This window comes from Tamandua tetradactyla, chromosome 1 (genome assembly GCF_023851605.1).
Source record: "Tamandua tetradactyla isolate mTamTet1 chromosome 1, mTamTet1.pri, whole genome shotgun sequence".
Taxonomy (NCBI): Eukaryota; Metazoa; Chordata; class Mammalia; order Pilosa; family Myrmecophagidae; genus Tamandua; species Tamandua tetradactyla.
In genome coordinates this window covers 182,177,868-182,322,046 of record NC_135327.1, presented here as the reverse complement: position 1 = coordinate 182,322,046, position 144,179 = coordinate 182,177,868, and the positions used below count along the sequence as shown (strand labels likewise).

General features: G+C 36.8%; 1 protein-coding gene and 2 pseudogenes across 2 annotated transcripts; 2 read left to right on the top strand and 1 right to left on the bottom strand.

The window, feature by feature from the left end:
- Positions 1-30,760: 30,760 nt before the first annotated feature.
- IFT56 (intraflagellar transport 56) lies at positions 30,761-142,968 on the bottom strand. 2 transcript variants are annotated; one of them, XM_077144733.1, is made up of 18 exons: positions 142,617-142,968; positions 141,974-142,111; positions 139,390-139,482; positions 137,665-137,779; positions 136,129-136,178; positions 108,974-109,119; positions 108,137-108,308; positions 95,782-95,856; positions 92,149-92,251; positions 91,386-91,441; positions 90,234-90,287; positions 89,021-89,084; positions 62,979-63,067; positions 62,703-62,786; positions 39,082-39,151; positions 38,071-38,177; positions 35,998-36,131; positions 30,761-33,569 (listed from the first exon to the last, which is right to left on the bottom strand). In XM_077144733.1, the coding sequence occupies exons 1-18, from the start codon at positions 142,617-142,619 to the stop codon at positions 33,458-33,460; spliced, it is 1,665 nt and encodes a 554-aa protein (XP_077000848.1). In that variant the 5' UTR covers positions 142,620-142,968; the 3' UTR covers positions 30,761-33,457. The 2 variants fall into 2 exon arrangements, with proteins under 2 accessions (XP_077000848.1, XP_077000873.1); XM_077144758.1 differs by lacking the exons at positions 30,761-33,569; positions 35,998-36,131; positions 38,071-38,177; ... (4 more) ...; positions 90,234-90,287; positions 91,386-91,441 and having other exon boundaries at positions 92,180-92,251; positions 95,734-95,856; positions 142,617-142,961.
- LOC143679678 (1-phosphatidylinositol 4,5-bisphosphate phosphodiesterase beta-4 pseudogene) lies at positions 72,380-74,284 on the top strand (annotated as a pseudogene).
- On the top strand, positions 113,532-115,163 carry LOC143687436 (TP53-regulated inhibitor of apoptosis 1 pseudogene; annotated as a pseudogene).
- Positions 142,969-144,179: the final 1,211 nt, after the last annotated feature.

The window sequence follows — 144,179 nt, the reverse complement described above, 5'->3', positions numbered from 1 at the left end:
ATAAAAAATTTTAGGAGAAACTAGCTGAAATAAAAAAAAATAATCTCCCAGTAGGCAAGGCCTGGTATGACTGGTAATTTCATTATTAAAAACAAATATTGGGTGCACGGGGAGTTCAGTGGCAGAATGTTCACAGTCCATGTGCCTTCCATGTGGGAGAGCCAGGTTCAATTCCCGGACCATGTACCCCCACCTCCAAAAAAAACCCCCCAAATATCTGCAAAACAGAAAAACAGCATTAGTCAAAAGACAAATGGGAAACTAGAAAAAAGTTTGCAATATTTCACAAAGGTGTCATGTGCCTAATCTATAAATAGCTTCTACAGATCAAGAAGAAACAGTAACCTAATAGAAAAAATATAGGAACTGATAGTTCACAGGAAAGAAAATACAAATGTCTCTTAAGCAAATGAAATATGCTCAAACTGACTCAGTTGCTGAATCAAGCAATATGTGAATCGCTAACTTCGATAAATTGTTCTTCATAAAAAGTGCTAATTTATGAGTGTTTCTATTTGTCAATACCCTTGGCAACATACTGTCAAACATTTTTTATCTTTGTCAAAGTGATTTTTGTTATTTTATTGTAGTAATTTATGTACAATATAAAAATGTCCATTTTATACACTTTCATAAATATACAGTTCAGTAGTATTAATTATGTTCAAAATATTGTGCTACCATAACCACCATTCAGTACCAAAATTTTCCATCAACCCAAACAGAAACTCTGAAATATTTAAGAATTAACCTCCCTGCCTCTGGTAACCTGTAATCTACTTTCTGTAATCTACTTTCCTGCATAATCTAATTATTTCACATACATGAACTCATACAGTATCTATCCTTTTGTGTGTGGCTTATTTCACTCAACATGATATCTTCAATGCTCATCCATATTGTAACATGTATCAGAGGTTCATTCCTTTTTAGAGCTGAATAATATCCTATCCTATGGATATACCACATTTTGTTTATCCATTCCTCTGTTGACACTTGAGCTATTTCTACCTTTGGACTACTGTGAATAATGCTTATATGTACGTTGGTGAACAAATATCAGTTTGAGTTCCTGCTTTCAGTTTTTTTTGGATATAAACCTAGAAGTAGGATTTCCTGTTCATATGGTAATTCTATGTTTACCTTTCTGAGGAACCATGACCCCGTTTTCCATAGTGGCTGCATTCCAACAAACAATTTACAAGAGTTCCTATTTCTCTGCATGCTTGCCAATTCTTTTTATTTGCTGATTTGAAAATAAAAGCCATCCTCGTGGGTGTGAAGTGGTATCTCATCATTATTTTGGTTTCCACTTACCTGATGACTAATGATGTTGAGTATATTTCATGAGCTTATTGGTCATTAGTATATTTTCTTTGGAGAAATGTCTAAGTCTTTTGCCCATTTTTTAATTTAGTTGTTCTCTTTTCACGGTTGAGTTATAGGAGCTCTTTATGTATTATGAACATTAAACCCTTCAGACATTTATGATTTCCAAATATTTTCTATTATTCTTTTCACTGTATTCATAGTGTGTTTTAATGCACAACATATTTAAAATTTTAAGGAAGTCCAACTTACCTAATTTTTTCTTTTGTTGACTATGTTTTTGGTTTCATATTTAAGACTCCATTATAAAATCCCACACTGTGAGGTTTTCCCCCTATGTTTTCTTCTAAGACTTATATAGCACTAGTTCTTAAATTTAGGTCATTGATCCATTTTGAGTTCATTGTTTTTATATGATGTAGGGTAAGGGTTCAATTTCTTATGCATATAGATATTGTTTTCTCAGCACCATTTGTTGAAGAGACTGCTTTTTCCCATTGCATGGTCTCGTTACCCTTGTCAAAAATCAATTAATCACCTATGTGAGTATAATTTCTGATCTCTCACTTCTATTCCATTGTTTTGTATGTTTATTCTCATGTTAGTTTCCTGCTTTTTTAAAAAAATTGTTGTAGCTTTCTAGTAAATTTTGCTATTGGGTAGTGTGAATCCTTCAACTTTTGTCTCTTTTTTCAAGATTATATTAGCTGTGCCGGTTTGAAAGGATGTTATGTACCTAGAAAAGCCGTGTTTTAATCAAAATCCCATTTCGCAAAGGCAGAATAATCCCTATTCAATACTGCATGTTAGAATCTGTAATTAGATCATCTCCCTGGAGATGTGCTTAATCAAGAGTGGTTGTTAAACTGGATTAGGTGGAGACATGTCTTCATCCATTCAGGTGGGTCTTGATTAGTTTACTGGAATCCTATAAAAGAGGAAACATTTTGGAGAATGAGGGAGATTCAGAGAGAGCAGAGAACGCTGCAGCACCATGAAGCAGAGTCCACCAGCCACTGACCTTTGGAGATGAAGAAGGAAAATGCCTCCCGGGGAGCTTCATGAAACAGGAAGCCAGGAGAGAAAGCTAGCAGATGACACCGTGTTCGCCACATGCCTTTCCAGATGCGCGACAAACCCTGACTGTGTTCGCCATATGCCTTCTCACCTGAGAGAGAAACCCTGAACTTCATCAGCCTTCCTGAACCAAGGTATCTGTCCCTGGATGCCTTTGATTGGACATTTTTATAGACTTGTTTTAACTGGGACATTTTCTCGACCTTAGAACTGTAAACTTGCAACTTATTAAATTCCCCCTTTAAAAAGCCATTCTGTTCCTGGTATATTGCATTCCGGCAGCTAGCAAACTAGAACATTGACCATGTGGTGTTTCTTTTAGTTTCCTGGGCTGCTCAAGAAAATATCATACAAAGATTTGGATTAAACTATGGGAATTTATTTGCTCATGGTTTTGAGGCTAAGAGAAAGTCCAAATCAAGGCATCATCAAAGCGATACTTTCTCCCCCCCCCCCCCCAAAGACTGTAGCATTCTGGGGCCAGCTGCCTTCAGTCCTTGATTTTTAGCTTGTCACATGGTAAGGCACATGGAGGTATCTCCTGCCCTTTACCTCCTCTTCTGGATTCCATTGGTGATGTTTCTGGCTGCTCCCTCTTTGGCTTTTTCTTTCTTCAGGTCTGAATTTCATTCCCTTATAAAGGAGTCCAGTAATAAGATTAAAGCCCATCCTGGTGAATATGGGCCACACATTAACTGAAGTAACCTCATCCAGAAGTCCTACGTACAGTGGCTTTTTGCCCACAGGAATGGGTTACATTTAAAAACGTGTTTTTCTGGAGTACATACATTTCCAAACCACCATGGGACCGTTGCCCTATTTCTGCAAAAAATGGCATTTTTCTAGGGATTGGGTTGGATCTGTATATTGCTTTGGATAGTACTGTCATCTTTACAGTATTAAGTCTTCTAATCTTTCTATTTATTTAGAACTTTCTATTTATTTTTTTTTTTAAATTTTTTTATTAATCAAAAAAAAGAAAAGAAATTAACACAACATTTAGAAATCATTCCATTCTACACATGCACTCAGTAATTCTTAGTATCATCACATAGATGTATGATCATCATTTCTTAGTACATTTGCATCGATTTAGGAAAAGAACTAGCAAAACAGCAGAAAAAGATATAGAATGTTAATATAGAGAAGAGAATTAAAATAATAATACTAATAATATATATATATATATAAAGGAAAAAGAAAAAAACAAAAACAAAAGATACAAACACACAAACAAACAAACAAAAAACCATATTTCAGGTGCAGCTTCATTCAGTGTTCCAACCTAGTTACATTACACTTAGGTATTATTGTGCTGTCCATTTTTGAGTTTTTGTATCTAGTCCTGTTGCACAGTCTGTATCCCTTCAGCTCCAATTACCCATTATCTTACCCTGTTTCTAACTCCTGCTGGTCTCTGTTACCAATGATATAGTCCAAGCTGATTCTCGAATGTCGGTTCACATCAGTGGGACCATACAGTATTTGTCCTTTAGTTTTTGGCTAGACTCACTCAGCATAATGTTCTCTAGGTCCATCTATGTTATTACATGCTTCATAAGTTTAGTCTGTCTTAAAGCTGCATAATATTCCATCGTAGGTATACGCCACAGTTTGTTTAGCCACTCGTCTGTTGATGGGCATTTTGGCTATTTCCATCTCTTTGAAGTTGTAGATAATGCTGCTATAAACACTGGTGTGCAACTGTCCGTCTGTGTCTTTGCCTTTAAGTCCTTTGAGTAGATACCTAGCAGTGGTATTGCTGGGTCGTAATCCATTCTGCCATTCTATGTCTTTTGATTGGGAAATTCAGTCCATTAACTTTTAGTGTTATTACTGTTTGGATAATATTTTCCTCTACCATTTTGGCTTTTGTATTATATATATCATATCTGATTTTCCTTCTTTCTACACTTTACTCCATACCTCTCTCTTCTGTCTTTTCATATCTGACTCTAGTGCTCCCTTTAGTATTTCTTGCAGAGCTGGTCTCTTGGTCACAAATTCTCTCAGTGACTTTTTGTCTATAAATGTTTTAATTTCTCCTTCATTTTTGAAGGACAATTTTGCTGGATATAGGAGTCTTGGTTGGCAGTTTTTCTCTTTTAGTGATTTAAATATATCATCCCACTGTCTTCTAGCTTCCATGGTTTCTGCTGAGAAATCTACATATAGTCTTATTGGGTTTCCCTTGTATGTGACAGATTGTTTTTCTCTTGCTGCTTTCAAGATCCTCTCTTTCTCTTTGACCTCTGACATTCTAACTAGTAAATGTCTTGGAGAACGCCTATTTGGGTCTATTCTCTTTGGGGTGCGCTGCACTTCTTGGATCTGTATATTTAGGTCTTTCATAAGAGTTGGGAAATTTTCAGTGATAATTTCTTCCATTAGTTTTTCTCCTCCTTTTCCCTTCTCTTCTCCTTCTGGGACACCCACAACACGTATATTTGTGCGCTTCATATTGTCATTCAGTTCCCTGATTCCCTGCTCAAGTTTTTCCATTCTTTTCCCTATAGTTTCTGTTTCTTTTTGGAATTCAGTTGTTCCATCCTCCAGTTCACTAATTGTAGCTTCTGTCTCTTTAGATCTACCATTGTAGGTATCCATTGTTTTTTCCATTTTTTCTTCTTTGTCCTTCACTCCCACAAGTTCTGTGATTTGTTTTTTCAGATTTTCTATTTCTTCTTTTTGTTCAGCCCATATCTTCTTCATGTCCTCCCTCAATTTATTGATTTGGTTTTTGAAGAGTTTTTCCATTTCTGTTCGTATATTCAGCATTAGTTGTCTCAGCTCCTGTATCTCATTTGAACTATTGGTTTGTTCCTTTGATTGGGCCATATCTTCAATTTTCCGAGCGTCATCCATTATTTTCTGCTGGTGTCTGGGCATTTGATCAGATCTCCCTGGGTGTGGGACCCGGCTGGTTGAAAGGTTTTTCTGTGGAATCTCTGGGCTCTGTTTTTCTTTTCCTGCCCAGTAGGTGGCGCTCGTGGCGGTCGTTTGTCTGCGGGGCAGTCGGCCCGGGAAACCGCGCGTGGAGGCGGGGGTCGCTGGCCGTGGCTTGGGGGAGTGCTGGTCCAAATTGCCCAGCTGGCCCGAGACGCCAAGCGTGACGGGAGGGCCCCGCTATCCAATGTTCCCAGTCAGACCGGGGAGCCACGTGCGTGGAGGGGACCCCAGACGCCAGCCACCCCAGCCGGGAAAACGTGCACCCCTCGGGTATCTCACAGCAGTGGATTCTCCCTACCCATTCAGCCGTTCCAGAATGGGGTACGCTGTCTTTTTTGGTCTCTGTGTGACTCCGGGAGCTGTTTCGTATTGTTTCTGTTTCTTTAGTTGCTTTTCTGGAGGAGGATCTAAGACCCGCGCGTCTTACTAAGCCGCCATCTTCTCCGGAAGTCTAGAACTTTCTATTTATTTAGATCTTCTTTAATTTATGGCAGTAATGTTTTGTAGCTTTTAGTGTACAAATCTTGGGACTCCTTGATTAAATTTATTTCAAGGTTTTTTAATGTTATTGTTAGCAGAATTGTTTCTTAGATTTCCTTTTCTGATTCTTTATTGCTAGGGTTTGGAAATACAATCACTTTTTGAGTACTGACTGTGAATCCTATAACAATAATAATTCTATTATTAGCTCTACAGTTGTGTGAGTGTGTGTGTGTATTCTCTGGGGTTTTCTATATATATAACCATCTTATCTGCAAATAGAGATAGCTTGAATTCTCCCTTTCCAACTTATATGCCTTTTTTTCCTTGACTAATTTCCTTGACTAAGTACTAAGTGCTCTGCTTAGTACTTCCAGTACCATGTTGAATCAAAGTGAGCACCCTTATGTTGTTCTTGAACTTAGAAGAAAAGCTTTCAGCCTTTCACCATTGAGTATGATTGAGCTGTGGTTTTTTATATGTGACCTTCATCATGTTGAGGAAGTTTCTTTCTATTTCTCGCTCTCTCTAGAATCTTTCCTCAATTAAAGGACTTGAGTAAACTAATCAAGACCCACTTTAATGGGTGGTGTCATATCTCCATCTAATCAAAGTCACACCCACCCACCACACTCCACATTTCTGTGGAGATAATCTAGTCAAAAATTTCCAACCTACAGTATTGAATCAGGATTAAAACCAATGGCTGCCCCCCACAAGATTGAATCAGGATTAAAACATGACTTTTCTGGGATACATAATACTTTCAAATCGGCAAACCCATATACCACCCTATTATTAACACCTGGCACTGGTGTGGTACATTTGCTGCAAGTATTATAACTCAGTTTAAGGTAGTTTAAATAGAGGAGCTCATGAAGTGAATATAGGAGTATCACCCAGAATCCAAGGAAGGATAAACAGTCATCCCAGAGCCCCAAGAAGATGATACTAGAATTAGGAACAAACAAAGTCCAGGTGATATTCTTTCTCATTTCTGCTCCTCTCTCAGATCTGCTTCATTCTGCAGTCCTCTGTCTGTGGACCAGCTTTCTCTGCTCTCCAAGTTACATGGTTGAACATGTGGTCCCCAATTTTTACATCTTCTTTGCTGGAGAGACCAGCCCAAACTAAGACTGGAAATGCTTACAAACCCAAATTCCTAGGGAAGGATCTCTGATTGGCCTAGTATGCGTTAGGTGCTCACCTCTGGATCTAACAACTGTGACCAAATGTATGGCTATCAGAAGTTGGTGATGATGTGGAAGGAAGTTGGGGGCAGGAACCTGTACAGAGAAAGGGTAAGGGGTCTGTCAGGCACTCCAACTGATGCCCACTACTTTAGATGGCAGAACAAGACTATGGATGATCTTGGTGGTAAAGATGAGAACCACAGCGATGCCCCATCCATAGGGAAAAAATATAGTAAAACTGATTCCATAATGGACAGAAAAATTCATGCCAATTACTATGCAAAAAAATTTTTCTAAATTGTCGGAGCCCCCCCCCCCCAAAAAAAGAAAGACCAAAACCAAGCTGTTTCACAGGGAAATTCTACTAAGCATTTACAGAAAAAGGTTTAATGTTAGTTAAAGTGGTGTAGCATATAACGGGAGAAAAGCTCCCAACTTCTTTTCATAACCCAAGCAAATCACTGACAGAAATTCTAGCAAAGACTATAGCCACAAAACAAGTCTGTGAACATAAAAACCTTAACTGAGATACTGTTTTTCATCTTTCACGTTAACAGATTTTAAAAAAACGGTTTGTGTAGATGAATTTGGCCATATCTGTCAAAACAACGAATGTACATACTCTTTAATCTGGCCTTTCCCCTTCCATGAATATCTAAGAGCTATAATATTTTGTATTTTTATGTTCTTTCTTGTTTAAAAAGTTTCCTGTCTTTTATTGGTTTATTTTTTTTCAAGGAACCAGTTCCTTGACTTATTTAATAATGCTACCATTTTTCTATGTTTAAATTCATTAATTTCAGAGTTTATTGCTTTTCTTTGTGCCTTCCTAATGTTTATTTTAATGTTCTCTTTGTACCTTTTTAGTAAGATGCTTACATCATTCGTTTTATCTTTTTCTCATTTATTAACATAAGGAATCAAGGCCTTACATTTTTCTTCTTAGCTTTAACTCTAATTCAGTTCAGTTACGATTTGGATTTTCTCTTTCACCCAAGAGTTAGGAGAGAGTTTCCATTTTGGTTTTGGCTTGTTGTTTGCTTTTTTGATTGCTTATTGTTGTGTTTCTTTTTTTTTCTTTAATTTTTTTGGTGTCAGGATTCTTAGTTTTCTTGCTTTATTCTTGACTTCTAGTTTTATGATATTGTTATTAGAATATGTCTGCATTGGCTCTGATTTTTGGACTTTTTTGAAGGGAGTCTTTGGCTTAGTGTTAAGAGCACCGATTGGGCACTACGTTACCAGGGCATAAATTCCAGCTCTCTGCCTACTAGCTCTGCGACTGTCGTGCAAATGATTCAAACATTCTGTGACACAGTTTTCTTATCTGCAAAAGGGGAATAATAATATATATCCTTTATAAGACTGTAGTTAGGACTAAGTGAATTAATACATGTAAACTTCTTAGAAGAGTGGCTGATGTATACTATGCACTTATAAAAGTTTTTGTTTTTTTCCAGTGGGATAGAGCTTTTAGGCATTCTGATTTCTCCATTAATCTAAGCCAATTCATACTGGAGGGTATCAATATAAATGTCACCTACCGAGCAAAGTCTTTACTAGATGGTCTGGTGATAAACAACATGAGAGTGTTCATAATGTACATGCAATGAAAGTGGAAGATATTTCATCCACTGCTCCACCTGAGAGACAGACAGGTCTTTATCACAGGATGAAACCCCTTGAGGGAGTGCCAGATAATTCATGTTGGAGTTGTTCTTCATGAAAAATATCACAAACTCACTTATTCATACAGCAACACATGTAGGGTAAGTGTGAATTCACACTTTATAAAACTCTTATCGGTGTCATGAATGAAGGCATATATTCAGTAATCACTCATTCCTTAGCATTACTATTCTTATGCTGAAGAAGTAACAACCCAAAAGTTAAGTTAGGGATATCTTCAGCTCGATTTCACATCAGAAATTTCTTAGTGGAAAAAAAATTCTTTATATGGACCCTTTAGCACACAATTCTGCAAAGATTCAAAAGTTTTGAACAAGCTTTCCCTCTTTCTCCGCCGGCGCTCACGCCGCCATCTAGCCCCCCTCTTCCTCTTTCTCCACCGGCACTCCCACCGCCATCCAGCCCTCCTCTTCCCCCTTCTCCGCCGGAGGCGCTCCCGCCGCCATCTGGCCCTCCTCTTCCTCTTTCTCCGCCGGCGGTGCTCCTGCCGCCCTCTTGCCCTTCTCTTTCCCCTTCTGCTCCGGTGGCGCTCCATCCGCCATCTTATCTTTCCCTTTCTCCTCCTACCCCAGTGGCTCTCCAACCACCACTGTGCCCTCTTCTGCCTTCACTGGCTCCTCCGCCACCATCCTTGACAGCCTTGCCATCCTCATCTTTCCTCCTCCAGAACAGCTACTAGGGGAGTAGAAATGGTGCAGAGCAGCTCCTGGAGCCACGACAAAGATAAAAAAGACAGCGTACCCCATCCTGGAATGGCTGACTGGCTGGGAGAACAAGCTCCGGTGAGATCGCCAAGGGGCGCGGGCTTTCCCGGGCGGGGTGGCAAGCGGCCGGAGTCCCTCCCTTCCTCCTTCCTGGGCCAGCTGGCAGAATTGGGCAGGTGGTCCCCTTAAGCCGCGGCAGCTGGCGCCACCACCACGCGAGGCCCCCTGGACCAGCTGAGAGAATTGGAGTGGAAATCCCCAGGCCGCGGAGAACGGTGACTGGGGGGGTCCCTTCCAAACACGTGACTCCCCAGTCTGGCTGGGAACGGTTCACTCTCCCGGGTTGCGGTGGCTGGCGCCCTCCCGCCACGCTTGGCGCCCCGGGCCGACTAGGAAATTCGGACGGGCGCTCTCACGGGCTGCGGCGGCCGGCGATCCTCCCTGCGTTCGGACCGCCGGGCCAGCTGGCACTCTTCCAAGACGCTTCAGCTGGCGAACCTCCCCCACAGCAAGAGCTTTCCAAAGTTAAAGGACCCACAGCACCTTTTACTGGTGGGACCCGCAGACAAACGTGTGCCATGAGCGCCACCTACTGGGCAGGATAAGAAAAACAGATCCCAGAGATTTCACAGAAAAATCTTCCAAATTGTTGGGTCCAGCACCCAGGGAAATCTGACTAAATGCCCAGACACCAGCAGAAGATAACGGATCACGCTCAAAAAATTGAAAATATGGCCCAGTCAAAGGAACAAACCAATAGTTCAAAGGAGATACAGGAGCTGAGACAACTAATGCTGAATATACGAACAGAAATGGAAAACCTCTTCAAAAATGAAATCGATAAATTGAGGGAGGACATGAAGAAGACATGGGCTGAATAAAAAGAAGAAATAGAAAACTGAAAAAGCAAATCACAGAACTTATGGAAGTGAAGGATAAAGTAGAAAAGATGGAAAAAACAATGGATACCTACAATGATAGATTTAAAGAGACAGAAGATAGAATTAGTGATTTGGAGGATGGAACACCTGAATTCCAAAAAGACACAGAAACTATTGGGAAAAGAATGGAAAAATTAGAACAGGGTATCAGGGAACTCAAGGACAATATGAACCACAAAATATACGTGTTGTGGGTGTCCCAGAAGGAGAAGAGAAGGGAAAAGGAGGAGAAAAACTAATGGAAGAAATTATCACTGAAAATTTCCCAACTCTTATGAAAGACCTAAAATTACAGATCCAAGAAGTTCAGCGCACCCCAAAGAGATTAGACCCAAATAGGCATTCTCCAAGACACTTACTAGTTAGAATGTCAGAGGTCAAAGAGAAAGAGAGGATCTTGAAAGCAGCAAGAGAAAAACAATCCATCACATACAAGGGAAACCCAATAAGACTATGTGTAGATTTCTCAGCAGAAACCATGGAAGCTAGAAGACAGTGGGATGATATATTTAAGTTACTAAAAGAGAAAAACTGCCAACCAAGACTTCTATATCCAGCAAAATTATCCTTCAAAAATGAGGGATAATTAAAACATTCTCAGACAAAAAGTCACTGAGAGAATTTGTGACCAAGAGACCAGCTCTGCAAGAAATACTAAAGGGAGCACTAGAGTCAGATACGAAAAGACAGAACAGAGAGGTATGGAGAAGAGTGTAGAAAGAAGGAAAGTCAGATATGATATATATAATACAAAAGGCAAAATGTTAGAGGAAAATATTATCCAAACAGTAATAACACTAAATGTCAATGGACTGAATTCCCCAATCAAAAGACATAGACTGGCAGAATGGATTAAAAAACAGGATCCTTCTATATGCTGTCTACAGGAAACACATCTTAAACCCAAAGATAAACATAGGTTGAAAGTGAAAGGTTGGGAAAAGATATTTCATGCAAATAACAACCAGAAAAGAGCAGGAGTGGCTATACTAATATCCAACAAATTAGACTTCAAATGTAAAACAGTTAAAAGAGACAAAGAAGGACACTATATACTAATAAAAGGAACAATTAAACAAGAAGACATAAGAATCATAAATATTATGCACCGAACCAGAATGCCCCAAAATACGTGAGGAATACACTGCAAACACTGAAAAGGGAAATAGACTCATATACCATAATAGTTGGAGACTTCAATTCACCACTCTCATCAATGGACAGAACATCTAGACAGAAGATCAATAAAGAAATAGAGAATCTGAATATTACTATACATGAGCTAGACTTAACAGACATTTATAGGACATTACATCCCACAACAGCAGGATACACCTTTTTCTCAAGTGCTCATGGATCATTCTCAAAGATAGACCATATGCTGGGTCACAAAGCAAGTCTTAACAAATTTAAAAAGATTGAAATCATACACAACACTTTCTCGGATCATAAAGGAATGAACTTGGAAATCAATAATAGGCAGAGTGCCAGAAAATTCACAAATACGTGGAGGCTCAACAACACATTCTTAAACAATGAGAGGGTCAAAGAAGAAATTGCTAGAGAAATTAGCAAATACCTCGAGGCAAATGAAAATGAAAACACAACATATCAAAACTTATGGGACGCAGCAAAGGCAGTGCTATGAGGGAAATGTATTGCCCTAAATGCCTATATCAGAAAAGAAGAAAAGGCAAAAATTCAGGAATTAACTATCCATTTGGAAGAACTGGAGAAAGAACAGCAAACAAATCCCAAAGCAAGCAAAAGGAAAGAAATAACAAAGATTAGAGCAGAAATAAATGAAATTGAAAACATGAAAACAATAGAGAAAATCAATAAGGCCATAAGTTGGTTCTATGAGAAAATCAATAAGATTGATGGGCCCTTAGCAAGATTGACAAAAAGAAGAAGAGAGAGGACGCAAATAAATAAGATCAGAAATGGAAGAGGAGACATAACTACTGACCTCACAGAAATAATGGAGGTAATAACAGGATACTATGAACAACTTTATGCTAATAAATACAGCAATTTAGATGAAATGGACGGGTTCCTGGAAAGACATGAACAACAAACTTTGGCTCAAGAATACATAGATGACCTCAACAAACCAATCACAAGTAAAGAAATTGAATCAGTCATTCAAAAGCTTCCTAAAAAGAAAAGTCCAGGACCAGATGGCTTCACATGTGAATTCTATCAAACATTCCAGAAAGAATTAGTACCAACTCTCCTCAAACTCTTCAAAAAAATCGAAGCGGAGGGAAAACTCCCTAATTCATTCTATGAAGCCAACATCACCCTCATACCAAAACCAGGCAAAGATATTACAAAAAAAGAAAACTACAGACCAATCTCTCTAATGAATATAGATACAAAAATCCTCAATAAAATTCTAGCAAATCGTATCCAACAACACATTAAAAGAATTATACATCATGACCAAGTAGGATTCATCCCAGGTATGCAAGGATGGTTCGACATAAAATCAATTAATGTAATACACCATATCAACAAATCATAGCAGAAAAATCACATGATCATCTCAATTGATGCAGAGAAGGCATTTGACAAGATTCAACATCCTTTCCTGTTGAAAACACTTCAAAGGATAGGAATACAAGGGAACTTCCTTAAAATGATAGAGGGAATATATGAAAAACACACAGCTAATATCATCCTCAATGGGGAAAAATTGAAAACTTTCCCCCTAAGATCAGGAACAAGACAAGGATGTCCACTATCACCACTATTATTCAACATTGTGTTGGAGGTTCTAGCCAGAGCAATTAGACAAGAAAAAGAAATACAAGGCATCAAAATTGGAAAGGAAGAAGTAAAACTATCACTGTTTGCAGACGATATGATACTATACGTCGAAACCTGGAAAAATCCACAACAAAACTACTAGAGCTAATAAATGAGTACAGCAAAGTAGCAGGTTACAAGATCAACATTCAAAAATCTGTAGCATTTCGATACACTAGCAATGAACAAGTGGAGGGGGAAATCAAGAAACGAATCCCATTTACAATTGCAACTAAAAGAATAAATACCTAGGAATAAATTTAAGTAAAGAGACAAAAAACCTAGATAAAGAAAACTACAAAAAACTGCTAAAAGAAATCACAGAAGACCTAAATAGATGGAAGAGCATACCGTGTTCATGGATTGGAAGACTAAATATAGTTAAGATGTCAATCCTACCTAAATTGATTTACAGATTCAATGCAATACCAATCAAAATCCCAACAACGTATTTTTCAGAAATAGAAAAACCAATAAGCAAATTTATCTGGAAGGGCAGGGTGCCCCGAATTGCTAAAAACATCTTGAGGAAAAAAAACGAAGCTGGAGGTCTTGCACTGCCTGACTTTAAGGCATATTATGAAGCCACAGTGGTCAAAACAGCATGGTATTGGCATAAAGATAGATATATCGACCAATGGAATTGAATAGAGTGCTCAGATATAGACCCTCTCATCTATGGACATTTGACCTTTGATAAGGCAGTCAACCCAACTCACCTGGGACAGAACAGTCTCTTCAACAAATGGTGCCTAGAGAACTGGATATCCATATGCAAAAGAATGAAAGAAGACCCATATCTCACACCCTATACAAAAGTTAACTCAAAATGGATCAAAGATCTAAACATTAGGTCTAAGACTATAAAACAGTTAGAGGAAAATGTTGGGAGATATCTTATGAAACTTACAATTGGAGGCGGTTTTATGGACCTTAAACCTAAAGCAAGAGCACTGAAGAAGGAAATAAATAAATGGGAACTCCTCAAAATTAAACACTTTTGTGCATCAAAGAACTTCATCAAGAAAGTAGAAAGACAGCCTACACAATGGGAATCGATATTTGGAAATGACATATCAGATAAAGGTCTAGTATCCAGAATTTATAAAGAGATCGTTCAACTCAACAACAAAAAGACAGCCAACCCAAGTACAAAATGGGAAAAAGGCTTGCATAGACACCTCTCAGAGGAGGAAATAGAAATGGCCAAAAGGCACATGAAGAGATGCTCAATGTCCCAGGCCATTAGAGAAATGCAAATCAAAACCACAATGAGATATCATCTCACACCCACCAGAATGGCCATTATCAACAAAACAGAAAATGACAAGTGCTGGAGAGGATGCGGAGAAAGAGGCACACTTATCCACTGTTGGTGGGAATGTCAAATGGTGCAACCACTGTGGAAGGCAGTTTGGCAGTTCCTCAAAAAGCTGAATATAGAATTGCCATACGACCCAGCAATACCATTGCTGGGAATCTACTCAAAGGAATTAAGGACAAAAACTCAAACGGACATTTGCACACCAATGTTTATAGCAGCATTATTTACAATTGCAAAGAGATGGAAACAGCCAAAATGTCCATCAACAGACGAGTGGCTAAACAAACTGTGGTATATACATACGATGGAATATTATGCAGCTTTAAGACAAGATAAACTTATGAACCATGTAATAACATGGAATGACCTAGAGAACATTATGCTGAGTGAGTCTAGCCAAAAACTAAAAGACAAATACTGTATGATCCCAATGATGTGAATCGACACTCGAGAATAAACTTGGAATACGTCATTGGTAACAGAGTTCAGCAGGAGTTAGAAACAGGGTAAGATAATGGGTAATTGGAGCTGATGGGATACAGACTGCGCAACAGGGCTAGATACAAAAACTCAAAAATGGACAGCACAATAATACCTAATTGTAAAGTAATCATGTTAAAACACTGAATGAAGCTGCATCTGAGCTATAGGTTTTTGTTTTGTTTTGTTTTGTTTTGTTTTGTTCTTACTATTATTACTTTTATTTTTTTTCTCTATATTAACATTCTATATCTTTTTCGGTTATATTGCTAGTTCTTCTAAACCGATGCAAATGTACTAAGAAACGATGATCATGCATCTATGTGATCATGTTAAGAATTACTGATTGCATATGTAGAATGGTATGATTTCTAAAAAAAAAAAAAAATGGACAGCACAATACTACCTAATTGTAATGTAATTATGTTAAAACACTGAATGAAGCTGCATCTGAGCTATAGTTGTTTTTTTTTCTTATATATTTTTGTATTTTTTCTCTATATTATCATTTTATTTCTATTTCTGTTGTCTTGCTGTTTGTTTTTCTAAATCGATGCATATGTACTAAGAAATGATGATCATACATCTATGTGATGATATTAAGAATTACTGATTGCATATGTAGAATGGAATGATTTCTAAATGTTGTGTTAGTTAATTTTTTTTAATTAATAAAAAATATTTTTATTAAGAAAATATCCACTCACTTATAGTACTATCATATAATACAATCAGTGGCTCACAATATTTGCATAAATAAAAAGAAAAAAGAACTCATACATCCCATACCCCTTTACCTCTCCCTCCCATTGATCCACAGTATTCCAACCTACCCAATTTTTCCTCTTTATCTTCCCCTATTATTTATCTATTTTTAGCCTTTTTTTTTCACTCATCCATATGTATACTGGATGAAAGGAGCATCAAACACAAGGTTTTCACAATCCCACAGTCACATTATAAAAGCTATATAGTTATACAGTTTTCTTTAAGAATCAAGCCTACTTGAACACAGTTGAACAGCTTCAGGTACTTCCCTCCAGCTACTCCAATACATCATAGGCTTTTGCATGCCTAAATAATGTGTAAGAATAACCTCCAGGATAACCTCTCAGCTCTGTTTGAAATCTCTCAGCCATCAAGATTTTTTCTTTTTGCCTAATTTCTCTCTTCCCCCTTTTGGTCAAGAAGGCTTTCTCATTACTGTGATGCTGGGTCCTGGCTCATCCCCAGGAGTCAGGTGCTACATTGCCAAGGACATTTACACCCCTAGGAGTCATGTCCCACATAGCGGGGAGGGCAGTGTGTTCACCTGCCAAAATGACTTAAAGAGAGAGGCCTCATTTGAACAGCAAAAGGGGTTCTCTGGGGGTGACTCTTAGGCATAATTATTAGTAGGCTTTGCTTCTCCTTTGCAGGAATAAGCTTCATAGGGGCAAGCCCCAAGATTGAGGGCTCAGCCTAATGAGTTGGTTGTCCCCACTGCTTGTGAGAATATCAGGAATTCCCCAGATGGAGAAATTTAATATTTCCTCCTTCCTCCCAAGGACATTTTGCAAATACTTTTTTATTTTCTGCCTAAATTACTCTGGGGTATATCAGGGTATCACATTAATCTGTACAAACCAACAAGGTCTCATGCGCTGTTCAAGATTCCACGTAATTACGGTGTTCAAGCATATTGACTATACGAGTTAAATTAGATAATGTACTACCCAAAATATAAATTTTGCACTGTTCTAGTTTGCTAGCTGCAGGAATACAATATACCAGAAATGGAATGGCTTTTAAAAGGGGAATTTAATAAGTTGCTAGTTTACAGTTCTAAGGCTGAGAAAATGTCCCAGTGAAAACAAGTCTATAGCAATGTCCAATCAAAGGCATCCAGGGAAAGATTCTTGGTTCAAGAAGGCCGGTGAAGTTCAGGGTTCCTCTCTCAAATGAGAAGGCACATGGTGAACACAGTCAGAGCGTCTCTCTTGGCTGGAAGGGCACATGGTGAGCATGGCGTCATCTGCTAGCTCTCTCTCCTGGCTTCCGGTTTCATGAAGCTCCCCGGGAGACGTTTTCCTTCTTCATCTCCAAAGTTCGCTGGCTCATGGACTCTGCTTCATGGTGCTGCAGCATTCTTTGCTCTCTCCAAATCTCTTTCATTCTCCAAAATATTTCCTCTTTTGTAGGACTCCAGAAACTTATCAAGACCCCCCCAAATGAGTGGAGACATGTCATCACCTAATCCAGTTCGACAACCACTCTTGATTAAATTTGCTTTAATCTTTATTGTTTCTCTTCTTTTATTTGCGTTGGGGTTAGTTTGTGGTTCTTTCTCTAAATTCTTCAGGTGAGCAGTTAAATCTTCAAGTTTTGCTCATGCTTATTTTTTAATATAAACATTTAGGGCAATAAATTTCACTCTCAGCACTGCCTGTGCCACATCTCATAAGTTTTGATATGTTATATTCTCATTATCATTCATCTGCAGATATTTATTGATTTCTCTAGTAATTTCTTTCTTGACCAACTGATTATTTAAGAGTGTGTTGTTTAATCTCCATATATTTGTGAAAGCTCTGGTTCTTGGGTGAGTATTAATTTCCAACATTGTGATCAGAGAAAGTGCTTTGGATAATTTCAATCTTATTAAATTTATAGGGACTCAGTTTGTACCCCAGCATATGATCTATCCTGGATAATATTCCATATGTATTAGAGAAGAATGTATATCCTGGTGTTTTGGGGTGTAAAGATCTTTATATGTTTATCAGATCAAGTTCATTTATCCCACTGTTTAGTTTCCCTGTTTCCTTGTTAACCCTCTGCGTGATTATTCTATCTATAGTGTCTCTTGTAAACAGCAGATAGATGGATAATGTTTTTTATTCTACTCTGCTAGTCTGTATCTCATAATTGGTGAATTTAGTCCATTTACATTCAAAGTAATTATTGTAAAAGCAGTTCTTGACCCTACCATCTTGTCCTTTAGTTTTTATTTGTCAGATCACTATATTATTTTCCTTCTCTCTCTTTTTCCCTTTCAATTATGTTTACTCATATTCTTCAATTCTGTGCCCTTCTCCAAACCTCCCTCCCCTGTCTTTTTTTTTTTTTTATCAGCTGACAGGGTTCCCTTCAGTATATGTTGTCAGGCTGTTCTCTCGTTGACTAGTTCTCTTGATCTTTCTTTGTCTTTAAAGATTTTAATCTCTCCCTCAGTTTTGAAGGGTAACTTGGCTGGATAAATAACTCTTGGTTGACAATTCTCATTCAGGATCTTAAATATAACATACCACTGCCTTCTTGCTTCCATGGTTCTTGTTGAGTAGTCTGAAGTAAGTCTTCTGTATTCTCCCTTGTATATAATAGATTGCTTTTCTCACGTTGCTTTCAGGACTTCCTGTTTCTCTTCAACATCTGGCAGTCTGATTAGTATGTATCTTGGAGTAGGCCTATTTGGATTTATTCTATTTGGAGTGCACTGGGCCTCTTTGACTTGCATATTCATGTCTTTTATAAGGGTTGGGAAGTTTTCTCCAGTTATAGCTTCAACTAACTTTCCCAACCCTTTACTCTTCTCTTCTCCTTTGGGGACATCAGTGATTCTTATATTTGTGTGCCTTTTGTTGTCCATCATTTCCTTAAGACCCAGTTGCGTTTTTTTCCCCATCTTTCTTGCCATTTGTTCTTTTGTGCACTCTAGTTCAATTGTTCTATCTTCCAGCTCACTTATTCTTCCTTCTGCTTCTTTGAATCTGCTATTATGTATCTCCAGTATATTTTTAATTTGTTCTACTGTATCATTTCTGTGAGATATACCATTTTTCCATTTCACCTCCCAAATTCTTCTTTTTGCTTTTCTAGTGACTTCCTGATATGCTTTATTTCTTTATAAATACCTTTGATTAATTATTCCATGTTTTGTGTCCCATCTGGAATATTGATTTAGTCACTTTGCTGGGCCATTTCTACTTGGATCTTCATGTGCAGAAATTTTCTGTTGTGTTCGGGGCATTTAATTATCTTGATATGGTTATTTTGCAAGTTGGCATCCTTCACTCATCTCAAGTTTTGTAGCTGCGTGTTTCTTGCTGAATGTTTCCTTTTGCATTTAGTTGGTTGTTCTCCACCAAATCAAGTTCCAGTTCTCATGTAGGGAATGCAGCTCAACTTAAGGGTCTATTAGAAGCTAGGCCAGGGTGCCTGGGTACTCCAGTGGCAGGATAGCTGCCCACCACGTGGGAGACCCTGGGTCAACTCCCAGCCTATGCAAATGCATACCAAAAAAAGAAAAAAAAAAGTCGAAGAAGAAGATAAAAGAGATAATAATAGTAAGATAAAATAGTAACATAATAAAAATATGAAATGCAAGAACAAGAACAACAACAAAATATACCTCAACAGTAGTAGGCCCCAGAATCTAAAGGAGACACCCCAGGATATAACACCTCAGGATATACTGGGAGTGAAGTCAAGCTGATGCCCACTAAAGGGAGAGAAAATTTAAGAGAAAAAGAATAATAGTAATAATAAAGATAAATGAAATAGAATAATAAGAAATAATATGTGTAATAAAAAATAGAAAATGGAGAATAAAAATATAAAATATCTTTTAAAATAAAAAATAATGAAAAGAGCAGTTATACTACTAATAAAATGTATAGAAAGAATATATTTTTAAAAGGGGGAAAGCAAAAAGAATATTAAGAAAGAAATAAAAATAAAGACCTAGGCAGGTAGGGAGTTAGCTTGCTTGTCCTTACCCTTTCTTCCCAGCAGGTGGCAACAGTGAGGTTTCTCCTCCCTCAGGCTCCCCCCTCCCAGTCGGGTGCAGCCGATCTGCATTTACTGCATCTGGTTAGCAGGTTAGCAGGTGAGTCTCCTCCTCCCTCAGCCCTGTTCTTCTTGGAGGAAGCAACTCGAGGTTGGTGTGTTAGGCAGGGGGGTTGCTCTTGGCCTGGGGCCCCCGTTGGCTGGTCTCTTTCAGGGGGATTGGGGAGCCAACCAGTGTATGGGGGATGAGCTGATTTCACAGTGCTGGCGGGTCTGCCAGACACTGTGCCTGCGGGAGGGTTATTCCTGCACCTGAACCCCCACTGCCCTAAGGCCTGGTCTGCTGTGGAAGATTGGCCCACCTCCAGTCTCCCCGCAGGTGGCATCCATTATGGCCACGTAGGGAAGTTTCCCCAGCTGGCAGCTGTGAAGGCGGGAGATGTGGACGGTCAGCTCCCTCCTATCACACCTCTCCTGTGCACCGCAGTGCACGCGGTAGGGATCCTGGTCACCCGAACCACTCCCTCTCCCCAACTGATCCTGCCAATGTTCTCTTCCCCCAAACTACTTAAAGACCCTCCTGGTGGACTCACACCCTGGGACCTGCAGTCTCTGTCATTTTCTCCCTGTCCCCTGTCTTGTTTCATGGAGCAGGAGTGAATTCACTCCACTCTGCCATCTCCCTAGAAGTCCCACTTTGCCATTTCTTAACGATTGCAAAGTATTTTATGGTATAGTTGTACCTTCATTTATTTAATTGATATCTTGCTGATGGATATTCATTTATTAGTTCATTAAATAAATATTTATTGGGTACCTACCATGTTACAAGGTAGGTATTAAGAATATATTTGTGAATATTTATGTTGCTTTCTTTTTACATTATTTTAAACATTATAATCATTACCTTTGTGCAAATATGTTAGGTAAGCCTCCAATTATTTCCTTAGAATAAATGCCTAGATATGGAGATGATGAGGTAGAGGAGATTCTACATATCCAAACTGCTTGCACAGTGAAGACAGTACCCATCTACATTCCCAGCTTTGGAGGATGAGTTTTCTCACCTCCTTCCCAAACTGGTTATCCTCAAATTTCTCATCTTTGCAGGACTGATAAGTGAAAAAAATCATAGTTGTTTATCTTTGATTTCTAGTGAGGTTGAGTCTTTCTTCATGTTTGTTTATCACACAAGAATTGTCTCTGTTCCTCACTTAGGACTTGGATTCTCAGGTAAAAGCGCCTTAGTGACAGAGGAAGGAAGGGATGGATATAAGAAACATTTTAGATTAAATGTCAACACAAATTCCTTTTCTCTTCAGAAAAATAAATTCCAAGACTTGAGCATAAAATAGAAGGTTAAGCCAGGAACATGCTGTGCTAGAAAGCCATCAAGCTATCAAAGACTTATGGAGTCAAGTCAAACTTCACAGGAGCCAATTTAAAGCTATTTTTGGCCTAAGATTGGACAACTTGAGTATAGAGATAAACAGTGTCTGTAATTAATTGATGCACATAAAATATGTAAAATTCCATGGGTTTATAATGGTACTAAAAAAAGAAACGAAATCTCACTGGTTACTATTTGAGGTTGCTAGTAGTTTTCATTACTTTGAAACTGAAAAAAGAATCGAGCATTTTCCCTGTATAAACTGAATAGTTAATAAGGGAAAGATCTTCTTTATAGAATTTCAGCCAAAGAATGGAGAATGATTTATAGAATTAGGAAGTTACCATTTTGCAGCCCTAAGCAAAATAATGGGTCAAAGCATGATCATCAATGGATGCTAAAGCCATTGAAAGGTTAGTGGTGAGCCCTGCAATGGAGGTGTCAGGGGAATCAGATTGATGTCACCTCAGCCCACTGATGATCATAGCATCACTGAAGAGGGAAAGTCAGACATTGTGAATCTCCAGATATGATGCAATGGGAAGTACACATCACCACCTATGACACATAAACTAACTGAAGTTCCATCTATACAAGTCTTCTGATCTATTAGTTAAAAGGCAATTTGAGTGGTCCGGGAAGAAATTCAACAATATCACAAGGAAGTGATTAACTAAATTCAATATGTGGGAACATTCACAGCACAAATGACTCACTTTCTCCAACAAATTAATGGCCTAAGAAAAAAAGCATTTGTGCATGTGGAGGATATCTGTTCAAAAACAAATTTAAGGTACATAACAGCAAAAGGCAGTGCTGAACTTTGTTTGGATCCTGATTCTAATTAAGTCTAATTCCATTTTGGAGACAAATGGGAAAATTTGAGTAAGGAATAAGTATTAGATGATATGAAAGAATTATGAGGCTGAAGATTTTTGTTTTCAAAAAATATTTTTAAATTATTTTAGTGATTTTTTTCCTAATACAAGTAACATGTGCTCATTGTAGAATATTGGAAAATACAGAAAGGAAATAAGAATATAACATATTTGTGGTTCCTGCCCCAGGCCTTAGAGAGGATGGAGCACATTCTCTGGGGATTGGGGAGAGCCTGGCCACAACCCCACCGGTTGGAGATGGGTAAGCCTGTGCCCTGGAGAGGGCAGAGAGTCTAGCTGCCACCCAGATGCTTGGAGAGGGTGGAACAGAGAACAAAGTGGCCTCCTCAGTGCTCTTCCATGTCGCAACTCTCACCCCAGTGTCTGGAGACGGCAGGGCCACTGCATAAGCCCTTGGAGAGGGTGGGACTGCTGCTCTCTCAAGCCCCAAGGATAAAATGTCTTCCTGTAGATGACTCTCAGACTTTGAAATCTAATGGAGTTTGCCCTGCAGGTTTTTGGAACTGTTTGGTTCCAGTGACCCCCATTTTCCTTTCACTTTCTTCCTATGGCAATGGGAATATTTATCCTATGACTGTTTCTCCTATGAATATTGGAAGGAAATAACTTTTTCTAATTTTCATGGGTCCACAGCTGGAGGGGAATTTTGCCTTGGGACAAACCACACCTATAATTTATTTTGATAAAACTATTTGTTTATTTTTACTGAAATGATTTAAGTCTTTGTGATACTGTGATGGAATGAATGTATTTTACATATGGAAAGAACATTTCTGTTTGGGGTCTAGAGAGTGGACTGTGCTGAACTGAAGCTGTTATGTATCCCAGAAAAACTTGTTCTTTTAATCCATTCTTGTCAGGGCTGACCTGTTGTGGCTGGGACTTTTTGTTTAGGCTGTTTCCAAGGAGATATGCCCCAGCCCATTCCAGGTGGGTCTTAATCCTCATGCTGGAGTCCTTTAAGAGAGAGACATTTTTGGAGAGACACAGAACCCAGAGAGAAGAAACCAAGTGAAGGAGAGAGAGAGAAAAAAGCCTCACAGACACTAAGAGAAGACCCAGAGGACACAGATGTCCCCAGAGAAGCAAGCAAGGACACATGGAACCCAAAAACAATGGAATCCAGGAGCGAAGGACCAGCAGATGCTTCACATGTGGCAGAGGTGTCCTCAATGCTGGTGGCCTTTCTCCTTAGAAGGTATTCTCCTATTGATGCCTTAATGTGGTCTCAGAACTGTAAATTTGTAACTTAGTAAATCCCTGTTATAACAGCCAAACCATTTCTGGTATATTGCATCCTAGAAACTTTAGCAAACTGAAACAAACTGAAGTTATCTATTTCTTCTTGAGTGAGCATCTGTAGATTGTCTTTCAAGGGATTTGTCCATTTACGTTATGGCAGATTGAGTTATGTGCCCGCAGGAAAAAAGAAACATGTTCTTGGAGTTAATCCCATTCCTATGGGTAGGAAACCATTGTAAATCAGACCTGGAGATGTAATCTTTAGTTAAGGTGTGGCCAACTGAATCAGAATGGGTCTTAATCTTAGTCCTGGAGGCTTTATAAAGAGAAAGCCAAGGGGAGGAGTAGGGAACCTGAATTCAAAAGTCACAAGAGAAAGGACAGGACATCACCATGTGATAGGAAAGTCATAGAGCCCAAGGATTGACAGCCAGGCCGAAGGCTACCAACCATAACAGGGAGCCAGCCTTGTAGCCTCTGAAACTATGAGCCAAAAAGTTCCTGTTGCCTTGCAACCTATTTTGTGGTATTTGACTTAGCACCCTGGCAAACTGAGACAACTGTCAAATTTATTAGTACAAAGTTATTTATGGTACTCCTTTTATCATTTTAATAGATGCAGAATCTATGATTATGTTACCTGACTCATTCCTGATAGTTAATTTGTGTATTATTTCTTTTTATCCTGTATTAGTCCAGCTAAAAATTAATCAGTGTTATCAATCATCATAAATAATCAGCTTTTGTTTTCATTCATTTTCTCTATTGTTTTTCTGTATTCTATCATAGTTTCTTTTTTTTTTTTTTTTTAACATGGACAGGCACCAGGAAACGAACCTGGATCTCTGGCATGGCAGGCGAGAACTCTGCCACTGAGCCACTGTTGCCCGCCCTCTGTCATTACATTTTAATGATTTTTTGTTATTTTTTTTAAAATCACTTTTGGGTAAATGGATTTGGTAATTAAAAAATCAGAATATTAATTTTTTAAAAAGCACAATTTTCTCACCCCACCATTTGAAAATAATCATTGTTTACATTTAGGAATATTTCCTTCTATTTATTTGTTTTGTTTTATTTCAGATGCACAGGACTTTCGTTTGGTCATAACCCTTAGTTTAAAACACACTCTCACCATTGTTCCCTTTACTTAACTACTTATATCGTTTATTTTAAACAAGGAATAAATCTTTGTTATTTACCACCAATATGAAACCTAGAACCTTGACAATAATGTACCTTTTATGTGGCCTCCTCTCCATTGCAAAGCCTTGCTGCCTCTGATCTTGGTAACCACCATCCTGACTCCTATGTTCATCAATTTCTTGCTTTCCTTTGGATTCTTTATATTTTGGTTGTCTTTAACTTATAACAATGGTTTCAAGTTGTCAGCAATATATTGCTGATATTCACTCATGGTGTTGCAAGAGAACTGTAGTTTACTTATTTTGTATAGTCTTCCATTTTAACTTTTCTGCAATTTATTTATCCACCCTCTTGTCAATGGGTATTTGGCTTTTTTCCAGGGTTTTTCTATTGGGAACAGTGCTGTGATGATCATTCTTTTACATATGTTCTGGTGTGCATGCACAGGAGTTCCTCTTGGGCATATACCTAAAGAGGAAATTGCCAGGTCATAGTGTGAAACTACAAGTTTATAAGGCCACACTGTTTTCCAAGGAACAAATGAATCCTTATGTGAAAATAGATAAAGAATAGGAACAAAGTTGAGATTAAATATCTATATACAAATATGTGATGATATTGTGAGCCACTGATTGTATACTTTGGATGGACTGTATGAGTGTGAAGATATCTCAATAAAAATATATTTTTAAATCTAGAATAATGGTGATAAAGATAATGTTTGGTATTATCAATAGCTGCTAGCTTTTTTGAATTTTCACTATTTGCCAGATGCTGCAATGAATCCTGTTCTTGACTCATCTCAGAGAATCCTCACGATAGCCCTGTGTGTTTAGAGTCCTGGTATCAACCCTTCTGGCACCTATGGAGATGGAGGCACCCTGAGGTAAGAAGCTTGCCCCATGCTATGCAGCTCTAGGTGGTGGTTTTGCGTTTTGAGCCTAGGCATTCTGGCATCATCAATTGCTTCTTTTATATGTATGTATATACTCATATTTGTCAACATATATTTTATTGACCAATCTTTACATACATAGTCCATATGTGCTGTACAATCAAAATATCATCACATAGTTGTGTATTTATCACCATAGTTGTGCTGGTTTGAATCTGTGACGGACCCCAGAAAAGCCATGTCCTTTAATCCTCATTCAATATTGCTGACTGGGAGTTTTTTGATTGTTCCCATGGAGATGTGACCCACCCAATTGTGGGTATTAAATTTTGATTAGAGGGTGATGTGACACCACCCATTCCAGGTGGGTCTTGGTTAGTTTAATGGAATCCTTTAAAAGACGAAACACTTTGGAGAGAGTCCCTCTTTAGAGCAATGAAGCAGAACCCATGCAGCCAGAGAGCTATGGAGATTAAGAAGGAAAATGCCCCTGGGGAGCTTCATGAAACAAGAAGCCTGGAGAGAAAGCTAGCAGACTTCACCATGTTTGTCATGTGCCTTTCCAGTTGAGAGAGAAACCCTGACATTCATTGGCCTTTCTTGAGTGAAGGTAATCTCTTGTTGGTGCCTTAATTTGGACATTATTATAGACTTGCTTGAATTGGGACATTTTCATAGCCTTAGAACTATAAACTTGCAACTTACTAAATTTCCATTTTTAAAAGCTGTTCTGTTTCTGGTATATTGCACTTCCAGCAGCTAGAAAACTAGAACAATGATAATGTTTTAGAACATCTGCATCACTCCAGAAAAAGAGATGAAAAAAAAAATGCAACATACATCCCATACCCCTTACCCCTCCCTCTCACTGACTACTACTATTTCCATCTACCCAAATTATTTTACCCCTTAGGTCCCTAATATTTATTTATTTGTTTTATCCATATTTTTTTACTCATCTGTCCATATCCTGGATAAATGGGGCATCAGGCACAAGGTTTTCACAATCACACAGTCACATTGTAGTTATATCTTTATACAATTGTCTTTAAGAATCAAGGCTACTGGAACACAGCTCAACAGTTTCAGGTACTTCCCTCCAGCTACTCCAATACACCATAAACTAAAAAGGGCTATCTATATAATGTATAAGAGTAACCTCAGGATAACCTCTTGACTCCGAAATCTCTCAGCCACTGAAACTTTATTTTCTCTCATTTCTCTTTTCCCTCTCTTGGTCAAGAAGGCTTTTTCAAGCCCATGATGCCATGTCATGGCTTATCCTGAGATTTCTGTCCTACATTGCCAGGGAGGTTTACACTCCTGGGAGTCATGTCCCATGCAGTGGGGAGGGCAGTGAGTTCACCTGCTAAAGTTGACTTAGAGAGAGGTGCCACATCTGGGCAACAAAAGAGATTTCTGGAACTCTTTTAAACAGGAACTGTTTAAAAAGTTGAAAAAGTGATCAGACTTCTACTAGAGATATGAATGAAGCTGCTCTGGATCAGAATACAGGGTAAAGTAAAACTTTAACTTTTACGTGAGACCTAAGGCCTAATTTTAAGTAGGCTTAGCCTATTCTTTGTGGGAATAAGTTTCATAGGGGCAAACCCCAAGACTGAGGGCTTGGCCTATCGATTTGGTAGTCCCCACTGTTTGCGAGAATATCAGAAATTCCCCAAATGGGGAAGTTTAGTATTTCCTCCTTTCTTCCCAGTCTCCCATGGGGACTTTGCAAATTCCTCTTTATTTATTATCCAAATTATTATGGGATATATTGGGGCATTACACACTAACCTGGACAAACCAACAAAATTTCACGCTCTATTCAAGATTCCATGTACTTATGGGGTTCAACTAAACTGACTACACAAGTTAAATTAGGTAATGCACTACCCAAAATATATATTTTGCACCAAATAAACATATTTCCCTTAGGTCTCACATAGAAGTTAAAGTTTTACTTTACCCTGTATTCTGATCCAGATTACCTTCACTCACATCTCTAGTAGAAGTCTGATCACTTTTTCAACTTTCTAAACAGTTCCTGTTGGGGTCTGCTGACTTTCATAGCTTCAGTACTCTAACTCTGAGGCTCAGGAGTCACATAAATAAGCAAAGTTTCTGAGACCAGCCATAATACAAACAGCACAATATCTCAGAATTTAGAAATAACAGTTACAGCTCCTGAATATATATGACTGCTGTAAAAGCTTACAATCTAGGACTCTTTACAATAGGCCCCAACAGGATAACCCATACTCTTGACTTTAGTTCACCAAGTTTCTATATTATAGTTAGTCCAAATGAGTGAGGCATGATAATATTTGTCTTTTTGTTCTTGACATTTCATTCAACATACAGTCCTTAAGGTTCATACACCTAGTTGCATGCCTCACTTTATTTCTTCTTGTGGCTGCTCAGTAGTCCATTGTATGTATACACCATAGTTCTCCCTTCCATTCCTCAGCTGTTGTACACTTAGGCCCTTCAACCACTGTGAATCAAGAAAAATGTCACCATAAACACCAGTGTGCAAATGTCCCCACGCTCAGTTCCTCCAGGTATATACTGAGCAATGGAGTTGCAGGATCATATTGCAACCCCACCTTTAGCCTCCTGCGGAACCACCACACGGCCTTCCAAAGGGCTGCACCTCTCTGTTTCCCTACCGACACGGAATAGGTACATCTCTTTCTCCACATTTTCTCTAGTATTTGTTTGTTTCTGTACATTTTCAAACAGTTTTATTCACACATCATACAATCCAACCTAAGTATACAGACATGCTTTTGCCACCATAATCTATATGAAGACATTTCCTTTTTTTCCATAAAGAATCCATACCCCTCTCCCATGCCCCCTCTCCCTGCGCCTGTTGAAAGTTAGTTTTGGCACAATGCATTTGTTACATCAGTGGAAGCATACTACGATCATCAACGGCCTCTTAACCACATAGTTCCACTCTCCCTAAATAGCAGCTCCACTTATCAATCCTTTCCCATCCTTTCACCCAGTTTAGTTTGTCGGCTGCTCCTCCATGCTGTCTGGCCTGAGTTTACCTTATTGTATTAGTTCTATGACTTGTCTGCCTCCCTCTCTAGGACAAAACTCCTTTAAAATGAGCGCCATACTCAGTCATGTAGTGTCTAGCATATGATATCTAGTATGTTAAATGTACTTTAAGCCTAATCAATATCATATAAATGAATTCAATGGAAAAAAAGATTAAATATCTGTAAATATCACTGATGACTTCATGTATGCTGTTTACTTAATCTGGCATACTTGTTTACTTATCCTTTACTTGACTAAATTCTATACTTCAAGTTTCAGCTTAAGATTCACTTTTCCCATGCAACCTTTTTAATTTAACCTACTTTGAATTTTCTCAGTAAATGTATAAGCTACATAATACTATCATTTCATTGCTTTTATAGATCTTTGCAATTATTTTCTAGTTACTGTTATTTACACTTTTATCTTAATATGTGCTTGTAATTTTGGAAACTTGAATGACATGTCCCAGCTCCACCACACTGATAACTATTCCCCAGTGAAAATTTGGTAAAGGAGAATATCATTATATTTTATAGTGGAAATTAAATGAAGCACAAGTGTAATTATTTAAATGTACAACTATTTTTCAGTAGGAAAGAGCTGGGCATGTTTAGGGGAACAATCAAGTCCTTTTAAATTCGTATTAAGCAAATGTAGTACATTATGTTCAAGTTATAGTACAAGTGATAGTGAAGAGAAACCTAATTCAGAAACCAATGAACAATCAGATTTCGCTGAATAAATCACCCCCCACCCTGCCCCCTTAGTTCATTCATACAGATAAACTGCGAATTTGTAGCTGGTTGTACTTCACCCTTTGCTTTGTTTGGTAGGAGGCATGAAGATGAATTTCTGGCCCATCTTTAGTAATTTTGGTATATACTTTTGTGCATTAACTTTATTCTTAGCTTCCTTTACTATTAAATACCCTCTACTGAATCATATTTTGTCATGTATTTTTTGGAATTTAATTCAAATTCTTTTGTGAACAAAGTGGGATATAAGTAAATAAATAAATAAACAAACAAATATACAGAAATATGATAAATTAGATAAAATATATCCATAGTTTATGCTATAGATGACCAAATCTGTGCTTCCCATTGTCTCTTCACCTAAATTTGTCCTAGCAGGGCACATATTCCCCATGTTCTGAGGTTTGTAAACTATATTCCCCTAAGAGGGGCAGCCTAAGTGGTAGACATTCTGCATTTCCTTCTTTCCCTTTGCTCATGGCAGATCCTGGTTGAATCTGACATTCTGATTTTATTTAAAGAAAGGATTTTGATGCTCAAAAAATTTGCAAGCTTGTCTATGCATTATACTTGCAAGGCACACACATGAACTGATTGTATTTATTTATAATTTTATTATAGCCTGTCTATTCTTCACATATTCCTGAAGTCCAATGTTTAGGTAGGCTATAGGCACAGTCATTAGGCTTCTAGCTCTGTTTCTCTGAGACCATCTCTAAATAGGCAGGAATATTGTTTGAGCAGTATGATAGGGTACATATAAACTTTAGTACAGAAGTACTTTTTAAGATAAAGAAGAAAAGAGAGATAAAGATGGCTATTTATCTAAGTCATAAGGAGTCTGAGTCCTGAATATAGGAACTAGTAACCACTAATTCCCTTTTGCCAGTAGAAGGTAGATATAAATATTGATATAATACCTGCTTGCTTTGCAACTTTTATAAGTGTATTACGTTATAAAAGAGAAAAGCAGTCCTTCGAATTCTGTGCACTTGGATGTATGTTGCATGTGCTGCACATGTGACAGAAGTCTAGGCATCTTGCTAACTGTTGAATTTCAGGATTCATTCTGATTGCTTCTCCCAAGTGAGGTGGGAGGTGTTTCATTTACATGGGTCCAAACATCCCCATTGCTTTTCCTTCTCTCTTAATTCTTGGTTCCTTGTGATAACACTAATTCCCTGTTCTTGTGGTTAGTTTGTATAGTGAGACTGAGTTCCTTAAGGGCCAGGACTCTGCACTATTTGTCTTTGCACCCCTAGTACCTGGTATATGCTCAGCACACAGTAAAATAAGAAATAGATGGGAACTAGAATATATGAGGTCAGGTCTCACAAGTCCCTGCTCTACCATGTTTAATTATTTAGGCAACAAGTATTTGAGTGCATTCTATGTTCCACATGTTGTACTATACACTGGTCAAAGTAGAGACCAGTAATTCAGGAAAGAAACAAATCTAATATGCTTCAGCAGGAATTACAGGTCTCTTAGTGGACAGGACTTCTAAGGGAAGATTTACTTTCTTCTCTTGTAAAGAGTAAGTGGTGGGACCTGAAACTTTGGTATTCTCTTTGCTCTGAGGCCAGGAAAGAAGGGGACAAAGGACATGATGTATGTAGGATCTTAACTTACCACATTCAACAGAATACCATTAAGAACCAAATAATTAAGTTTAATTTGAATATATTACAATAGAAAATAATAATTCTTTTGAAGTACAAAAATAATTGTAAAAGATAACTTTTCTGTTTGCAAGTAACGTATTCTATAAACTATAAATGATACATTGATGCTATGAACTGTACACATTACATTACAACTCTAAGCCTGGACCTTTCTCTCTCTTTCTGTCATCACATGTAAAAAAATAGCCATGAGATACTACTCTGTAATCTTGAGACCCTGGCAAGACATTTCATAAGTCTATCCTCAAAAACAACAGAATTGGATGGTACCTCTCTTTAAACTAGTCTTTGTTTTTTGGGCTCAATCCTACGGTTTACAAACTTAAAAAACATTAGTCTAAAATTCTGGGAATTGCTATTTTTGGAATATATTTTTGTCCAAAATATAGGAAAATGTCAGGGAGAATCTAGAGTATTACATTCAACTAAAGCTCATTTAAAAGTAAATTACCATCAAATGAAAAAGCTTTTCAAGTATAGGAAATTTGAAAATAATTCACCGGAAGACAAATTTCATTACCAACAGCCACTAAGGAGTTCCATCTAAGTCTTTTCACTATTGTGTTTGCTAATATTTTAAGTGAGGTAAGTAAATTACAATAATGATTCTAAGAATTATAGTAGGTTCTCCCCAAATTTGACTCATTGTGTACCTTAGATGCTGAGAACCAGTTATTTTTGAAAAAGTAGGAACAACATAATGAAGAAACAGAGGCTCTGTCATAAGAAAAATGATGTAGTTTTGTTTTCTACAATTCAGGTAGCAAGTAAGCCCAGCTTATTTTGATTTGTGCTCTTAACAGATTAGAACTGGGCCTAAAATAGAAATAACTGGCCATATTCCTGAGTGTAGATGAAAGAACTGTCCAGAAGATAAAGGCTATCTTCAGTGATTTCATCTGTTGTTGGTGGTTATGACTCCTGCCATGTTCCCATCTCCATTTAATATAACATCTTCATCCACATTGGGATGTTGGGACTATAAGCAGAACACCTGATACAGTGTTTATAGAAATTATTGGTTCAGTGCTTCAAGGAAATACGGACTTTCATTTTTTTTCCCATCCATTCTCTGTTAAATAGGAATGGCTGTGTACTTTCCAAACCCATACAATTGGGTACTTTGAACTAACAGAAAAACAATAATCTGGTGTAGAAACAAACGTAATGCTCATTTGTATAGTAGGTTTATGTTGTGAGAGCTAAGAAACACAGGGCTGGTTTATGATTTAGGATAGAGTCAAGCCATTAGAAAGTCTCTCAAAGGGCTCTACACAATTTGTGTTCTATTGCTGTTACAATAATAAATAGCCACAAATACATATATATACCATTTTTGTAGCCCTACTTTCAAAAATGATGTTTATTCAGTGAGATACACATGAAAAACTTAACCTGCTTTTGTTATCTAAAGCATATGGAGATATGACCAATGAGATTTGTATACTGTTTCCTGAATACCTTTAGAGGTACCATGCAGATTTTTTCATAGTAGTCACCTTTTTAAAAACTGCAATACTCATCTTACTTCATTGTAACAGGTTATTATAATAAAGAATTCAATTGCTGAAAGAATAATTCCATAAACCTATTATTGATTAATGACTAGACAGTTTGATAAAAGATCTTACTACCATTCTTAGAATCATATAGTTAGCTACAGCCTCTGTTCTCCCAGATTTCAGAGATGTATTAAAAAACCCTTTATGAGATCACCTAGAGCTTTATCTGAGATTCTAAAAAAGGTTCCATGCACTATGATTATCCTCCAGAAACTTAGAACATCCAGATGAGTCCCTGGACAAGATATGTCCTGAGACCAGGGGGGTTAGCCTCTCTGGAACATCAACCAGTTCCATACCCCTAGCCTATATTATTAACAGCCCTTTCTAACATGAAAAAGTTAGAATGGGCACAGCCCAAACACCCCTAAAGAGTGACGATCAAAGGAGAAAGTGGAGTTATAACAAAGAAGATATGATTAAACAAATGTGTATGACTGCTGAATCATTATATTGATATTTCTGTTAGTCTCCAGTGTCTTGGAGCAGCTAGAAGTAAAAATCTAAAATTGTGGAACTATAACCCATACCAAACTCTGAAATCTGTTCTATAACTGTTTTAGTGTGCTTTGAAATGTATTGCTTTTTTGTATATATATTATTTTTCACAATTAAAAAAAACCTTTATGGAATTTTCCAGTAAAACAGGATAATGTATAGAGATGGCTAAACATAAGATCACAGAATGATGGTGATTCTTAAACCTCAGAGATATTTGTTACTGCAGCTAGGAGAAAATGCTATGAAATGCTAATATAAAAAAAGGAAGTTATGCCATTCTCCTCAAAATAAGTAGGTTTCACTAGAGTATTCTGAGCATTTTTGGAAACAAAAGGCACGAGATAAGTCTAAAGTCTTATTGCTTGTGGGATCATACAGGGGCCGCAGCATAGACTGTGGCATTTTGTTCAGCTAAGAGGCTGGGACTAAGCAAGTCAGGCACTGACCTTGAGGCCTGAAGAGACCAGGAGGAAAATGTCAATAAAATAGAGCCCTGCATTTTCCATTAAACATGAGGGAAAAGGATTTTCAATTTTATGACAAAGTAGTGACTGGTTCCCTAGGACTCTGAAGCTATTTTAGACAGGTACTCTGTTTTCTTTGGCCCACTTCTTCATGATCCGGATGATGTACTCTACTTGAGTGTTACCAGTGCTTCTCAGTAAATGTAGAACTTCTCGAAGTGTCTCTCTAAAGAAAAGAAATGAAAGGACAAAGTGTTTCAATAAAAGATGAAAATTAATAAATAAATTCAACTTCTTAAAAGACTTCTAGTAGGGCATTTTGGTAACAGACTCTTCCACTGTACATTCATAAACCATTATTATACATGTTCTAGCCTCCTGTTCTTAGTACTGAATAGTAAAATGGAAATTCTGCAAACTCCTGTTTATTTATACTATCTCTCTATATATTATTACTCTACTTATCCCCTCTGATATGACTTAAATATGCCCATTTCTATGCTTATTCTGCATGAACCTGTAGAAATCTAGGAGCTGAAAGAGTTGGGCTTAAATTCTGGCTCTGTCACTAACAAGTCACTTAACCCATCTGGGTCTCAGATTTCTCACTTGTTTAAGGTAATGAGAATTTGGGTGTCACTACTACATTTGTAAAATTTTGCAAAGTCAAAGGAATGGATGACTTCTTCAAGGGAAATAATATATTAATAAATATGGAAGAAAGAAGATTTAAGGACTAAGATTTGGCAAATGCCCAGAATTTATATTTTAAGTAATTTATATTAAACACAAATTGATTAAAATTAAAACATTTTAAGTAATACATACAAAACTCCCTATAACTTTAGCAAATCTGTAGGTAACTGCCAACTGGCACTCTTCCCTGAGACCACTGACATTTTCTACTCTTTTTCCTCAAGCAACCCTTTTCACTTAAAATTTTTTTATGTTTTATTTTATTTTAATTATTCTTTTATTTATTTAGGCCTGGAAGTAGGCAGGAAGTAATTGTGTGTGTGTGTGTTATTTATTTAAATTTTATTAATAAAACCAATCAACATACAATATGAACATTCTTTTTTCATCAGTTGTATATTCATCATCATGATCATTTCTTAGAATATTTGCATCAATTCAGAAAAATAAATAAAAAGAAAACAGAAAAAAATTCATACATACCATATCCCTTACCCCTCCCTCTCATTGATCACTACCATTTCAATCTACTAAATTTACTTTAACATTTGTTCCCCCTATTATTAATTTATTTTTAATCCATATGTTTTACTCATTGGTCCATAAGGTAGATAAAAGAAGCATCAGATACAAGGTTTTCACAATCACAGAGTGATTTCACATTGTGAAAGCTATATCATTATACAATCATTTTCAAGAAACATGGCTACTGGAACACACTACATTTTCAGGCATTTCCCTCTAGCCTCTTTGTTACACCTTAACTAAAAAGGTGATATATATTTAATGTGTAAGAATAACCTCCAGGATAACCTCTGGACTCTGTCTGGAACCTCTCAGCCATTGATACTTCATTTTGTTTCATTTTTCTCTTCCCCCTTCTAGTGGAGAAAGTCTTCTCAATCCCTTGGTCCCAGCTCATTCTAGGATTTCTGTCCCATGTTGCCAGGAAGGTCCACACCCCTGGCAGTCATGTTCCATGTAGAGAGGGGGAGGGCAGTGAGTTTGCTTGTCATGTTGGCTGAGAGAGAGAGGCTACATCTGAGCAACAGAAGAGATTCTCTTGGGGGTGACTCTTAAGCCTAATTTTAAGTAGGCTTAAACTATCCTTTGTGGGGTTAAATTTCATATGAACAAACCCAAAGATTGGGAGCTCAGCCTATTGCTTTGGTTGTCCCCACTGCTTGTGAGAATATCAAGAATCCTCCACTTGGGGAAGTTGAATTTTCCCTCTTTCTCACCATTCCCCCAAGGGGACTCTGCAAATAGTTTCTTATTTACTGTTCAAATCCTTCCAGGATTTATCAAGGCATCACTCTGGACAGACCTACAAAATCTCATGCCCTACTCAAGGCAGGAAGTAATTTTTGATAGATCATTTACTTATAAAATTATATTAATTATTCACACATCAAGAACAAATACATTCTATGGTTATTTTTGGAAAACTAAATTTTAAGGGTTTTAATATTTGTTACAAACAGAGCTTTAAGCCACTTAATTTCATGTAATCTAATGTCTAAGTATTTCCTGGAATATGGCAAAATAACAGCATTATCAACCCTATATGCTAATGTCATATCCACTCCATTCCTAATTCTTTCAGGCCTAAACTAAAAGACAAGAAGAAGCCTATAGGCAAAGAGAGAATAGAACAGAGTAAAAAAGGCAGATTTATTTGAAGCCAATTACACTCCTGGCTCTTATATTTGAGAGTTATAGTGTACTCAGTGTCCCCAGTATTTAGATTAGATTTAGAATGACCTAATTCTACACAGTAAAAAAATTTATGGAGGAAAAGGCCAGATGAAATAAATAACATTTTAACATTTTATTCATCATTCTAAAACATCATTATAATTTTGAGATTTCAGAATAAGATGTCATCCAAGAAAATAATTATTTTCTCTCATAAAGCAGCAAATGATAGAGGTAGTATTTTTTGTCTGTTTACTTACTTGGGTTCTCTTCCAGCTAAAATCATCTGGAAAATGCCCACACAGGCACCCCTCTTGCCTTCCCAATATTCAGGGTTAGGATCCAGCCTCTCTAAGACATCGAAAGCTTTGGCTGAATAGTAAAATTGGCCCATCTGAATAAAAGAAAGTATTGTTGTAACACTTGGAGCCAAAATATTGCACAGAATGAAACTAAACATGGAGATAAGTATAAGAGACCTGTATAAAAATAACTGCATGGGTAACATCTTCAGTTAGGAAAAAGATAAATTCCAATTCCATACTAAAACATGAAGAAGGAAAATTATAACTTTCAAACATGGGTTCAAATTAAATCAGTTTACCTTCAATCATTCAGTTTCAGCACAACATTCTTTGTACATATGGTTACGTTGTCATTTGTCATTTCTTCCAATTATATTCTAATCCAGATGACAGACTCTGATGATTGTGATTTGAACTGAATAGTTTTCAAGTCTCCTGCATATATTCTATAGATTCTTACTATCATTCATTTTATGCTAATTAATCAGGTTCAACCTGAGAGGGTGGTCTTTCCTTGACCTTGATAAACACTTACTCCTCCCCTTTCTAAAAGAAAAGGAACTCTCCCTCTACCCTCCCAAAAGCCCTGAAATCCTTCCCCTAACTTCATTTTCCATTTTAAGTAAATGCTATATTTTTCTCCTTATTCTCAGCATCAAGACTGTGGTCTACATTATATTCATTGCATCCACTTTCTGATTCTCTTCTCTATCTACCACCTTCTGGCTAAAAATGTTCTTAAAAAATAAAACAAAACACAGCTGACAGCTGTCTTTTCAGTCCTCATTCAAATCCATCTAGTTGCTGATTTGACGTACTCATTCACTGGCTTTTGATAAAATAGGAACAAGAAAAGCTTTCTATTTTCTCCTAGATGTTTTTCTTACCTCTCTGACAGTCTCTTCCACTGTCTTTTCTATTTTTCTACTCCTGAAATATTTGTGCTCCACATGATTGCTCACTACATTTACTTAATGTACTTAATTTCAATTTCTCCCATACTCTGCTGCTGCTGCTATTGTTACTACTAATATTACCAATTACTGTTGACTTCTAAAACTACATCTCCAGCCCTGACTTCTCACAGAAACACCTGAGCTCCAGGCTACACTGGTACTTCCCCACATGTATTATCTCTACCTGGGAGCTCCAAAGATATTGAACTAATTTCTTGTTTATGTTTTCTTTCTCTCTGCCTGCAATTCATTATCAGCATTGCCATACACCAAGTCATGTCAAACTATTTTCAAATTCCCTAGGCTTGAAAACTTTTTATATTGATGGTGTTTCTCACTATTTTTTTTTTTTTACATTTATTTTGAAATGACCTACTGTTGATTATTTTAACACTAGACTTTCTTTACCTAATATTTCCCTGTTTTTTGGATAGGAAGAGATATTCTAAAATAGGAATCCTCAGAATTTGAGGTGAATTCTTTAAAAAGTTTTTAGTGTATGAGCTGAGCCCCAAACTCCTTCTTATCTTTTTAACTCCCTACATACACACACAGCTTGTCCTTTACTAAATCTGCTTTTTAATTCTCTTTTTTTGGTTCCTTTGTCTTTCTTGTCTGCCATTTGCATCTTAGTATTCCCCAAGGTTTGGTTTGCAAACCCCTACTCTCCTTACTTAACTTCCTTCCTGGGTATTCTCATTTTTTTCAGGGCTTCAATTGTTATTTAAATGTTGATAACTCCCAATCTATGTCTTTAGATGTCAGGAGATATCTTTCTTGAGCTTCAGAACTAAATTTCCAACTACCAGATGAATATTTCTGCCTGAAAGGTAATTAAAGATTTGCATTCTTTAGAAATCTAAAACCTCCTCTCTATATACATATAAATCTGAAATGCTGCCTATTTCTGAGGTCAGTTTATTCGTAAAACATATAATACTTCTGTTATCACTGTTAGAACTCCTTCCCCATTGACTAAATTCAGTCTCTGCCCCTCTTTTACCTACTATTTAGCCAATGCAACAATGTGATGCTGATCTTCAATTTTCCCTTTAGTCTAACTCAGACTCACTTTGTAGCAGTCATTAGCAATGAGCTGTAAGAGGCTAAAGGACTCGCCAGAGGTTTCCATCTTGAGATAAAGTTCCCAGGCTAGTCTTGGTTTCTTATTCATGATATCTACAAAAAGAAAACATGATTTATGCCTTTTAAACATATAAGAAATACACTTCTGAATCATGCTAGTCTATGGATTTGTTTCTACCTTTCAAATACACGAAGTAATGGTAGAATACTTCTTACATGAAAATTTATAATGTTGGTATTAAACTGGTTTCCCTTCTGAATTCTACCATACTTGAAATATGTAGGTTAGGATTTTACAAAATTATGTCTTTTGATATGGGGCTGATTTCCAGTAGTTCCCATTTTGCTCATGTACTTAACAGAGTACACCCATCATTCATTCAATTCTACTCAGCCTCATTAAGAATATATGACTGCTAAAACTTTCCTGTGACCATAAAACCTCATTGAACATTTTAAATCTGAATGAAATAAAGGAGAGAGAGAGAGAAAGAAAGAGGGGAAGGGGGAGAAAAAGGGAAGGAGAGGGGAGGGGAGAGGAGGGAGAAGAAAGGAAGGGAAGGGGGTATGAGAGGAAAACAGAGAGAGAGGGAAACAGGAATCGATATAATAGATAAACATGTTTTTGAGATTTTGTTACTTTTCAGGCCTATACCATAGTGAAAATGTAAATTTAGTATAATAGTATCATCTCACAAAAGACACTGCAAATGAGAATCTGCAAACTTAAACAGGGTTAAAGGAAGAACTTAGTATCTTTTAGGACTAGAAATCTGTTAAGTATGCTCAGTATGGTAGAACTAATCATAGGGCAAATAAACAATGCATGCCTATGCTACCCTTAGTAAGTAGCATTAATGCTTAATTTCAGTGTTCACTTATTTTCCAGACCAAGTGAAATGAAATGTAAAACACTCAAAGTAATTCTCATCCAGAAAATTATACAACAAAGACAAAAATAGGAGATTTCTCTCTAATACTTAAAAAGAAGACTTACAGCACCGAGCTAACCAACTGAGATAAATGTAATCATTTTTCATTTTCTCACTCTGGATCAGGAGGAACACCTTCGAAAACAAGGAAGAAAGAAAATAAAAATATTCATTAGGAGCTTGCATTCGAGAGATGATTAATGTAGCCTTATAAATGATTAAATTCTAAACAGGTTAGTCAGAAGAGTAACAAATTACTTATCTAATATTACTGGAATAGGAAGTATTCCAAATAAAATCACAGGCTTAGCACAGCCAACACACAAACTTTGAAAGTATTGTGACCATCTTTGGTGAAAATCTTTTTAAGTAACTTTTCTTGCATTTCAAAACCTTTTAAAATTATAAAACCTAAACATTCTCTTGGCAAAAAATGCAAACTAAAAGGAAGAATATGAAAAAACAAAACATCCCCCTTTTCACTGCCCAGCTCTAGTCTCATGAGGTAACCAATATTTATTTCATATCTATATATATCCTTTAAGAATCTTTAATACGTTTTCAAACAAACATTTTTCACATAAATGGAATTACAAATTTATCTTCTTAACTAGAGGTTACTGAGCATTACTTAACATCTTATTAAGAATCATCACTATGACTATCCATTACTGTTAAATAATAAGACAATTTCTACGATTGCTTTTAAGATTTTATTTCCTCCTTTCCTGTCAGTTGCTCTCTTTTACTTCCTTTATTGTATCAGCTATTTAATGCCTGTTTTTTCTACGCTGTAAACTCAATGAAATCAGGGGTTATGTCTGTCTTGTTCAAGGTTATCCATAGTGCCAGCACATAGTAAATTGCTTGACTTATTTAATAAATCTATTTCTTCTTTAGAATCAGATTGCAGGAGCACTCTTTAAAGATGTGTGAGATTAGGAAATCCAACAAAATAAGGTTAAACTTCATATTTTATTAAGAGTAAATCAATGCAGAAGAAGTATTCAAGGGTTTAGCTTCCACAGTAATGTACTTGGCTTTAGAAGCAAGTTTTTGTGATAGTAATATGGGATATTCAGAGTCTTTTTTATGCTTTCTTCTGAGATGAAGCTATATTTTCAATGCTGAGGCTACTGACAAGCAGTGTTAGAAATCAGAGAAGATAATGGCACATTCTACATTCTCTCTGAGTCAGCTCTGTAATTCTTCGCCAGTATCAAAGAATAAAATATTTTTTTCACTCTTTGCAGCAAACAAAAGCAGTAGCATTTTCCTCTATAGAAATCTTTTCAAATAATCCTTTGAATATACATTCTAAAATGCATGTGAAACTGCTTTAATGAAAATACCACTAATAATACAAACATTTCCTTAAACTGTAAGCTTCATTATGATAGGGAGTCCATTAGAGCCCATGGGAATGTGTTATGGTAACAGTAGAGTACAGGAAATAATATTACCTTTATGTTAACTTTGTAAGTTGTTCAGAAGTACCCAAGAACTATAAAAGAGGTCTTTAGGCTTATTTAAACATACACATTTAATTTTATGCTTTGTAACACACCTCTAAAAGTCTGAATAGTTGTCATGAGCAATATCCTTTATAAAAAACTACTTTTATAAAGTATTGAGTATATACAAAAGGGTACAGACATGATAAAGAGAAAGAAGCAATAAACAAATGTGTACGAGGCAATAAATTTAAGAAAAGGACCTCATCATTACCTTTGAAGTCTTTGGTATGTGCCTTCTCGATGCCATCATCACATTCTTTGCCCCTCTCAGAAATAACCATCTGAATTGCATGTTAAAATTCCTTTATTTCTTTATACTTTACCATATTTGCATAATAAACAACAACCTTCAGTTTTGTGTACTTGAATTTTACATATATAAATCATACTACAGGTATTCTTCTGCAACTTTTTTCTGGCCAATATTATTTCACTGAGATTTAATTGTTGATTTACTTATGTATTCCTTCAACAAAAATTAATTGAATTATTACTATGTGCTAGGCATCTGGGATATAGAGCACAAAACAGACAAAAATCCCTGCTCTTAGGAAGATGAAATTATAGCTAGAGGAGACACCCAATAAAAAGACACCCAATAAACAAATAAGTATATTACATACAACAAAAGGTAATATGTGCAATGGTAAAAAAGAAAATAAGTAGTATAAGGGAGATTAGCAGGATTGTGTGTATAAAAGGGCAAGCTATAGTATCCAATAAGCTCATTAAAATAAGTCTCAATGAAGAAATGAGATTCATTGATATTGTGTGTAGCTGTAATTCATTCATTTTCACTGTTGTATAGTATTCCACTGTATACACCTAACACAATTTATCTATTTATGGCTGATAGACATGGGGATTATTTAAAGATTTATACTATTGCAAATATTTCTCCTATAAACATTCTTGTACATGTCTCCTAATTCACATGTGAAAGACACTTTCTCTAGGAAGGAAACTGTTAGATTACAGGATGATGATACCTTGAATTTTTAATATATTATGCTCAATTACTTAAGATGGTTATATGAATTTATATTTCTACTAGTTAGGAGTTCCAGTTTCTCTACAAGGCTTGTTTTTATTAGACTTTAAATTTTTGTTTACAAATCTGAAGCATATAAAATGATACCTCTGTACTATTAATTTGTCTTTATTTGATTATGAATGAAGTTGAGCATCTTTTCATGTACTTAATTGGCCATTTTTCTCTCCAGTGACTGACCTATTCAAATATTTTGCTCCTTTTTCTACTGGATTATTTGTCTTTTTTATCGTATTTATTTGTAAGAATTTTTATTTATTCTAGATAAAAATCCTCTTTGTTGTTTCTATTGCAAAACTTCTCTCACTTTGTGGCTTTAACTTTCTTTACAGTGGCTTTTGACTTTTAAAAGCTCTTAATTTTGAATACAGTTAAATTATTCCCTTTATAGTAAATGCTTTTTATAATTAGAAAGTCCTAATTTATTGAAGATCATAAAATTATCTGACTATATTTTCTAAAAGTTTAAAATTTTAGCCTTCTTCATCTAAATCTTCAATCCACCTGGAATTGATTTTTGTCTATTATGTGAAGTGGTGGTCCAAATTATTTTTTTACACATTACTAATCAATTATTCTAGCTCCATCTATTTCCCTGGTGATCTGAAACATTAGTTGTTTCATAAATCAAGTTTTCATATAGGTGTGAGACTGTTTCTAAGATTTATATTCTATTCTACTGGTCAATTTTTCTACCCCTCTGCCAATATCATATCTTCTTAATTACCATAGCTTTATAATAATTCTTGATATCTGGTAGGACATGTAATCCCACTTTCTACCTTTTTTTCAAGAATATATATATAAAAAAAGGACCTAAATAACTAAAAAGCTATCAGTAAATGACAGTTGAACACACACAGAATGACAATAAAGAAATGGAAATTATGAAAAGGAAGCGCTTGGAGATGAAGACCACAGTAACTGAAATTAAAAATTTTCTAGAAGGGTTCAATAGCAAATTGGAGCTGACAGAAGAAAGACTCAATGAACTTGAAGATAAGACAACTGGGATCATTCAGTCTGAGAAACAGACAGAAGAAGTAATGAATAAAAGTGAACAAAGCCTGAGAAACTTGCGTGAGAAAATCAAGATTGCCAATATGTCCATTGTGTAAGTTCCAGATTGACAAGAGAGAGGGGTAGAAAGAAAATCCAAGAAAGAAAAAAAAAATGGCTGAAAATTTCCCAAATTTAACAGACACGAATATACACATCCAAAAAGCTCAACGAACTCCGAACAGGATCTACGACCAACTGATTTTGTCCCCCACATATGGATTTTATTGTATCTTTAAAATATCACAAAGAGGTCTGGCATTTTGTTGTTCCCATAGCTGGACAACTCTTAGATCGTATTCATCAGCTTACTGAACTGTTCCTTTTTCAAACACACAGATACCATCCAAAATATTTAATACATTTGTTTTTAAATGACTTCTGGGTACTTTTTTTTTTTTGCACAGGCAGGCACCAGGAATCAAACCCGCGTCTCCAGCATGGTACACAAGAATTCTACCTCTAAGCCACTGCTGCAGCGCCCTAATACATTTGTTTTTTTTTTTTTTGGTTCCATCATTTAAACTTATTTTATTGATACTCATTAGTGGATAAAATTTTGTGGATTTTTTTAATGCATTACAACACACTTTTTGGTAGTGGTTGCACAATGTTTATAATTTATTTGTTTACTATACTAAATACTGCAACCTCCAAATTGCCAATGTTTACACCACAATTTCCTTTGTGATGATGGGTGGCTCCTTTTTCTGAATTCACAAAGTGGTACATTCAGTCCAGGTTTTTCATGATCCTTTACTATTCTACCTATGCTTTAAAATACATTCAAATAAAAAATATAAGTTACTTGCAGTGAGCACACACATACAACAGCGAGGAGAGGTAAGAACATCATTAACCAACACCTTTGCATTCAGAGAATAAATAGTCTGAAATGTGGGACTGAAGCTTGCTGCTGGGAACCCTCTCAGAGTGTCCTCAGTGGACAGACAGTGGCCCTCACTCATTTGAAGGATGCATCTTTTGCCGGAAGTGTGGTGGCAGGATGCCAATTTTGCTCACATATGATGCTACCCTCCCATAAATGTTAATACATTTGCTTTTAACTGCTGTGGCTTGAGGACTCAAAGCAGCTGAATTTTTTTTTTTTTTTTACATTTTTAAAATAAAAAAAAATATATAGCAACAAACACAAACGTCTTAATTTATGATCATTCCAGTCTACATATATAATCAATAATTCACAATATCATCACATAGCTGCATATTCATCATCATGATCATTTCTTAGAACATTTGCATCAATTCAGAAAAAGAAATAAAAAGACAACAGAAAAAAATTCATACATACTATACCCCTTACCCCTCCCTTTCATTGATCACTAGCAGTTCAATCTAAATTTATTTTAACATTTGTCCCCCCTATTATTTATTTTTATGCCATATGTTTTACTCATCTGTTGATAAGGTAGATAAAAGAGGCATCAGACACAAGGTTTTCACAATCACACATCACATAGTGTAAGCTGTGTCATTATACAATCATCTTCAAGAGACATGGCTACTGGAACACAGCTCTACATTTTCAGGCAGTTCCCTCCAGCCTCTCCATTACATCTTGACTAACAAGGTGATATCTATTTAGTGCGTAAGAATAACCTCCAGGATAACCTCTCGACTCTGGAATCTCTCAGCCATTCACACTTTATTTTGTCTTTTTTTACTTTTCCCCCTTTTGGTTGAGAAGGTTTTTTCAATCTCTTGATGCTGAACCTCAGCTCATTCTAGAATTTCTGTCCTACATTGCCAGGAAGGTCCACACCCCTGGAAGTCATGTCTCATGTAGACAGGGGGAGGGCAGTGAGTTTGTTGTGTTGGCTGGAGAGAAAGGCCACATCTGAGCAACAAAAAGGGTTCTCTTGGGAGTGACTCTAAGGCCTAATTTTAAGTAGTCTTGACTTATCCTATGTGGGGTTAAGTTTCATGTGAACAAACCCCAAGATTGGGGGCTTGGCCTATTGCTTTGGTTGTCCCCATGGCATATGAGAATATCAAGAATTCAACATAGAGAAGTTGAATTTTCCCCCTTTTTCACCATTCCCTGAAGGGGACTTTGCAAATACTTTTTTATTCACTGTTCAAATCACTCTGGGATTTATCGGGGCATCACTCTGGACAAACCAACAAAATCTCATGCCCTACTCAAGGTTCCATATACTTATGATGTTCAATTAAGCTGTCTATATAAGTTATTTTAGGAAACGCACTAGTCAAAATATAAATTTTGTACCAAATAAACATTTTTTGTCAAAGCAGCTGAATTTGATATAAGTTCAGTGTCATATCCTTCAAGAATTAACTCATTTCTCTGGGCTTGAAACACTGAACAAGCAATGCCTAGCCTCATCCAAGCCCTGAGGATATATTTTTCACTCAAGAAATTTCAGATTTCAATAAGAGACCTACTCTCTTAAATAATGACATTGATTGGGAAAGGAAGTATACACAGACCACATCTTTTAGAAGAAGCTCAGTGTCATATCCAGAGGACATCTTTTGTTGCTCAGATGTGGACTCTCCCTCTCTAAGCCCAACTCTGTAAGTGTAACAATTGCCTTCCCCTCTATATGGGACATAATATCTATGGGTGAAAGTCTTCCTGGTGCCATGGGATATGACTTGTAGGAGTGAACCTGGTCCTGGCACTATGGGATTAACAATGCCCATCCTGACCAAAAGGGGGCAAAGAAATGTAACATAAGGTGTCAGTGGCTGAGAGAGTCGAGAGGCTTCTCTGGAGGTCACTCTTATTCAAGCCTCAGTTAGAGATTACTATGATAACTTGCCAAAACCCAACCAAAACCATTCCTGCCAATCCTAGAAGAAAACCTAGGGTGCTATATAAGATCCCACAAAGGTTCCATGCACTAGAGTAACCTCAGGTGGGTTCCTGGACCAGATACATCCTGAAATGCAGAGGGGCCAGCCTCTCCAGAACATCAACTATTTCCATCCCCCTATCCCATATTATCGACAGCCATTCCTACATGAAAAAGCTAGGATGGGCATAGCCCAAATACCCCTAAAGAGTGGGGGAAAGATCAAAGGTGATGGTAGAGTTATACATTGAAGAAAGGGTTTAACGAATGAGTATGATTGTTGAATAATTATATTGATATTTCTTTTACTTTCTAGTACCTTAGGCAGCTAGAAGTGAAAACCTAAAATTGTGGAATTGAAACCCATACCAAACTCTGAAATCTGTTCTACAACTAATTGTTTCAATGTACTTTGACATTTATTGCTTTTTTCTATATACATTTTTATCACAAAAAAGAAAAAAAGAGAAGGAAGAGTATAACAAAGAAGACAGGATTTAACAAATGAGTATGACTGTTGAATCATTATATGGATATTTCTTTTGGTCTCCAACGTCTTGGAGAAGCTAGAAGAAAAAATGAAAAATCATGGAGCTGTAACCCATACCAAACTTTAAAATCTATTCTATAACTACTTGTTAAAATGTATTTGGAAATTTATTGCTTTTTTGTATGTATATTTCACAATTTAAAAAAAAAGTAAAAAAAAAACAAAAAAAACACCACAGGGCTTAGGGAAAAATGGGATTAAAAGCACAAGACTCAAAATTTCATCAGTGGCAAAACAAAATATAGAAACCTAATGAAAATGGTATTACCAGTTTTTTTTTTTTTTAAAGAATAGATACTATTAAATAAACAGGAAACTACAAATGTTAGTGAGGATGTGGAGAAACTGAGACACGTATGCACTGTTGGTGGGAATGTATAATGGTACAGCCAGCATAGAAGACAGTCTGGCGGTTCCTCAGAAAACTAAATATCAAGTTGCCCTATGACCTGGCAATACCACTACTCAGTATATACCCAGAGAGCTGAAAGCCATGACACCAACAGACATTTGCACACTGATGTTCACAGCAGCATTATTCACAATCACCTAAAGATGGAAACAATCCAAGTGCCCATCACAGATGAGTGGATTAACAATATGTGGTATATACATACAGTGGAATATTATGCAGCAGTAAGACTAAATGATGTCCTAAAGCACATGACAAGGTGGATGAACCTTGAGGACATAATGCTGAGTGAAATAAGTCAGACACAAAAGAATAGATACTGTATGATTTCGCTTTTATGACCACAGTAAAGGTAAACTCAGAGGCTTATAGTACAGAATACAGGGGATCTAGATATAACACTGAAGGTAGAGATGGCTGAATGGTTAGCTAATGAGGTTGAACTTAAATATAAGGGAATAGAAGTGAAGGTGGTTCATTAGTGGGTCTATAAGTAATACTGCCAGTTGAAGGTGAACATGACTGAAAGGGGTTGTATAAACCCATGTGTCCTACCAATTAACACTACAAATATAAATAAGTTCTTACATGAACTACTTCAAAAAAAAGGTATGAATCATGTACAACGAGTTTGCAATTTCAGGGTATGGGGAAAAACTGCTATTGCATGCTATGGACTATGTTTAACAGGAAGACATCAACAATACCACAGCAATACCAGGGGTAAATTATGAGGGGTGGGGGACAAGTGTTAATGGGAGGTTGGGATTTTCAGTTTGGTAAGGGTGTGTTTATTGGTTATTTTTCTCTTGGGAACAATGAAATTGTCTAAAATTAAGAGTGTTGATGAACTGTGGACTTTGGACATTATCCAGGATGTCCAATGGATGTTGGTGGCTGAGGGATACACTGAGAAGTAGAATGGCGAAAATCGTGTATACATATGATTGAATATTGTGTTGCTACAAAAAGGAATGAAGTTGTTTGGTATGCAATGCTGTGAATGAATCTGTGGGACATTGGGTGAGGCAAAATAAGGTAGAAAGAAAAGAGCAAATATTGTATGGTCTCATTTAGAAAATTCTTACAAGAAAATTGGAACCTAGATTGTAAGCTCTTATAGCAGTCATAAATAGTCCAGAAGAGCAATTGCTATTTCTAGATTTTGTGAGGCTGTGGTTTGTATGTGTAACCTGGTATTTACAGATAAGACAAAGCTGATTAGGTTGGGATTAAGGAAATTCAGAATATAGAGGTAAGGAGGACGTTTCCTATGTTTTAGAACTTCACCTACTCTGGGAGACCAAAGGAAGAAAGGTTTATTTTGTCCAGAACCTAAATTTTCTGTAGAACATAATCTAACTCAACCTGTCTAGATAGGTCATTTAAACAACCCAAATGTAGGGAACTCAGAATAAGAATGAGTGCCTGTAATCCTATATAGCTTAATGTAATGCTTGGATACATCCTAGAGTACATTAAGCAGATAATCAAAGAGTATTGGTAGAGAGATGGGGCAATATAGAAGCTTAGTGAGGTATGGAATTTATCATCCTCCAGAGCAGCTAGTAAATAGCCAGGAATGGTACAGAACAACTGCGGGGGAACATCAGTGACCAGACACACATGTACACCAGTCTGGAACAGGTAGAATGGCTGTAACCCCACACACAGCTGTAAGTTTCCCAAGCTGTGGAGGCTGGTACTTCTCTGCCATGGGCATGGCAGGTGGCTCCCTGAGGAGAAAACTGCCAACCAAGAATTCTATACCCAGCAAACTTCCTTCAAAAAATGAGGGGAAGATTAAAACATTTTCAGACAAACAAACACTGAGAGAATTTGTGACTAAGAGACTGGTTCTGCAAGAAATACTAAAGGGAGCACTAAAGGCAGATTGGAAAAGGCAGGAGAGAGGTCTGGAGAAGAGTGCAGAGATGAAGACTATCGGTAAAGGTAAAAAGAGAAAAAAAATTAGAAATGACATATAAAATCCAAAAGACAAAACGGTAGAAGAACGTACTGCCTTTACAGTAAAAACATTAAATGTTAATGGATTAAACACCCCAATGAAAAGATACAGGCTGGCAGACTGGATTAAAAATAGGACCTATCAATACGCTATCTACTGGAGACTCATTTTAGATTCAAGGACAAAAACAGTTTGAAGGTGAAAGTTTAGGAAAAGATATTTCACGCAAACAACAATCAAAACAGCAGGAGCAGCTACACTACTATCCAACAAATTAGACTTCAAATGTAAAACAATTAAAAGAGACAAAGAAAGACAGTACTTATTAATAAAAGCAACAATTCAATAAGAAGACATAACAATTATAAATATTTATGCACCAAGCCAGAGTGCTCCAAATTTCATGAGGTAACCAATGACAATGATGAAGGGAGAAACAGACACCTCTTCCATAATAGTTGGAGACTTCAATCCCCTGTTCTCATCAATGGATAGAACATTTAGACAGAGGATCAATAAAGAGACAGAGAATTTGAATAATAAAAGAAATTGACTAGACTTAATAGACATTTACAGAACATTACACTGTACAACAACAAGATACACATTTTCCTCAAGTGCTCAAGGATCATTTGCAAGGATAGACCATATGCTGGGTCACAAAGCAAGTCTCAAGAAATTTAAAAAGGTTGAAATCATACAAAACACTTTCTCAGAGCATAATGGAATGAAGTTGGAAATCAATAACAGGCAGAGTGCCTGAAAATTCACCAATATATGGAGGCTAAACAACATACTCCTAAACAACCAGTGGGTCAAGGAAGAAATTACAAGAGAAATCAGTAAATATTGTGAGGCAAATGAAAATGAAAACACAACATACCAAAATTTATGGGATGCAGCTAAGAGGGAAATTTATTGCCTTATATGCCTATATTTAAAAAGAAGAAAGAGCAAATATCAAGGAATCAACTGTTCACTTGGAAGAACTAGAGAAAGAACAGCAAACTAACAGCAAAGGAAACAAAAGGAAAGAAATAAGTAAGATTAGAGCAGAAATAAATGAAATTGAGAAGATGAAAACAATTGAGAAAATCAACAAAACCAGAAATTGGTTCTTTGAGAAAATCAATAAAATAGATGGACACTTGCTAGGTTGACAAAAAAAGAGAGAGAGTATGCAAATAAATAAAATCAGAAATGTGAGATGAGACATAAATCACTGACCTTGCAGAAATAAAGGAAGTAATGAGAGGATATTATAAGCAACTATATGCTGATAAACTAGAGAATGTAGATGAAATGGACAATTTCTTAGAAAGGCATGAACAACCAACATTGACCTGAGAAGAAATAAAAGTTTCAGTGGCTAAGAGATTTCAAACAGAGCTGAAGGTATCTTGGAGGTTATTCTTATGCATTATATAGGTATCATTTTTTAGTCTATGGGTGTATTAGTTAGGGTTCTCTAGAGAAACAGAATCAACAGGGAATACTTGCAAATATAAAATTTATAAAAGCGTCTCACGTGACTGTGGGAACGCAGAGTCCAATATCCACAGGGCAGGCTGTGAAGCAGATGATTCCGATGGAGGGTCTGGATGAACTCCACAGGAGAGGCTCGCCAGCCGAAGCTGGAAGAGAGCCTGTCTCTTCTGAATCCTCCTTAAAAGGCTTTAAGTGATTAGATTAAGCATCACTTATTGCAGAAGACACTCCCGTTGGCTGATTACAAATGGAATCAGCTATGGATGCAGCTGATGTGATCATGATTTAATTCTATGAAATGTCCTCATCGCAACAGACTTGCCCAACCAGACAAACAGGTACCACCACTTGGCCAAGTTGACACATGAACCTGACTATGACAACAGATATTGGAGAGGCTGGAGGGAAGTACCTGAGCAGTCTTCATTCTTGAAGACAGGTGTATAAAGATATAACTTTTACAATGTGGCTATGTGATTGTGAAAACCTTGTGACTGATGCTCCTTTTATCCAGGGTATGGACAAATGAGTAAAAAAATATGGATCAAAATAAATAATCGCAGGGATAAGGGGTAAAAAAATTGGGTAGATGTAAATACGAGTGGTCAATGAGAGGGATGGGTAAGGGGTATGATATGTTATGGTATGTGTTTCTTCTTTTTATTTTTATTTCTTTTTCTGTAGTGATGCAAAAGTTCTAAAAAATGATCATGGTGATAAATATACATGTATGAGATAATATTGTGAGCCACTGATTGTATACCATGTATGGAATGTATATGTGTGAAAAGTTGTCAATAAAAATATATTTAAAAAAAATAGAATGGCTATCCTGAAGACAGAGTGGAGGATTATGGGGAATTCTCACCTTCAGTTTTATGTATTTTCAACATTTAAATCCTTTAGAGTGAACAGTTACAGTATGGGTTTGGAGTGTGTGCTGGTTTGAAGGTGTTGTATATCCCAGAAATGGCCATGTTCTTTTAATCCATTCTTGTTGGTGTAGACCTATTGTGGTGGGACCTTTTGGTTAGGTTGTTTCCATTGAGATGTGATCCACCCATTCAAGGTGGGGTTACTAGAGTCCTTTGTGAGGAAATAAAAGACAGGGAAAGCCCAGGGAGAAAGAAGCACCCTGGAGATGCTAAGAAAGGACACACAGAAGCTCAGAGAGGAGGTCTCTGGAAGGAGCTGAAAGGAATGAAATCCTGGAGTGAAGGAACAGCATACACCAGCCATATGCCTTGCTATCTGACAGAGAAACCCTGTATGCCAGTAGCCTTTCTTCAGAGAAGGTATCTTCCTCTTGATGCCAACTTGGACATTTTCACAGTCTTAGAATTGTAAATTGTAAGTTAATATATTCCTATTGTAAAAGCCAATCCATTTCTGAGATGTTGCATTCTGGCAGCTTTAGTAAACCAAAACAGGATGACAAAAACTTAATAAACTTTAAAAAAGAAAACAGCAAGCTAAAATTAAACCACTGTTTCTGGAAAAAAAAAAGGATTGCCCAGCAGCAGAAAATGGTCTGTCTTACCAAGAACCCTTAGTAGCTTGTTAGCACCTCACATGGGGCCACAAATTTACCCTTTAAATGCTGTCTTCAAGAGTGAAGATAAACACAGAGAAGCAACAAGATCGAAACAAGAAAGCACTGATCACACAGCTTAAAATTTGTGTGCCCTTATGAACCACACTGCCCAGATTGTGTACTAGAAACTAATATTTTAAAAAATTGATACCGTAACCATGCTGTGACTATGGAAGTTCTGTGAGAGTATGAGTATGTTAAACATGCTAGCCCATTAAGTGTAAATGTAAGTATCTGAAACATATCATACAATTCGAACTCTAAAGGAAAAATAACTATTGGCAAAGTTGCTTCAGGGATGGGAGAAAAATATATATCTATTAAATTTTAGCACTGAGGAAACCCCTGATACTGTCTCAAACATTAGGGACACCCAAATTAATAGGCCAAGCCCTTGATCTTGAGGCGTACTCTTGTGAAGCTTATGTATGTAGTGGAGTAGCTTAGCCTACCTATAGGTATACCTAAGACTTACTTCTGGAGGACCTCTTTTGTTGCTTAGATGTGGCCTCTCTCTCTCTAAGCCCAACTTTGCAAGTGAAATCCTTGCCCTCCCCCTTAGGTGGGACATGACATCCAGGGTTGAAAGTCTCCATGGCAGCATGGGATATAACTTCCAGGATGAGCCTGGCCTTGGCACTGTGGGATCGACAATGCCATCTTGACCAAAAGTGGGAAAAGAATTATAACAAAGAAGGTATCAGTGGCTGAGAGAGTTCAAATAGAGTCAAGAAGCTACTCTGGAGACTACTCTTCTGCAAGCTTCAGTTAGACATTGCTACCTATCAGTTTGCAATCCCCAACCAAAACCGTTCCTGCCAATCCTAAAGAAAATCTAGGGTGTTATATAAGACTCTACAAAGTTCCATGCACTAGGATTACTTTCCAGAAACCTACAACCTCCAGTTAGGTGCCTAGACCAGAGAAATCCTGAAATGCAGAGGGGCCAACCTCTCCAGAACATCAACTATTTCCATCTCCCTATCACATATTATCGACAGCCCCTTCGAACATGAAGAAGCTAGCATGGGCATAGCCCAAATACCCCTAATGAGTGGGAGAAAGATCAAAGGTGATGGTGGAGATATACAGAGAAGGTAGGGTCTAACAAATGAATATGAGTGCTGAATCATTATATTGGTATTTCTTTTAGTTCCAGTGTCTTATAACAGCTAGAAGTAAAAACCTAAAATTGTGGAATTGCAACTGGAACCAAACTCTGATATCTGTTCTATACTAGCTGTTGCGGTGTCCTTTGGAATTTATTCCTTTTTTGTATTTGCTATCTTTCAGAAAAAAGGAAAAAAAAGTCAATTGTGATGATAAATGCACAGCTATATAATGATACTGTGAACTGTCAACTGTACACTTTGGATGATAACACGGTATGTGAAAATATAATATATATCAACAAAATTGCATTAAAATTTTAAAACTATGGATCAATGACCTAAATACAAAAGATAAAATTATAAAACTCTTAGAAGAGAACACCGGGAAATACTTCAGGATCTTGTATTAGGCAATAGAGTCTTAGATATTATAACAAAAGCATGAGCAAAGTGTTTTTGGCTTATATCAAAAGTCTAACAAAATTGGACTCCCTCAAAGTAAAGAACTTCTGTGTATAAAACGACATTACCAAGAAAGTGAAAATATACTTAACAGTATGGGAGAAAATATTTGGAAAACACATATCTGTTAAGAGTTTAATTTCCAGAATATATAAAGAAATCCTACAACTCAGCAATAAGAAGAAAAATAACCCACTTTTAAAAATAGGCAAAGACAGAAACAGACATTTTTCCAAAGAGGAGATGCAAATGACCAAAAAAGCACATGAATAGATGTTCAACATTATTAGTTATTAGGGAAATACACATCAAACCATAATGAGATACCATTGCACAATAATTTAGAATGGCTACTATTAAAAAAGCAGAAAATTACAAGTGTTGGAGAGGATGTGGAGAAATAGGAACACTCACACAGTGCTGGTGGGAAGGTAAAATGGTGGAGCCACTGTGGAAGACAGTTTAACAGTTCCTCAGAAAATGACATAAAGAATTACCATATGACTTGGCAATCCCACTTCTAGGTATATACCCCCCAAAACTGAAAAGAAGGGACTCAAAAAACAGCTATATGCGCACCATATTCATAATGGCATTACTTACAATTGCCAAAAGATAGAAGCAACCCAAGTGTCCACAAACTGATGAATGGATAAACAAAATATGACATATACATACAATGGAATATTATTCAGCGCTAAAAAGGAACTGAAGTTACAAAATATATGACAACACAGGTGAACCATGAAGACATTATGTTGAGTGAAATAAGCCAGACACAAAAGGACAAATATTGTATGATCTCATTATTTTGAAACAATTCCAATAAACAAACTCAGAGTTAGAACTAGAATAAAGGTTACTAGGGCTTGGGATATGGGTAGAGAATTAATTCTTAAACTGTATAGAGTTTCTATTTGGGTCATGTGCTGGTTTGAAGCTTATGTACCCCAGAAAAGCCATGTCCTTTAATCCTCATTCAATATTGCTGGGTGGGAGCTTTTTCATTGTTCCCACAGAGATGTGACCCACCCACTGTTGGTAGTAACTTTTGATTAGATAGTTCCCATGCAGATGTGTCTCCACCCATTCAAGTGGGATTGCTTACTGCAGCCCTTTAAGAGGGAACCATTTTGGAAAAAGCTTTAGAGTCCATGCAGTCAGAGATCTTTGCAGGTGAAGAAGGAAAATGCCCCGGGGGAGCGTCAGGAAACAAGAAACCTGGAGAGCAAACTAGGAGATGTTGTTATGTTTGCCATGTGACTTTCCAGTTGAGAGAGAAACCCTGAAAATTATCGGCCTTTTTGAACCAAGGTATCTCTCCCTGGATGCCTTAGATTAGACATTTCTATAGCCTTGCTTTAATATGGACATTTTCACAGCCTTAGAACATGTAAACTAGCAACTTAATAAATTACCCTTTTAAAAAGCCATTCCCATTTATGGTATATCACATTCCAGCAGCTTGCAAACTAAGACAGGTTGACTGTAAAGTTTTGGTAATGGATAGTGGTGATGGCAGCAAAACATTGTGAAAGGAAGATGGCGGCTTAGTAAGGTCGTGCGTCTTAGTTCCTCTTCCAGAGCAACTAATAGGTGAACAGAAACAGTGCAGAACAGCTCCCGGGGCCACGGCAGGGAATGGACACACAGCGTACCCCAGTCTGGACTGGCTAGTCTGACTGCGAGACACGGCTGCGGTGAGATCCCCGAGCGGCACGCGATTTCCCGAGCAGCGGCAGCTGTGGCGGCCGGAGCTCCTCCCTCCCTCCTTCCCGGGCCGGCTAAGAGTCTCGGAGAGGCAAGTTTCCCAAGCCGCGGCAGCCGGCGCCCCTCTTTTGCGGGCGGCTTCCTTGACCGGCTACGAGTCTCGGATCAGAGGGCTACCCAAGCCACGGTGGCCCTCCGCCACGGGCAGCTTCCTTGTCCGGTGGCGAATTCCCCAGGCCACGGCAGCCGGTGACCGGTGCCCCTCCCCCGAGGGCGACTTCCTGGTCCGGTGGCGAATTCCCTGGGCCCGTAGCGGCCGGCGACTGACACCCCTCCAGGGAGTGGAGGGAATTTCCGACAGTGGCAGGGACTGGTCCAACCAAACACCAATAGGGGAATTAATAAAGGAGCCACAGGGTCCCCTCAAGCCGCGGTGGCTGACGCCCCCACCACGCGTGGCCCCCCCGAACCAACTGAGAGAATTGGATCGGAAATCCCCAGGTCGCGGAGATCGGTGACCGGGGGAATCCCTTCCAAACACGTGAGACAAACGTGTGCCACGAGCGCCACCTACTGGGCAGGATAAGAAAAACAGAAACCAGAGATTTCACAGAAAAATCTTACAACATTGTTGGGTCCGACACCCAGGGAAATCTGACTGAATGCCCAGACGCCAGCAGCAGAAGATAACGGTCCACGCTCAGAAGATTGAGAATATGGCCCAGTCAAAGGAACAAACCAATAGTTCAAATGAGATACAAGAGCTGAGACAACTAATGCTGAATACATGAACAGAAATGGAAAACCTCTTCAAAAATGAAATCGATAAATTGAGGGAGGACATGAAGAAGACATGGGCTGAACAAAAAGAAGAAATAGAAAAACTGAAAAAACAAATCACAGAACTTATGGAAGTGAAGGATACAGTAGAAAAGATGGAAAAAACAATGGATACCTACAATGATAGATTTAAAGAGACAGAAGATAGAATTAGCGATTTGGAGGATGGAACATCTGAATTCCAAAAAGAAACAGAAACTATTGGGAAAAGAATGGAAAAATTTGAACAGGGTATCAGGGACATCAAGGACAATATGAACCGCACAAATATACATGCTGTGGCTGTCCCAGAAGGAGAAGAGAAGGGAAAAGGAGGAGAAAAACTAATGGAAGAAATTATCACTGAAAATTTCCCAACTCGTATGAAAGACCTAAAATTACAGATCCAAGAAGTGCAGCGCACCCCAAAGAGATTAGACCCAAATAGGCGTTCTCCAAGACACTTACTAGTTAGAATGTCAGAGGTCAAAGAGAAAGAGAGGATCTTGAAAGCAGCAAGAGAAAAACAATCCATCACAAGGGAAAACCCAATAAGACTATGCGTAGATTTCTCAGCAGAAACCATGGAAGCTAGAAGACAGTGGGATGATATATTTAAATTACTAAAAGAGAAAAACTGCCAACCAAGACTCCTATATCCAGCAAAATTGTCCTTCAAAAATGAGGGAGAAATTAAAACATTCTCAGACAAAAAGTCACTGAGAGAATTTGTGACCAAGAGACCAGCTCTGCAAGAAATACTAAAGGGAGCACTAGAGTCAGATACGAAAAGACAGAACAGAGAGGTATGGAGAAGAGTGTAGAAAGAAGGAAAATCAGATATGATATATATAATACAAAAGGCAAAATGGTAGAGGAAAATATTATCCAAACAGTAATAACACTAAATGTTAATGGACTGAATTCCCCAATCAAAAGACATAGATTGGCAGAATGGATTAAAAAACAGGATCCTTCTATATGCTGTCTACAGGAAACACATCTTAGACCCAAAGATAAACATAGGTTGAAAGTGAAAGGTTGGGAAAAGATATTTCATGCAAATAACAACCAGAAAAGAGCAGGAGTGGCTATACTAATATCCAACAAATTAGACTTCAAATGTAAAACAGTTAAAAGAGACAAAGAAGGACACTATATACTAATAAAAGGAATAATTAAACAAGAAGACATAACAATCATAAATATTTATGCACCGAACCAGAATGCCCCAAAATACGTGAGGAATACACTGCAAACACTGAAAAGGGAAATAGACTCATATACCATAATAGTTGGAGACTTCAATTCACCACTCTCATCAATGGACAGAACATCTAGACAGAGGATCAATAAAGAAATAGAGAATCTGAATATTACTATACATGAGCTAGACTTAACAGACATTTATAGGACATTACATCCCACAACAGCAGGATACACCTTTTTCTCAAGTGCTCATGGATCATTCTCAAAGATAGACCATATGCTGGGTCACAAAGCAAGTCTTAACAAATTTAAAAAGATTGAAATCATACACAACACTTTCTCGGATCATAAAGGAATGAAGTTGGAAATCAATAATAGGCGGAGTGCCAGAAAATTCACAAATACGTGGAGGCTCAACAACACACTCTTAAACAACGAGTGGGTCAAAGAAGAAATTGTTAGAGAAATTAGCAAATACCTCGAGGCGAATGAAAATGAAAACACAACATATCAAAACTTATGGGATGCAGCAAAGGCAGTGCTAAGAGGGAAATTTATTGCCCTAAATGCCTATATCAGAAAAGAAGAAAAGGCAAAAATGCAGGAATTAACTGTCCCTTTGGAAGAATTGGAGAAAGAACAGCAAACTAACCCAAAAGCAAGCAAAAGGAAAGAAATAACAAAGATTAAAGCAGAAATAAATGAAATTGAAAACATGAAAACAATTGAGAAAATCAATAAGACCAGAAGTTGGTTCTATGAGAAAATCAATAAGATTGATGGGCCCTTAGCAAGATTGACAAAAAGAAGAGAGAGGACGCAAATAAATAAGATCAGAAATGGAAGAGGAGACATAACTACTGACCTCACAGAAATAATGGAGGTAATAACAGGATACTATGAACAACTTTATGCTAATAAATACAACAATTTAGAAGAAATGGACAGGTTCCTGGAGAGACATGAACAGCCAACTTTGACTCAAGAAGACATAGATGACCTCACCAAACCAATCACAAGTAAAGAAATTGAATTAGTCATTCAAAAGCTTCCTAAAAAGAAAAGTCCAGGACCAGACGGCTTCACATGTGAATTCTATCAAACACTCCAGAAAGAATTAGTACCAACTCTCCTCAAACTCTTCAAAAAAATCGAATTGGAGGGAAAACTACCTAATTCATTCTATGAAGCCAACATCACCCTCATACCAAAACCAGGTAAAGATATTACAAAAAAAGAAAACTACAGGCCAATCTCTCTAATGAATATAGATGCAAAAATCCTCAACAAAATTCTAGAAAATCGAATCCAACAACACATTAAAAGAATTATACATCATGACCAAGTAGGATTCATCCCAGGTATGCAAGGATGGTTCAACATAAGAAAATCAATTAATGTAATACACCATATCAACAAACCAAAGCAGAAAAATCACATGATCATCTTGATTGATGCAGAGAAGGTATTTGAGAAGATTCAACATCCTTTCCTGTTGAAAACACTTCAAAAGATAGGAATACAAGGGAATTTCCTTAAAATGATAGAGGGAATATATGAAAAACCCACAGTTAATATCATCCTCAATGGGGAAAAATTGAAAACTTTCCCCTTAAGATCAGGAACAAGACAAGGATGTCCACTATCACCACTATTATTCAACATTGTGTTGGAGGTTCTAGCCAGAGCAATTAGACAAGAAAAAGAAATACAAGGCATCAAAATTGGAAAGGAAGAAGTAAAACTATCACTGTTTGCAGATGATATGATACTATACGTTGAAAACCTGGAAAAATCCACAACAAAACTACTAGAGCTAATAAATGAGGACAGCAAAGTAGCAGGTTACAAGATCAACATTCAAAAATCTGTAGCATTTCTATACACTAGCAATGAACAAGCGGAGGGGGAAATCAAGAAACGAATCCCATTTACAATTGCAACTAAAAGAATAAAATACCTAGGAATAAATTTAACTAAAGAGACAAAAAACCTATATAAAGAAAACTACAAAAAACTGCTAAAAGATATCACAAAAGACCTAAATAGATAGAAGGGCATACCATGTTCATGGATTGGAAGACTAAATATAGCTAAGATGTCAATCCTACCTAAATTGATTTACAGATTCAATGCAATACCAATCAAAATCCCAACAACTTATTTTTTGGAAATAGAAAAACCAATAAGCAAATTTATCTGGAAGGGCAGGGTGCCCCGAATTGCTAAAAACATCTTGAGGAAAAAAAACGAAGCTGGAGGTCTTGCACTGCCTGACTTTAAGGCATATTATGAAGCCACAGTGGTCAAAACAGCATGGGATTGGCATAAAGATAGATATATCGACCAATGGAATCGAATAGAGTGCTCAGATATAGACCCTCTCATCTATGGACATTTGATCTTTGATAAGGCAGTCAAGCCAACTCACCTGGGACAGAACAGTCTCTTCAATAAATGGTGCCTAGAGAACTGGATATCCATATGCAAAAGAATGAAAGAGGACCCATATCTCACACCCTACACAAAAGTTAACTCAAAATGGATCGAAGATCTAAACATTAGGTCTAAGACCATAAAACAGTTAGAGGAAAATGTAGGGAGATATCTTATGAATCTTACAATTGGAGGCAGTTTTATGGACCTTAAACCTAAAGCAAGAGCACTGAAGAAGGAAATAAATAAATGGGAACTCCACAAACTTAAACACTTTTGTGCATCAAAGAACTTCATCAAGAAAGTAGAAAGACAGCCTACCCAATGGGAAACAATATTTGGAAATGACATATCAGATAAAGATCTAGTATCCAGAATTTATAAAGAGATTGTTCAACTCAACAACAACAAAAAGACAGCCAACCCAATTACAAAATGGGAAAAAGACTTGAATAGACACCTCTCAGAGGAGGAAATACAAATGGCCAAAAGACACATGAAGAGATGTTCAATGTCCTTGGCCATTAGAGAAATGCAAATCAAAACCACAATGAGATATCATCTCAAGCCCACCAGAATGGCCATTATCAACAAAACAGAAAATGACAAGTGCTGGAGAGGATGCGGTGAAAGAGGCACACTTATCCACTGTTGGTGGGAATGTCAAATGGTGCAACCACTGTGGAAGGCAGTTTGGCGGTTCCTTAAAAAGCTGAATATAGAATTGCCATACGACCCAGCAATACCATTGCTGGGAATCTACTCAAAGGAATTAAGGGCAAAAACTCAAACGGACATTTGCACGCCAATGTTTATAGCAGCGTTATTTACAATTGCAAAGAGATGGAAACAGCCAAAATATCCATCAACAGACGAGTGGCTAAACAAACTGTGGTATATACATACGATGGAATATTATGCAGCTTTAAGACAGGATAAACTTATGAAGCATGTAATAACATGGATGGACCTAGAGAACATTATGCTGAGTGAGTCTAGCCAAAAACTAAAAGACAAATACTGTATGGTCCCAATGATGTGAATCGACATTCGAGAATAAACTTGGAATATGTCATTGGTAACAGAGTTCAGCAGGAGTTAGAAACAGGGTAAGATAATGGGTAATTGGAGCTGATGGGATACAGACTGCGCAACAGGACTAGATACAAAAACTCAAAAATGGACAGCACAATAATACCTAATTGTAAAGTAATCATGTTAAAACACTGAATGAAGCTGCATCTGAGCTATAGGTTTTTGTTTTGTTTTGTTTTGTTTTGTTTTTACTATTAGTACTTTTATTTTTTTCTCTATATTAACATTCTATATCTTTTTCGGTTGTGTTGCCAGTTCTTCTAAACCGATGCAAATGTACTAAGAAACAATGATCATGCATCTATGTGATGATGTTAAGAATTACTTATTGCATATGTAGAATGGTATGATTTCTAAATGTTGGGTTAATTTCTTTTTTTCCGTTAATTAATAAAAAAAAAAAAACATTGTGAAAGTAATTAACAGCACTGAATTATATAAATGAATGTGGTTAAAAAGGGGAAATTTTATGGTGTCTAAAGGTTACTAGAATAAAAATAATTTTAAAAAACCCATAGAACTGTACAACACAGTAAATTCTGTTGTAAATTATGGAGTATAGTTAATAGTACAATTATAAAAATGTTCTTTCATGAATTGTAAATAATATATCACATTAATGCAAAGTGTTAATAACAGGGTGGTATATGGGAATTCTATATTTTACATATTTTAGGATGATTTTTCTGTAAAACCATAACTTCACTAAAAAAATAAAAAGGGAAATAATAGATACTGTCAAGGATGCAGAAGATAGGAACCTTAGTACATTGTTGATCGGAATGCAAAATGATGCAGCTGCTGTGGAAAATAGTTTGTGGTCCTTTAAAAAACATAGAAATACCATAAAGCCTGGTAATGCCACTTCTAGCTATATACCCAAAAGAACTGAAATCAGGGACTTGGGCAGATATTTATATACCAACATTCACAGCAGCATTATTCACAAAACCGAAAGGTGGAAGCAGACCAAATGTCCATCAGCCGATGAATGGGTAAACAAAATGTGGTATATACATACCATGGAATATTACTTAACCTGAAAAAAAAGAGTGAAGTTCTGATACATGCTACAATATGAATGAACACTGAAGACATGGTGAGTGAATAAATCGGACACAAAGCAATAGATATTGTGTTATTCCCCTTACATGCAACAGCTAGAACATACAAATTCATAGAGATAGCAAGTAGACTATAGGTTATGGGTGAAGGGGGAGAATGAACAGGTAATACATAATGGGTGCAGGGTTTCTGTCTGTGTTGATGAGAAAGTTCTGGCAATGGATGATGGCAAGGGCAGCACAACACTGTGAATGTAATTCATTGCACTGAATGATATGCTTGGGAGTGGTTAAGATGGGAAAGTTCATACTGTATATGTGTTTCCACAATTAAAAAAAAAAGAGACTTAGACCAAGGAGACAATGAGAACTAAATGCAATAAATGATCCTGAAAAGGATCTAATAATAGAGAAAAGGCCCAGAAGGATATTATTGGGACATATGAAATATTGGAATATAGACTATAAGCTTTATATCAATGTTAAATTTCTTGAACTTGATTGATAACTGCATTTAAGGTGGTTATATAAGTGAATATTTATTTTTAGAAAATACACACGGAAATATTAAGTGCTCAAGGAGTATGAAGTATATAACCTATTCTAATTATAGAGCTATTGTGTTAGTTAGGTTCAGTTGTCAACTTGGCCAGGTGAGCATACCTAGTCTTGTTGCTGCAGACATAAGCCAGCGATACGTGAACCTCATCTGTTGCCAATTACATCTGCAGTCAGCTAGGAGGCGTGTCTGCTGCAATGAGTGATGTTTGACTTAATTGGCTGGTGCTTAAATGAGAGATTGCAACGTAGCACTGCTAAGCAGCTCGGCATTCCTCATCTCAGCACTTGCAGCTCAGCCCAGGCCTTCGGAGATGGAGAAAGAAGTCACCCCGGGGAAAGTTGTTGGAACCCAAGGGCCTGGAGAGAAGACCAGCAGAGACCATTCTGTGCCTTACACGTAAGAAAGAACCTCAGTGGAAAGTTAGCTGCCTTTCCTCTGAAGAACCAACAAAATAAATCCCCTTTTATTAAAAGCCAATCCGTCTCTGGTGTGTTGCATTCCGGCAGCTAGCAAACTAGAACAGCTATATAGGTAGATGGGCAGACAGATGGATAAATAGAATGATATGGCAAAATGTGACAAAAGGTTAAAAGTTGGTGGATCTGGGTATCAGGGTGGGAGGTATGTTGGAGTTCTCTGTATGGGTTTTTTTTTTTATTTTCACCACTGTCCTCGAAGTTTGAAATTATTTCAAAATTAAAAATAATTATTAAAGAAAAAATAAAACAGGTACCCACCTCTTCACCTTCACTGGTATTGCCTGTTGCTGCTTTGGCTTGTGCATAATTAAAATTAAAGATGTCATCATTATAGAAATAACTCTGAAAAACAGCCAAAAACAGATCACACTGAGCAAGAATACATAAAATATAAAAACATCAGTTATAAAAGATGGAATTAGCTGATGATGCTAATGCCACTATAGAAAAAGGCCAGCTCTCCAAGCATCTTATCTTCTCTGACACGTTATACAATATTTCACATACAAAGTAACTTAAAAATTCTATACTAACCTTAAATGAGTTGAGGTAAATCAAGACATCATCAAATTGCTTAAGCAGGAAGAAACAGGAAGCCATGCACTGCCTCCCTGGTATTGTATCTGAAACAGAGAAGAAACAAACAAACAAACAAAATGTAAATTCATGGAACAGAAAGTTCTGTTTAGTTGAATTTAGAGTTATTTTATAATTTAGAGATAGGAATACATTCAAAGACATTGTTCTAGATTCTGAAATGACAGATTCTGTTTAGCAGACCAAAACCCAGCACAGTGGAGGTCAGGGTACCTGAGAGCGACCAGTATTCTCTCTGGGCACATCACATCTCCCGGAAGATAATCTAATCAAGTTTCCCACCTGCAGTGCTGAATAGGGATTAAAAGAAATGCAGGGTGGCAGGGTGGGCCATGCTGGCTCAAAAGGCAGAGTTCTGGCGGGCCGCGGTGGCTCAGCGGGCAAGAGTGCTTGCCTGCCGTGCCGGAGGACCCCGGTTCGATTCCCGGCCCCAGCCCATGTAAAAAACAAGCAAACAAACAAAATATAATAAAACAAGAAAATGTTTAAAAATGTTTCCCTTTCTTCCATCCTTCCTTCCTTCTCTGTCTTTCCTTCCCTTCCTCCCTCTAAAAAAAAAAAAAAAAAGGCAGAGTTCTCGTCTACCAAGCCGGAAACTAAGGTTTGATTCCCGGTGCCTGCCCATGTTAAAAAAAAAAAAAAAAAGGCAACAGCTGCTTCCATAAGATGGACTCAGAATTAAAACATGGCTTTTCTGGGGTACATAATTCTTTAAAACTGGCACAATTCTATTATAAACTCAGTGTACAAGACTCATACTTCTGAAGTAGCTCCTGCAAGAACTTATTTATATTTGTAGTGTTAGTTGGTGGGATACATGGCTCTATACAACCCCTTTCAATCATGTTGTGGTAGTTAGATTCAGTTGTCAACTTGGCCAGGTGAAGGTGCCTAGTTCTGTTGCTGTGGCCATGAGCCAACAGTAGGTGAACCTCATCTGTTGCTGATTACATCTGCAGTCAGCTAGGAGGCGTGCCAGCTGCAATGAATGACGTTTGACTTAATTGGCTGGTGCTTAAATGAGAGACCCCAATAAAGGACAGCCCAAGCAGCTCGGCATTCCTCATCTCAGCATTTGCAGCTCAGCCCAGGCCTTTGGAGATGCAGAAAGAAGTCACCCCGGGGAAAGTTGTTGGAACCCAGGGGCCTGGAGAGAAGACCAGCAGAGACCATCCTGTGCCTTCCACGTAAGAAAGAACCTCAGTGGAAAGTTAGCTGCCTTTCCTCTGAAGAGCTAATGAAATAAATCCCCTTTTATTAAAAGCCATTCCATCTCTGGTGTGTTGCATTCCGGCAGCTAGCAAACTAGAACACATGTTCACCTTCAATATGGCAATTTTACTTATATTACTTATTGATTCACTAATGAACTGTCTTCACTTCTATCTATTACCTTTAAGTTCAACCTCATTAGCTAACTGTTCACTCATCTCTAGGTTCCGTCTATCTCTCATCCCCTCATATTATAAGCTTCTGAGTTCACCTTTATCATGGTCATAAAAGCAAAATCATACATTATCCATCCTTTTGTGTTTGACGTATTTTGCTCAGCATTATGTCCTCAAGTTTCATGCACGTTGTCATGTGCTTCAGGACGTTAGTCTTACTGCTGCATAATATTCCACCATATGTATATATGACATGTTAATCTACTTGTCTGTTGATGGGCACTGGGATAGTTTCCATCTTTTGCTGATTGTGAATAATGCTGCTATGAACACCATGGTGCAAATGTTTACTTGTGTTATTGCTTTCAGCTCTTCTGGGTATATACCCAGTAATGGTATTGCCAGGTCATAGGGCAACTTGATTTTAGTTTTCTGAGAAACTGCCAGACTGCCTTCTACAGTGGCTGTAACATTACACACTCCTACCAGCAGTGCACTGGTGTCTCAATTTCTCCACATCCTGTACAACATTTGTAGTTTCTTGTTTGTTTAATAGCAGCCATTCTTTTTTTGCCCTTTCCCTTCATCGATCACCAGCATTTCAATCTACTAAATTTAACATTCGTTCCCCCTATTATTTATTTTTAATCATATGTTTTATTGTCCGTCGATAAAGCAGACAAAAGGAGCATCAGACACAAGGCTATCACAACCACACAGTCACACTGAAACAGCCTTATCATCATACAATTATCTTCAAGAAACATGGATACTGGAGCATACCTCCACATTTTCAGGCAGTATCCTCCAGCCTCTCCAGTAACCTTAACTAAACAGGTGATATCTATTTAATGCATAAGAATAACCTCCAGGATAACCTCTTGACTCTGTTTGGAATCTCTCAGCCATTGATACTTTATTTTGTCTCATTTCACTCTTCCCCCTTTTGGTTGAGAACATTTTCTCAATCCCTTGATACTGAGTTTTAGCTCATTCTCGGATTTCTGTCCCACATTGCCAGGAAGGTCCACACCCCTGGGAGTCATGTCCCACATAGAGAGGGGGAGGGCAGTGAGTTTGCTTGCTGTGTCGGCCTATAGAGAGAGGCCACATCTGAGCAACAAAAGAGTTTCTCTTGGGGGTGACTCTTAGGTCTAATTTTAAGTAGGGTTAGCCTATCCTTTGTGGAATCAAGTTTCATATGAACAAACCCCAAGATTGGAGGCTCAGCCTATTGCTTTGGTTGTCCCCACTGCCTGTGAGAATATCAAGAAATCTCCACTTGGGGAAGCTGAATTTCCCCCCTTTCTCACCATTCCCTCTAGGGGACTCTGCAAATACTTCCCTATTCGCTGTTCAAATCGCTCTGGGATTTATCTGGGCATCACCCTGGACAAACCTACAAAATCTCATGCCCTACACAAGGTTCCAAGCACTATGGTGTTCGATTATGCTGTCCACATAAGTTATATTAGGAAATGCACTAGTCAAAATATAAATTTTGTACCAAATAAACATTTTGCTTTTCACATATACATTTAAGTTTTACAATATTAATTACCATCTATTTTCAACACCCTGCATTATTGACATTCCTTTTTCTTCCTCATGCAGAAACATTTTAAAATTTGCACATTTAGTCACTCTTATTATACATTCTAGGCATTCCTAGGTTATACATTCTCAGTCTTTATCGTCTGCCTTTCCTTCTGATTTCATTTGTGCCCCCAGGCCTCCTCCTTCCATCATTCTCACATTCAGTTTCATTCATTGTTCTAACATTGTATTACAGTTAGGCAGTATTGTGCTATCTATTTCTGAATTTTTACAATCAGTTCTGTTGCACAGTCTGTATCCTTTCCACTCCAATTACCCAATATCTACCGTATTTCTATCTCTTAATGGTCTCTGTTACCAACTGAAATTCTCCAAGTTCATTCACTAATGTCAGTTAGTATCAGTGAGACCATACAGTATTTGTCCTTTTGTTTCTGGCTAATCTCACTCAGCATAATGTCCTTAAGGTCCATCCATGTTGTTACATGCTTCCTAACTGTATTCTGTCTTACAGCTGCATAATATTCCATTGTATGTATATACCACAGCTTGCTTAGCCACTCATCTGTTGATGGACATTTTGGCTGTTTCCATCTCTTGGCAATTGTAAATAATGCAACAGCAGCCATTCTTACAGGTGTGAGGTGGTATGTTATTATAGTCTTGATCTGCACCTCCCTCATAGCTAATGAAAATCAGCATCTCTTCATGTGCTTTTTAGCCATCAGTATTTGCTCTTCAGAAAAATGTCTATTTATATCTTTAGTCCCTTTTATAATTAGGTTATTTTTTCTTTTGTTGTTGAGTTGTATGACTTCTTTATGTATAAAGGATATCACATTTTTATATGATAGGTGATTTCCAAATATTTTCTCCCATTGAGATGGTTGCCTCTTCACCTTTTAGACAAGGTCTTCTGATGTGCAAAAGCACTTGATTTTGAGGAGTTCCCATTTATTTTTTCTTTTGTTGCTTGTGCTTTGGATGTAATGTTTAGGAAGGTACCTCCTATTACTAGGTCTTGAAGATGTTTCCCTACATTTTCTTCTAGGAGTTTTATGGTACTGGTTCTTTTTTTTTTTTTTCATTTTTATACAGTTTTATTCACACATCATGTAATGCAACCTAAGTAAATAGACATCCTTTCACCACCATAATCTATATGAAGACATTTCCTTTTCTTCTACAAATAGTTGATACCCCCCTACCCCTGCTTGCTGACATTTAGTTTCAGCATAATGCTTGTGTTACACTCAGTGGTGCATGCTCCTTTTTAAGGGAACTAAGGGTTAATACACCTTCTCTCTTTTTTTCAGTTCAAGGTCTATAGGGCAGAGAAGCAAAACCAGAGGTGTGGACATGGAGAAGGTAAAGGATGGTCCATGTAAAAGGACTTGGGCTCTGTAAAAAGCTTGTTAGAACATAAATTAATGGGCTCCAAACTGGTAGAGCTGGGTGGCACCTCAATGACTAGATATTGGAATCACCTTTGAGATTAAAATATACTGGTGGCTGAGCCCTACAGCCAAAGGTTCTGATACTACATTTATCTGGAGTATGACTAGGGCAATTTTTTTTTTTTTTACAATTCCACAATATTAGGTTTTTATTTCTAGCTGTTCAAAGGTACTGGAGACTAAAAGAAATATCAGTAAAATAATTCAGCACTTATTTGTTAAACCCAACTTTCTCTGATAAACTCCACCATCACCTCTGATCTTTTTCACACGCTGTAGGGGCATTTGGGCTATGCCCATTCTAACTTTTTTTTTTTTTTAACTTTTTTTTGTTGTGTAGTATAACATATACAAAGCAGAGAAATAAAAAAGCAATAGTTTGCAAAGCACTCTTCAACAAATGGTTACAGGACAAATCCCCAGAGTTTGTCATGGGCTACCATACGATCCTTTTATATTTTCCTTCTAGCTGCTCCAGAATATAGGAAGCTAGAGGGCTTAAATACTTTATCATCACATTCGACTTTTTTCCTTCTTTTTTTTGTGAAAAATAACATATATACAAAAAAAAGCTATAAATTCCAAAGCACAACACCACAATTAGTTGTAGAACATATTTCAGACTTTGACATGGGTTATAATTTCACAATTTGAGGTTTCTACTTCTAATTTCTCTAAAATGTTGGAGACTAAAAGAGATATCAATTTAATGATTCAGCATTCATATTCATTTGTTAAGTCCTATTTTCTATGTATAATTCCACCATCACCTTTGATCTTTCCATACCACTCTTTGAGGTTGTTTGGGCTATGGCAATTCTAAATTTTTGATATTGGAAGGGTCTGTCACTAATATCAGATAGGGAGATGGAACTATCTGATGTTCTGGAGAGGCTGGGCTAGGTTTCAGGACTTATCTGGACTAGGGACCTATCTGGAGGTTGTAGGTTTCTGGCAAGTTACTCTAGTGCCTGGAACCCTTGTGGAATCTTATATATTGCCCTAGGTGTTCTTTAGGATTGGCTGGAATGGTCCTGGTTGGGGGTTGGCAGGTTATGATAGGTAACAAGGTCGACCTGCAGCTTGAGTAAGAGCAACCTCCAGAGTAGTCTCTTGACCCTATTTGAACTCTCTCTGCCACTGATACTTTATTAATTACACTTCTTTTCCCCCTTTTGGTCAGGATGTAATTGTTGATCCCACGGTACGAGGTCTGGATTCATCCCTGCGAGTCCTCTCCCACGTCACCAAAGAGACTTTCACCCTGGATGTCATATCCCATGTAGGGGGGAGGGCAAATGATTTCATTTGCAGGGTTGGGCTTAGAGAGATTGAGGCCACATCTGAGCAACAACAGAGGACCTCCAGAAGTAACTCTTAGGCCTGCCTATAGGTAGTCTAAGCTCCTCTGCTACCTACATAAGCTTCACAAGAGTAAGCCTCATGATTGAGGGCATGGCCTATTGATTTGGGTATCCCTAAAGTCTGACACATGTTTATTTGCATCCTCTTTTTTTTCTTTGTCAGCCTAGCTGGGGGTTCACTGATTTTACTGATTTTGTCAATGAACCAACATTTTGTTTTATTGATTGTTTGTTGTTCTTTTATTCTCTAATTCATTTAATTCAGCTTTAATCTTTGTTATTTCTCTTTTTCTATTTACTTTGGGGTTAGTTTGCTGTTCTTTCTCCAATTCCTCCAGGTGAAGGAGGACAGTTAAGTCTTCAATTTTTGCTATTTCTTCTTTTTTAATATAGGCACTTAGGGCAATAAATTTTCCTCTCAGCACTGCCCTTGCTGCATCCTATAAATCTGATATGTCATAGTCTCATTAACATTCATCTTCAGATAGTAACTGATTTCACTAGCAATTTCTTCTTTGACCCACTGGTTGTTTAAGACTGCGATATTCTGCATGATTGTGAAAACCCTGTATCTGATTCTCCTTTTATCCAGGGTATGGATAGATGAATAAAAATAATGGATAAAAAAGTAAAAATAATATGGGGGACAAAGGGTAAAATAAATTGGGTAGATGAAAATAGAGTGGTCAGTGAGAGGGAGGGTAACTGTATGGTATGTATGAGTTTCTTCTTTTTCTTTTTCTGGAGTGATACAAATGTTCTAAAAAATGATCATGGTGATGAATACACAACTACGTGATGATACTGTGAGCCTATGATTGTGTACCATGTATGGAATGTATGTGTGTATAGATTTCACAATATATATACACATTTTTTGCACGGACAGGCACTGGGAATCAAACCCAGGTCTCTGGCATTGCAGGTGAGAACTCTGCCTGCTGAGCCACCGAGGCCCGCCCAAAAATATATATTTTTTAAAGTGCGTTATTTAATCTGCATATATTTGGTAACATTCTGGTTCTTTGGTGTTTATTGATTTTGAGCATCATTTCAGTGCCTTTACTTGTGATTCGTGAATCTCTTCACTTGTGATTAGCTTGTTGAGATCTATGCTTTCAGAGAAAGTGCTTTGAATAATTCCAATCTTTTAAAATTTATAAAGATCTATTTTGTTCCCCAGCATATGATCTATCCTTCAGAATATTACACGAGCACTAGAAAAGAATGTATATCCTGGTGTTTTGGGATATATGTCTGTAAGGTCTAAATCATTTTTCACATTGTTTAAGTTCTCTATTTCCTTGTTGATCCTCTGCCTGATTGTTCTATCTATAGAGGAGAGTGGTGTATTGAAGTCTCCTACTATTGTTGAAATGTCTAAAACTACCTTCAGCTTTGCCAGTGTTTGCCTCATGTACTTTGGAGTTCCTTGTTTGGGAGTATAAACATTTATGATTGTTATTTTTTCTTAGTGAATTATTCATTTTATTAATATGTAATATCCTTCCTTCTTTGTTATGATGTTTTACATTTAAAGTCTATTTTGTCCGATATTAGTATAGCTACTCCTGCTTTCTTTTAGTTACAGCTTACATGCAACATCTTTTTCCATCTTTTCACTTTCTGTCTATTTGTATCTTTGGGTCTAAGATGAGTTTCTTGTATGTAGCATATGACTGGAGCATATTTCTTTTCTTTTTTTAGTATTCATATACATCTGTTTATTCTATTGTATACATGTATATATCTATCTTTGACATGCTTTCCGCATTCAAGAATATGTCCTTGTGAGAGGGTGGATATCATTTTAACCCACTTCTTTTAATAGCTACATATTATTTCATGGGATGACTGTAACGTATTAATTGACCATATCCATTATTTCAATCTTTTGGCTATTTAGGTGCATTGCACTTTCCACATGACATCAAGAACTGGTTCACAGAACGTTCTATTTGTATTACACAGAACTTGTTATTTAACAAGGACTGTGGAGTTTCACACTGAAGAACATGGTGTGGTTCATATTCTATTAGGTCTTCTTTTTGTTTTTGAGTGTGTGCTTTATGGTTCACTTTAAAATTAATATTGTACTATTATGGATCTCAGCATGTGTGAGATGCTGGGCAGGGAAAATTCCATGGATTAATAATTTAAAAATCTTCACAACAAGCCAATCCTAAAGAACACCTAGGGCAATATATAAGATTCCACAAGGGTTCTAGGCACTAGAGTAACTTGCCAGAAACCTACAACCTCCAGATGGGTCCCTGGTCCAGATAAGTCCTGAAACCTAGCCCAGTCTCTCCAGAACATCAGATAGTTCCATCTCCCTATCTGATATTAGTGACAGACCCTTCCAATATCAAAAATTTAGAATTGCCATAGCCCAAACAACCTCAAAGAGCGGTATAGAAAGATCAAAGGTGATGGTGGAATTATACATAGAAGACAGGAGTTACAAATGAATATGAATGTTGAATCATTAAATTGATATCTCTTTTAGTCTCCAGTATTTTAGAGAAGCTAGAGGCAAAAACCTCAAATTGTGAAATTATAACCCATGTCAAAGTCTGAAATATGTTCTACAACTAATTGTGGTGCTATGATTTGAAATTTATAGCTTTTTGCATATGTTATTTTTCACAAAAAAAAGAAGGAAAAAAGTTGATTGTGATGATAAAAATGTATTTAAGCCCTCTAGCTTCCTATATTCTGGAGCAGATAGAAGGAAAAATATGAAAGGATCATATGGTAGCCCATGACAAACTCTGGGATTGTCCTGTAATCACCTGTCAAAGAGTGTTTTGCAAAGTACTGCTTTTTAAAATTTCTTTGCTTAGTATATATGCTATACTATACAATAAAAAAAGTTAAAAAAAAATCCTCACAATACCTTGTGAAGTTACAGTATCATCATCATCAATGACCTGAGACTGATTCTTTGGAAATCCAATGTCTTGACCAAAATCACATAGCTAATCAATGACAGAGCACTGAGTGACGCTCTAGTTTCAGTGCCCATGCTCATGACCACAGCATGCATAGCCTTGCATGGTATGGACCAGCTGCCCTCTCAGGTCTGGATTTTTCTTTGCTCTAGTGAGTGGGTTTTCTTTTTGAGTTATAGTGCTATGAATAAAACAGTTTTACACAGATAATATGAGATTTCAGCTTCACTAATAAAATACAAATAGGAAAACAAAGTTTATTTTTCAACAGTCTAGCTATGATTAGTCCTACTTACATTCCCAGAGATTTAAAAAAAAAAAAAAAGTTAGAAGTTTGGTTTGAATATTCTGAGAACTTGTGAATGAATTTTCCTAAAGGATTATATAGTTGTATTGTTTTGTGATGATACTGTTTATGTTATTATCTCATATTTATTTTGTAGATATTTCCACATTAGTGTACATTATTTTTTGTTGTTTTGCAAAACCAAAAATACAGATACACCAAAATCCTCTGTACATATAAAAGCAAAATGCAAAGGGTCACTTCCACAGAACTGGCAAACCATGTGATTGAATGAAGGATCCTGAGAAGATCTATGTGGATTACCCAGGTCTGAGTAAATCATGGCCAAATCTTATGAGTTTAATTGGCAGAAAGAGGTTCCCACCTTTTTGCAAGAAGGAGGGGTTTTTGATAGATATGAAGAGGAATCCTTTGTGTTTGAACCAAACTGTCTTTTCAAAATGGATGAACTTGGCTTCTTTCTGACCTGGAAAAATGAAAGGCAAGGAAGGACAAGCGCTAGAATGTTCTCTCATCAACAGCATTTGGTCGGGAGCCATACCAAAGGATCCCAAAATCCTGGCTGCTCTTGAAGTGGTTGGAAAATCAGAAAATGATCTGGAAGGGCAGATAGTCTGTCTGCAGTGGAACAGATCTGGTGAACAACAGTTTCACTTACATGGTAGCTGAGAATCCAGAAGTAACTAAGCAATGGGTAGAAACTTCAGGGCCAACAACATCAGTTCAATGATGTACCTCAAGAAACACTGGATGAAACTGGCATTCATGACCAACCCAAATGTTAAAATTCCAGTTAAAAGTATTACTGAAGATCAGGAACTGATAATAACTCATGGAAAAGCCATGTACACAGACATCCTCATATGTGATTCAAGCCATCAAGGAAACTGCATTTGTCACATCCCAATATCCTGTAATTCTCTCCTTCGAAAAATAACTGCAGCAAGTACAAGATATCCAAATATTATGAAGATCTATTTGGGGATCTCCTGTTAAAACAAGCACTTGAATCACGTCCACTTGAACCAGGCAGGCCCTTGCCACCCCCCAATGACCTTAAAAGGAAAATACTCATCAAAAATATATGGCTGAAACGTGAAGTAGAAAAAAAACAGCTTGAAGCTTTGAAAAGTATGACGGAAGCTGGAGAATCTGCTGCCCCAGTTAACATCTTAGAAGATGATAATGAAGAGGAAATAGACAATACTGATCAAGAGGAGGAAGCTCACCGTGAATACAAATTTGGAATGAACTTTCTGCTGACAACTTGGGTCACAAGGAGCTGTTGCAAATAGCGTCAAGAAGGCTTCAGATAATCTTGAACATGAAAGCAACAAAAAGGGCCTGGTCACTGTAGAAGATGAGCAGGCATGGATATCATCTTCTAAATATGTAGGTACAACCAATTATTCATCCATATTTATCCACGATGATCAACTACGCACAGTGTATAAAGTTTCAGGGTTTCCATGTGACTGAAAAATGCACTGTTTACTATAACATGTCATCTTTCAATGAATCAGTTGGTCTAGGCTACTTGAAGACCCATGCGATTGAGTTAGTGAATTATAACAAGCAACAAATGAGTCTCGTTTACCCCAAGGGAGGCTGAGTTGATTCTAGTAATTACATGCATCAGATTTTCTTGAACGCTGGCTGCCAGATGGTTTTGCTGAACTATCAAACCCCATATTTAGTGATACAATTGAATAAGGGGAAATTTGAGTATAATGGATCGTAGGGGTAATTTCTCAAACCAAATTTCATGAGGCAGGTGGATCAAACATTTGATCCTTTCTCAGAAACCCCCATTGATGGGGTTATTGCAGCTACTTACTTGCTTGGTGCTGGCTATATCAGGTCAATTTTTATCAGATAAGAAAACTGGCACAGATGTAGAAGTGGATATGCACGGGTTGCTCAACAACAGTATACGGAAAGAATTTCAAACTCGTATGGTGATGAACAATGGCCCCAATCTGGTTTAAAATGAAGAATCATTTGTATTTCGGAAGGTGATCCTTCCCAACCTGGCTGTCCTGAAAATAGCTGCATATGACGACAACAACAGGCTCATCAGGCAAAGGATCCTTCCACTGGGTGGCCTTCAGGGAGGCTACTGGCACATTTCCCTTAAAATAGAAGAAACGTGCTGTTTCACTCGTTATTTTTCTCATCCTGATGGTTTTGGGAGATGGGCTTATGTGGCTGAGTAGTCTTCTACAGTGCTGGAAGGGTACTGCAGTTCTTCTCCTACATATTTCTTAATCCATTCTGCCAGCCTGTATCTTTTAATTGATGAGTTTGGCCATTAACATTCAAAGTTATTACTGTAAAGGCATTTCTTTCTTTTTTTTTTTAGATGCATATTCATCGTTTCTTAGTACATTTGCATCGATTTAGAAAAAGAAATAGAAAGACAACAGAAAAAGAAATAAAATGATAATAGAGAGAAAAAAATTTAAAAAAAGAAAAAAGAAAAAAAAACTATACCTCAGATGCAGCTTCATTCAATGTTTTAACCTAATTACATTACAATTAGGTAGTATTGTGCTGTCCATTTCTGAGTTTTTGTATCCAGTCTTGTTGCACAGTCTGTATCCCTTCAGCTCCAATTACCCATTATCTTACCCTACTTCTATCTCCTGATGGTCTCTGTTACCAATGACATATTCCAAGTTTATTCTCGAATGTCGGTTCACATCAGTGGGACCATACAGTATTTGTCCTTTAGTTTTTGGCTAGTCTCACTCAGCATAATGTTCTCTAGGTCCATCCATGTTATTACATGCTTCATAAGTTTATTCTGTCTTAAAGCTGCATAATATTTCATCGTATGTATATACCACAGTTTGTTTAGTCACTTGTCTGTTGATGGACATTTTGGCTGTTTCCATCTCTTTGCAATTGTAAATAATGCTGCTATAAACATTGGTGTGCAAATGTCCATTTGTGTCTTTGACCTTAAGTCCTCTGAGTAGATACCTAGCAATGGTATTGCTGGGTCATATGGCAATTCTATATTCAGCTTTTTGAGGAACCACCAAACTGCCTTCCACAGTAGTTGTACCATTTGACATTCCCACCAACAGTGGATAAGTGTGCCTCTTTCTCCACATCCTCTCCAGCACTTGTCATTTTCTGTTTTGTTGATAATGGCCATTCTGGTGGGCTTGAGATGATATCTCATTGTGGTTTTGATTTGCATTTCTCTAATGGCCAGGGACATTGAGCATCTCTTCATATGCCTTTTGGCCATTTGTATTTCCTCTTCTGAGAAGTGTCTGTTCAAGTCTTTTTCCCATTTTGTAATTGAGTTTGCTGTCTTTTTGTTGTTGAGTTGAACAATCTCTTTATAAATTCTGGATACTAGACCTTTATCTGATATGTCGTTTCCAAATATTGTCTCCCATTGTGTAGGCTGTCTTTCTACTTTCTTGATAAAGTTCTTTGATGCACAAAAGTGTTTAATTTTGAGGCGCTCCCATTTATTTATTTCTTTCTTCAGTAAAGGCATTTCTTGTATCTACCATCTCATCCTTTGTATTTTATTTGGCAGATCTATATATTCTTTTCTCCCTTTCTCTTTTTATCCTTTATGTGACTCTTACTGGTTCTCTTCAATTCTCATCCAGACCTCACTCTCCTGACTTCCTTTTTAAGCTGCCAGAACTCCCACCTCTTCTTGTAGGGCTGGTCTCTTGTTGACAAATTCTCTCAGAATCTATTTGTCTGTGTCTCTCCCTCACCTTTGAAGGACAATTTGCTGGGTGCAGAATTCTTTGTTGGAAGTCTTTTTCTTTCCGGATCTTATATATATTACCACTGTCCTCTTGCCTCCACGGTGCTCATTGAGTAGTTCAAACTCAATCTTACATGGTTTCCCTTGTATATACCAGATTGCTTTTCTCTTGCTGCTTTCAGGACTTTCTGCTTCTCTTTTAACATTTAACAGACTGATTAATATGTATCTTGGAGTAGGCCTATTTGGAGTTCACTGGGCATATTTGATTTACATATTTATGTCTTTTGTAAAGGTTGGGAAGTTTTCCCCAATTATATCTTCAACTAACCTACCTAGCCCTTTACTCTTCTCTTTTCCTTTTGGGACACCAACGATTCTTATATTTGTGCGCTTCGTTTTGTCCATCCTTTCCCTGTGATCCAAATCATATCTTTCTATCTTTTTTTGCCATTTGCTCTTTTGTGTGTTTGAAATCAGTTGTCGTGTCCTCTAGTTAATTTATTCTTTCTTCTGCTTTTTCAAATCTGCTAGTGTCTCTAGTATATTTTTGATTTGGTCTACAGTATTTTTAATCTCCATGATATCTGCTATTTTTCTATTTATTCTTTCAAATTCTTCTTTATGCTCTTCAAGTGTCTTAGAAGATCTTTTTTATGTCATTATTCAACCTGCTGAATTTATTTAGCATAGTTGTCTGAACATCTTTGATTAGCTGTTCCAAAGTCTGTGTCTCAAACGGTGTTTTATTTGGTCATCAGACTGGGGTAGATGTGTCTGTATCCTCATATGTTTTGAGATTTTCCATTGCCTTGAGCAATAATTATCATGATAGGGTTACTTTGGAAGTTGATTTCCTTCAGTAGTCTAAAGTTTTGTATTTGCGTCATGGGTATGTGGCAGGATGTGGGGCCTGGGGCAGTATACAGTGGTGCAATGGCAGCTTGTAATGCAGGGCTAGGGGTGGGTGGGGATGCAATGCTGGTGCCTGGACACGTGGCAGTGCAGGGCGTGGGGTTGCTGGGGGCAGCACAGGTGCCATTTGGGTGGGGTACAGCTTTCCAGTCCTTGGAGCACAGGAGCAGGGCATGGCATTGGGGACACAGAAGTAGGGCACAGCAGGAGGCAAATCAGAGGGCCTGTGTAGATGTACGGGGGCAGGTGTGTACACAGGGTGCAGATATGTGCATGGAGCACAAAGGTTGTGGTTATCAGAGCACGGAGGTTGTGGCTCAGGGTGGGTGGTGTGTGGGTACAGGCAGGCACAGGGGGCAGGGCTGCTGGGGTTGGGTGGATGGGGCATGGATGTGGGGAATGAGGTGCAGGTATGTGCCTGCGTGGGGTGGGAGTTTGGGGGCTGGAATGCAGATACACCTGTGAGTAGGGGTGAGGTGCTGATGCAGGTCACGGTAGGGCAGAGCATGCATTGGGGGAGTGGGGCACTTGTGCACAGGTCGTATACGGGGCTGGGGTGGGCTTGGCGCAGGTGTGTGTCTGTGTGCCTGGTGCAGGGGTGTGCGTCTGCATGGGGTAGGGGTTTGGATGTTTTACAGATGTACAGGTGAGTACTTCTAGGCGGTGGGGGACCAGGATCATGCTTGCAAGGTGCATATGTGGGAGGTATGGGGCGTGGGTTGGGGTGGCAGGTTGTGTGTGCATGGGGCATGGATGGGCAGGGGTGCCTCGTCAGTGTTTAAGTGTGGAGGGCTTGAGGTGTGGGACTGGGCTTTTGCAGGTTGCAGGGTGTGGTGCCAGGGCCAGGGAGTGCATCTGTATGGAGGGCAGGGCTCTGATGCATGGGTCGGGGTGGTAATGGGTGAGGCTTAGGTACATGGGGTGTGTGGGGGGGGCATGTTGTAGGTCACGGTAGTCCAGTGGCATGAGGATGCATGGGGGGCAGCAGTGTGGGGCTGAGGTACAGTGGGATGTACTGCAGGTTGCAGGAGTGAGACAGGGCATGTGGGTGTGGTACATTCAAGGAATATGGTTTGGCTTATTTGCTATTCCCCATTTCCCTGTGGGCTCCAGGCTTATGTTTGAAAGGGGCATGTTACGTTCTTTGCACTAGCTGGATGGTCTTCGGTTCTTTGTGTCTCAATTTCCCAGTTTTTTCAACCAGGGCCTCCCTATGTGATGTAGAAGACCTTGTCAGGTCACCTGTACCCTGGAATCACTGTCTTGTTCATTTTTCTGTCATTTCTCTAGCAGTTCCTTAGAGCAGGGGTGCGCTCCACCTATCCTATTCTGCCATCTTCCTGGACAGAAATCTAGGATGATTATTATTATTATTTACCTAAGACTATTTTTTGAAGCTAGATTTTAAAAAAGTGGAAGTCCTAGGTGTCCCATGTGAATGCGCACCAGAGGGTGACTTCAGCAGAGGAAGGTTTTAATAATCAAGTGGATAAGATGACCCATTCTGTGGATACTAGGCAGCCTCTTTCCCCAGCAACTCATGCCATTGCCCAATGGGCTCATGAACAAAGTGGTCATGGTGGTAGGGATGGAGGTTATACATGGGCTCAGCAACATGGACTTCCACTCACCAAGGCTGGCTTGGCTACAGCCACTGCCGAGTGCCCAATCTGCCAGCAGCAGAGACCCACACTCAGCCCCCAATATGGCACCATTCCCCAAGGTGACCAGCCAGCTACATGGTGGCAGGTTGATTACACTGGACCGCTTCCTTCATAGAAAGGGCAGCGATTTGTTCTAACTGGAAGAGACGCATACTCTGGACATGGGTTTGCTTTCCCTGCACACAATGCTTCTGCCAAAACTACCATCTGTGGGCTTATAGAATGCCTTATCCATTGTCATGGTATTCCACAGAGCATTGCTTCTGATTACAGAACACTCTTCACAGGAAATGAACTGCGGGAATGGGCACATGCTCATGGAATTCTCTGGTATTACCATGTTCCCCATCATCCAGAAGCAGCTGGATTGATAGAACAGTGGAATGGCCTGTTGAAAACTCAATTACGGTGCCAACTAGGTGGCAATACCTTGAAAGGCTGGGGTAATGTTCTTCAAGAAGCTGTATATGCTCTGAATCAGCATCCACTGTATGGTACTGTGTCTCCCATAGCCAGGATCCATGGGTCCAGGAACCAAGGGATGGAAATGGGAGTGGCACCACTCACTATTACCCCTAGTGACCCACTAGGAAAATTTTTGCTTCCTGTCCCTGTAACCCTGAGCTCTGCTAGCCTACAGGTTTTAGCTCCAAAAGAGGAAGTGCTTCTACCAGGAGAAACAACAATGATTCCATTGAACTGGAATCTAAGACTGCCACCTGGTCACTCTGGGCTGCTCATGCCCCTGGATCAACAAGCCAAGAAGGGGATTGCATTATTATCTGAAGTGATTGACCCTATCAGGGGGAAATAGGACTGCAACTACACAATGGAGGTAAAGAAGAGTTTTCTTGAAATACAGGAGATCCCGTAAGGTATCTTTTAGTACTACCATGCCCTGTGATTAAAATCAATGGAGAGAACAGCTCCTGGAGCCACGACAGTGACCGGACACACAGCGTATCCCAGTCTGGACCAGCTGGACCGGCTGGAGTCTCCGGAATAGTGAGTTCCCCAAGCCACGTGCAGTTCCCCAAGCCGCTGCAGCCCTCCCCCACAGGCGGCTTCCCGGAGGAGGGATTACACACACTGCAACTGCCCCAAATGCAGAAACAGGCTGCTTTCAGGGCTGTCTCCCACCTGAACCTTCCCCACGGGAGAGGTGAAACGCAACTCAGGTGGAATCCTTCTCTCAAGGAATTCAGATCCCAGGGCTTCACAATTTGAAGCCATTAAAACCAGCCTACAACCTTTTCTCTGTCTCCACCACACCCCCAGCAGGGAGAGCCTTCCAAAGTTAAAGGGCCACAATATCTTTTGCTGGTGGGGCCCGCAGACAGACAAGCGCCACATACTGGGCAAGATAAGAAAAACAGAGCCCAGAGACTTCACTGGAAAGTCTTTCAACCTGCTGGGTCTCACACTCAGGGAAAACTGACGCAGGTGATTCCATCCCCCCGAAAGGAGGCCAGCTTAGTCCGGGAAAACCTGGCTGGAGTCTGTAATACCTATGTAGACCCTCCTAAGGGTGGGGAGGGAAAAGGCACATTACAAGCAGGACAAGAAAAAAGAAAACAAGAACTGAAAAATTACCCTCTGTTAAACAAAACTAAAGCTAGAGGCCCAGAAAAAGCTGAACTGAAGGTCAATGAACAGATAGACAACAAACTCATCTAGCAAGAAAACCCTAGGTAAGATAAGTGAAAGCGATCTCTAGAATAAACTAATTAAGGTAATTAAATGTACAGATGCCAGCAAAAAATAACAAATCACACCAGGAAAATTGAAGATATGGCCCAGTCAAAGGAACAAACCAATAGTTCAAATGAGATACAGGAGGCGAGACAACTAATTCTGAATATACGAACAGAAATGGAAAACCTCTTCAAAAACCAAATCAATCAATTGAGGGATGACATGAAGAAAGCAAGGAATGAACAAAAAGAAGAAACAGAAAGTCTGAAAAAACAAATCACAGAACTTATGGGAATGAAAGGTACAGTAGAAGAAATGAAAAAAACAATGGAAACCTACAATGGTAGATTTCAAGAGACAGAGGTTAGAATTAGTGAACTGGAGGATGGAACATCTGAAATCCAAAAAGAAACAGAAACTATAGGGAAAAGAATGGAAAAATGTGAGCAGGGGCTCAGGGAACTGAATGATAATATGAAGCGCACAAATATATGTGTGGTGGGTGTCCCAGAAGGAGAAGAGAAAGGAAAAGGAGAAAAACTAACAGAAGAAATTATCACTGAAAATTTCCCAATTCTTATAAAACACCTAAAATTACAGATCCAGGTAGTGCAGCGCACCCCAAAGAGAATAGATCCAAATAGATGTTCTCCAAGACACTTACTAGTTAGAATGTCAGAGGTCAAAGAGAAAGAGAGGATCTTGAAAGCAGCAAGAGAAAAGCAATCCATCACATACAAGGGAAACCCAATAAGACTATGTGTAAATTTCTCAGCAGAAACCATGGAGGCGAGAAGACAGTGGGATGATATATTTAAATTACTAAAAGAGAAAAACTGCCAACCAAGAATTCTATACCCAGCAAAATTGTCTTTCAAAAATGAGGAAAAAATTAAAACATTTTCAGACAAAAAGTCACTGAGAGAATTTGTGACCAAGAGACCAGCTCTGCAAGAAATACTAAAGGGAGCACCAGAGACAGATACAAAAAGACAGAAGAGAGAGGTGTGGAGAAGAGTGTAGAAAGAAGGAAAATTAGATATGATATATAAAATGCAAAAGGCAAAATGGTAGAGGAAAGTACTACCCAAACAGTAATAACACTAAATGTTAATGGATTGAACTCCCCAATCAAAAAACACAGACTGGCAGAATGGATTAAAAAACAGGATCCTTCTATATGCTGTCTATGGGAAACACATCTTAGACCCAAAGATAAACATAGGTTGAAAGTGAAAGGTTGGGAAAAGATATTTCATGGAAATAACAACCAGAAAAGAGCAGGAGTAGCTATACTAATATCCAACAAATTAGACTTCAAATGTAAAACAGTTAAAAGAGACAAAGAAGGATACTATCTTCTAATAAAAGGAACAATTCAACAAGAAGACATAACAATCATAAATATTTATGCACCGAACCAGAATGCCCCAAAATACGTGAGGCATACACTGCAAATACTGAAAAGGGAAACAGACACATCTACCATAGTAGTTGGAGACTTCAATTCCCCACTCTCATCAATGGACAGAACATCTAGACAGAGGATCAATAAAGAAACAGAGAATTAGAATATTACAATAAATGAGCTAGACTTAACAGACATTTATAGAACATTACACCCCACAACAGCAGGATACACCTTTTTCTCAAGTGCTCATGGATCATTCTCAAAGATAGACCATATGCTGGGTCACAAAGCAAGTCTCAACAAATTTAAAGAGATTGAATTCATACACAACACTTTCTCGGATCATAAAGGAATGAAGTTGGAAATCAATAATAGGCAGAATGCCAGAAAATTCACAAATACGTGGAGGCTCAACAACACACTCTTAAACAACGAGTGGGTCAAGGAAGAAATTACAAGAGAAATTAGTAAATATCTCGAGGCGAATGAAAATGAAAACACAACATATCAAAACCTATGGGACGCAGCAAAGGCAATGCTAAGAGGGAAATTTATTGCCCTAAATGCCTATATCAAAAAAGAAGAAAGGGCAAAAATACAGGAATTAACTGTTCACTTGGAAGAACTGGAGAAAGAACAGCAAACTAACCCCAAAGCAAGCAAAAGGAAAGAAATAACAAAGATTAAAGCAGAAATAAATGAAATTGAGAACATGAAAACAATTGAGAAAATCAATAAGACCAGAAGTTAGTTCTATGAGAAAATCAACAAGATTGATGGGCCCTTAGCAAGACTGACAAAAAGAAGAAGAGAAAGGATGTAAATAAATAAGATCAGAAATGGAAGAGGAGACATAATCACTAACCTCACAGAAATAAAGGAGGTAATAACAGGATAGTATGAACAACTTTATGCTAATAAATACAACAATGTAGATGAAATGGACAACTTCCTAGAAAGGCATGAACAACCAACTTTGACTCAAGAAGAAATAGATGACCTCAACAAACCAATCACAAGTAAAGAAATTGAATCAGTCACTCAAAAGCTTCCCAAAAAGAAAAGTCCAGGACCAGATGGCTTCACATGTGAATTCTACCAAACATTCCAGAAAGAATTAGTACCAACCCTGCTCAAACTCTTCAAAAAAATTGAAGTGGAGGGAAAGCTACCTAATTCATTCTATGAAGCCAACATCACCCTCATACCAAAACCAGGCAAAGATATTACAAAAAAAGAAAACTACAGACCAATCTCTCTAATGAATATACATGCAAAAATCCTTAACAAAATTCTAGCAAATCAAATCCAGCAACACATTAAAAGAATTATACATCATGACCAAGTAGGATTCATCCCAGGTGTGCAGGGATGGTTCAACATAAGAAAATCAATTAATGTAATACACCATATCAACAAATCAAAGCAGAAAAATCACATGATCATCTTGATTGATGCAGAGAAGGCATTTGACAACATTCAACATCCTTTCCTGTTGAAAACACTTCAAAGGATAGGAATACAAGGGAACTTCCTTAAAATGATAAAGGGAATATATGAAAAACCCACAGCTAATATCATCCTCAGTGGGGAAAAATTGAAAACTTTCCCCCTAAGATCAGGAATAAGACAAGGAAGTCCACTATCACCACTGTTATCCAACATCGTGTTGGAAGTTCTAGCCAGAGCAATTAGACAAGAAAAGGAAATACAAGGCATCAAAACTGGAAAGGAAGAAGTAAAACTATCACTGTTTGCAGATGATATGATACTGTACGTCGAAAACCCTGAAAAACCCACAGCAAAACTACTAGAGCTAATAAATGAGTACAGCAAAGTAGCAGGTTACAAGATCAACATTCAAAAATCTGTAGTGTTTCTATACACTAGCAATGAACAAGCTGAGGGAGAAATCAAGAAATGAATTCCATTTACAATTGCAACTAAAAGAATGAAATACTTAGGAATAAATTTAACTAAAGAGACAAAAGATCTATACAAAGAAAACTACAAGAAACTGTTAAAAGAAATGACAGAAAACCTAAATAGATGGAAGGGCATACCATGTTCATAGATTGGAAGACTAAATATAGTTAAGATGTCAATTCTACAAAAATTGATTTACAGATTCAACACAATACCAATCAAAATCCCAACAACTTACTTTTCAGAAATAGAAAAACCAATAAGCAAATTTATCTGGAAGGGCAGGGTGCCCCAAATTCCTAAAAGTATCTTGAGGAAAAAAAAAACGAAGCTGGAGGTCTCACGCTGCCTGACTTTAAGGCATATTATGAAGCCACAGTGGTCAAAACAGCATGGTACTGGCATAAAGATAGATATATTGACCAATGGAATCGAATAGAGTGCTCAGATATAGACCCTCTCATCTATGGACATTTGATCTTTGATAAGGCAGTCAAGCCAACTCACCTGGGACAGAACAGTCTCTTCAATAAATGGTGCCTAGAGAACTGGATATCCATATGCAAAAGAATGAAGGAGGACCTGTACCTCACACCCTATACAAAAGTTAACTCAAAATGGATCGAAGATCTAAACATTAGGTCTAAGACCATAAAACAATTAGAGGAAAATGTAGGGAGATATCTTATGAATCTACAATTGGAGGTGGTTTTATGGACCTTAAACCTAAAGCAAGAGCACTGAAGAAATAAATAAATAAATGGGAACTCCTCAAAATCAAACACTTTTGTGCATCAAAGAATTTCATCAAGAAAGTAGAAAGACAGCCTACACAATGGGAGACAATATTTGGAAATGACATATCAGATAAAGGTCTAGTATCCAGAATGTATAAAGAGATTGTTCAACTCAACAACAAAAAGACAGCAAACTCAATTACAAAATGGGAAAAAGACTTGAACAGACACTTCTCAGAAGAGGAAATACAAATGGCCAAAAGGCACATGAAGAGATGCTCAATGTCCTTGGCCATTAGAGAAATGCAAATCAAAACCACAATGAGATATCATCTCAAGCCCACCAGAATGGCCATTATCAACAAAACAGAAAATGACAAGTGCTGGAGAGGATGCGGAGAAAGAGGCACACTTATCCACTGTTGGTGGGAATGTCAAATGGTGAAACCACTGTGGAAGGCAGTTTGGTGGTTCCTCAAAAAGCTGAATATAGAATTGCCATATGACCCAGCAATACCATTGCTAGGTATCTACTCAGAGGACTTAAGGGCAAAGACACAAATGGACGTTTGCACACCAATGTTTATAGCAGCATTATTTACAATTGCAAGGAGATGGAAACAGCCAAAACGTCCATCAACAGAAGAGTGGCTAAACAAACTGTGGTATATACATACGATGGAACATTATGCATCTCTAAGACAGAATAAACTTATGAAGTATGTAACAACATGGATGAACCTAGAGAACATTATGCTGAGTGAGACTAGTCAAAAACTAAAGGACAAATACTGTATGGTCTCACTGATATGAACCGACATTAGTGAATAAACTTGGAATATGTCATTGGTAACAGAGACCATCAGGAGATAGAAATAGGGTAAGATAGTGGGTAATTGGAGCTGAAGGGATACGGACTATGCAACAGGACTGGATACAAAAACTCAGAAATGGACAGCACAATACTACCTAACTGTAATGTAATTATGTTAAAACACTGAATGAAGCTGCATGTGAGAATGATAGAGGGAGGAGGGCTGGGGACATAAATGAAATCAGAAAGAAAGATAGATGTTAAAGATCGAGATGGTATAATCTAGGAATGCCAAGAGTGTATAATAATAGTGAAATGTATAATGTACAAATTTTTAAAATGTTTTTGCATGAGGAACAACAAAGGATTGTCATTATTGCAGGGTGCTGAAAATAGATGATAACGAATACTTCAAAATGTCACATTATGTGTAAGACTAAAGCAAAAAATGTTTATTTGTTACAAAATTTAGATTTTGACTAGAGCATTTCCTAATATAACTCATGCAGATAGTTTGATTGAATGTCATAAGTATTTGGAATCTCAGGTAGCACATGAGATTTTGTTGGTTTGTCCAGAGTGATCCCCCGATGAATCCCAGAATGATTTGATCAGTGACTGCAAAAGTATTTGCAAGCCCCCTTCGGGGAATGGTGAGAGTGGGGAAATTCAATTCCCCAAGTTGAATTCTTGATATTCTCACAAACAGTGTGGACAACCAAAGCTATAGGCTGAGCCCCCAGTCTTGGGGTGTGTTCACATGAAACTTAACCCCACAAAAGATAGGTCAAGTCTACTTAAAATTTAGGCCTAAGAGTCACCCCCAAGAGAGCCTCTTTTGTTACTCAGATGTGGCCTCTCTCTCCAGCCAATATGATGAGCAGTCTCACCATTCTCCCCCTCTCTGAGCGGGACATGACTCCCAGGGGTGTGGACCTTCCTGGCAACGTGGGAGAAAGATCCTGGAATGAGCTGAGACTCAGCATCAAAGGATGAGAAAAACCCTAGAATGAGCTGAGAATTAACATCAAGAGACTGAGAGAACCTTCTCGATCAAAAGGGGGAAGAGTAAAATAAGGCAAAGTGTCAATGGCTGAGAGATTCCAAACAGAGTCGAGAGGTTATCCTGGAGGTTATTCTTATGCATTAAGTAGATATCACCTTGTTGTTCAAGATGTGGAGAGGCTGGAGGGAATTGCCTGAAAATGTAGTGCTGTGTTCCAGTAGCCATGCTTCTTGATGATGATTGAACAATGATATAGCTTTCACAACGAGACTCTGTGAATGTGAAAACCTTATGTCTGATGCTCCTTTTAGCTACTATATCAACAGAAGAGTAGAACATATGGAATAAAAATAAATAATAGGGGGAACAAATGTTAAAATAAATTCAGTTTGAAATAGTGGTAAATGAAAGCAAGGGGTAAGGGGTATGGTACGTATAGTTTTTTTTTTTTCTGTATTATCATTTCATTTCTTTTTCCGTTGTCTTTTTATTTCTTTTTCTAAATCAATGCAAATGTACTAAGAAATGATGAATATGCAACTATGTGATGATATTAAGAATTACTGATTATATATGTAGAATGGAATGATATCTAAATGTTTTGTTTGTTAATTTTTTTTTAGTTAATAAAAAAAAAAAATCAATGGAAAACTGCAACAGCCCAATCCAGGTAGGACTACCAATGAGTCTGAAACTTCAGGAATGAAGGTTTGGGTCATCCCACGAGGCAAAGAGCCACGGCCAGCTGAAGTGCTTGCTGAGGGTAAAGGGAACATGGAATGGGTAGTAGAAGAAGGTAGTGATAAATATGAACTACGACCACGTGATCAGTTATAGAAATGAGGACTGTTTTGTTACAGAAATGAGGATGATGTTTAGTTCCTGTTATACTACTTAAGTTGTAAGATATCAAGTTTAAGAATGAATATTACCCAAGGACTTGCTCCCCATTCTGGAGAGAGTTAATGCGTTTCCAGTTATGTGCAGGACAGTTGGGTATTGTTAGGTGAAAGAAAAAATACGTTTTAATGCTTTTATTTAGAAATTAGGTATGATTTAAGGTGATATATACAGCTGCCAAGCTGACAAGGGGTGAACTGTCATGGTCAGGTTCATGCGTCAACTTGGCCAAGTGGTGGTACCTGTTTGTCTGGTTGGGCAAGTGCTGGCCTGTCTGTTGCAATGAGGACATTTCATAGAATTAAATCATGATCACGTCAGCTGCATCCAAAGCTGATTTCATCTGTAATCAATCAAGGGAGTGTCTTCTGCAGTGAGTGATGCTCAATCTAATCACTGGGAGCCTTTTAAGGAAGATTCAGAAGAGACAGGCTCTTTTCCTGCTTTGGCTGGCGAGCTTCTCCTGTGGAGTTCGTTCAGACCCTCCATCAGAATCGTTGGCTTCACAGCCTGCCCTGTTGATTCTGGACTCTGTGTTCCTATGATCATGTGAGACACTTTTATAAATTCTATATTTGTGAGTGTTCCCTGTCAATTCTGTTTCTCTAGAGAACCCTAACTAATACACTAGGTTAAAGTAATGGAATATTTTTATGGCTCTTCAAACATATTAAAATATGTTTTACAAAAGCATTGTGCAATTAAAGAATTTTTAGCACAATTTTATTAAGCTATATTCACATACCATATAATCCATCCAAAGTATACAATTGATGGCTCACAGTATCATCACATTAGGGTACAATTTTTAAATAATTATTTCTTATATTTTCCAATTAGGAACCAAATTTGTGGTACTTTCTGATACTTATAGTTTTTTTAATGCAATTTTACTGAGATTTATTCACACCTCTTACAAACCATCCAAAGTATATAATTACTGGCTCACAGTATCATGACATAGTTGTGTATACATCTCCATGATCAATATTAGAACGTTTTCATTAACTCAGAAAAGAAAGAAAAATGAAAGAAAAAAACTAAATCCTCCCATTCAGTTTAGGGGTTTTTGATGGTAAAAATTTACTGATATATCTCTACCACCTGAATCAATTTTTGATGCATAAATGAATGAAATGGGAAAAGGAAATATTATTCAATAAATGGTGTTAGCTAAACATCTGAAAGAAAATGAATATCGAGGGGTGATACAAATATTTAATAACAAGTTTAGCATGAACACACTAATGAGAGCAGATAGCCATAGACTATAATACAGGCAGTCATAATAGTTCAGACTGGATGAGTACCTGTCTTTTTTCAGAGCCCTTTCTCAAACCTTACACTGAATCTTGATGGGTAATATCAAGGTTTCAATAATAAAAATGAAGCCACTACTAGTGGAAAATGTATGAAACCATGAGTAAAGAAGGCCTTTCTAAGCTATATACCTGTAAGAAATTATAGAAAAGATAAGGCTTAACTAAATCAAATTTTATTATTTTTATATAGCAAAAAATACCACAGGCAAAGTTAGAGCTGTGTTCAGTAGCCATGTTTCTTGAAGATGAGTGTATAATGATATGGCTTTTGCAATGTGACTGTGTGATTATGAAAACCTTGTGTTTATCTATGGTATAGACATATGAGTAAATAATATGATAAAAAATAAATAATTGGGGGAAGAAAGATTAAAATAGAGTAGACTGAAATACTAGTGGTCAATGAGAAGGAGGGGTAAGGGGTTTTGTTGTTTGCAATAAAAATTAAAAAAAAAGAAATACCACAGGCAAAGTTAAAAGGCAAATGACCCATTAGAAAAAATATTTGCAACTTGACAAAAGGTTATTATATAAGGAGCTCTTGACAAATTAATGAAACCTAACATTTCAAAACTAAAATGGAATCAAAATTTTAAAACGCTTGTGAATAAAAAATAAATTTATTCTCCTCTTTATTGTCTCATGGTACTATAGCTGAGATACTGAACAGAGCTCATTCTAATTTTCTCCTATTTCTGACCTCCCACTTAATAATGGAAAGCCTAACAGATATACTCCTTAACAGAGAATCAATCTTCACCAGTCTATATGCTCAAATTCAATTATGAATCATGCTCATAAGTTCAGATTTTGGACATACCACATTCACTAGCTGATCCTCCCACCAACTGGAAAAACTGCTGGGCAATTTTCATATGGTCCCTCTGAAAAACAAAGCAGAATTGCTCGAGAGGAATAAGGTGAAAATATTTTATCTGCATTATACTTATGGCTACAACATATTTGTTATATGAATTTAACATATACTCTTGTTTTGAATCTTGACAAAAATAACACTAATTCTTATTGGCCTAAGCAATTAGAAAAGATAACTTGAAACTGAATTAAAACTACTCAGTGTCAGATAGGAAAAAAGAAAAAGAAATCAGTCCCCAAATTCTATCTTAATAGTATCTTCATTAAATGAACTCATTCATTCAACAAATATTTATTGCTCTTTTACTTTAAATCAGACCGTGCAGTAAAAGCTGCAGGTATAATAGTGAGTATTTACTAAATAAGCTCATTTATTTATTTGACAACTATTTTCTGCCTATATCTACTATATGAGATAATTGTAGAGTGAACCAGGGATAACAAGACTTATTTGCATGCTTCTTATTTCCAAAAAGAATTTATTATGTCATATTAAGATGAATAAGACCTTATTTTTAGATAGTATTTTGGGGTTTATAAAAGGTTTTCCCAGAGAAACAATTATCCTCATTGTATAGATGACAGAACTATAACTCAGAAATGTCCAAGGTAAAAAAAAAATGTCACAGCAATTAAGAATGAAGCTATGCATAATTTGTTATTGCTGTTGTTGTGAGGTATGAACACTGTTTAAAGATAAGGTTCTTTTTTTTTAAATATTCTTTTTTATTAAATATAACATAACTACAAAGCAAAGAAAGAAAAAGGCAATAATTTTCAAAGCATACTTCAACAAGTAGTTAAGGAACAGATCCCAAAGTTTATCATGGGCTACCATCCCACCATTTCAGATTTTTCCTTCTAGCTGCTCCAAAACACTAGAGCCTATAAAGATAGAGCTGTTTTTAAATAAAGTAGCAATTCTTAGGGTTAAAGTTTTGGGGTGTTTTTTCTTTGTTTGCTTTGTTTTTTGTTGTTTTGTCTCTAAATAACAGAATTCTTTTTATAATGGAATCTGGATTGAGGGATATGGAGAAGAGAAAAACTGCAGAAGAGTCTATTTGTAACCTTACTGCTAATTGCACTTTGATATTCATTTCTATGTTTTACACATACTAACTCTGCAAACTATACACTAGCAATGATTTCATACTCACCGAACCCATTTCCTGGCCAAGGGCTGCATTGACCACTCCTTTGAGAATATACTCCTAGAAGCAGAAAAAGACTGATTCATTTAAGAGGAATATGAGGCTAGTAGATATTTTTCAAGTTAATGTTTGCATCAACTCAGTACTTTATATATACTATCAAAATTCATCCAGAGTCACTTTTCTCTGTTGTAGCCCTGACCTGCATGAATTAGGAAACTTTCCGTTATCTCCCAACAGGCACCTGTCCATGTAACAGAAATTTACCATGTTTTGTAAATTCTCAGACTTAAGCAGGAATAAATCAGTGGAAACTTTCAGAAGATAAGTTTTATTTCAAGTCAATGGAAAAAAATTAAAAGTAAAATATTTATGTAATAATTATCAGCTAATGCCATTTTTTAGGTCATATCATATATATTTTCCCCTTCTAATGACATAATAATCTTCCTTTGCAAGTGATTCTTTCCCTCAAAAAAAAATTCCTCTGGTTTCCATTCGTAAGACAGTCTCTCCTTTAGTATCCTGGGAACTCACCTGAATCCCTGTCAGATTTTGTTCAATTCTTTAATAGATACCTTTCTTATCATTTTCACCAATTTTTGTGAGGGTTATTTTTATTGAAGAGGGCTCATGAAAAGAACACAAAAGATGCTGAAGCTTTTAATACACTTGAGAACTTACCTGTTTAGACCTCAGAGAGTCTGAAAACACTTTTATTCATTCATTTATTCAATAAATGGAATGCTTACTATGTACCAGGCACTGCACTTAGTGTTGGAAAAACAATATAGGCACAGTTCTTGACTGATTGTTAGCAAGGAGCTAACAATCTAGTGGGGGAGAAATGCAAGTTATACTGATAAGTATATATTTAATTGCTAGTTTAACAGCAGTTGTAGATTTGAGTATTTTCAAACCTCAACCCTTCTGAAGAAATGACCATTTATAAGGGCATTTAAAAATATCAAAAAGCCCAGACATTCTCATATCAAAAGTCTCATATAACATTACTAGATCAATATTTATATAGTCTTTCCTAGTTTCCCAGGGTTCTACAAGCAGAAATCTCCTCTAACATGCCTTCAGCTATGTTTCTGAAGTTCCCCTGACTCTCAATAGACCTTGGTTAGTAAATTGTAAAACATTATCAGTTACCTGAGGAGTAGTAGGTTCCAGATCCTTAATTAAGTTATAAGCTTCTTGTACATCATCTGAAATATATGAAGGAAGTAATTATACTAGTCTGTATTTCAATAAACTCTTCTGAATCAGTCCTTCCAAACTAAAAACTCCTTTAATATGAAAGTATTCCATTTAATCCATTTCATCTGGTCTAATCAAGTTCAGTTTTGAGTAGTTATCCTAAAGATAACCAAACATCTTAAGAAAACTCATATTGTATGAGTGTACATGAGTGCCAGGAGGCACCTACAAAAATGTTCAATCTAAGAATTAGATACCAATGACACTGTGGTTATATAAAAATAGAACATTTTTAAAAGAGATATTATGTGTGTAAGAGTAAAATGACATGAAGTCTAGGATTTGCTTAATGTCTCAGCTCAAAAAATGGGGATGTATGAAAAAAGATTGGCAGTAACTTGTAAACTGTTTTAGGTATTCATTGTAGTATCTCTTTCTACTACAGAAGCAGATGGGTAGAGAACCAAGGGCAGTAACATTAAAAGAAAAATGAAAAACTGAATGAGGGAGAAGGAGGCTGGAAGCAATAGAAGAAGGAGAGGATAAAGAGAAAGTGCACAACAAACAAGCACCAATAAATTAGTTCTGTCCTGTGAACCTGAGGAAAATATATTTTTGGAAGCTTTATGGATTTAAAAAGTTAAACTAGTTCAATCTGAGACTATGTGTTCTAAAATAGTGCACTCTAAGCAAGACCAAGACAACCTTTTCTTACCTTGGCGAAGATAGTAAATCACTAAATTTAGCCTAGCTTCAGGAATGACATCAACAAGGGGAGGTAAAACCTGCAAAGCCCCTTCACCTCCTCGGAAAACAACCTAAAGACAGAGAAATCACATTATTGTGAGAATAAGTATGTCTATATGTCTTAGTAGAAATAATTAAGAAGCTGCTTTATATGACTGGGTACATAATATCCAGTTAAAATAGATGTAGAATCAAGAATGCATTAAGAATTTTTATCTTTCGTTGAATTTATTATTATTGCCTAACAATTACCTGTGCTTCTTGCTCTCTCTCTCCTTTCCCCCCTTCTCTGCTCTTGATCCTTCTTAACAGCTTTGATATATCTGAATATTTCATTTTTTACCCTAAAACATACCTTCACTATGACTTTCTATACTCTTAATTTTTTTCATAGAACTTATCACTACATTTTATAATTGTTCATCTGTGTTTATCAGTTACACCCACCAGAATATAAGCTCCATAAAACAGGAACTTTGCATTTACTGTGCACTCCCAATCATTAGAACTGTGACTAGTATAGTAGGCACTCAGTTGCTTTTGAATGAACATGTTTTCGAAAAGCTCTATATACATATGAACTTGCCCTCATTGAAAGAAAGCTATTATCTAAATCATAGTAAATTATATAAAACAAAACAAAATGGAAAAAAGGCATGATTATTATTGTATATACTTCCTTTTCGCCTCATAACTGCAGAAAACTTTTACCTAAAGTACCCAATAACTGATAAAACTGTTTCTAAACAGATATTCTATATTAAAACCTCCATGAAATAATCTATATCTCCTTTCTGGATGTGTTTCCTCATCTTCAAATGGCAGTGATAATGTCTACCTTTCAGGGTTATGATGACAATTAAATAAGTTCATATGGACTAAAAAGCATTGCATATAGTAGACAATATTTCATTTAATTAATTCAGTAAGTACTTATAGCACCTACTATAAGCCTGGTACTATAAAAGGCACTGGGGTTACAGGAGGAACAAGTCCCTCCTGTCACCATGGAGGCTATATTCAAGTGGGGAGAGACCTTCAAAAAGCAAACAAATAAATGTTGTCAGGTAATAATAAATGCTATAGAGAAAAGTTTAAAGAGAAAAAAAAACCTCCATGAAAGGACAATTTATTTTGCTCACTGTTGTACTCCCAGAGTCTAGCACAGTGTCTGGTACATAGTAAGTTGTTTCACAAATAAATAAACAGAAATCAAGGTCATCAGGCATGAACCACCTAATCTCTTCTTTCTATCTCAAAATAACTATTTGGTCATCTTTCTTTTGTTCCGCCTTGTGTGAATGTTCCTTTTTTGGGCCAACTTTAATTCCTTCACCTGTCTTCTTGATTTCATGACTTGTAACTCTGTCTGGAATTTGTTTCTCCATTCATCACTGTATCTTCGAAACTCCTGAAGCCATGGTTCCTTTACAATTTTAAACATACCCAAAGATTTTTGTTACTTGAAAGATTTACTTGGTCCTGTTGCTCCTTCTAGATAATACCCTATTTTTCTCCTTTCTTTCATTGACACACTTCAAAAGTCTATGGGTTACTATTTCTACTTTCTTCTTGTCCTCTCACTTCTTAATCTCCCAGAAAACTGGCTTTGGCTCTCAGCACACAGGTAAAGTTACTCTCAGAAGTCCAAAATCAACCCCTTTAACTAAATTCAATAGGCTTTTCAAAGTCGTCTTGCTCCAGATGTGTCAGTAGTTTTGACACTAATAACCATAGGGCAACAATAAGAAAAACAGCTCCATTTATTAAATGCCTACTATGCACTAGGTACTTTGTGAAGTAACTTATAAAACACATTACTTCATTCCTTACCAAAATAAAAAAAGGCAGGTACTGTAATTTCTCCTATTCTATATTTGAACTCTGAAATCTAGCAATGTTAAGTGACTTCCCCAAAGTTATAAACTAGTATATGGCATAGCTTGATTTTCAAGTTCTGACTTCAAATGTTGATGGTATTAACAACTATTTATATTGCCTCAGCATTTTTCAGGTTTCTTTTTTTAATTATAAAAGTATTATGTGTTCATTGGGGAAAAAAACATTAACAGTATTATAAAAGGAAAAAGGAAATTCCATATTTTCATCTCTCTTTAAGTCTTCTCTTGAAGGATAGATAGTCTGTATTTACTATCTGATTTTCTCCTTCCAGTCACATATACATATCATGGTTTTTTACCTTGGCTATACATTATATCCACTTGGGAAACATTTAAGAAAAATACTGATAGCTCCCCAGCCCAACCATTGAATAAGAATTTCTTGGGAGTTTTCAAAACTTGTCAAGTGATTATAATGTGTAGCCAGAGTTGAGAACCACTGCTTTAAATGACATTCCATTATTTAGGTGCTTTTCCTCACCTGCTCTTTTCTATCTCCTTTGTTGATTCTTTCTCCTCCAACCCCTTAAATATAGATGCCTCCTTGGAACCATAGTGTTTTTTGTTTAATCTTTCTTTCATTTTTTACTGTCAGGACTCCAGCAATCATGTCTCTCATGATAACACCTAAACCTTTTCCCATCTTAATCTCTCCCCAAACTTAATTTCAGACTACTATATCTAACTCATCATTCTCCACAAAAATTAATCTGGCTTCAATATATAAACTAGATGAGAAATGAAAAGACTGGTGGCAGGAGCCCACAACAGAAAGTTTGCAAATAAAACTATCTGTAAGGAAGACCTTGATTAGAGAGGAATGGAATGAATATATGACATTGCCAAAAAACAATTAAAAGGATTTAATGACTGAGTAGATATAAGGGATAAACAGAAGGGAAACTCTAAACTGGCTGTGGTTTTAGCATGGGTACTGGGAGAACTGGAGTGCTAAAGTCAGGAATAGGGAAATCAGAAGGAAAGCTATAGCTACTATTATCTGCATTTTTAAATGAGGAATCTGAGATCAGCAATATTAATTTTCTCAATATCCCTCATATCTGACTTGAAAGTGGCTACTCTATATCTCACTATACCGAATGGCCAAGAGAATCAAACTTACTCTGAACCTGGGTTTTTTATTCATTTATTTATTTATTAGCACTGGCCATCATAATGCATCCCTAACCCTAACAACACCTACTCAACTTTACTTTCCATTATTTCCCAGTGTCAATCAACTTTCTGTTCCAGTAAGATCAATGTGCTCACTTCCTTTCCATGTCATTCTCATTTTAATTCTATGTCCTTGCCTAAAATGAAGCCTCTAAATATCAGTCATTCTTTAAAAACCAGCTCAAGTTTTACTTTCATCAGAAAATCTTTCCAATTTATTCTAACCCACAATGATATATTCCTTTATCTTTGCCAAAAACAGACAAAAAAGAACTCCACTGGATCTACACTGCTTTGTGCTTCTTTCTAAATGTTTTATGTATGTATTACAACCCTCCCAAAAGGATTTCCTTGAGAAAAAGGATTAATAGCTAAAACTTTTTCTCTCCTACACAGCAAGAAGGAGTTCCCTTGGAGCAGAGTGATATTTGCTGGATTATCTCCCTTTACTCATCTTTCTAATTGCTGTGATGTACCAAAGTAGGGTAGGACTCAAGTCATCAAGAATGGAATCCATTATTCACCAGATTGTGCCTGATAAGTTCTTTAGCAAATTCAAAGGAAGAAGAAGCATTGTCCATCAAGCTTTTGAGTTCTGCCTGAAATTTAGAAAGAAAAGGATTATAAAAATGGGAATTGTATATTCTTATACTACATATTTGCACAATACTTCATAATTTACAAAGAAGTTAACATGCTATTTCACTTGATCCTCATCACCCTAAGACATAGTTAATATAATTACTATCACCTCCATTTTAAAAATGAGAACATTGAAGTTTATAAAAGCTAAGTGATGTGAACCTTATATTAAAGCGGCAAGTTTGAAAACCAGCAAACACAAGTCTGAAGACTTCAAGAGTAAGTTTTTCCTTTCAGTGTCAAAGGTGATAAAGGAGCTAGAACTTTAACAACTAAGGTTGTTTCTTCAATCTGATCATTCATTTATATCCTGAATTGTCACAGTACCTCCTTCCTGCTAAATTGACCATTATTTATATTAATACAATTCAAATGCCTTCTTCCCTCTATTTTATTATCTGATCTATCAGATCTCTTCTGTATTCTCTCGCCTCCTTAACTTGCCTTAGGACAAATGGCCAGCTGTTTCCATTTGTTCACTAATCTCCCTCCTCAGCTTTCAGCTATTCTACCTACCCAATGCATAATTTGAGTGATCCTTCCCTTTCTTTTCTTACCTACATTAATGGGTAGCTAAGGTCATCTGGATAAGATCACTGAATTCTTGATGGGACTCACTAATCAGTACAGGCACATTCCACCTACTCTTAACTTGGAGTGCATGTCTGCTCAGCAATCCTCTTATTATTTTCTTCTCTTTGTCCACAGCAGTAATTTCAAAGTTTGGAGTAATATTAAACTAAATAGCCTAATATCAAACTTTTTGGTCTCAACTTCTAAAAAATTATTAAGGACACCAAAGACCTTTTGTTTGTGTGAGTTACAGCCCTCAGTATTTACTGTATTAGAAATTAAAACAGAAAATTATAAATATTTGATAAGAAAATAATAAACCATTAAATGTTAACATAAATAATTTTTTTTGAAACACACACACACACACACACACACACACACACATATACACACACACAAACTCTATTTACCCAAACAAAAATCTAGTGAGAAGAATGGCACTGTGTTAGGTTTTAGCAAATCTCTTCAATGTGTGGCTAACAGAAGAGAACTAGATCGGCATATTTGTATCTGCATTCAATCTATTTTGAAATCACACTTTTTCTAGAAACCTTAACTGTAAACTTGTGAGAGAATGGGAGTGAAAAGGTGAAAATTTTTTAGTATTATAAGAATAGTTTTGATGTCAGAACTAGGGTGAGGCAAGTGATGTACCTAGGTCACAAAATTTAAGAAGCCACTCGCTCAGGTTTGTGCAAGTGGTGTAAGTACTGACTCAAATTTTGTACTCTAGGAAGTTTGTTTGCCTCTATCTAGTCACAGCCTGCCCCATGGACTTCCAGAAAGAGCCTCAACAATCCCAGGGGTCCCTAGACCACACTATAAGAACTGCTGCAAGTGTTCTTTCAGTGTCCTCCACTGAAAACAAGATAAATTATTAAAAATTATTAAAAATATTTTCTTCTTAAATATGAGATGAGTTCACAAGAAAGTAAGGAATTACAAATGCAAATATGAAGGGGGAAAAACAGAATCAAAAAAAATAAGCAAGCATGAAAGGCATTTTTACCCTAAAGGCTTTACTGATTCTATCAAGTCAGAACCTTTATTTGATAGTTTTACCAGGTAACAAGGACAAAAAGCAAAGTCCAGGGCCTGTATGAAGTGGGAAGACTAACAAGAGACCATCTGTATAATAAGATGGGAACCCCAAGGAGCTACAGTGACAGTGAAATGATGAAATGGAACTAGAACATCACTTATGTATAATCATAGCCCAGTCAGGATCCAATGGACAGTTCATCTTATGCCTTGAATTTGGTTTAAGGTGGTTTTCCCAGGTTCCAGACAGAGTAAATGAATATATTTAGGGAGGAAAGTACCTTCATTGCAGGCCTCAAATTATTCCTATAAATAATTTTTCAGATACTGTGTTCAGCACAGTCAAATAACTTGACATACAAAGGCGGGAGAACCAGGAGAAATGAGAGAAACAAAATTAAACTCATAACGACTTTATAAATTCAAATTATCAAAGTCAGATCATAAAACAACTGTGTTGACAATTTTATGAGTGTAAGAGACAAGCACAAAGGTAGAAAACAGGAAACTTAGAAAGTATAGATAAAAAATAGAACCACTAGAAATATGAAATACAATAAATGAATTTAAAAGCTAAAAGGCTAGGACTGACAACAAATTAGACACATTATAAGAAATGTGATGAGAATGGGAAGATAGGCATGAAAAAATTCTCCAAAGTGTAGCATGGAGAAATAACAGCAGAAAAATATAGAAAAGAGGGAGGTGGTAAGAGACAAACATACAGTGAAAAGACTTAACATACACTTGTCTGAATTTTGAGGGAAATATGAGAAAGGATATAAAGAAGAAAACTCTGAAAAGACATGGCTGAGAATTATCCATAACTCATGAGAAACACTAATCCATTAATTCATCAAATGTAGAAAGGACAAAATAAATAAATTTACACTTAGTTAACATCATAATGAAACTGCAGAAAACAGAAGACAATGGGAAAATTTTTAATGAAATTTTTTATTATTAAAATAATGGATTGCTTTTCAAATAAGGTTAGATTGATAGCTGACTTCTCAACATAAAAATGGATCCAGGCGACAACAGAATGATATCTTCAATGTGCTAATTTAGTATCCTACACCAAGTGAAAATATCTTTCAAGAACAAAGGCAAAATAAAGACATTTTCAGACAAACAAAAACTGAGTGTGCCACCAGACCCTCACTAAAGCAAATTCTGAGGGATATACTTTAAACAATAGGAAAGGATCCAGATGGAAGATTTGAGCTACAAATAAGAATAAAGAGGATATAATATGATATTTCAGTATGTTGGTAAATCTAAATGAATATTGACTACATTTAGGAGCAATGTTTTATTTTGTTTTAATTACAGAATTAAAATGTATGACAAATAGCATGTTAGTTTGGAAGGTAGTAAAAGAAGTTTAAATGTTTAAAGTTTTTTATTGTATAGGAGGTGGGTAAAGGTATTAACATTAAATTTGGTTGTATTAAGATTTCTGTGGTTGGGAAAACCCCTAATACTGTGTCAAAAATTAGGGACACCCAAATCAGTAGGCCAAGCTGTAGATCTTGAGCTTTGTTCTTGTGAAGCTGATATATGTAGTGGAGAAGCTTAGACTATCTCTGGGTATGCCTAAGAGTTACTTCCAGAGGACCTTTTTTGTTGCTCAGATATGGCCCCCCTCTTATCTAAGCCCAACTCTGTTAGGGAAATCATTGCCCCCACCCCCTCACATGGGACATGACATCCAGGGGTGAAAGTCTCCCTGGCAGTGTGGGAGATGACTGCCAGGGATGAGCTGGCTCTGGTACCACTGTATCAAATAAAGTATCAGTGGCTGAGAGAGTTCAAATAGAGTTGAGAGGCTACTCTGGAGGTCACTCTTATGCAAGCTTCAGTTAGACATTGCTACCTATCAAAGTTTGCCAAACTCCAAACAAAATCATTCCTGATAATCCTAGAGAACACCTATGGCATTATATGAGATTCTACAAAGGTTCCATGCACTAGGGTAACTTTCCAGATGGGTCCCTGGACCAGATAAGTCCTGAAACCCAGAGGGGCTAGCCTCTCCAGAATAGCAACTAGTTCCATCCCCTATCCCATATTATCAAAAACTCCTTCCATGAACTTGGAGAATTTCAGCTGGTAACAGAGACCATCAGGAGATAAAAATAGGGTAAGATATTGGGTAACTGGAGCTGAAGGGATAAAGATTGTACAACAGGACTGACTGTAAAATTCAGAAATGGATAGCACAATACTACCTAACTGTAATACAACAATGTTGGAACACTGAATGAGGCTGAATGTGAGAAGGATAGAGGGAGGAGGACTGGGGGCACAAATGAAATCAGAAAGAAAGACAGATGATAAAGACTGAGATGATATAATCTAGGAATGCCTAGATTGTATAATGATAGTGACTGAATGTACAAATTTTAAAATGTTTTTGCATGAGGAAGAACAAAGGAATGTCAATACTGCAGGGGTGTTGAAAATAGATGGTAATTAATTTTTAAAAATTTTAACTTATGTGTGAGACTAAAGCAAAAAATGTTTATTTGGTACAAAATTTATATTTTGACTAGTGCAGTTCCCAATATAACTTATGTGAAGAGCTTAATCGAACACCATAGTACTTGGAACCTTGCATAGGGCATGAGATTTTGTTGGTTTGTCCAGAGTGATGCCCCAATAAATCCCAGAGTGATTTGAACAGTGAATAAAAAAGTATTTGCAAAGTCCCCTTGGGGGAATGGTGAGAAAGGGGGAAAATTCAACTTCTCAAGTGGAGATATTCTCACAAGCAGTGGGGACAACCAAAGCATAGACTGAGCCCACAGTCTTGGAGTTTGTTCATCTGAAACTTAACCCCACAAAGGATAGGCTAAGCCTACTTAAAATTAGGCCTGAGTCACCCCCATGAGAACCTCTTCTGTTGCTCAGATGTGGCCTCTCTCTCTCAGCCAACACAACAAGCAAATTCACTGCCCTCCCCTTCTCTACGTGGGACATGACTCCCAGGGGTGTGGACCTTCCTGGCAATGTGGGACAGAAATCCTAGAATGAGCTGGAACTCAGCATTAAGGGATTGAGAAAATCTTCTCGACCAAAAGGGAGAAGAGCGAAATGAGACAAAATAAAGTATCAATGGCTGAGAGATTCCAAACAGAGCTGAGAGGTTATCCTGGAGGTTATTCTTACACATTAAATAGATATCACCTGTTTAGTTAAGGTATAATGGAGAGGCTGGAGGGAACTACCTGAAAATGTGGAGCTGTGCTCCAGCAGCCATGTTTCTTAAAGATGATTGTATAATGATATAGCTTTAGCAATGTGACTGTGTGATTGTGAAAACCTTGTGTCTGATGCTCCTTTTATCTACCTTATTGACAGACAAGTAAAACATGTGGTTTGAAAATAAATAAATAATAAGGGGAACAAATGTTAAAATAAATTTAGTAGATTGAAATGCTAGTGATCAATGAGAGGGAGGGGTAAGGGGTATGGTATGTATGAATTTTTTCTGTTTTCTTTTTATTTCTTTTTCTGAATTGATGCAAATGTTCTAAGAAATGATCATGATGATGAATATACAGCTATGTTATGAAAAAAAGAAGGTTCATATAGTATGTTGATTGGTTTTATTAAAAAAATTTTAAAAAAAGATAACAGGAATATCCTGCATGTAGAGAGAAATTAGGATATATATTTCTAATTAACCCAAAACAAGAACTCATATTAGAAAACAGAAGTCATATTGTTATTCAAAATTGGAATGCAATGTAAACAATACTTAGAAATTTATCATCTTAAATGAATATTGGAGAAGTGCAGAAAAACTGAAAATAAGCTAACCATTTTAAGAATTCAGAAAAGTACAGCAAAACACACTGAAAAAAGACAGAAGGAAAGAAATGAGTACAAAAATTATTGAAACAGAATAAAAATCACATTATTATAGAGATTAACAAAACCAAAAGTTAGTTTTATGAAAGACAAAAAAATTGAAAATGTAAAAAAAGTGGTCAAATTTTTAGAAAATACAACCTACAAAAAATGACAGAAGAAAAAAACAGAGAACATGAATAGTCCTATGACCATGAAAGAAATTGAATAAGTAATTAAAAACCTTCCAAGCCTAGATAGCTATATCAATAAATTCTACCAAACATTTAAGGGAGAAATCATGCCAATCTTAATACAAAGTCTTGCAGACACTAGCAACATATGGTAATCTCTCCAATTCATTTAGTAAGACTAGCATAAAATTTATACCAAAATCTAATAATAGCAGAGTGAGAAAAATGCAAAATTACAGTCCAATTATACTGATAAGTATTGATGCAAAAATCTCAAATAAAATATTAGGAAGCTGAATCCTGCTATATGTGAAAGAAAATATGCCATGATCAAGCTGGGTTCATTCTATCAATGCAAAGTTAACTTAGCAATAGATAATATCTCAATATAATTTACCACAATAATAGATTAAAGAAAAAAATTATATGATCATTTCAGTAGATATAGATTCAGGTGTTGATAAAATTCAACATCCAGTCATTATAGAAACTCTTAGCAAACTAATGCCAGAGAAGAATTTCTTAAATCTGATAAAGGCCATTGTTAAATTTAAATTAAATGTCATATTTAATAGTGAAATATCAAAAGCTTTCCTTTTGAGATCAAGAACATACAAGGGGCAGGCCACAGTGGCTCAGCAGGTAGAGTTCTCACCTGCCATGCTGGAGACCGGGTTCGGTTCCTGCTGCCTGCCCATGAGAAAAAAAAAAAAAACCATACAAGGGTGTTTCAAACATACAACACTGTTTCAGAGGACCTGGCCAGTGCAGTAAGGTAAGAAAAGGAATAAAATCCTAAGAATTGGAAAGTAAGAAATAAAAATGATGATATGATTGGTATGTATAAAATCCAAAGGGATTGATGAATAAATTATTAGAACTAATGAGAGAATCTAGCAAGATTGTTAGATACAAGGTTAATAAATAAAAGTTTGATATAATAGCTAGAAACAGTTAAGAAGTGAAATTCAAAATAATAATCCATTTACAACAGCATAAAAAATATCAAGTTCCTAGTTTTTAGTAATAAATCCTACAAAATACATAAAAGACCAATGCAAAAAAAAGTTGAAAAAATCAAAGTTATAAAAAAATAAAGATACTACATTCATTGTTTGGAAGACAATAATATAAGGATGTCTAATTGTGCTGTGCTTTGAAATTTACTGCTTTTTTGTATATATGTTATTTTCACACACACACAAAGTCGATTGTAATGATAAAAAAATATTTATTTCTTCTAGCCTCCTATATTCTGGAGAACCTAGAAGGAAAGATTTGAGATTAAGGTATGGTTGCCCATGCTCTGGGATCTGTCCTGCAACTATTTGTTGAAGAGTGTTTTGAAAACTATTGCTGTTTTCTTTCTTTGCTTTGTATATATGTTATACTATACAATAAAAAAGTAAAAAAAGAAAAAAATGTAAGGATGTCAATTCTCCCCAAATTCATCTATGGGTTAAATGCAACACCAATCAAAACCCTAACAAGTTTGAGTGTGTTTGAATTTTGATAAAATTGTTTTGCAATTCATATTGAAATGCAAAAGTCAAAGAATAGCCAAAATGTTCTTGAAGAACAACTAAAAGATGGCAGCACTTTCTAGAACCACTGCATATCCAAATTATTTATAAACAGGAGTGATCAATGCAGTATTGCAGTATGGTATTCAGGGCAGGGATAGACAAATGGATCAGCCGAATAGAACCATAGAATTATTTTACATATAATAATAATAATAATATATATATATAAATAGTAGCAGAACAGTGGCAAAAGGATGATCTTTTCAATAAATGATTCTGGGACAAAGAGTTATCCTTATGGAAAAACAGAAATTGAACCTCTGTTTCATGGGCTACATAAAATCAATTCTAGACAGATTACAGACTTAAATTTAAAAAGAAAAACAGAAAACCAAACAGCATACTCCTAAATAACCAATGGTACAAAGAAGAATCAAATGAAAATAAGAAAATACTCTGAGATAATGAGATACAACATAACAAAAATTATGGTACACAGGCAAAGCAGTACTAAGAGGGAAATTTATAAGTATAAATTTTCATATAAAAAACTGAAAAAAGATCCAAGTTAATAAAGATCAACAAAGCTTTAGTTAGACTGACCAAATAAAAAAGAGAGAAGACTCAAATTACCAGTATTAGAAATGAAAGAAGAGACATTACTACCAACCTTACAGAAATAAAAAGGATGATAAAGGAATACTACAATTATATTCCAATAAATTAGACAATAGATGAAATGGACAAGTTCCTAAAAGCACACAAACTACCAAATGAATTCAAGAACAAACAATCTGACTAGATCTACATCAAATAAAGAGATAGAATGAATAATAATTTAAAAATTACCCCAAGGAAAATCTAGGCTCAGAGTATTTCATTGCTTAATTCTCGTAAACATTTAAAGAAGAATTAATACCAATTTTTTCCAAACTCTTCCAAAAACTGAGGAGAAGGGAATACTTCCAAACTCATTCTATGAGACAGTATTAATCCTCATACCAAAACCAGAAAAAGACATCACAATAAAAGAAAGTAACATAACCGATATCTTTTCTGACTATGGATACAAAAATCCACACACACAAAAATACCAGCAAACTGAATCTAGCAGTATATTAAAAGGAACATAAAGATGGCTAAATGGGGTCCTTGGAATGAAAGTATGGTTTAACATCTGAAAAGCAATTACTGTAATACATATATCAATAGAATAAAAAATAAAAACTACACAATCATTTCAAAGACACAGCACAAGCATTTGAAAAAAATCCAACACCCTTTCATAGTAAAAACATTATTAAAAAAAATAGGAATAGAAAGGAACTCCCCCAACCTGAAAAAGGGCATCTGTGAAAAACCTACAGGTAACATCATACTTAATAGTGAGAGATTGGATTCTCCTTCTGATCAGGGATACAAGGGTGTTTGCTCTCTCCATGTCTGTGTTAGTTAGATTCAGTTGTCAACTTGGCCAGGTAAGCATACCTAGTCTTTTTGCTGCAGACATAAGCAAATGGTACCTGACCCTCATCTGTTGCTAATTACATCTGCAGTCAGGTAGGAGGCGTGTCTGCTGCAATGAGTGACGTTTGACTTAATTGGCTGGTGCTTAAATGAGAGATCACAACGTAGCACAGCTAAGCAGCTCGGCATTCCTCATCTCAGCACTTGCAGCTCAGCCCAGGCCTTTGGAGATGCAGAAAGAAGTCACCCGGAGGAAAGTTGTTGGAACCCAGGGGCCTGGAGAGAAGACCAGCAGAGACCATCCTGTGCCTTCCATGTAAGAAAGAACCTCAGTGGAAAGTTAGCTGCCTTTCCTCTGAAGAACTAACAAAATAAATCCCCTTTTATTAAAAGCCATTCCATCTCTGGTGTGTTGCATTCCGGCAGCTAGCAAACTAGAACAATGTCTATTCAACATTATACTAGAGTTTTTAGCTAGGGCAATTAGGCAAGAAAAAAAAATGGTGCTGTATTAGTTTCCTAGCTGCTAAAATACATATCAACAACCGTAATTTATTGGCTCACAGTTTCAGAGGCTTGGTATATCTTAGCAGGGAATCAATCTTTGGCATTCCTTGGCTTTTCTATCACATGACAATGCACATGGTAGCATCTTCTCCTTTCTCTTCTGGGTTCCAATGAGACTTTCAGCTTCTGGTTGCATCTCATGGCTTCTCTCTCTGTGGCCTTCTCTATATGGCATCTAGTAACATGATTAAGACCCATACTGATTCAGTTGGGCTACACTGTAACTAAATAACCTCATCAAAAGGTCCTATTTATAATGGGTTCAAATAGACAGGAATGGATAGGATTGATTAAAAACACATTTTCCTGGGGTACACAATTTGAAGCCACCACAGGCATCTAGACTGAAAAGCAAGACGTAAAACTATCTCTATTCATAGGTAACAGAATCTTATATATAGAAAATCCTAAGGAATCCACTAAAAAGCTATTTGAACTAATAAATGAGATCACAGGATATAGGATCAATATATAAAAATCAACAATGTTCTATTATAGCAGTAATGAAAAATCTAAAAATTAAATTAAGGATTCAATTCCATTCATAATAGCATCAAAAAGAATAAAATACTTAGGAAAAGACTTGAAAGAAGTACAAAGCTTATACCCTGAAAACCACAAAACAACATTGAAAGAGATTTTAAAAGACTAAATAAATGAATAAACAACCAATGTTCTTGGACTGGAAGACTTAATATTGTTAAGAGGCAATACTCCATAAATTGATCTACATATTTATTGCAATCACTATGTGAATCCCAAATGACCTCTTTGTAGACACGATAAGATGAATCTAAAATTCATGTGGAACTGCAAAGAACTCCAATAGCCAAAACAATTTTGAAAAAGAACAAAGTAGGAGGACTCACACTTCCCAATCTCAAAATTTACTACAAAGCAACAGGAATCAAGACAGTGAGATATTGGCGTAAGGATAAACACATAGATCATTGGATACAATTGAGAGTTCAACAATAAACCCGTGTCTATGGTCAACTAATTTTGCCAGGAGTGATAAGAACATTTAATGGGGGAAGAACAGTCTGTTCAACAAGTGGTGCTGGGACAACTAGACAGCCGTGTGCAAAAGAGTGATGTTGGATTCTTACCTCATAGCAGATACAAAAATCAACTCAAAGTAGATAAAGACCTAAATGTAAGAGCATAAAATACAGGGGTAAATCTTCATGAATATGGTTTTGGCAATGGATTCTTAGATATGACATCAGAAGCATAAGCAACAAAAGAAAAAAAACAGATAAACTAAACCATCAAAATTTAAAACTTTTGTGCTTCAAAGGAGATCAAGAAAGTGATAAGATGACCCACAGAATGGAGAAAATATTTGTAAATCACATATCTGATAAGGTTCTAGTGTCCAGAATATATAAAAACTTCTTATAACTCACAACAACCCAATAAATAATGGGCAAAGGATTTAATAGCATTTCTCCAAAGAAGACATACAGATGGCCGAAAAGCACATGAAAAGATGTCCAACATCATCACTTACTAGGGAAATGTAAATCAAAACCATAATAGATTCCACTTCTCGCCCACTAAGATAGCTAGAATCAGAAAGTCAGATAACACGTGTGTATACACACACACACAATGTTAAGTAAAACAAAAGGAGGTGATAATATATGACATCCTATACTCTCAGTTTTCTATATAAGAGCTATCCACAGGATTATCAGGGAAATGAAATAATGGATGTAAAAAGTTTTCACGGGGCCTGTAAGCTAGTCAATTAATACTTATGTGAAAATGTCCTCTATTATTGTCTCTTGGAGTAACCTTAAAAGAGAAGTAGAAATGTATCAAGCAGAAAAAAGAAGGAAGTTGTTCTAGGAAATAGAACAGTGTAGGCAAAGCTATGGCAGTAAAAGAGTATGTAGTATTGGAACAAATACAATGGCTGGACTGGAGAGGTCTACAACAGTAGAGGTTGGCCACTCCTAGGTATATAAAAAAAAGAACAGAAACAGGGACTCGGCCAGATATTTGTACATCAATGTTAATAACAGCATTTTTCACAATAGTTAAAAGATGGAAACAATCCAAGTGACCATCAATAGATGAATGGATAAACCAAATGTGGTATTTATATACAATGGAATATTACTGGGCCATAAAAGGGAATGAAGTTCTGATACATGCGATGACATGGATGAACCTTAAAGACATCATGTTGAATGAAATAAGCCAGACATAAAAGGACAAACATAATATGACTGCACTTTTACGAAATACCTAGAAAAAGCAAATTCACAGGACAGAAAGTAGATTACAAGGTACTAGGGGCGATGGCAGGGGAGAAGGGATGGGGAGTCACTGCTTAATACAGAATTTTTGTTTGGGGTGATGGAAAAGTTTTGGTAATGAATGGTGCTAATGGTGGCAAAATACTGTGAATGTAACTAATATCACTGCACTAGGCAGTGGCAAAGGAGAAGAGGGAATAGGATGCATAAGTGATAGACACTGCTAGATACTGAGATGTAGGGATGAAGGAGAAGGGAATGAAGGATAACTCAGGTTTCTCATACGGTTTACTGAGTATATATTGATGACATTTACCTACAGAGCCATAAACATATTTTAGAGGAGGAAGATGAGGCATTTGGTCTAAAAATTATTTAAGCTAATATAAGGCATCTAAGTAGAGATTATAAGATATTAGATGAAATATTCAGAAGTCAAAATTCTTTTTAGAAGGTCTGATAGACTTAAATATTTAAACAGGTTCTTATATAATCACATTGGCAATGACAAAGGGATTTTAATCAAGAATTATAGATGGGTAAGTAGAGTTTCATAATAACATGAAAAATATAAACTACTTCAAAGTGAAATTAAGTTAAAAACATATTCCCACAGTGGTGTGATGGTGGCTCAGTGACAGAATTCTCACTTGCCATGCCAGAGACCCAGGCTCGATTCTCAGTGCCTGCCCATGCAAGAAAAACAAACAAAAAAATCAAAAAACATATTTCCATGACTACCTCAGCTGCTTTGCCATTGTAAAGACGAAAATGATTACAAGCCTTAAGATTGAGTGCGATGGTACTATCAGGAATTTGCTGAAGGTAAACTGCCAAAACTTCTTGGGACACATCATAGTAATCCAACTTGTAGTAACAGAGGGCCACATAAACATTGAGAGCAAGGTATTCCCTATTAAATGAAAGAATTAGGGTTAACAATAAGTCTACTTAACAGAGAGGTTGTCAAACTACTGACACTTTTAACAGTTCAAGTAGACAGGAACCCAAAGAAGACAGTTCATGAATTTACATTGTGAAGAAGAAAAGCAAGATATAATCTGCACAATATTATTTTCCTTTCTGTATTGTAATATTTTGGTGTTTGATATAAATACAGTAAAAAATGACAACTAGAGAAGAAACAGAAGTATAGATACACAAGTTACCTACAGTGTATCTATAACACTGAGACTGATACATCTAGACCATGCAGTCTCAACTGGGGTGATATCACTGCAAAAATTAATTCTTGTGGGGAGGTAGCAGGGTATGAAAAAATCATATTCATTTTATGGTAAAGCATACATATGTGTGTATGTATATATTTATATGTGAAGCATATACGCACACAGTGCATAAACAGATATACAATATATCTGTGGTATTAAAATATCATGGGGGTAGGGGAGGAGCAATTAGGGGGAAAATATATAATAAGGCTCCTTAGGGGATAATGAAAAAGAAGTAGAGAAATCCTGTTCTAAACACACCCGATCTAGGTCCTAAGCCAAACTAGTTACAGCAGAAACTGACAAAACAAAAGAGATTTTGAATAGGCAAAAAAAGGACACAGACCTGTTATCGAGCAGTATTCGCTTATATATATCAATAGCTTCCTGGTAGTGAGAGCGCATATAGTGGATTGAGGCCAAACTGAGTTGATCTTCTGTAATATCTTGAAGATTCTGATGAAAGTTCATCAATTTCTTCTCATCATTAAACTAAAGTTATGATAGGGAAAAAGGAATATAAAGATCCACATTAGTGTAAGTTACAGAAATCAACATATATCTCATGGAGATTTTAACTCCTCCTTCTCCTCTTATGTCTCTATTTTCTTCCTATTTAGCCTATCTTCCCTATCTTCTTTGTCTCTTCTTCTCAGAAAGGATTAAAATAGCCTCTGGAGAAAGAGTATTAACAATGGAAAGACTTTAAATTACAGCTTATATACATTACTTGACTTTGATCTACCTTCCTTTTATCTTCTTTTTGGTTATATTTCTTTCTTAACATTTCTCCCCTTCCATTTTAATATGTCTCCTGACTTTACCCTTTACACAATTTTTATCTGTTCTTTTGTATTTCTTTCTCCTTGGTGGACAATATGGAAACAAAATATAATGTGGGGATTTTCAGGGAAGGTGGGTATAGGGAAAGTTTATATGCATGCTATTGAAAGTAAGTTGATATCAAACCAAATATGACGGTTATATATTTAGGATGTTAAATTTTAAACCCATAGGAACCACAAAGAAAACAGATGAAAAATATAAACAGATGGAAGTGAGAACGGACTCAATGCTACAACATAAAAAGGAAATAAGACTTCTGGGTCAAGATGGCAGCTTAACAATGTGCGCGTTTTAGTTCTTCCTCCAGAACAACTACTAAATAACCAGAAACAATACAGAACAGCTCCTGGGGCCACGTCAGTGACCAGACACACAGCATACCCCAGTCTGGACCAGCTGGACCAGCTGCGAGCACCCCCCAGAACCGTGAGTTCCCAAAGCTGCGGCGGCCAGCACACCTCCCCCACAGGCTGCTTCCCAGAGGGGAAAGGAAAGAGACTTTACCAGCAGCAGGGACTGGGCACAATCAAATGCCAATTGTGGAACTAATTAACAAATTCTGACTACTAAAAATAGGCCCCCAGCTTAGGTGAACCTGATCAAAGCGTAGGTTGCTCATTTTTGCCCCGGCGCCAAGGGGGCAGGACTGACAGAAAAAGGGGGGAAAAAAAGAAGGAAACAGAGGCTTTTGTGGCTGTGTATCTACAAAGGCTTGACTGCCTCTGAATACAGCAGCAGGACTTTTCAGGCTGCAACTGCCCAAGGCATAGGCAGAAGTGAGCTCTTTTGGGGGCTTGTCTGGAGCCTGTGCCTTCCCCAGGGGAGGGGTGAAGCCCAACTCAGGTGGAATCCCTCCCTCAAGGAATTCAGACCCCAGGGCTTGGTAATTTAAAGCCATTAAAACCAGCCTACAACCTCTCCTCTGTCTCCACCATGCCCCCAGCAGGGAGAGTCCACCAAAGTTAAAGGTACCACATCATCTTATGTTGGTGGGACCTGCAGTCAGACAAGCACCACATACTGGGCAGGATAAGAAAAACAGAGTCCAGAGACTTCACAGGAAAGTCTTTCAACCTCTCACCCTCAGGGAAAACCAATGCAGGTAATTCTTTCCTCCTGATAGGAGGCCAGTTTGGTCTGGGAAAATCTGGCTGGGGTCTATAATATCTAAGTAGACCCTCCTAAGTGGGGGGGGGGGTGGGGGGGTGGGAGGCACCACACAAGCAGGGCAAGAAACAAGAAAACAAGAACTGAAAAATTCTCCTCTGTTAAACAAAACTTAAGCTAAAGGTCCAGATAAAGCTGAACGGAATGTCAAAGAACAGATAGACAACAAATTCATCCAGCAAGAAAACCCTAAATAAAAGAAGTGAAAGCAATCTCCAGAATAAACTAATTAAGGTAATTAAACGCCTAGATGCCAGCAAAAAATAACAAATCACACTAGGAAAATTGAAGATATGGCCCAGTCAAAGGAACAAACCAACAATTTCAAATGACATACAGGAGCGGAAACAATTAATTCAGAATGTACCAACAGACATGGAAAACCTCATCAAAAACCAAATCAATGAATTGAGGGAGGATATAAAGAAGGCAAGGAAAGAACAAAAAGAAGAAACTGAAAGTCTGAAAAAACAAATCACAGAACTTATGGGAATGAAAGACACAGTAGAAGACATGAAAAAAACAATGGAAACCTACAATGGTAGATTTCGAGACAGAACATAGGATTTCTGAACTGGAGGACAGAACATCTGAAATCAGACAAGAAACAGAAACTATAGGGAAAAAAATGGGAAAATATGAGCAGGGACTCAGGGAATTGAAAGACAATATGAAGTGCATGAATATACGTGTTGTGGCTGTCCCAGAAGGAGAAGAGAAGGGAAAAGGAGAAGAAAAACTAATGGAGGAAATTATCACTGAAAATTTCCCAACTCTTATGAAAGACTGAAAATTACAGATGTAAGAAGTGCAGCATACCCCAAAGAGAACAGATCCAAATAGACATACTCCAAGACATTTACTAATCAGAATGTCAGAGGTCAAAGAGAAAGAGAGGATCTTGAAAGCAGCAAGAGAAAAGCAATCCATCACATACAAGGGAAGCCCAATAAAACTATGCGCAGATCTCTCAGCAGAAACCATGGAGGTGAGAAGACAGTGGGATAATATATTTAAATTATTAAAAGAGAAAAACTGCCAACCAAGAATTCTATATCCAGCAAAATTGTCCTTCAAAAATGAGGGAGAAATTAAAACATTTTCAGACAAAAGATCACTGAGAGAATTTGTGACCAAGAGACCAGCTCTGCAAGAAATACTAAAGGGAACGCTAGAGACAGATACGAAGACAGAAGAGAGAGGTGTGGAGAAGAGTGTAGAAAGGAAGACTATGAGTAAAGGTAAAAAGAAGGAAAATTAGACATGACATATAAAATCCAGAAGGCAAAATAGTAGAAGAAAGTACGACCCATGCAGTAATAACACTGAATGTTAATGGATTAAACTCTCCAATCAAAAGACATAGTCTGGCAGAATGGATTAAAAAACAGGACCCATCTATATGCTGTCTCTACTCAAAGGACACGAGGCCAAGGACACAAATGGACATTTACACACCAATGTTTATAGCAGCATTATTAACAATTACCAAGAGATGGAAACAGCCAAAATGTCCATCAACAGAGAGTTGACTGAACAAACTGTGACATTTACATAAGATGGAATATTATGCAGCTGTAATGCAGAATAAAGTTATGAAGTATGTAACAACATGAATGGACCTTAAGGACATTATGCTGAGTGTGATTAGCCAGAAACAAAAGGACAAATACTGTATGGTCTCACTGATATGAACTGACATTAGTGAATAAACTTGGAATATTTCCTTGGTAACAGAGACCATCAGGAGATAGAAATAGGGTAAGATATTGGGTAATTGGAGCTGAAGGGATACAGATTGTGCAGCAGGACTGAATATAAAAACTCAGAAATGGACAGCACAGTATTACCTAACTGTAATACAATTATGTTAAAACACTGAATGAAACTGCATATGAGAATGATAGAGGGAGGAGGGTTGGGGCATAAATGAAATCACAAAGAAAGACAGACGATAAAGATTGAGATGGTGTAATCTAGGAATGCCTAGAGTGTATAATGATAGTGACTAAATGTACAAATTTAAAAATGTTTTTGCATGAGGAAGAACAAAAAAATGCCATTATTGTAGTGTGCTGAAAATAGATGGTAATTAATATTTAAAAATTTCAACTAATGTGTGAGACTAAAGCAAAAAATGTTTATTTGGTACAAATCTATACTTTGACTAGTGCCTCTCCTAATATAACTTATGTAGATAATTGACTGAACACCTTAAGTACATGGAACTTTGTATAGGACATGAGATTTTGTTGGTTTGTCCAGGTGATGCCCTGATGAATCCCAGAGTGATTTGATCAGTGAGTGGAAAAGTATTTGCAAAGTCCCCTTCAGGTAATGGTGAGAATGGGGGAAAATCAACTCCCCCAAGTTGAGTTCTTGATATTCTCACAAGCAGTGTGGACAGCCAAAGCTATAGGCTGAGCCCTCAGTCTTGGGGTTTGTTCATTTGAAACTTAACCCCACAGGGGATAGGTCAAGCCTACATAAAATTAAGCCTAAGAGTCACCCCCAAGAGAACCTCTTTTGTTGCTCAGATATGGCCTCTCTCTCCAGCCAACACAGCAAGCAGACCCTCCCCCTGTCTATGTGGGACATGACTACCAGGGGTGTGGATCTTCCTGGCAGCATGGGACAGAAATCCTAGAATGAGATGAGATTCAGCTTCAAGGGATTGAGATAAAACTCTAGAATGAGCTGAGACCCAGCATCAAGGGATTAAGAAAACCTTCTCGACCAAAAGGGGGAAGAGTGAAATGAGACAAAGTGTCAATGGCTGAGAGATTCCAAACAGAGTCGAGAGGTTATCCTGGAGGTTATTCTTATGCATCAAGTAGATATCACCTTGTTATTCAAGATGTAATGGAGAGGCCGTAGCTGCTGCTGCCACCATGAACAGCGTAGGGGAGGCATGCACTGATATGAAACGCGAGTACGACCAGTGCTTTAACCGCTGGTTTGCCGAGAATTTCCTCAAGAGGGACGGCTCTGGGGGCCCGTGCACCGACCTCTTCAAGCGCTACCAGCAGTGTGTTCAGAAAGCAATAAAGGAGAAGGAGATTCCTATTGAAGGACTAGAGTTCATGGGCCACAGCAAAGAAAAGCCTGAAAGCTCATCTTGACCTTTACAGTCATCCTGAAAAGGAACTCCTTAAATCAAGAAGTTGAAGATTCTGGATTTTGTCAATTAAGGCTACAAAGATATAGTCATCTATTTGATGAGGGGTTTAGAAAGGAGGAGTTTTATTTCCTCTTTGATGTTTCCTCTTACTTGTACACTTTGATTTGGGGTGATTTTTCACTAACTCTGGCATCTTGCAGGAACTAAGTGTGCTAAAACTAAATAATTTATTGGGATTATGGTTGCAATACTTGAACTGTGATCAACTTTAAATATACCGTGTATGTGAATAATGATAAACTAGTCAGGATGTTTGGGTAACCTGACCTCTTAAGTTGTGCTATGAAGGATTTTCGGTACGCCATACTGGAATCATTGTACATGGAAGCAATTGGTTAGGACTTCTCTTTCCTCTCAGAGAGCTAATGCAATGAAAAGGGATCCCACCACAACAGTGTCAATTCTTGGGAGTATAATTTTATTTTTTATATATTAACAGCGATTAAAATTGCTGGTAGTCTGCGTTAGCCAAGAGGAAGACACTTTCAACAGTTCCCTGCCTTAACAAGAGATGTTGAATTGACCTAAAAGCTTCAAGAATGTTGCAGAGACCACCTCAGAAACCACAATGTAGGTCAGGAGAAACTTTGGAGGAAGATCCTAAATTCCAAAGATTTTGTTTTGTCAACTTCCAAACCAAGTCGGTGAATTAAGTCAACCGATATATCATAAAATGTTAACATCTGGTTAAATGAGGGGAAGAGTTTGCTTTATTTGCCTCATTTACCTTATCTTGCCCTGTAACATCTATAACCATGAGGATGGAATAAATCATATTTAGTTTCTATCATTATTTACGCCTAGACGTCAGTGTACTTTATGAAACTGTTATCTTGTAACCCCTCCTTGTAATTCCTGATTGAAAAGTTTGCTTGAGTGAAAGTGTATGTGCTAGCCCAGAAATTCACTTCTGAACTTCTGATTTTGGGGAAAAATTGAAGTATCTTGAGCGATCCTCTGCACTTTAAACTGAGGAGGTGAGAAGAATGTCCAAATTTGTTAATTGCCAGAATAGATTTAAGAATTCTAATCCTACTCATGTTCAATAGGTCTAGAAAGATAAGATGCTAGTAGCTACCTTGCTTTATGACACATCCTGCCCCCCAAAAAATAACATCTTAAATTGCCACTAAGGGAATACTTTTTTCTGAATAATTGTTCTTTATCCTGTTTTGAATTCATCTTCCCCAAAAGATGACTTCAGCTACCTCAGAGACTTCAAAGATTTTTAATTTTGATGAGTTGTTAATTGCCCTTTCACGGTGATTTTATTGCTACTGCTGCTGCTCCCAATTCTTATGGCCACAGGATATTTTAATCCCAGGAACAAATAAAGACAATGCTATATGAAAAAAAAAAAAAAAAGATGTAATGGAGAGGCTGGAGGGAACTGCCTGAAAATGTAGAGCCGTGTTCCAGTAGCCATGTTTCTTGATGATGATTGTATAATGATATAGCTTTCACAATGTGACTGTGTGATTGTGAAAAAAAAAAAAAAGCAAATAAATATATAGGTAGGCATTAATGGAAGCAAGGGACAAAAAAGGCATAAGAGTATATGGAACCATTAAACTTTCCCACCAAAGAAATCCCTGATACTATCTCAAACATTAGGAACTCCCAAGTCAAAAGGCGATACCCTTAATCTTGAGGCTTGCTCTTATGAAACTTACTTCTATAGCAGAGAAGCTAAGTCTACATATAGTTATGCCTAAGAGTTACTTCCAGAGAACCTCTTTTGTCAGATGTGGCAGAACTCCTTAAGCCCAACTCTGCTTAAAGGAACATGACATCCAAGGGTTAAAGTCTCCCTGACAGTGTGGGACATGACTCTCAGGCCCTGGCACTGTGGGACTGAAAATAACTTCCTGACCAAAAGGGAGAAAAGAAACGCAGCAAAATAAGGTATCAGTGGCCTAAGAGAGTTCAAAAGGAGTCAAGAGGCTATTCTGGAGGCTAGCTTCAGCTACATATTGCTAATTACCACGGTTCACCAACCCCCAAGGAACACCATTCCTGTTAGCCCTAAAGAACACCCAGGGTTCTAGCTGAGATTCTACAAAAGTTTCATGCACTAAGATTACTTTCCAGAAACCTACAAGCTGCAGATGATTTCTAGGCCAGATAAATACTGAAACTCAGAGAGGCCAGCCTCTCCAAGAACATCAACTAGTTCCATCTCCCCACCCCATATTGTCAATATCCGTTTCAAACATGAAAAAGTTACAAAAGGATAGCACAAACACACCTAAAGATTGGGAGAAGGATCAAAGAAGCAGCAGGACTTATAACAGAGAAGATAAGATTTAACAGATGAATATGACTGCTGAATCATTATATTGATATTCCTTTTAGTCTCCAGTGTCTTAAAGCAGCTAGTAGGAAAAACCTGAAATTGTGAAACTATAAGCCATACCAAACTTTGAAATCTATTCTATAACTAGTTGATACAATATACTTTGAAATTTATTGCTTCTTTATATATTTTTCACAATAAAAATATTTAAAAAGTCATAAGACTTAAAATCTAGATACCAAAATGGCAGAAGAAAGTCCTGTATCATTACAGTAACCTTAAATGTAAGTGGATTAAAATCTCCAGTCTAAAGGCAGGAATTGGTGGAATAGATAAATAAGCACAACCCAACTATATGCAGTCTGCAAGAGATTCAACTTAAAGTCAAAATACAAGTAGGTTAAGGATGAAAAAAATATATACCATGCAAGTAATAACCAAAACAGAGCTGGGATTGGCTACACTAATATCAGATAAAATAGACATTAAGTCAGAACAGTTGCAAGGGATAAAAATGGTTATTTTATACTTATAAAGAGAATAACTCAACAAGAAGATGTAACATTTATAAATATGTATGCACCTAACAGCAGAGCCCAAAATATATGAAGCAAATTCTGACAGAATTGAAGAAAGAAATTGTCAGTTCTACATTAATAGCAGGAGACTTTAACACACCACTCTCGATAATGGCTAGAACATCTAGTCAGATGATCAAAAATGTACAGGGCTTGAATGATACACAAAACCAACTAGAACTAACAGACATATTGTGCACCCACAACAACAGAATACACATTCTTCTCGAGGGCACTGTGGATCATTTCCCAGGATCCCATATGCTGGGTCCTCCAAAAAGTCTCAATAAATTAAAAAATATTGAAGTCATACAATATAAAAATCACTCCAAACACAATGGAGTGACATTAGAAGCCAATAATAGAGGGAGAAATGGAAAAATTCACAAATATGTGGAAATTAAACAACATACTCTTTAACAACCAATGGGTTAAAGAAGAAATCACAAGTAAAATTAGGAAATATGTTGAGGTGAATGAAAATAAGAACACATCATATCAATGTTGGGGACAATTAAGGTAGCATGTATAAAATCCACCCTCAGTGATGCCAGAAACATGCAACATGGCCGCCAGGGCTGAAACAAAGAACAGCCTAAGCTGTAATCAGCCTTCTTCACGGAAGTAGTAGTAGTTCGCGCCAAAAGTACTAACTGTACATCTGCCCTCCACCCTAGCAACAGCAGTCACCAATCCCAAATCATCCCTTTGTCCTTATTCACCCAATCAGAGATCGTCACCTATCCCTACTAGCTACCCCCTCTCCTAGAGTATATATATACCCAGCCTTTTCAATAAACTTACAGCTTGATCAGAATATTTGTTTTGCTGTCATTCTTCGCCTCTCTTTGTCCCATTTCATTCTTCCCTCACCGGAGTTGGAGCCTCGGTTGATCGTCCCGTGGGTCGGGACATATCAAAACTTATGGAATGCAGTGAAGGCAGTGTTGAAAGGGAAATTTATAGCTCTAAATTCTTACATTAAAAAAGAAAGACCAAACCTCAGCACTGGAAGAAAAAGAAGAGCAAATTCAACCCAATGTGAGTAGAAGAAAGGAAATCACAAAGATCAAAGCAGAGATAAATGAAACAGAAAATGAAACAAACAAAAAAAAACAATAGAGAGAACCAATAAAACCAAAAGTTTGTTCTTTGAAATGATAAAATCTTAGACTGACAAAGAAAAAAAGAGAGGATACAAATAACGAAGACCAGAAATGAACAGGGGAATATTACTACCGATCCTGTTGAATAAAAAGGACTGTAAGAGGTTACTATGAACAACCATATGCTAATAAATTAGAAACGAAGATGAAATGGAAAAAGTATTAGAAACACATGAACTACCTACATTGACTCAAGAAGAAACTGAAGATCACAACAAGCCAATTACTAGTAAAGAGATTGACTCAGTAATCAAAAACATCCCCAAAAAGAAAAACCTAGGATCAGGTGGCTTTACAGGAGAATTCTGCCAAACATTCCAAGAAGACCTAACTTCAATTCTGTTTAAACAGTTCCACCAAACTGAAGAGGAGGGAACACTTCCTAACTCATTCTACAAGACCAACATTTCCCTCATCCCAAAGCCAGATAAAATACCACAAGAAAAAAAAAAAAACTATGGACCACGATCTCTTATGAATATAGATGCAAAAATTCTCAACAAAATCCTAGGAAATCAAATCCAACAACATGTTAAAATAATGAAACACCACGATAAAGATGGATTTATTGCAGGTTCAACATAAGAAATTTTTAAAGAACTAAATAAATGGAAGGATATTCTGTGTTCATGGATTGGAAGACTAAATATTGCTAAGATGCTGTGCCAATATGAAAGGATTATGTGACCCAGAATAGATATGTTTTAATCCTGATCCATCTCGTGAAGGCAGCCATTTCTTTTAATCCCAATCCAGCACTGTATGTTGGGAACTTGATTAGATTATCTCCACAAAGATGTGGTGTGCCCAATTATGGGTATTAATGTTTGATTAGAGCGAGATGTGACCCAACCCATTCCAAGTGGGTCTTGATTAGTTTACTGGGATCCTTTAAAAGAGAAAACATTTTGAGAAAAAAGCTTGACAGTCACAAGACCTACAAGAGCCCATGCAGCCAGAGTCCTTTGGAGATCAAGAAGGAAAACGCCACTGGGGGAGCTTCATAAAACAAGAAGCCTGGAGAGAAAGCTAGTAGATGTCACCACATTCACCATGTGTCTTTCCAGTTGAGAGAGAAACCCTGAACATCATCGGGCTCCTTGAACCAAAGTATCTTTCCCTGGATGCCTTAAATTGGACACTTCCATAGCCTTGTTTTATTTAGAACTATAAATTTGCAACTTATTAAATTCCCCCTTTTTAAAAGCCGTTCCATTTCTGGTATATCACATTTGGGAGCTTGCAAACTAGAACAGATGCCAATACTACCCAAAGCAATTTATAGATGTCAGTACAACCCTGGCCAAAATTCTAGCACCTTCTTTGCAGAAAGGGAAAACTCAATCATCAAATTTATGTAAAGGACCCCAAATAAATAAAGCCATCTTGAAAAAGAATGAAACTAGAGGATTCATGCTTTCCAATTTTAAAACTTATTACAAAGCTACAGTAATCAAAAGAGCATGGCACTTGAAGACTAAATGCAACAAGCTATCTTGAATTGCATCCAGGAACAAAGAAAGGACAATAGTGGAAAAGTTGGTGGGGCTGAATAAAGTTTATAATTTAGTTAGCAGTATTGTACCAATGGTCATGCCTTAGTTTTGACAAATGTACACTGTATCATAAGATGCTAAATTAAAAAAAAATTTATTAATTAAAAAAATAAACAAAATAAAACATACATAATCAGTAATTCACAATATCATCACTTAGTTGCATATTCATCATTTCTTAGAACATTTGCATTAATTCAGAAAAAGAAATAAAAAGACAATAGAAAAAGAAATAAAATGAACACAGGAAAGGAGAAAAAAAAAAGATTATACCTACCATACCCCTTACCCCTTGCTTTCACTGATCACTAGCATTTCAAACTAAATTTATTTTAGCATTTGTTCCGCCTATTACTTATTTTTATTCCATATGTTCTACTCCTTTGTTGACAAGGTAGATTAAAGGAGCATCAGACACAAGGTTTTCACAATCACACAGTCACATTGTGACAGCTGTATCATTATTCAATCATCCTCAAGAAACATGGCTACTGGAACACAGCTCTACATTTTCAGGCAGTTCCCTCCAGCCTCTCCATTACATCTTGAATAACAAGACGATTTCTACTTGATGCATAAGAATAACCTCCAGGATAACCTCTTGACTCTGTTTGGAATCTCTCAGCCATTGACACTTAGTCTCATTTCCCTCTTCCGCCTTTTGGTCCAGAAGCTTTTCTCAATCCCTTGATGCTAAGTCCCAGCTCATTCTAGAGTTTTTCTCAATCCCTTGATGATGAGTCTCCATTCATTCCAAGATCTCTGCCCCACATTGCCAGGAAGGTCCACACCCCTGGGAGTCATGTCCCATGCAGAGAGGGGGAGGGTGGTGAGACTGCTCGTTATGTTGGCTGGAGAGAGAGGCCAATCTGAGCAACAAAAGAGGCTCTCCTGGGGGTGCCTCTTAGGACTAAATTTTAAGTAGACTTGACCTAAGCTTTGTGGGGTTAAGTTTCATATGAACAAACCCCAAGACTGGGGGCTCAGCCTATAGCTTTGGTTGTCCACACTGCTTGTGAGAGTATTAAGAATTCAACTTGGGGAAGTTGAATTTCTCCCCGTTCTCACCACTCCCTGAAGGGGGCTTTGCAGATACTTTTCCACTCACTGATCAAATCACTCTGGGATTCATTGGGGCATCACTCTGGACAAACCAGCAAAATCTCATGTCCTACCTGAGATTCCAGGTACTTATGGCATTCAATCAAACTATCTGCATGAGTTATATTAGGAAATGCACTAGTCAAAATATAAATTTTGCAACAAATAAACATTTTTTGCTTTAGTCTCACACAGAAGGTGACATTTAACATATTAATTACCCGGCGATAATGACATTCCTTTGTTCTTCCTCATGCAAAAACATTTTTAAAATTGTACCTTGTACATTTAACTATTATTATAGACTCTAGGCATTCCTAGATTATACCATCTCGATCTTTAACATCTATCTTTCTTTCTGATTTCATTTATGTCCCCAGCCCTCCTCCCTCTATCATTCTCACATGCAACTTCATTCAGTGTTTTAATATAATTACATTACAGTTAGGTAGTATTGTGCTGTCCATTTCTGAGTTTTTGTATCCAGTCCTGTTGCACAGTCCGTATCCCTTCAGCTCCAATTATCCACTATCTTACCCTATTTCTATCTCCTGATGGTCTCTGTTACCAATGACATATTCCAAGTTTATTCACTAATGTCGGTTCATATCAGTGAGACCATACAGTATTTGTCCTTTAGTTTTTGACTAGTCTCACTCAGCATAATGTTCTCTAGGTTCATCCATGTTGTTACATACTTCATAAGTTTATTCTGTCTTAGAGATGCATAATATTCCATCGTATGTATATACCACAGTTTGTTTAGCCACTTGTCTGTTGATGGACATTTTGGCTGTTTCCATCTCCTTGCAATTGTAAATAATGCTGCTATAAACATTGGTGTGCAAACGTCCATTTGTGTCTTTGCCCTTAAGTCCTCTGAGTAGATACCTAGCAATGGTATTGCTGGGTCGTATGGCAATTCTATATTCAGCTTTTTGAGGAACCACCAAACTGCCTTCCACAGTGGTTTCACCATTTGACATTCCCACCAACAGTGGATAAGTGTGCCTCTTTCTCCACATCCTCTCCAGCACTTGTCATTTTCTGTTTTGTTGATAATGGCCATTCTGGTGGGCTTGAGATGATATCTCATTGTGGTTTTGATTTGCATTTCTCTTATGGCCAGGGACGCTGAGCATCTCTTCATGTGCCTTTTGGCCATTTGTATTTCCTCTTCTGAGAAGTGTCTGTTCAAGTCTTTTTCCCATTTTGTAATTGAGTTTGCTGTCTTTTTGTTGTTGAGTTGAACAATCTCTTTATAAATTCTGGATACTAGACTTTATCTGATATGTCATTTCCAAATATTGTCTCCCATTGTGTAGGCTGTCTTTTTACTTTCTTGATGAAGTTCATTGATGCACTAAAGTGTTTGATTTTGAGGAGTTCCCATTTATTTCTTTCTTTCTTCAGTGCTCTTGCTTTAGGTGTAAGGTCTATAAAACCGCCTCCAATTATAAGATTTATAAGATATTTCCCTACATTTTCCTCTGTTTTATGGTCTTAGACCTAATGTTTAGATCTTTGATCCATTTAGAGTTAACTTTTGTATAGGGTGTGAGATACAGGTCCTCTTTCATTCTTTTGCATATGGATATCCAGTTCTCTAGGCACCAGTTATTGAAGAGACTGTTCTGTCCCAGGTGAGTTGGCTTGACTGCCTTATCAAAGATCAAATGTCCAACACTCTATACGATTCCATTGGTCAATATATCTATCTTTATGCCAGTACCATGCTGTTTTGACCACTGTGGCTTCATAATATGCCTTAAAATCAGGCAGCGTGAGACCTCCAGCTTCATTTTTTTTCCCTCAAGATATTTTTAGCGATTCGGGGCACCCTGTCCTTCCAGATAAATTTGCTTATTGGTTTTTCTATTTCTGAAAAGTAAGTTGTTGTGACTTGATTGGTATTGCACTGAATCTGTAAATCAATTTAGGTAGAACTGACATCTTAACTATATTTAGTATTCCAATCCATGAACATGGTATGCCCTTCCATCTATTTAGGTCTTCTTTGATTTCTTTTAACAGTTTCCTGTAGTTTTCTTTGTATAGGTCTTTTGTCTCTTTAGTTAAATTTATTCCTAAGTATTTCATTCTTTTAGTTGCAATTGTAAATGGAATTTGTTTCTTGATTTCTCCCTCAGCTTGTTCATTGCTAGTGTATAGAAACACTACAGATTTTTGAATGTTGATCTCGTAACCTGCTACTTTGCTGTACTCGTTTATTAGCTCTAGTAGTTTTGCTGTGGATTTTTCAGGGTTTTTGACATAAGGTATCATATCATCTGCAAACAGTGATAGTTTTACTTCTTCCTTTCCAATTTTGATGCCTTGTATTTCTTTTTCTTGTCTAATTGCTCTGGCTAGAACTTCCAACATGATGTTGAATAACAGTGGTGATAGTGGACTTCCTTGTCTTATTCCTGATCTTAAGGGGAAAGTTTTCAATTTTTCCCCACTGAGGATGATATTAACTGTGGGTTTTTCATATATTCCCTTTATCATTTTAAGGAAGTTCCCTTGTATTCCTATCCTTTGAAGTGTTTTCAACAGGAAAGGATGTTGAATGTTGTCAAATGCCTTCTCTGCATCAATTGAGATGATCATGTGATTTTTCTGCTTTGATTTGTTGATATGGTGTATTACATTAATTGATTTTCTTATGTTGAACCATCCTTGCACACCTGGGATGAATCCTACTTGGTCATGATGTATAATTCTTTTAATGTGTTGCTGGATTTGATTTGCTAGAATTTTGTTAAGGATTTTTGCATCTATATTCATTAGAGAGATTGGTCTGTAGTTTTCTTTTTTTGTAATATCTTTGCCTGGTTTTGGTATGAGGGTGATGTTGGCTTCATAGAATGAATTAGGTAGCTTTCCCTCCACTTCAATTTTTTTGAAGAGTTTGAGCAGGGTTGGTACTAATTCTTTCTGGAATGTTTGGTAGAATTCAGATGTGAAGCCGTCTGGTCCTGGACTTTTCTTTTTGGGAAGCTTTTGAATGACTGGTTCAATTTCTTTACTTGTGATTGGTTTGTTGAGGTCATCTATTTCTTCTTGAGTCAAAGTTGGTTGTTCATGCCTTTCTAGGAAGTTGTCCATTTCATCTACATTGTTGTATTTATTAGCATAAAGTTGTTCATAGTATCTTCTTATTACCTCCTTTATTTCTGTGAGGTCAGTGATTATGTCTCCTCTTCCATTTCTGATCTTATTTATTTGCATCCTCTCTCTTCTTCTTTTTGTCAATCTTGCTAAGGGCCCATCAATCTTATTGATTTTCTCATAGAACCAACTTCTGGTCTTATTGATTTTCTCAATTGTTTTCATGTTCTCAATTTCATTTATTTCTGCTCTAATCTTTGTTATTTCTTTCCTTTTGCTTGCTTTGGGGTTAGTTTGCTGTTCTTTCTCCAGTTCTTCCAAGTGGACAGTTAATTCTTGCATTTTTGCCCTTTCTTCTTTTTTGATATAGGCATTTAGCGCAATAAATTTCACTCTTAGCACTGCCTTTGCTGCATCCCATAAGTTTTGATATGCTGTTTTTTCATTTTCATTTGCCTCGAGATATTTACTGATTTCTCTTGTAATTTCTTCCTTGACCCACTGGTTGTTTAAGAGTGTGTTGTTGAGCCTCCACATATTTGTGAATTTTCTGGTGCTTTGCCTATTATTGATTTCCAACTTCATTCCCTTATGAGCTGAGAAAGTGTTTTGTATGATTTCAATCTCTTTAAATTTGTTGAGACTTGCTTTGTGACCCAGCATATGGTCTATCTTTGAGAATGATCCATGAGCACTTGAGAAAAAGGTGTATCCTGCTGTTGTGGGGTGTAATGTCCTATAAATGTCTGTTAAGTCTAGCTCATTTATTGTAATATTCTAATTCTCTGTTTCGTTATTGATCCTCTGTCTAGATGTTCTGTCCATTGATGAGAGTGGCAAATTGAAGTCTCCAACTACTATGGTAGATGTGTCTATTTCCCTTTTCAGTATTTGCAGTGTATGCCTCATGTATTTTGGGGCATTCTGGTTCGGTGCATAAATATTTATGATTGTTATATCTTCTTGTTGAATTGTTCCTTTTATTAGTAGATAGTATCCTTCTTTGTCTCTTTTAACTGTTTTACATTTGAAGTCTAATTTGTTGGATATTAGTATAGCTACTCCTGCTCTTTTCTGGTTGTTATTTGCATGAAATATCTTTTCCCAACCTTTCACTTTCAACCTATGTTTATCTTTGGGTCTAAGATGTGTTTCCCATAGACAGCATATAGAAGGATCCTGTTTTTTAATCCATTCTGCCAGTCTGTGTTTTTTGATTGGGGAGTTCAATCCATTAACATTTAGTGTTATTACTGTTTGGGTAGTACTTTCCTCTACCATTTTGCCTTTTGTATTGTATCTGTCATATCTAATTTTCCTTCTTTCTACACTCTTCTCCACACCTCTCTCTTCTGTCTTTTTGTATCTGTCTCTAGTGCTCCCTTTAGTATTTCTTGTAGAGCTGGTCTCTTGGTCACAAATTCTCTCAGTGACTTTTTGTCTGAAAATGTTTTAATTTCTCCCTCATTTTTTGAAGGACAATTTTGCTGGGTATAGAATTCTTGGTTGGCAGTTTTTCTCTTTTAGTAATTTAAATATATCATTCCACTGTCTTCTCACCTCCATGGTTTCTGCTGAGAAATTTACACATAGTCTTATTGGGCTTCCCTTGCACGTGGTGGACTGTTTTTCTCTTGCTGCTTTCAAGATCCTCTCTTTCTCTTTCACCTCTAACATTCTGATTAGTAAGTGTCTTGGACAATGTCTGTTTGGATCTATTCTCTTTGGGGTACGCTGCACTTCTTGGATCTGTAATTTTAGGTCTTTCATAAGAGCTGGGAAATTTTCAGTGATAATTTCTTCCATTAGTTTTTCTCCTCCTTTTCCCTTCTCTTCTCCTTCTGGGACACCCACCACACGTATATTTGTGCGCTTCATATTATCATTCAGTTCCCTGAGTCCCTGCTCACATTTTTCCATTATTTTCCCTATAATTTCTGTATCTTGTCGGATTTCAGATGTTCCGTCCTCCAGTTCACTAATCCTAACCTCTGTCTCTTGAAATCTACCATTGTAGGTTTCCATTGTTTTTTTCATCTCTCCTACTGTACCTTTCATCCCCATAAGTTCCGTAATTTGTTTTTTCAGACTTTCCATTTCTTCTTCTTGTTCATTCCTTGCCTTCTTCATATCCTCCCTCAATTCACTGATTTGGCTTTTGATGAGGTTTTTCATGTCTGTTCGTTTATTCTGAATTAGTTTTTTCAGCTCTTGTATCTCATTTGAACTATTGATTTGTTCCTTTACTGGGCCATATCTTCAATTTTCCTGGTGTGATTTGTTATTTTTTGCTGGCGTCTAGACATTTAATTACCTTAATTACTTTATTCTGAAGATTACTTTCACTTCTCTAACCTAGGGTTTTCTTGCTAGATGAATTTGTTGTCTATCTGTTCTTTGACCTTCAGTTCAGCTTTTTCTGGACCTCTAGCTTAGGTTTTAACAGAGGATAATTTTTCAGTTCTTGTTTTCTTGTTTCTTGCCCTGCTTGTATGGTGCCTTTTCCCTCCCCATCCTTAGGAGGGTCTACATAGGAATTATAGGCTCCAGCCGGGTTTTCCCGGACTAAACTGGCCTCCTATCAGGGGGAAGGAGTCACCTGCATCAGTTTTCCCTGAGGGTGAGACCCAGCAGGTTCAAAGACTTTCCTGTGAAGTCTCTGGGCTCTGCTTTTCTTATCCTGCCCAGTATGTGGTGTGTCTGCCTGCAGGTCTCACCAACATAAGATGATGCGGCACTTTTAACTTTGGAAGGCTCTCTCTGCTGGGAGTGTGGTGGAGATGGAGGAGAGGTTGTAGGCTGGTTTTAATGGCTTCAAATTGCCAAGCCCTGGGGTCATAATTCCTTGAGGGTGGGATTCCACCTGAGTTGGACTTCACCCCTCCCTTGGGGAAGGCACAGGTGGGAGACAGCCCTGAAAGCAGCCTGTTTCTGCCTATGCCTGAGCCAGCTGCAGCCCGAGAAGTCCCGCCACTGAATCCAGAGGCTGCCTAGTCTCCGTAGAAATACAACCACTAAAATCTCTGTTTCCTTCCCTTTCCTCTTTTTCCGTGAGCCCAATGAGCGACCTCTGCCTTGAGCATGTTTAGAGTCTCTTTCCTTCCCCTCTGGAAAGCCACCTGTCGGGGAGGCGCGTTGGGCGCCGGCCGCCGCCGTGGCTTGGGGAACTCATGGTTTTGGGGAGGCTTGCAGCCAGTCCAGCTGGTCCAGACTGGGGTACAATGTGTGTCCGGTCACTGATGTGGCTCCGGGAGCTCTTCTGTACTGTTTCTGGTTATTTAGTAGTTGTTCTGGAGGATGAACTAAAATGCGCACATTGCTAAGCCGCCATCTTGGCCCCTTCTCCCTAGATGCTAAATTTAAGGGTGGTTCTGTGAAGGGTATATGGAAACTCTCTGCACTATTTCGCAACTTTTCTGTAAATTTAAAATTATTCCAAAATTTAAAAACATTTAAAAGTGAAAAAAAATAAAAACAAACAGACAAAAAAGAGCATGGTATTGGCACAATGATTAGACATATAGACTGACGGAAGAGTATCGAGAGCTCAAAAATCAACCCTCACATTTGTGGTCAATTGATTTTTGAAAAGGTAGTAAAGACCACTCAATTAGGAAAAAATAGTTTCTTCAACAAATGGTGCTGGGAAAACAAATCTCCACTTGCAAAAAAAGGGAGGATCCCTACCTCACATCATATACAAAAATCAACTCAACATGCATCAAAGACTTTAATATAAAAGCCAGAACTTTGTATCAAACTCGTATATGGGAACTTTAGTAAGCATCTTCAGGATCTTGTGTTGGGCAATGGTTTAGACTTTACACTCAAAGCAAAAGCAACAGAAGAAAAAAAATAAATGGGGCGTCATCAAAATTAAAAACCTCTGTTCCTCAAAGCACTTTATCATGAAAATAAAATGACAACCTATGCAGTGGGAGAAAATATTTAGTAACCACATATCTTATTAGGGTTTATTATCCAGAATATATAAAGAAATCCTTCAACTTAAACAAGCAATCCAATTAAAAACTGGGCAAAAGACTTGAACAAGTAGCTCTCCCAAATAGATAAACAAATGGCCAGAAAGCACATGAAAAGATGCTGAAGATCATTAGCCATCAGGGAAACACAAATCAAAATCACAATGAAATAACTTTTATACCCATTAGAATGGCTGCTATTAAAAACAAAAACAAAAACAAAAACCAGGAAGTAATAAGTGATAGAGAGGATGTTGAGAAATTGGAACACTCATTCATTTCTTCTGGCATCTGAAATAGTGCAGAGCCAATGTGGAAGGCAGGTTGGTGTTTTCTCACAAAGCTAAGTATAGCACTACCAAATGATCCACCAATTCCACTACTAGGTTTATACCCCAAAGAATTGAAAGCAGGGACTCGATAGATATTTGTATTGTGGCATTATTCACAATTGTCAAAAGATGGAAACAATCCATGTGTCAGTAAACCAATGAACTGGTAAATAAAATGTGGTATACACATACAAAGGAATATTAGTTGTAAAAAGGAATGAAATTATTTTCAAACTTAAATCTCTATGCGAGACCAAAGGGAGAGATGTTTATTTGGTGCAAAATTTATATTTTGGGTAGCACATTATTTAATTTAACTTGTATGGTCAGTTTACTTGCACACCACAATTACATGGAATCTTGAATAGGGTGTGAGATCTTGTTAGTTTGTATAGGTTAGTGTGATGACCCAATATATCCCAGAGTAATTTAGGCAGAGAATAAAAAAAAAATATTTGCCAAGTCCCCTTGAGGGACTGGGGAGAAAGAAGGAAATATTCTACTTCCCCATTTAGGGAATTCCCAATATTCTCGCAAGCAGTGGGGACAACCACTTCCATAGGATGAGCCCTCGATGAAGCTTATTCCTGCAAAGGAGAAGTGGAGCTTACTGATAATTATGCCTAAGAGTCACTCCCAGAGAACCTCTTTTGTTCCTCAGATATGTCCTCTCTCACTGAGCCAACTTGGCAGGTGAAGTCACTGCCCTCCCCCTTATGTGGGACCTAACTCCTGGAGATGAGCCGGGACTTGGCATTATGAGAATGAGAAAGCCTTCTTGACCAAAAGGGGGAAGACAGAAATGAGACAAAATAAAGCCTCAGTGACTAAGAGATTTCAAACAGAGTCAAGAGGTTATCCTGGAGGTTATTCTTACGTATTATATAGATATTCCTTTTTAATTTATGGTATATTGAATGGCTAAAGGGAAGTATCTGAAGCTGTTGAACTGTGTTCCAGATTCTTCCAGAATCTTCTTGATTCTTCAAGAAGACTGTATGAACAATATAGCTTTCACAATGTGACTATGGGATTGTGAAAATCTTGTGTCTGATGCTTCTTTTATGCAGTGTATGGACAGATGAGTGAAAACATAAAAAAGGATAAAAATAAATAAATGATATAGGGAGATAAAGGGTAAAAATTTGGTAGATTGAAATATCATGGGTCAATCAAAGGGGGGCGATAAGAGGTATGGGATATATGAGTTCTTTTTTCTTCTTTTCATTTCTTTTTCTAGAGTGACGCAAATGTTCTAAAAATGATCATGGTGAATAATACTCAACTATGTGATAATAGTGTGAGCCACTGTTTATATAATATCGTTGGACTATATGTGTATGGATATTTCTCAATAAAAATATTTTTTTAAAAAAGGAATGAAGTCCTGAGACATGTGACAATATGGATGAGACTTTAAGACAATGTTGAGTGAAACAAGCCAGATACAGAAGGACAAATATTGTATGATGTCACTGTTTTCAAACAATTAAAATAAGAAAACTCTCAGAATCAGATTTTAGATTATAGGCTCCCAGGGAATGAGTTGGGGGAAGAGGGAATAGGAATGGGAAATTAGGGCATAGGATTAGGATGTACAGGGTTCCTATTTGGAGTGATGGAAATGTTTTGGTAATAGACGGTGGTAATGGTCGCACAACATTGTGAACGTAATCAATAGTACTGAAATATATATCTGAACATGATTAAAAGGGGAAATGTTATATTGTATATATGGTAACAGGATAAAGTTTTTTTAAAAAAGTTAAAGAATAAAATTTTTTAAAAAATCCATGAAACTACACTATACAAATACTAAACCCTATTGTAAATGATGAACTGTAGTAAATAGTACAATTATAAAAATGTGCTATCACCAATTGCAACAAATATTCTGCACCAATGCAAGGTGCTGGTGGTGGGATAATATATGGAAATACTGTATTTTATGCATGATTATTCTATAAACCCAAAAGTTCTCCAATAATTTGTTTTAATGTTGTGACGTAGGGAACACAGTTTTAAATTTTCTGTTCTAGATTATTAAATTCACACTTTAGTTTCTATACACTGTTCTTGTTTCATGTTGTCAAAATTCCATTCCAAACTTGTACACTTATTTTGTTAAGTAGGTGATAATTACACATAGGATAGAACAGATATATTCTTTTTGATAGTGACCCTTAATATGTAGATCATTCATTCCTAGTGTAGAGATTGTCTTCTAAGCTTAAAAATTTTTAATTTAAAGAAAAATTTTATTTGGAAGCTGTTTCTAAATAATTAAACTCTGAAGCTGACTTCTAGGTTGATCATTGATAAATTACAGATAATTTTATGAGCTACTAAATCTTTTTTTGATGTGTAAATGGATAAATGGATGCTGCTACTGTATTCCAAAATCTAGCCTGGACAGATTTCTATTGATTCTAACTTTTCTTATCTACCTACACTTTGGTTAAATGATAAACATCAAGAAAACAGGGGTTCCAAATATCACTACCCAACTAGACATAAAAATTGGCAACAATTCAACTGACCAACAATTGAAACATAATCAGGTAATCTGTGGTATATCTAGATGGAATACTATAAGGACATTAAAATATAAGGCACAGATGTGAGGTTCCAAATTAAAATGCTATAAACAGCATAGGACTAGGACATAATGCAGAAAAACCATTCCATCCAAAGGTGGCACCCAATGCATAGTCTCAAACAATTGTTACCTGTAGAAATGTAAATTTAGTGTTTTCAAATCTTTTAATTTCTAGAGAGGAACCAGAAATTCAAATGCTTGCATGACATTCTCTATTGTCCATATTTTTAAAATTTGGAATACTGTTTTGAAAACATCTGGGGTCCATTTTCTACCCATGAATTATCATTTACATTCTCTTCTTTAGAATATCTGGTGACATGGGAAAATGTTCATATATTTTTAAGTGAAAAACCTGGTAATAAAGCAGAATATATACTATAATCCCAACTTAGTAAAATGAGAGATGTATTTTTAAAAGACTGGAAAGATGGTGCCTGCCCATGTAAAAAAAAAAAAGACTGGAAAGAGCTAAATATTATAACAGCTATTTCCAAGTGGGAGACATGAAATCTTGATTTTCTTCCTTGTGATTTTCTCTATTTTCTATAATGAACATGTATTGTTTTTTTTTAATCAGGAAAAAACAAAATAAAATATATTTCTTAAAACTGAATCAAGGACTTTTACTTCTAATAAGAGTAACAACAAGTTCTCTCACCAAGAACAAAAAACTTGAAACATATAGAAAAATCTGTGTGAAAGCATTAGGGAGCTACCAAGGTAGTGAGGACTTAAGATGCCATGTTCCCAAAGAAAATGAAAGTACAGAGAAGTGAATCTGATATTTAGCACTACTTTTTCCCTCCAGACATTAGTCAATTCTCAACTGGTAGCTGAGACGCTGGAAATGAAGCAGAGTTTCAAGAAGTCCTATGGGCTTACTGGACAAAAAATGAGTGTTCAGGGCTCACTAGACTTTCATTTGGGACTACTGAAAAGCTATTTTAGCAACAGCGGTGAAAAGAAAATAGACCAGGCCTCAGAAAGACTGCAGTCCAGCTTTAAATTAGTGCAATCCCTGACATGAATAAGGTGATAAGCCTCAGAAGAAGCTCCTGCCAGAAGAAATACAATTTTCTCTGGAAGAGATAACATCATCCTGAACCTCAAATTATCTGTATGTATTTTCATATTTAATAGTTAGCATTCAGTATTACCAAAAATACCAAGAGACAAGAGTACTTCATCAAAAAACAAGAAAAGAAACAGACTACAGAAACAGACCAACAGGAGATACAATTAATGTAATTATTAGACAGGGGCTTTAAAATATCTATTATTCAATATGTTTAAGAAATTAAATTAAAAATCAGGAAATTTTAATAAAGATTAGAATTTTTTCAAAGCATAAATATAAATTCTAGAACTGAAAAATTGAATAACTGCAATTAAGAATTAAGTAGATGGCTTAGGTAGATTAGACCCAGCTGAAGATAATGCTCCAGTTTCCTGGAAGAAATTGCTGCTGAAAATATACAGAAAATTTGTTAAAGAGTACTTAGAGACACACACGACATAATGAAAAGGTCTGTTTACATATGGGGTCTCAGGAGGAAAAATGAGAACGGAACAGAAGAAAAATTTGAAAAGAAAATGGCCAAGGATTTTACCAAATTGAAAAATATCAAACCACTGTGAAACCCATGCGGTTAAGATGGAAAGGAAACCACACCTAGGCATATCATAGTAAACATGCTAAAAACCAAAGACAGTGAAAAAATTTTAAACATAGTCAGAAAAAAATATCTTCAAAGGAGCAACACTACGACTTACAATTCATTTCACAGCAGGAACAATGGAAGACAAAAAGAATAAAGTAACAACTTTACAGTGCTAATGAAAAATAACTATTTATCTATTGCTAGAATTCTATACCCAGAAAAACATATCCTTCAAAAATGGTGCAATACAACATGGCAAGTGAAATCACCGCCTTCCCCCACTACGTGGGACATGAAATTCCGGGATGAAATGGGACCTGGCATCAAGGAATTGAGAAAACCTTCTTGACCAAAAGGGGGAAGAGAGAAATGAGAAAAAATAAAGTGTCAGTGGCTGAGAAATTTCAAACAGAGTTGAGAGGTTATCCTAGAGGTTATTATTACACATTATATAGATATCCCCTTTTTAGTTTATGGAGTATTGAACTGGCTAGAGGGAAGTACCTGAAACTATAAAGCTGTTCTTGAAGATGATTGTATAATGATATAGCTTTTACAGTGTGACTGTATAATTGTGAAAACCTTGTGTCTGATGCTCCTTTTATCTAAGGTATGGACAGATGAATAAAAAATATGGAAAAAATAAATAACAGGGGAACAAAGGTTAAAATAAATTGGATAGATGGAAATCTTAGTGGCCAATGAGATGGAGGGGTAAGGGGTATGGTTTGTATGAGTTTTTTCTTTTTTATTTCTTTTTCTGGAGTGATGCAAATGTTCAAAAAAATGATCATGGTAACGAATACACAATATGTGATGATATTGTGAGTCACTGATTGTACACCATGTATGAATGTTTGAATGTTAAGAATGTTTGCATATCAAGTTTTATCAATAAAAATATTTTTTTTTAAATGGTGCAACAGACATTTGTAAACAAAAACTGAGAGAATCATCATCAGCAAACTTACAATAAGGGAAATATTAAAAGTACTTCAAATAGAAGTAAAATGATTCCAGTTGAAAGCAAAAATATGCAGGAAGAAATGAAGAACAACAGAAAGGATAAATATGGTTAAATATAAATGCATAGTGATTTCAAAAAAACAGCAATAGTAATGTTTTATGGAGTTAGAAATATATAGAAAATTAATTAAAATACATTTCAAATTTGCACAAAAGATGGGAGGGGGCAGTACATGAGTTTAAATGATCTCCAGTCTGAACACTGGTAAAAGTATTAATTAATACTACACTTTAATACATAAAAGACACATGCTAGAGTAGCTGCTAAAATAATATTAAAAGTTTGCATAGTTAAGAAGTGAATGAATCCACAATCCAAAAGAAGACAGGAAAGGAAAGAAAAGGGAATTTAGACCAGTTAAAATAAATAATAAGATGGTAGTTTTATACGCTGCTTATAAGAGCGGCACTTTAACTATAAGGACACAGAAAGATAGAAAGTAAAATGGAAAGAGTTAGAATAGACAAACACTAACCAAAAGAGAGCTAGTGCAGCTATACGAATATGACAGGGTAAACTTTAAAAGGAATTATTAGAGATAAAGAGGGACAATCATAATAATAAATGTTTCAATCCACTAGAAAGACATAACAATTCTAAATTTGTGTATATTTAGAAGAGTTTGAAAAACATGTAAAGCAAAAATTGACAAAACTAAAAAGAGAAAGAAACAATTCCATAATTATGCTGTGAAATTTTAAATTGCATGAAAAATTATTTTCATATGCTGCCTGCAGACGATTAAATGTTCTGTGAAACAGTGTAACAACATAAATTAAAAGCTTTAAAGTTGTTCATACCCATTAACTCATCCATTTGTAGGATGATCAGATTGGCTTTTTTTTTTTTTTTGGTGCATGGTCCAGGAATCGAACCCAGGTCTCCCACATGAACGTCAGGCATTCTAACCACTGAACTATCTGTGTATCCCAGACTGGCATTTTTATAATAAAAAATGTAAAAAATCTGAAAGTCAAATAACTAAGAAATGTTAAATTATGACACATGCCTATGATGGAAGGTTATGAAGCCATTTAAAAATCATGCTTTTGAAGATCATTTCGTGACTTGGGAATATGATTATAGCATGAAGGTAAGTGAAAAAAAAGCAGAATACAAAAATATATATTCAAGCATGTGTCCCACTCTGTAAAACAAAGAAAGAAAAAATAAATATGCAATAAAAATGAATAATCCTAAAAGAAGATACAATATACCAAAAGATTAAAAGGTGGCTATCTTTATTTTTTTACTTTTTAAAATTAATTAATTTATTTATTAAACATAACAACATACAAGCACAAACATTCTTACCATATGATTTCATTCCATTCTTTTTTTTAATTTTTAAAATAATTTTTAATAATATGTTTAAGAATTACTGTAAAATTTAAAAGCAAAATATAAAGGTTTAGGTCCAGAATGTTCCTAATTATGCAAAAGAAAAAAATTGGAAAAGAACAAAAAAACTGGAGGAGCTATGCCCAAATATTAACAATTGTTGCTTATAAGAGACAAGACTGTGGTTGATTTTCTTTTTCACACTTTCTGAATTTTCTACCATATATGTTTACCATTTCATAATGAAGTTTTTTATTATTAATTAAACATAACATACAAACACAAACATTCTTACCATACAATGATTCCATCCTTGATGTATAATCAATAACTCACAATATCATCACAGAGTTGTATATTCATCATCATGATCATTTCTTAGAATATTTGCATCAATTCAGAAAAAGAAATAAAAAGAAAACAGAAAAAAATTCATACATACCATACCCTTTACCCCACCCTTTCATTGATCACTAGCATTTCAATCTACTAAATTTATTTTAATATTTGTTCCCCTTATTATTTATTTATTTTTAATCCATATGTTTTACTTGTCTGTCAATAAGGTAGATAAAAGGAGCATCAGACACAAGGTTTTCACAGTCACACAGTCATATTGCGAAAGCTGTATCCAACTATACAATCATCTTCAAGAAACATGGCTACCGGAACATAGCACTACATTTTCAGGCAGTTCCCTCCAGCCTCTCCATTACACCTTAACTAAAAAGGTGATTATCTATATAATGCGTAAGAATAACCTCCAGGATAACCTCTCGACTCTGTCTGGAATCTTTTAGCCACTGACATTTTATTTTGTCTCATTTCACTTTTCCCCTTTTGGCTGAGAAGGTCTTCACAATTCCTTGAGGCTGAGTTCAAGCTCATTCTAGGATTTCTGTCCCACGTTGCCAGGAAGGTCCACACCCCTGGGAGTTATGTCCCATGTAGAGAGGGGGAGGGCAGTGAGTCTGCTTGTCATGTTGGCTGAGAGAGAGAGAGGCCACATCTGAGCAACAAAAGAGGTTCTCTGGGGGTGACTCTTAAGGCTTAACTTTAAGTAGGCTTAACCTATCAAAGGTTTAAATGTGATGGGTGTTATTTTTTTTCCCTCTTATTTATATTCTCTTTGTTTAAAAGAACGAATACATCTAACTTTAATAATTTCAAAAAAATTATTTAAAAAATCATTTTATGATGATGATTAAACTTGCTGACATGAGGCAATTCTGAAAAATGTATGTTTATTTCCAGCAATCACTACAAGATGTCCCTAGTCTGTTTCCCATGAGACAATAGGATAGTTGACTCAAACTTTAAATGACTGCTACTTAAGAAAAACTAAAAGCTAATGTTCCTGAGTAAATCAGGAGGGTAAAGAACATTAATGAGGAAGAAAATTCTAGAAAATTAGAGCCTATATTCTGCTCATTCTAGAAATACCATTAACAAGAATTTCTAATTAGTTATTTTTCTCCATTGTGAGTAACAAGAAAGAAGAAAGGAAAAACATTTTTAAAACAAAAAGCATGAAATGAGAACATGGATACCTTGTGAGCCAAGTGGAAGAGCAGGCGGTTTTGGAGTCGGCTTTTTGGAGCTGAAAGAAAAATCCAAACTGTTTATAAAAGCACTCAATAATCTGTGACACTCAATAGTCTATGCAGGAGTAAAATGAGACTCAAATGACTTCCCTAATCCTGACATATCTTTATGATCCTGCTATATCTCTGCTATAATATATATTGCTTTAGTCTGCTTTCCACTTCCAATAGTAGAAAGAGCATCAAGAACTAGAAGAAAGTGTTCTAAGCGTCTGTTCTTCCCCACAACTTGTTCTATCTGATTCTATTATGGTGACCCACAGCACAACACTCCATGCACACATAGTAAGAGTAGCAGCCTACTTTTGTGATGTTCAAATGCTGAACCAAACACTGGTAATAAGCAATTATAGTCATCTCAATATATGTATTAATTCACTCTCATTCAACCGTTTTTTCCAGTATTCTTTTGTCAATTCCTTCTGAAATCTTCTTTCCCATCATCATACTGCCATATTCCCTGTCTTTTTAAACATGGATCTGCTGGCATGATAATATGCCACACTGAAAACAGGCAGCTAAGCAAAAACGTTAATACCATTCAAATTTCGGATCTCCTTTGCACTCTTGGAAAAGTTTCCTAATTCTGGATATTCATCCTATAACTCTTTTATAGCAAGAAGACATAATTCAATCCATAAAAAGAAAAATATATGTGGAAAGGTAGCTACCTCAATAGATATACCAGCTTCTACATGTCTAACACTGAGATAAAATCCAGAAACACGAGATAAAGTAAGCAATTTTAAAAGACCATATAACTAAATTAGGAAAACTATACCAGTAGCACATATGAAACAATTTGGATTCAAATTTAAAAAGGCTTCAAGTTCACGTCTCCATCGATTTGAGCTGGAATTCATTATATAAATATATATAATTCTTTAAGAATTCACCCTTGGAATACATTCCTTCCTAACAAATTTCCTAACAAACATTTCCTTACTTACTCTCCCTGCATTTTCTTGAATTTAATTTGCTTCTTACTCTAATTATCCTTTATTTTTTCTCTATGTTTTCCTTTTTGCCTTATTCTTATTTGAAAACTTGAATACAGTTCTCCTGAGATGACTGTTATGACAAGAAGCCTGGCTTCTTCAAGTTGAAATTACTGCGCTTCCTCCTCAGAAGTGGGGAAAGTAGCCATAAAATCCACAGCCATAAGAACTTTAATAACTATATCCAACTTCTATCATCAGCATGAATATCTTACCATAATGGAACTTTAAAAAGATAACATGCCCTTTTTTTTCTCTCTCATTCTTCTCCTTTCTAGCTATAGTTTCTTGAGGGGAACATTAACTTTCTCTTTAAACAAAAAGTTGTTCAAAACCAATTATTCTTTGAAGAATAAAGCTAATTTTGGCTTTCTAATTTCATTTGTTTTTCCTCAATAGAAAAAGGAATGAAATAAGTTTCAAAATCTCCCAAATGACTCAAACTATGAGCGAAAAATATCAGATATTAAAAGGGACATTTCACCTTTAAATCCAGCTGCTTCAGCTTGTTTATACATCCCAAGAAAGAAGTAGGTACAGGCTAGGTTCACCCAGACTTCAGGATTGCAACTTTCCTCTTTTGTCACATTTTCATATTCCTGAAATATATATAAAGGAGTGATCTCATTTTGGCAGGAAAGCAATTGATGAAGTCATCCTTCTATAATGGAACAGGATTTCGCAGTGAAATTGGACAACTTGACATTTAGGGAATCCTACATGTTCCTCAATTACTCCTGAAAAGGTTAAATACTGAAGTTAAAGTTCAAACCTACCCATGCAGGCTGTTCATAGAATCTCACACTTATTTTTCCACTTCTAATATATGTGCATTAACAAACCACAAAAAAAATGAAAGTAAACAAAATATTTTATTTTTGCTAAATTAAAAAAGCATGCATCAGGTATATAAAAACCAACACTGGATAATGATTCTTAGGTTGCCTACTCAAAACTGCTTTGCATTCACTGACAAAGAAGCCAACATTTCCTCTGCTACCACTCATTCCTGCAGTAAGAGATAGTCCTTTCAAGTTCACAGACTTTTCATACCTCCAAGTTTTTGTCCAGGTTCCATCTCTACAAAGCCCTTCCCACCAATGCCCCATTAGTGCTTCCTGAAATCTACTCATCCTCTAAGACCTTGTGAAAATGTCAACACTTCTATTCAACATCCTAAAACCTCAGTCAAGGTTTGCTCTTTTACCTGCATCCCCATAGCTCTTTGTTGAAACATTTAAATTAGGATTGTCTCATTTGTCCTTGATTTCCCACTTGCTACTACTATAATTAAAATATTTTCAACATCATACTTATCATGCTGAGCCAATCAGATGGTTTAACAAAAGGGAAAACCTCTTGAATTGGTAAAAAAAAAAAAGTATATAAAAGATAAGGCTTAAGAAATACACGCATTCAGCTAACCTGAAACATGATAAACCTACTGTACTACAAATTTCATATCATTCTAATTATTTTCTGGCTTTGTTTATTTAGCTTTATAGTTAGCAAAGAAAAAGATAATTTTTTCCCTACAAAGGATACTTTCTGAGATTTACTTTGTTATCTACATTTTCTTTTTTATAAGTCTTCACCACATTATCTTTGCTTCTTTTTCTTTCTTTAATTCTCCTAAACCTTTCGCAAATATCACCAGCCTGTGTTCTGTCCTTTTTACATCTTCTCTTTTCTTTTACCAATTTTGTTCCTTTTGTTCTTCTTCTCACCTCCTCATTACCTGACCTTGAGTACTTTCATTTGAGTTATGCAGATCTTCAAATATCCTTAGATTATATTTGGGGAGTAGTAATATGTGGGAATATGTTTAAACAATTTCATTTATGAATGAAAAGTTGCTTGACAAAGGGGACCTGTAATTTTATCTAGATTTGAATCCATAATTCTACAGACTGATCATTATAGATGGATAGGGTTTACAATGACCCAGAAAAAAATTTCCAAAACAATTATACTTGCAAAAATATAAAGATAATATAATCTTTATGTCTAAAAATAAAAAGCAAAGTAAAAATGTGTTTTTGAGAAAAGACTTATGAAAATTTTTATCAAAATGGCTTATTTTTCCCCTCCTGAAGATGTACTTAGAATAACACTGTTAATATGTTAAGCAATCTCTTTAGTATATATGTAAAAACAAAAAGAAAATAAGATATACATACACAGATTTTTTTTTTTTTTTTTTACTAACCTCCAAAGCTCTCTTGTAGTCACCCAGGTGAAAAGCACAGTATCCAATCCACAAATTAGTATCCTCCTCTTGTTCTCCAACATGACGTTTAAACTTCAGATTAAAATTCATGAAAAAAAAATCATGAAAAACTCTGAACAGTAAAGCCTTGCTTAAAAAATTTTATACTAATTTATTGTTGAATGATAAGAAATAGACGCAAAATTATAACCAGTTCAATTAAACCTGCACCTATGGTTCTGAGTGTCATTACCTTCTAATTGTCAGAGAAACCTATATTTTCAAATATTTCATTTTTGTTTTTCTGTATTTACTTACATCTTACTCTAGAAAGTATTTAATTCTGGGAGAAATGTATGAAACAGAAAAATTATGCAAAATATTTAATGTTAAATAACTGAAAGTAAGAACAATTAAACAATGAATTCAAACCCATATAGCTAGTGAGTGTGGTGTCAGGGAGCCTTAAACTAATGTCTGACTCTGAAGCCCACGTGTTCATGCTCCATGTTCTACTGCAATCAACCTCACACATCAATCTTGCCCCATTTGGACACACACATATTTATTTTTAGGGTATAAATTTTGAAGACAAGCCATCAAATCACTCTACTATGCTTGAACAGGTTAGCGTACCCAGGCCTGTAAGAGTTAAAGATATGTAGAGAACTGGCCTCATTTATGTCCACTGTGAACAGTAAATTTCTCAGCCTCAACAAAAATCCTCTTAAGTGGAAAGGATTGAGACCTTGAAGAAAGAGTCTGAATTACCAGGGTAAAGTGAGATTTTTTCACTCTGTAGAGTGATAAATAAAAAACCTGGGTGAAAAACCAAATCAAAAATCAAATAAGCCAACATGTATTTACAGAACAGTACTATAGAACTTACAATACCTTGGCCATTACAAGATGAAGGTAGCTCTTTGATACTTGTCTCAGATATGAACTTATTACTACAGCCAGGTCTACAGCATTAGAAATCTTCCTATCACCAAATGTTAAGAATTTGAATACAGTGCCTTCAGTCTGGAGAAATTCTTACTTGATGTCTCCTTGAATTTGCCCCAGAAATTTCCTGAAGCCATAGGAAAGCTCATGAGACTTCCTTACCACAAAGTATGGTAGTTCCCATTCTCACACAGCATGGCACTCCAACTGGCAAGCTAAGAATGTAACCACAGAGCTGAGTCTCCCTGACAACTTAAAGACAGTCAAGGATTACACAAAATATGATCACTGCTTTAAAGAAAAGAGACAAGAAAAATAGAGACTGACAAAAACCAGACATCTACAGTACTCAGCCTCCTAATTCACAGAGCTAGAAGGCCCTTTAGAGTCAACTCCCTCACTTTAAATGAGAAAACTGATGCCAAAGAGGTTAATTAATGTGCTTAATACAAAAGCACTAGTATGAAACATAGAGCTACATGTGGATGATGGAAATATACATGCAAAGCTAATGAAAACAATTATTGTTGATAGATTCAGAGCAATACTTTCAAGAAATGACTGTGGTACAACACAGCTGACAATGCCATCAAAACTCTTCACACTTTGGCATATCTCTTCATGCTCCTACAGCATGTCCTTCCCACAAAGCAGTTTCTCATAGTGCAGTCTCCTTGGACCATCTGTATCAGAAGCATTTAGGCTACTTATTTAAAATGCAGATTCCTGAGCACCATTGCAGACCTAAAGAATTAGAATCCCTAGGCAGGAGCCCAAGAAGTTATGTCTAATAAGTAACCCAAGTGAGTCTAATGCATATTAAACATTGAGTTTAGAAATGTTTCAAGGAATAAGCACGGTAGAATTATATTTGATCAACAATTTACAAGGGCAATAAACAAATTTTACACCTTTATTCCAGGGGCTGGAATAAACAATGTGTGAATTAACACTGTATTAAATGTCCCTCCCATATTTTAAACTTCACCATTAACAGGACTAAACATAATCAAAAGTGGCCCTCAAGAAATAAGTTTATTTTAGTTCATCTTTAATTTGTTTTATAGTGCCACGACTGCTTTTTCCTTGATTGAACTCTAGATCTTCTTTTAGTGTGATCCTATCTGCTCCCTCCACCAGCCCGATTTCCTGGAAACTAATCTTGAAGCTGTAGGACTGCAGTGAAAAACAACTTGGACTACAGAAAAATAAAAGGGAAAAAAAAAAAAAAAAAAAACAACTACAGACACTAGCTATTCTGAGAATCAATCATACCATGATCTTTCTCTCCCCTCTTTCCCCAGATGGTCCACTAGCATTTTTCCACAGTCCTTACCCTGATTATAAATTTAACCAATCCCCCGTCTTCCTGAGATTGAGATCAGATAGTGTTCTGAGCTCTCTTTCCCCTACCTGTAGCTATGTATTACTCATCCTTGTCTATCTAACTTTGTCCAGTGAAATGTATCTTTGACAATTAGCTTGGAATTTGAACCTGACTAGATTTACAGAACATTCTCTGGAAAAGTCCCAGCATGAATCCACTTGTTCCAAAACAGTGCAACTAGCCATTCACCCAAGCACTCATGTATATTTGGTATTCATCTCCTAAGAAGCAAACTTCTTTGGACATTACCTCCAATAGGGTAATAGCTCCAGTGAAATCTCTTTGTGAAAGTAGCTCCTCTAGTTTTGGAATCTTTCTACCTTTCTTCTTTCTTTTGTCAGTGTGCGGGAGGTCTCCACCTACAGCAGGTTTGGCCCTTGAAAGCATCTGTGAAAGAAATAACAAAGAAGCTATAAGGTCAAATTCGGATTATTAGTTTTAAACAGGCGATAGTTCTAGGATTTACAAGTTAAATCCCTAATAATGAACACCAAGAAAGCTATTCAAACTTTTTGGTAACACATATTTTACCAAAACGGTCATCGCCCAGTACTCGAATTGAACCAAACAGCTACTGTCAACGTCTTCATCCTCTCCGGTTAGAGAAGGTTGGAGGATGCTTTCGTGCAACTTCTGTCATCTCAGCTACCCTTGGTCTACTCTCCATACCACGCGCAGCTCAGGAGTGGGGAAATGGGGAATCAAGAGGAAAGAAAGTATCCAGGTGTTTACAGTTGCATCCCTGTACCCGCGGAAACACCGGGAGGGGAGGGGCATCGAGTCATCCTCTGCTGACATTCTTGAACCTCACCCAGAAGTGTCCTGGAAACTTCTAATCCCCAGCCCCAGGCCCTATACTCAAAGTTTTCCCTTACTACTGAGAACTACTAACCATCTTGGCGTCGGTCCTGTGAACCCGTTCCGCACACAGACAGTAAAGGCCTGGCTTCAGCTAGTCGCTGCATCCGCTCAGCAAGCTCCGTTTCCACGGCAACCACGCTGCGGGTGGGTCCGTCCGGGAGGAGTGCTCGCCGGAGAACAAGTGCCTTCTGCTTCTTGGTTCTGTTCGTTTACCGCCACTAGAAGAGTGGAAGTTTCTCTGTGGAGGGGATATCGTCGTTCTCTCTGCTGAGAGCAAAAGTTTGGCTGTATCTCTTTTTATGAGTTTACTTCAGGGAGAAACGAGTTAGAATGGCATTGTTTCTCAAATTAAGCTTCTTGGGAAAGTAATTCTCAAGGAACCACTTCCGATTTGGACAGCGTTGGGTTCCCTAGCAACCCCAGGCGCTGACACGTGATCTCGGTGTCTGGCGGGTGGGGGAATCTTAGGAAAAAAATTCTGCCTAACCGCGGGATGTGACGTTTGGAGGCTAGAGAGCACCGAAATGCAGTTTCTTATTTCCATAGACAGATCTGCACATAATAAAAATAAGAAAACATAATAAATATTTGTTGATCTAGTGACTTAATTTATCTTACTCCTGATCCCAGTTAACACAGCTGCGAGAGTAATCTATTTATGCACATCCAAACTGTATCAAACTAAGATGCTCAATAAAGAGTTTATAAGGAGATGGTAAAGTATAGTCTTTAAAGGAGTGTTCTGCGTTTGAGCCCACATTTCCATTTCCTGGTTGTATGACTTTGGCCAGAATATTTAATATCTCTACGACCTAGTTTCCTAATTTGCAGAATGAAGATAATTACACTATTACTTCTTAGTGTCATTGAGAGGATTAAGACATACTCCATTTATAGTAAGTGCTGTAGATACTATCAGTACTATAGCATCATAAGTACTTACAGCAAGGGCATGTAGTAAAGTGTTCAATGAATGTTAGTTATTATAAATTAAATGAAGTGGGTTCAACAGGGACAGCCCAAGTACTGAACTGGCAAGCCAACCAAAGGAAGAGAGCTACAGGTGACACTGGGCTAAGTTATGAGAGAATTACTGGATTGGTTTAAAAATGGAAGATATCATAACTACAGTATAAGCACCTTTCTTTGAAAAATGCAAGGTGAATTTGGAAATAAAATTGTAAATCAAAGAACAAAAGAAATCACAGTGAGTTTGGTGTTGTAATAGGATTGATTGAAAGAAACAGGCAATATTTGGGACATTGTTATACTAAAAAGTTACTTGTTGTTTATCTGAAGTTCAAGTTTAACTGGGCTTCCTGTGTTTTTATTTGTGCATGGATCAGACTATAAAATCATTGAGGAATCTAAGTTGGAACAGGATTGTAATACATATTTGAATCCAAACAGAAGGTGAATGGAGATATGATAGCAATTCGTGAATTTCTTACCTAGGGCTCATCCTCCCTCCTTAAGAGGCGAGTAGTAACTTGGATTAAATGAAGCAGAAAGCAGCTCAGATTCTCTGTGTTCCATAGTCTTTGTATTGAATCAAGGAGCAAGAGCTGAGCTTACCTGATGCAGGCCTTTTTTC

Excerpts from the sequence above, each read along its gene's own strand:
- IFT56 (XM_077144733.1), bottom strand. Across the intron at positions 137,780-139,389 it reads ACTACAAGAGAGCTTTGGAG|GAATATGAAAATGTGACAAA; the intron begins GTTAGTAAAAAA and ends TATATATTTCAG. Across the intron at positions 63,068-89,020 it reads AGGATCAGCTAGTGAATGTG|ATACAATACCAGGGAGGCAG; the intron begins GTATGTCCAAAA and ends TCTCTGTTTCAG.